Here is a 121896-nt window from a genome sequence, read left to right as displayed (position 1 = left end):
TTTTATGTTCAATGAATATAATTACGTAAATCATAACTTTGCAATATATAATAACGAAATATTTTATTGCCTGGTATTCTAAATGTGTGTATGATTGATTATATCTCGGTATAAGTCGATATTTATCTAATATGTTTTGATTTGTAAATAAATATTTAATATTTAATGAGGTTTAAAAAATTTCAATTTAATCGGAAAAATTAGTTGTAAATATTGTTTATAGCAGTAAATTCCTGTACTTATTTTTTATGTTTTGCGTAAAGTAAATATTTCATTTTTTAAAAGTGATTCACAAAAATTTTCTTTAGGCTATGAAAATATTTTTATTTAGTCTTCACTAATATTCTATTGGCTTTACAAAATTCCATTAGCTGGTGTTCATTCTCTGATTCCTTTGCTCTAAGAATTTTTGTTTAATAATTGATATTTTCAGTGTAAAAAAATAAATAGTACAATATCTCAGTAATATCGTATTTTAGTATTATCGAAAATATATTTCAATTAAATATAAATTTTAAAATTTTATTATTATTTAAAAAAAACGGCCAGCCATATGTAGAAATAATATTCAAATACATAACATTTTATTCATTAATTTGTGCTTTGTCATAATACTATTATAGTTTTGTTAAAATATTTAATTAAATACTAGTTTTTGTTGTTTACTATTTGATTAGTTTATAGTTTTAGGCTATTATGTATAATTGTTTGTCAAAAGACCAATTCTATATTATGTTTTATTAGTATATTATTACTTATATTGTGTTATTAGAGATAGTATACTCTCAGGCTAAGAGTACTATTTTAATCTATTTTAGCACATTTTATGAACAATAGAAATTATATATTACAATATTATATTTTTAACTTTAGTTTTACATAAATTTGTACATAATTTACAATGTATATATATCTATAATTTTAAAAAGGAAAATTTACATGATTTTGTTGTACTTATTATTAAAAATAATTATAAAATAGTGTATGTAGTAACATTTTTTTAGTTAAAGTAAAAAAAAAAAAAATAAAATAGAAAACAAGTATTTATAATTTAATCCTAAAAAAATAAATTTGATTTTTTATTTTACAAATAGTTATAAATTTTAATTTAATAATTACTTTTAAATTATTTAATATTTTACTATTTATATACTATTCTTATGAGTTCATTGTTTCTCAATTTTACAGTAATTATAAGTATATAGTTATTTTTACATTATATAGGTAAAATATTTTTTGCATTTTAATTTTCCATTAATTTTATTTTTTGTATAGTTTTTTTGTTTTTTTTTTTTAAAATTTCAGGTAACTTGAACACTTTCGGCAGATTCAATTTTAATTTTTTTAATTGTAGTTTCACAATTGTTATCATCCTCATAATTCGATAATGTAGGTGATTTAATATTTTTAATATCTTCAATTTTAATATCAACATTAGTATTATTATTTTTATTAACATTTAAAATGTTGTTGTTATTATTATTGTTTGTATCATCATTTGTTTCATAATCTTTATCATTTGTAAATTCTTGTTTAATAACTACGTTATTAATTTTACTACTATTTTTATTTTTTTTAATAATATTGTTTTCTATGATTGTATGATGATCGTTAGTATCATCGTTATCATTATCGTTATTATTACTATTGTTATCGTTAATAATATTATTGTTGTTTGTTTCGAGAGATTTTCTTTTTCGATTTTCATCACATTTTATGTACTTTGGAGATGGTAATTCTTCATCAGCTATTGAAGCAGCTGATGATGAAGATGATGCTGAAGATGAAGCTGATGATGATGATGAGGAACTAGTTTCATTATTGCGATGGTTTTCGATAGTTTTATTTAAATCTTCTTCATCAGGTAAATTATTTTTAATACTTTTATTATCATTATCATTGTCATTATCATTATTATTGTTATTAGTACTAGTATCATTATTGTTATTATTGTCATTATTATTATTATTATTATTATTATTATTATTATTATTATTATTGTTATTATTATTGTTATTATTATTGTTATTATTATTGTTATTATTATTGGTATTATTATTGTTGTTATTGTTTCGTTTTAAATGACTTCTTAAAGTAAGTGGTAATGTTACTTTTCCCATGAATGATCTAATTTCATCAAAAAAAGGTTCATCAACGGTTGATGTTGCCAGAGTATTTGATATATTTACATTGGAGGTAGTATTTGTTGTTGCAATTGTTTGTAAATTTTTATCATTGTTTTTATTGTTTATATTACTATTATTATTATTATTGTTATTTTTATTGTTTGTGTTGCCATCATTTTGCTGTGATTGATGTTGTTGTTTTTGATGATGATGATTATTATTATTATTACTGCTATTGTTATTATTATGATTGAAATTCAATGATGAATTATTATTTGAAATGCGACTGTGCCTACGTAAACCACGTATTCTTTCATCTAGACCTAAACCTAAAGATGCTGCATCAGCTTCATGTTTTTTCAGGTGCCGATCCAAATTTGTTTGTTGACCAAAGCATCGTTCACATAGCGCACATTTAAATGGTCTCTCTTTATTATGAATATTTCTAACATGACGTTGTAAATTACTTGATATACTAAAGGAACGTTCACAATATTTACATTTATAAGGTTGTTCACCAGTATGAGTTCGCAGGTGGCGTGTTAAGTTCGCAGAACGTGGAAAAACTTTTCCACAAAATTTACATACATATCGGTCTTTGTTCTTAATATGAGCAGGAGTTGAATTCTTATTATTGCTATTATTATGTTTGCCACTGTTGCTATTGTTATTATTATTATTATTATTAGTATTACTATTATTATTATTATTACTACTATTTTTATTATTGATATTATTATTATGATTATTTAAATTACCGTTGCTAGTATTGTTACAATTAATAGGTGTAGTAGCCTCTCGTTCTTTGATATCATTAAGTTGAATATTTGATTTATTTGACGAAGTTGCCGAATTTAAGTTTCTTGGGTGCGCATGAGTTCCAGAGTTATTTATTGAGGGATAATGAGAATGATTTTTTAAATTTATGGAAGGGCTACTTTGTTGCCTTTCTTGATGAGGTTGAAGCTGCTGTTGTTGTTGCTGTTGTTGATGAGATTGATGATTGACAAGAGATGAAACTAAATGTACAGGTAGTGATTGTAAAAGATCTCGATTCGTTGATGTTGGTGGTGGCAACAAATCAAATGTATTTGTTGTTAGCTGCCTTGTTGCTGCGTTGAATGGATTTCGATATGGTAATGGAATTCGTGCCGCCTTAGCCATTGCCTCCATTGCAGCTAACATTGATGGATGTAAGGCAACATGAGGCGGAAATAAATTTGACATTTGTTGCTGTAAATTTGCTGCTGCTGTGACTTGAATATCATCCTTATAAGATAAATTATCTATTAATGAATTATTGCTATTACTATTATTATTGTTATGTAAAGAAGATGTGTAACGCTCCGTTGGTGATAAACCTTCGAATTTACTTGAATAATTGGAGTTAATATTATTATTATTGTTAATATTGTTACTTAAATTAAAATTAGGTCTAAAGTTATCATTATTGTTATTTTGATTCCGTTGCGGTTGAAGATGATGTTGCTGATGACGAAAATTATGTGATTTATTTGCTATACGATATTTATTATTATTGTCATTATGATGTTGGTTATATGGGTGCACATAAAGATTCTTTTTGCTATTAGCATTTAAGTTTGCATTATTGAATGTAGAATTAATTGGGGACTGTGATAATTGTAATCTTAAATTAATATTTGAATATGTAGATTTTGATGATGTTAGTGGTAAAGGTTGCTGTTCTTCATTCTTAACGTTTGTGTGATTGGCATCAATCATAAGTACATTGCTATTTTCATCTTCTAAATTTTCACCTTTTATATTAGTTTTTTTATATTCTAATCTTAAATCGAGTGGTTGCTCAGGTGTTGTTACTAATGAGTTTTCAGTACCTTCTATTCCATTTAATATTTTAATATTTTTGCCATTTGTATTAGGACAATTTATATTTGAATTCAATGTGGGCGATGTTAATCTAGTTGGAGAAGATAAAGAACGAGTGGCGGCCGTAATTGATAAATCAAACGGAATATAAGAATTATAAGGTGATGTTGGTATTGATGTTGTATGCTGATTATGATTATGATGTTGATTGTGATTATTACCTAACATCGGGTACACTGAACCCTGTTTTGGACTAGGTAACATTTTCCTTGGCGAATGGTCTTTTTCTCGCATTATTAGTCCACCATTACTTTATTGAATATACCGGACCAGTGTTGAAATGTTCAATGTTGTCGAGTAAGTGGCGTGTTCAATTTTTAATATTTTTAAGATTATCTTAAATTTATCTTAAAGTTTTTAGATGTAGGAATGTTTTCGATCAATTGTAAGTTGTGGTGTTTTGAGATTTCATAGAAATTCATTAACTTCAGATTTTTTTCTTTATCTAAAAATAAATAAAAAATTTAAAGTAAATTATTAATTAACATTGAAAGATGTAGGGTCATAATACATATAATAAATTTTTTGATAATAATTAATAAGTTTTAAAAGTGTATGTATGTATATTTACGTTAATTTTCCAAAATTTATGCAAAATTTTTTTATAAACTATTTGCAGAAACTCAACAACAGTTATAAAATTATTTGAATTTATAACAAAATTCGTTGCATAATTTAATAAAATAAATTGATTTTATTAAATTTTGCATATATTTAGGAGAAAAGCAATATTTTTACAAAAAATTTGCAATTTTAATAGTAGCTATAACTATTAAAAAACTTAGTTTGTCTTATAAGAAAAAACTTTTTTTTGCTTGATTGAAAATATATAAGTATAACTTGCGTTTAGAATAAGCGCAAAAGATAAAATTTTAATACAAAACAAATAATATTTTCAAAAAAAAGTTTAAACAGCAACGTTTTTCTTCGAACTAAAGGGGAAAAATTATTTTTTATATGCGCCAGACTTGAGCTGCTACATCGTCAAGGGCAACTTTAATTATAGGTTTGCTTTAGAGAATTTAGAAATGATGGACGCGTTTTTTACCAGATCAATGCGTATAGCCTATATGCATTTATTTGTGCTGATCTTTGTTCTCTAGGTTTTTTAAGTGACTATGGGAGAATGGGACAATGTACACTGGAATAAGAGTAGAATATTATTGGAATTTGCAAATATTATTCTGAAACATAAACAGTGCGTTGGTTATTTGTTTATTTACTTTGCTTAAATACCTTTACTTTATTAAAATTATAATATTATAGCCACAACACTTTTTGTTGAGAAATCTATAAGAACTTTGGCGTGAATTTTTCAAATGCCTTATCAATTAATTATTTTTATTAATTTACTGTATCAAAATGAAATTGTTCTACAACTAAAGCCTATAGTCATAGGCTTTTTTTAACAAAAAAAAAATATTTCGTACAACTTTTTTTTTATTTATTTTTGTTCAGATTGTCAAGTATTTCTCTAAAAACTAAAAATTGTCAAAATAATGTCAAATTATGGTTTACTTACAAAGAAAATGAAAAACGTATATGTATGTATATTTGTATGTGCGTCATGTAAAATGGAAAAATTGTGAGATTTTAATTAAAACAATGATGAATTCAACAATAAAATTATATGTTCGGTATACCGTATGTCTTCTATATACTTTTCGACCCTATAATTATTTTTTCATTTTGGAAAAAAATTTCAATTAAGAAAGTTAATTATTGTGAATTTTTATCATAATATTGGGTTCATCTTTTATGTACTTAGAATAATTTATTGAAATCCTATAAAATTTACTTGTCATTAAATCATTTTTGAGTTTAAAAGTATGTACTACATCCAATTTTTTTTCATATGAGTAATTTATATTTTGTACTATAAAAACGTTAACAATCAGGCTTATTATATCTATATATATATATATATACATTAAATTAGACAGCAGTTACAAAAATATTATGTTACTTAAATTATGGAGATTGAATAGAAACAAGTAATTTTTATTCACATGAAATTAACTTCAAACCTATGTAGGATCTTAAGTAGATTAATTTTTGTATATATAGAGAAACATATGTATGTGTGTTTTTGGAATAGAAAATTGTGTTGAAATAATTTAAGATTTTCCTTTTAAACTATTTTCTACTAATTCTATAAAATTATTATACAAGACTTCTTTTTATTTTTTTTTTTATTTTCAACCATTGTTTAGTGAAAGACAAACGTATAAGTAAGGGTCATCATGATTTTCTCAAAAAATTGAAATAGAAATTTTTTTTGAATTCAATTCAAATTTGTAAATCATTTTGTCATTTTGTAAAATCACCTATACTTATAATGAAATTTGAACAAATCGCTCTAAAATAGTTTTTAAAATTTTGTATAGTAAAACTTTGAAATTATAAAATCGTGCATAAAATTCTTCATTTTTTTTTATTATTTTATTTGCAGTATATGCGATAATTTTTCACTAATACATGAGTTTATTATTTACTTTTTGTTTTGTATTCGGGATAGTTTCAGAAATATTTTGAAAATAAGGTGAATTAAGAAAATATTTTTTTTGTTAAATATCTTTTGAAGGTTTGACAACTTCGATGTATTTCAAATATAAAAATATAAATAATTTTTTAGCCAGTTAAAATGTAAGTTCCAAAAACCACCTATTCAAAAGCAAACAAATTTGTGTTCCACGATAAATTAAATTTATATATGAGATCAAAAATTTATTAAAAGAATGTTCTAATTTTCAATCTAGATCAACAAATTTTAAGATATTAATACAGTTAGTTTCGCTGCACAATTTTCATTTTAACAGATACAAGGTTTCAGGTACGCATAATTTCGATCGTATTGTGAGTATTCTCTTTAAATTCAAATGTTCTATATATTGAACTTCATTCATATATTGTCTGCATTAGGGTAGTTTAAGTAAGATAGCTAAAACTTTGCCTTTTACAATGAAGATAATATTTTCAATATTGGCAATTCAAATGTTGCTGTAAATTTTTAACGTATATTAAAAAATTTCATTGATTGAAGAAATGTAAAATTCACCTGTCTTCTTTTTTATATTCTCCTACATTGTTTACATCTTAAAAATCGTGGGATTTTTTTAATATTTTTATGAAAGAGAACAAAAACAAAACATTTTTTTTTTAGAAATACAATTATGAATAGTAAAAATTTCATACTGCTTAATTAAATAATTCGATAAATGCATTGAAATACTTAAGTATAATTTATTGCTTTAAGTAAAATATCACGAATTTAGAATTTAAATGAAAAGTTGTACAAACTATGTAAACATTATTGTAAAAAAAAATGACCTTGAATAAATTGATTTTTATTTTAACGCATTTTAATTTAGAATTTATGGCAGGTATGAGTTTTCAAAACTAAAGAAATAGGTTAAAATGCAAATTAATTTAAATTACATGTGTACATATGTACACTATGATATACATATTCGTATATATATAGCTTATCGAATATCAATTTATATCAGTCAATTTTATTTTTTAAATCCATCACTTGTTGCTCTGCGAAATATGCACAAATTCATAAAATATTTTAGAATTAATGGGAATTGGACAATGTTATATTTTTTCCACCAAAAAAAAAAATCCGTGGAAGTTTTCATATTTCAATAACTGAATCTAACCCCCTATTTAATAGAAAAGTATACCCTAACTTTTACTTTATAAAAATTATTTAATCAGGATGACAATTTGTATTAACTGCTTCGCTTGCAAGATTGATTTATGATAAAAATTTCGGTCATCGCAACAAAATAAAGTCAGTCATAAGAGTCTTTGTCAAGTGATTTAATTTTAATGCCCTCAATATATCATAGTTCCCTTAATATAACGTGTTCATTTAAACTTACCATAATATTACATATTAAAATTTTTATCCTACTTAATGCACATCATTTTTATTCAACACACCTCCCTTTTATTGAGTATATTGACTATAACAGTTATTTAGGTGACTAAATGGCAAAAATAAAAAAATTAGAATGAAAACAGAAAAAATTGTGAAAAAATTCGATTATAGCTCGTTACCGAAAAAAGAAAATCTAAAATGTGAACGAAACTATATATTTTTTCTTAAACAGATACAACATTTAGCACGCGTATATAATTTTTTATATCTTTATAAATTATAAGCACGAAAAAGAAGCGAAATTCCCTAAAAGTGGTTGAAATGCTCCTGTTTCTTAGGTGAAGAAATTTTTTTGTTTTTATACCCTGCACTTCGTGAAGGGTATATTAACTTTGGTATGGAGTTTGTAACTACTTGAAGGAGTCATCTGCGGTATGGACATATATATATATTCTTGCTCAGCGTAAAATTCTGCGTCGATTTAGACATGTCCGTCCGTCCGTCCGTCCGTCCGTCCGTCCGTCCGTCCGTCCGTCCGTCCGTCCGATCGCACGATAACTCAAAAACGAATAATGCAATCAACACCAAACTTTCACAAGTTTTTTCTTTTGTGCCAAGGACGAACCCTATTGTTATTGGACTAAGTCGGACAACGGGTTCGGGTAGCTGCCATACAACTCTAAGAGTTTATTTTAAATATTTCAAAAACTAATAAAGCTATAAATATAAAATTTTGTATACATGTGTCCAATTATATTCTACACATGCTCTAAAAATTATAATGGGATAGCTGCACCGGTTCGGGTGGCTGCCATACAACTCCAACAGCAAATTTTTTATATTCGGCAAAATAATAAAGTCGGATTCATGAAACTTGGCAGTCATGTGTCCAATTATAGGTCAAATATATTTCTGAAGTTTTGGAGGAATTGCTTGACAGGTTCGGGTACCTGCCATACAACTCCAGAAGCTAATTTTAAATATTTGGAAAAATAATAAAGTCAGATTCATGAAACTTGGCAGTCATGTGTCCAATTATAGGTCAAATATATTTCTGAAGTTTTGGAGGAATTGCTTGACAGGTTCGGGTACCTGCCATACAACTCCAGAAGCTAATTTTAAATATTTGGAAAAATAATAAAGTCAGATTCATGAAACTTGGCAGTCATGTGTCCAATTGTGGGCCAAATATATTTCTGAAATTTTGGTGGAATTGCTTGACAGGTTCGAGTAGCTCCCATACAAGTCTAAAAGCTTATTTTAAATATTTGGAAAAATAATAAAGTCAAATTCAGGAGACTTGGCAGTCGTGTGTCCAATTATAGGTCAGACATATTTCTAAAGTTTTGGTGTGATTGCTTGACAGGTTCGAGTAGTTCCCATACAAGTCTAAAAGCTTATTCTTAATATTTGGAAAAATAATAAAGTCAGATTCATGAAACTTGGCAGTTGTGTGTCCAATTATAGATCAAATATATTTGTGAAGTTTTAGTGGAATTGCTTGACAGGTTCGGCTACTAGCCATACAACCCTAAAACTTATTTTACATATTTGGAAAAATAATAAAGTCAGATTCAAGAGACTTGGCAGTCGTGTGTCCAATTATATGTCAGACATATTTCTGAAGTTTTGATGGAATTGCTTGACAGATTCGAGCAGCTCCCATACAAGTCCAAAAGCTTATTCTTAATATTTGGAAAAATAATAAAGTCAGATTCATGAATTTGGCAGTTGTGTGTCCAAGTATCAGATCAGATATATTTGTGAAGTTTTAGTGGAATTGCTTGACAGGTTCAGGTACCTGCCATACAACTCCAGAAGCTAATTTTAAATATTTGGAAAAATAATAAAGTCAGATTCATGAAACTTGGCAGTCATGTGTCCAATTATGGGCCAAATATATTTCTGAAATTTTGGTGGAATTGCTTGACAGGTTCGAGTAGCTCCCATACAAGTCCAAAAGCTTATTCTTAATATTTGGAAAAATAATAAAGTCAGATTCATGAATTTGGCAGTTGTGTGTCCAAGTATCAGATCAGATATATTTGTGAAGTTTTAGTGGAATTGCTTGACAGGTTCAGGTACTTGCCATGCAACTCAAAAAGCTAACTTTAAATATTTGGAAAAATAATAAAGTCAGATTCATGAAACTTGGCAGTCGGATGTCCAATTGTAGGTCAGACATATCCATGAAGTTTCTATACAATGATTTCACAGGTTCGAGTAATTGCTACACAATAATGAAAGGTGCAGGGTATAATTCAATCGGTTTATACCGACTGAAACGTTTTTACTTGTTTTTTTTTTCATTTGAATAGCTGTTTGAATAGAGAAGTGAAGTTAGTATCGCTGTATATGGCATCGAATAAAGAAAAAGCGAGAAGAAGAATAAAAGAAAAGTAGATGCAAATTGTTATTATTTTAACCGACATTACCGACAACAATTAGATGAAATTCGTAAAATTATATTAGATTAATTTTAAAAAAATATGCAAAAATAAGTTGAGAATTGGCTTTGTTATGGTGAAACACTACAGAAATTAATCTTCTCTAGAGAAAAAGGAGTTCATTTATAAAAGTTTGGAAGTTACTCAGAATATGGAAGAGGAAAATAATTATTCTATTACAAACAAATATTTGCTACAGTGAAAATTGTTTGAGTCGTTATTAGGAACTTAAAAATCTATTCCACATTTTCTATTGTTGCGAGTAAACGAGATGCTGCAAACATCTGACAATTATATTAGACGCCTGACATAAAGTAGTGCAAGACCAAATTACAATGCAATGATTGAAGAGAAAAACACAAGAATTTAAAAATGTCGTAGCGCGATTTCCATTTAAAAAAAACCATTGGAACGTGCACTCTAAGATGACTTTTTCAACTAAAGTAATTTTTTTTCTTCTGTGAAAATACAAAGTTGCTACTCCTTAAAATTTCATAGAGCGCGAAAAAGTTTGTTTTTTTTTTCCAATTTGCCCAATTTGCTTATAAGTTTTCTAGCCTTTTTCTATATTACATAAACTTTTTGCAAACAATATTTTTGGATTATAAAAGAAAGAAAAACGAAATTAAGGAGAACGTTAAATAAATTCATTTTGAATGTGAAAAATAAAGAAGGACAAGCAAAAATTGAATGGGGAAAAAAAAGTTGGAAAGAAAAATAGTTGCGAAAACGATAGAAAAGTTTTCTAGTATGTTTTATGGAGTTAAAATTTTGTTTTTGTATTTATTCGTATTTGTTTATCAGCAGTTACTTAAAGGTATTTCCAATAGAAAATAAAATGGAGTGTGAACGATTTTCATAATTAGGTGACAACTCTAGAATAATTAATAGTTTAATATAATTAATCACGATTTGTTTCTTCTTGTAGAGATTTAAGATATCATAGGGAACTCTTAAATTTTATAATATTTGCTAATGCAATTATAACAATTAGTTGTTAATTTAGTAAAGGAACGCGTTTTTATCACATATCCAATGAGTGTTATTTTAATTGCCATTTTATATAATAATTATTTTACTCTTCAAATAACCAGAATCCGCTTCATTTAAAATTTCAATTTTTTCTTATAGAAAAATAAGATATTATTATAATTCTCAATTTGGATCTCCTCTTGGGTAACTAGTATCGTACACGTATCATTTTGATCAATTGCTTACCATTGTTTAGTTATGGATTGGAACATTTGGTCATCTATAGACTAGATTTTTTTTTTATTGGACACAATTTTTTATATTTGACTTTACACCTTATTTATTATGCCTTACCTCAAAATATAATATAGATGTTTCTCTTCAGAGGCAAATTAAGAATCAAGATTTTTCGAGGCAGAAGGTTTCTAGAGCTTACAATTTTTTTTCTTAAGTTTATCTTGTGACATAACATACTGTTTATTAGGCCAAGGAAAAAAGGTAAATAAAAAATGGTATAAAAAAGGTAAAGCTGTAGTAAATTAATATTTTCACATTGCAAAATGTCTGTCCTTGAATTTGACTTAAAATTTAATCAAATTCCACTCCAATTCCAATTATAAAACAAGTGACAAATATTTGGGCTTTCTGTTAAGTAAGTTCCTTGTTGGTTTTGAAATTATATCATGTCAATTAGATTATTAAAACCCTAGGAATTTTGTTGCTTGATTGAAAATTTTTGTATCCGTACACGGCTTAAGGCTGAAACGGGGTAGACATTTTCATTTGACAAAATCTAAATCTTTATAAAAAATTTTATCAATTTCAAAAGAATAAAAATTGCAATTTATTTGAAATTTTCCCCTATATACGTAAAATTCATAGTAACTAAAGAATTTTGGGCAACAACTTTAGCACAAGAATTACCGAAATATTATACAATACATAAACGCAACTGGATTACATTAGCACTGATAACCACATTTGTAATAAAAAATTTTACATAGAAGGAAAGATGATATCACTGTTTTAATGTCTATATTTTTGTACCTTATATCCGCAAAGACCATCCAAGTTGAATTTTATTTTGTACCTACAGTATATAGTTTTAAAAATTTTCGCTCACGCGGATATCAAAGTTAAAAAAAATAAAAATCCCTATAAATAAAATTTCATTCATTTTCATTCATTTGCGAAGTGGATTTCATGTTAGTAAGTTTAAAATATAAAAAAAACAAAACAATAAGTAAGTAGACTGTAGATGTCCACAATCAGTTAGCCAGTTTTATATTTGATTTGGCAAAAAGAAAAACTTTAATAAAATCACAAAAAAAAATATTTTTTTTAGAGGAAAGTTAAAAGAAAAACATAAAAAACAACGCAAGCGAAAGAATGCAACAACAAGAAAACCTCAAAGTGGTATTGAAGGAATGACTATCAAGGAAGATTGACACTAAATAAGTTTTCGTTATGCGGTTTTAAGATGGGGTTATAATGAGCTCCAATGAACTGGAAAAGAAATGTTAAAAAAAAAAGTCATTTTTGTTATTTCTTTCTCTTTAAAGTTTTGCGACTTTTGAGAGTTTTTATATTGTTTTTTGTTATTTTTTTTTTTTTTGATATTCTGATTTCATTTCATGCTTTATATTATTTTTTTTTTCAGATTTTAATGAACTCCAGAGTGGCACCATCGTGAATGTGTAATGCTACAGATTTGTAATGATTTTTATGATTTTTTCTTTATAATACAAAATTTTTTTTTTTGTTTTTGAAAATAATTGGAAATGATTTTTATGAAAAACACTGCTTTTCAAAAAAAAAAATTTTAAGTTTGTCCTTAAAGTGTAATATTTGAGTTCAGCACATTTCAATCTAGATTGTAGCAAATTAATTAACTTTAAACAATCATAATTAAATTAAAGTAAAGAGAATTGAGTGTACTGTAAGAGAGTGGAGAGTGGAGTTAAACTAAAAAGAGAGTGAAGTGCACTAAATTTTAATGTGGAAAATTGTTGTCATACTTGAAAATATTCAAAACTTGTACTAAAAATTAAATTTCAAGTATTTATGTTCAAAAAACATGTTGATAATTTTCCGATCTAGAGTGAGTTCAGTAGAGTATGCTAGATATAGAGGCTTCTTTAATAATAAAATATTCATTTTAGAATAACATTGCGAGAGGAATTTGAGGAGCATAATAGGAATGAAACAATAGAGAAATTGAAAATATGTAGATACAAATTAAAGAAAATTTTTAATTTAGTTCCACCTTCAGAAATTCTTTGAAATTTCTATATTCTTATCTCTTTGCGAGCTTTTTAGACCAATTTCGTATGAATAACAGCTCCAGAGAAAAAAGGGCTTCAAATATTTTTGAGTGATTCTCCAATTCAGTGTTTTGAACTAAATTCATTTACAAATATCATCTTTTGGTTCAATTGAAATTGAGTTCAAGTTTTTTTTTGTATTGAAGACAAATGAGTAAACAGACAGAAAACGAAATTTTGTTTCCAATTCTATTCAAATTTTATTGAATGAAGAAGAATGAACACACTATACTCTTATTATTGTTATTATTACTATAATTTTTTATTATTATGAAGATGATCGCAAGAGTTTTGATTACAAAATTTCAAAATTATTAAAAGGAAAAAAATTTCTTTGTATTATTTTTTTTTTTTTTTGAATAAAAAGAAAAGAAAGGCAATAGTGACTTCTTTCTTTTCTTTTCTCATTTATCTACATAAATGACTTCTTTCTCTTCTGAATGACTTCAATTTTTCCAATTTTATCTTTTTTTTTTGTAACATTTTGTATCTTGTTCTCCTCTATATTTGTATGTATTTATAATTTGAATTTAGTTGAGTACAGAAGGCGATGATTAAGATATTTATGAAGCATATAATTATAATCAGTAGATATGTAAATGACTTACAGAAATAATTTTTATATTATTATTATAAAGTAGCATTATAGTGCTCCAGGAATTATTAAAAGGGGAGAAATTTTGTTACGTTTTTCTTTTCATAATAATGATTTTTTAAAAAAGGTTAAATGCTTTTCTTTTTATTATTTGTTAAAAAATAGATTTAAATGAAAAAAAAATTTATGAATGAAATAGTAAAAAAAAATAAAAAATAATAAAATAAATAATAAATAAATGAAAAAAATAAGAAAAAGGCAAATCATTTTGAAGTTAGAAAAATTTTATTAAAATGCCAGAGGAAATAAGGATGCAAAAATTTTAAGAAATGGAACTATTCGGTATAATATTGGTGCCTACGCATAAAAGATTAAAGAGTAAAACATGACAGATATTTATACATAGATACATATGTATAAATAATTAAGATGAACGTGCACATAACGTTGTTCACATAATTGTGATTTATACATCGTATTTGATAGCGCTATGTCATATTTGAGTCAGTATTAAAGTTAAATGTAATAAAGTTTATGAAAAAGTTTGAGTATTTGAAGATGTGGGTAAAATTATAATTGTGTAAAGAGTTACAACTTATATTGTAGGTAATCAGGTGCTTACATGAAGTTTTTTTGTGTAATTGGTTTGAGAGTGTGTTAAATTTAATTCATGAATTTCGTTTTAAATAATGCTTTTGATTTTCATAATTTGGTATATTATGTATATAATCTTACAATTATAGAATAATAATACTTAGGCAACACTAAACGAATACATCACTAACGACACAAAATGCAGCTTCCATTTTCTTTATTGTGAGTTATTCGTGGTCATTCTATTATCAAAAGGGCGTTTTCTTTATTTCAAGCTCAGATAGAGGTAAAGACTAACTACCAAACAAGCTATCTTATAGTCAAGACCGGTTCTGACTAGTTCGATGTTCTACGCAGTTTGGAAAAGGTGAGCATACTTCTCCTTCTTTCCGTTTTCAAAGCAATGACTAACATGCATTAAACATTGGACATTGGACATAGTAAATCACTTTCGTGTAACTTTATCATGCTGAACGCAAGATTAGTCACAGTATTAAATCGTGAAGATCATTTTTGTTATGCAATTTTTGTAATTGTTATCAAGTTAATTTTTTTTAATTTCAATGGTGCCCTAATTGCAAATACTTACTTTGTATATATGATAGATCCGAAGCTGCATACTATGCCCACATTTTGACATTTTTAATTTTCGGTGAATCATTATGCAAAGACTCAATTTAAACATTAATATCTGATTACCTAAGAAATCCATTGTCACTAATTATCGATAAAAAGACCTTTTTTATTCAATAATTGTTTGTGCATTATAAGCTAAATTCATCTTAATCTCACCTTGGAGTGAGACAAATCCACAGGAGATGCTATAGAGTTCATAATAAAAGTTAACCGATTAATATCTACATATACATCCGCATACACACTGGTGGTATCTTCAAAAATATGTTTGAGGAACATTTTAACAATCTAGGTCAATATTTGCTTGACGCTACAGTAAGAATAATTTAATAGAGATTTTTTCATATTATTTAGAACGTACACATTGCGGTCAGTTAATGTGTTTTTCATATCAGTATTTTACTATAGTGTGGTACCGTTAAAGTTGTTTACAAAAACTGATTTAAAATTTAAGACTTTTAGTTAAAACACACAAAAAACATTGCACTTAGCTTCAATATTTCCCAAGAATGAATCTGAAAGTGTTGTTTTTCTTTTTCTTATAATTTTAATCACAATTGATTGATATGCTATTTTTTCGTTAATTTTTTTTTTCAGTTATTACTAATGAAATTATTTCGAAAAATCACCCTACTTTTTTTCTTCGAAAACTTCTTTGGAAATTTTTTAACGTTTTCGATTTTTCGTTTTGTAATACAAAATGGTCAATGTAGTATGAGGAATTAAAGAAAATAAAAAACAAATAAGAAAAAAAAAATGTTACAGTTTTCCAATCAGTTCCATTACAACAGGAAAAAAGACAAGACGATTAAGTGCAACGTAAGTTACGTTTCTTCTTTATGGTTGTTATTGTTTTTTTTTTTAGTTGTTCAGTGAAATTTCATACAGCAAAATGAACAAATTAAAGAGTGGCGCGCAGTAACCGCAAAGAATGCGTACCTAAAACATAAAAATTTTCTTTTCTTCAATATTTTGCTCTTCTCCCCACTACAATCCCTTTGTCCTATGTTAATTATAATTTTTTTTTCTTTTATTTCACGTGATTTAGATCGATAGAAAGAAAAAGAAGAAGAAGAAGAAAAAAAAAACTGTTATTTAATAGTACGATAAAACGCTTTTTTATCTCAATTTTTTTTTTTTCATTTGGTTTATTTATTTTTGCTTTTTTTTTTTTACAAATGGAGTAAAATTACATCCGGTGGTCACACCAAATTTGATTGATTTTTTTTTCGTTTGTTTTTTTTTTGTTATTTTGCTTTTATTAGCTTTCAAAATTTTGCATTTAATGGATTTTAACCGAATTTCATTTAATTTAGATCGGAAAAAGAATTAAATAAGAAGGAGATAAGTAAAAACTAAAAGAAAAAACAAGGCTAAAACTAACAGTAAGTTATATTTTAAAACTTCTATGTGAAATCAATGTAGATATATGTGCGTTTATTTTAGTATTAGTGTATATACTAGGCACTTGTACATGACACTCATGTTAAATATCAAAATAAAAAATTCAAAAAATTGAAAATTTACGCAAGAAACGGTACGGTACAATAACAGTACTTTCCAATTTTATTTTCCACTCGGCCATAAAATTTAATTAATCAAGTTTTCTGGTGTATTCTTCGCGAGAAAGAGAAACCATCAATTTACGTATTTGTATACATGAATTTACATTTTTTATATGAGTGGGATGTGCACTCCTTGGAGAGGAAATAGGGCTCGTTTGGTTTGTTGATTGACGTGTCAGGTGAAGCAGGTCATCCCAATTAGCACAAAAAATGCCGTTTTGCTACCACTACACCGTGACCACCAGACCGATTACAGGCGGATCACTGAGCTTACGATTACAGGTGGAATATTTAAGCCACCTAGTTCTCTTAAGGAATCTATCAAAATCCTCGATACTAATTTTCGATATCCTATCATGCCCCACCACACAAGCTCTGCTCCACGTGACCGGTCTAGTCCCGCCCAGAGCCGGACATTTGCAGAGATAGTGAAAAAGGGTCTCATTCATGAGTTTAATTTTTGCTGAAAGTTATTATGAATTTGAACCCAGTTTTTTTTTAAAAATCTAATAAATTCTAAATTAAATCTAAAATAGTAAAATTATTGCCCAGTTGATAGAAGACAAATTTTGAAGCAGATTTTAAATATTTTTAATTAATATGATTTTCGCGGAAAAAATGGCTTTTTTTTTCTTTTGGTAGTGGAAATTTATTGTATCTGAAAGTTAATAGAGTATGATTGCTAATGCACTGAAAGTTTTATATTTAATATTCTTGTATAGTGCAGTGATTTTGCTTTAAGAAATGAAATGAATGAATTTAAATTAGAAACAATAATTTTGAAAATTCATAAATTTTGTTCTCAATAATGGTGTGATATCTCGGAAAATGGATTGGAATCTTGGGATAATCTCGACTTTCTTATAGTTGATTTACGTATACCAGTAAACGGAAGCTAGTTGGAAGCTATATCTCCCAGTTTTGATTTTTAATAATAATAATCCTATGCTCCATAAAACTTTTAGTTTGATTCGCTTTACTTACTCGTTTATAAAATGGAAGTAATTATATAATTACTTTGAAATTATATAAAATTTTAATGATTTCATATCACGAATTATTTAAAAGTTAATTTTTTTTATTGTGAATTTTCGTCTCTTAATGGCTTCATTAATGTACAAATTCGGATTTGTATTTTCTTTAATCTACTTTTTCGTTATTATTAGAGAAATATTGCAAATAAAAGCATGTAGTCCATTAATATGAACAAATACTGTAAAATAATTAAAAATAATATTAATTCTTATAAATCACCTAAACTCTGAAATCTGAACTAATTTAAGTGATTTCAATTGAAACAATCAATTTGTACAGAAATTATGTAAAAGAAAATTTATATAGCAAATTGAAGTAAAAATAAAGGTAAATTACCGATATTTGAAGGAAATTAAAAACAGAATAAAAAATTGGAAAAAAAAAGACCAAAAACTAAAAATAGAAAATAAAAATTAATTCCAATCGTGAGAAAATTTATTTCTAAATTATTTGAAATTCAAGAAATTTAAACCATGGTTGATTGATTATCACCTGAGATATTTTTAGATTTTCATTATTTTTTTGCTTTTTTTTTTCGATTTCAAAAAATTTACATACACATAAATCACTTTTTTAATAGATTTGTAATTAAAAGTTTTTCAATTTTTATAAGTTGTTTTTTAATGTAATGTTCAATGATATTATAAAAAAAAATCTCCATTTATTTTTAGGCTTATGAAAATTTTGTTTTTATTGCAATAAATTGGTGATTTAGTAATGACAATCGAAAATGGAAAAAAAAATGTCAATTTGAAAAAATTTCTCAGAAAGTTCATATATCAAAAATGTATAACATGTCGAATGGTTTTATTTATTTGAAAATATATAAATAACGCATAACTTTTAACATTTGTTACAAATGGCATATTAATATTAGCATATATGTGTACTGCAAACCAGCCCAATTTTGTTCTTATAGTTTAGTTAGTAGATTTGGAGAAAAGATAATAGATTTAAATCCTGTATGACTCATTGTTTTATTTTCGCGAGGTTTATTGAGCCGATTCTATCAAATTTCGTGACAGTTCCAATTGTATTATTCCATAATATTAAGCTTCATAAGTCCTGTAAAATAATAGCCACACTTTCTATCAGAAGGATATTTTTAAAAATAATTAAGCAGTTAAAAAGTGTTCAGTAATTTATATAATTTATATAAGACAAATTTGTTGGTATAAAGGAGGCTAAATTTTAACTTCATTTACTTCTAATGTTCTAAAACAAATATTTACTAAGAAAAAAAAAATTTAATTTGATTTCTTGTACTCCAGATGGTTTAGGAAATCCTGATATCGATGTTGAAACACAAATAAATCATATGAAAGCATTTATTGAACAAGAAGTTAATGAAAAGCTTATTGAAATTGAAATGAAAACCGAAGAAGAGTATAATATTGTAAAAGGGAACTATTTACAACAGGAACGTTTAAAAATAATGGAATTTTATATGAAAAAAGAAGAATCAATTGAATTGCAAAAGAAAATTCAATTATCAAATATTAAATGTCAATCACGTCTTTCAATACTCAAGTATCGTGAAAATTTAATAAAAATAATACAAGAAGAAGCAACTCAAAAAATGACTGACGATATCAAAAATGAATTGTGTTATAAAAATATTTTATCAAATTTAATATTACAAAGTTTATTAAAGATTTTAGAATCAATTGTTATTTTACGTTGTATTAAAAGAGATCAACCTTTAATAACAGAATGTTTACCAGAAGTTTTTCAAAAATATCAAAAAATTACTTCAAAGGAAATAAAAATAAATATCGACAGGGAGATTTTTTTATCAGAAAGTGTTTTGGGTGGCATCGAAATTATATCAGTGACGGGATGTGCGAGAGTTATAAACACTTTACAATCAAGACTACAAAAAACTTTGCAAGAATTTTCACCTGAAATTCGTTCACAATTATTTGGCTGTAATCCACAACGTAAATTTTTGGAATAAAAAATGTTTGTATGAATTTAAGAACTGTCAATTTTAAGCCAATAAACTACGTGAGTTAAAAGCCGGGTTAGGTGAAAGTAATCAATTTCGAATTCAGTAAAATTCCATAAAAAAATTATAGTACAGTGGTACAAAGAATAAAATTTAAAAACAAAACAGATAAGTAAAGATCACATTTAACAATAATTACACCACCAAATACAAAATTCGAAAATTTACTATACAACCATCTTGTCCAGGTGATCTTTATATTTATGGCTATAGTAGCGTAATAAAGACACTCAAATAAATGGTGATTTTACTTAAACTTAATACTTGAAAAGTTAAATTGATTTTTTTTTTTTTTTGGTGAAGTGCAGAAGTTCTACTGACGGTATTAATTTTAAACTGATTATGGGAACTAAATACACGTGGCATCCAGATGCAGTTCTCAAGAGAAAAAAAATAAAAATTCGTTCTTGTGTTTTAAATTAGCAACCCAGAAAAAATTGTTACACCGGGACCGCACTCTGAATTTTATTGTTTTTGATTCTTTTTATAAATGCTAGTCGTATTTTTATAACAAAAAATTTGTTTTAGAACTAAAAATGCAAAATTTTTATTACACAAACGATTATTAATTATTTTTTGAACTATTTTTCATGTTGTAGCGACGTTTGGTGTCCTAAAAGTAAAATATTAAATTGTGTTATGCACAATAAGATAATACACCCGGTATGATAGCATGTGAACTCAACACAATTTATCGAAAGAATAAATATGAGAATTCTCTTGCTATCTAACGGCGCAAGACCATATTCACCACATAGCAACATTTTGCTCAATATACTAACAATTAAGTCAGAAAGTTACCAAAAATAAAAACTTATAAAAATTATAGTATTCTAAAAATTTGGTGCTAGACAAGTATACCTTCATACATGTAGATTTTTCTTTCTAATACAAAATTTTGGAAAACTTACAGAAGTACACAAAATTATACTACACTAAATATTTCACATTAAAACAAAATTAAGAATGCCCAAGATGAAAAATGTTGAGAAATAATGATTTTCCATTTTTTTTTGCTCTTATTCACCTTATAAATCAACATCTAGAACAGAATTCAAATAATTATGTATGTACATAATATTTTCGAATGAAATTTAAACGATTGGATTACAAAATTATTTTCTACTCTTAAGATACAGGTGATAATAAAAATTCTCAAAACAAAAAGTCATTAACACAGTTCTATACCAATAAATTATTGGTAACAATAAAAACGCGAGATTGTTAATTTTTAATATTACAACAATTATAATGAAACATTGTTAAAAATCAATTGTCATCGAGAAGTCATAAAACTTCTAAATCTAACTGTGAAACCAAATTGTGTAATAACGAAGTGAACTATTTTAGCAGAGTATTTAATAATGATTATTCTTTTCTATAGAACCATAAAAAATCATTAAGAAAAAATGCATAGTTATAAGGGGGTTACAGTACAAAAAAACGATGCAATTTAGACAAACAAATTCTATGTTGCAATCTAATATTGTCCATTTGTAATTAAATACAAAAATTTTATTAAGAAAAATTAAAGACATGAATAAAACAAGATTCCTAAGATATAAAGAAGGAGGGAATTTTTTTTTTCTACATAATTTGAAGAGAAACATCGCATTTTGTTAAAATCGCGTGCCCTTGTTTTTGTTTTTTTGAAATTCAAGCAATAAGCACTTAAAAGATTCCTTTGTGTTTTTTTTTGTTTTCAAAAAGGTCTCTTTAAAAATAAAAAACAGAATTTCATTTTTTTTTGTCTTTTGATTTTTTTTTTTATTAATTGTTGAGGTTTTATTTCAAATTGCTATTATGAAAGAATAGAAAAACATCAAAAATATAAAAAAGACTTCCATAACATTTACAATGAAAACTAACCGGTATTGTTTATACCCGTACGAACGTATGTTCGAAGGGTATACTAAATTTGCCTTACCGTTTGTAACGCTAATAAATAACGGTGTTAGATATAGACTCAAGTGTATGTTTTTGATCAGCGTCAAATTCTGAGTTGATTTAGCTTTGTCTGTCCGTCCGTCCGTCCGTCCGTCCGTCCGAACGATAACTCAAAAACTAATTGAACTAAGTTCACCAAATTTTCACAAATGATTTATTGTAGTAAGTGCCAGAACCCTATTTAAATTGGACGTGATCGGGGTACCGGGTCGGGTAGCTGCCATACAACTTCAAAATTTATTTGGCTATATCTCAGAAACTATAAAAGTTGTGGTATTGAAATTTCACACAAACAAATATATTAGTAGGGCCAATGAGTCTCATAAAAGTCGTTGAAATTACTTGGCTCCTTCTGGTACCTGTCATACAACTTCAAAAGTTATTTGACTATATTTCAGAAACTATTGCAGCTATGGTATTGAAATTTCACACAAACGAATATATTAATAGGGCCAATGTGTGTCATAAAAGTCGTTGAAATTACTTGGCTCCTTCTGGTACCTGCCATACAACTTCAAAAGTTATTTGACTATATTTCAGAAACTATTAAAGCTATGGTATTGAAATTTCACAAAAACGAATATATTAGTAGGGCCAATGTGTCTCATAAAAGTCGTTGAAATTACTTGGCTCTTTCTGGTACCTGCCATACAACTTCAATAGTTATTTGACTATATTTCAGAAACTATTAAAGCTATGGTATTGAAATTTCACACGAACGAATATATTAGTAGGGCCAATGTGTCTCATAAAAGTTGTTGAAATTACTTGGCTCCTTCTGGTACCTGCCATACAACTTCAAAAGTTATTTGGCTATATCTCAGAAACTATAAAAGCTGTGATATTGAGATTTCACACAAGTGAATATATTAGTAGGGCCGATGTGCTTGATAAAATTCGCTAAAATTTCTTGGCTCTTTCTGGTAGCTGCCATACAACTTCAATAGTAGTTTGGCACAACCAGTATTTTGAAAAACACATAGTACTGAAATTTTGCATAAATTAATATGGTAATACGGCAATTTAAAGTCATAGTCTGCCCCATAGTTAGTTATGGCACATTAGTTATTCGCACATAGGACAACAAATTCGTACGGGTATCACAGAGTTGACAAAGTCAACTCTACTTTTTTTCTCGTTTTAAAATTAAAATTGCTATAAACGTTCGTCACTGTGAGAAATATTTAACTATAACAGTAGTTTAAAATATTCTGAGGGTACACAAAAAAAAAACAAAATCAAAATAAAATCTAAATTTTATCGAAATTTTTTATTTTTTCTTTTTGTTGTACCACAAAATCAGCAACAAAATTAGCCATGATAATGTTAAGTGATGAGAATTTTGCTTTTGTTTTCAAATTTTGTTTTTTATTATTTCTAATTATCGCGGCCTAATTTATTTCAATTGTAATGTTAACTTCTTAGATTTATATTTAAATGAATAACTTGTAAACTATAAATAAAAGATTTTTTAAAATAATTTTTAAATATTGTGATTTGACTCGATCGGCCGTCTTTAATCAAAATTACGAAATTAGAATTAATGATAATTAATTATATAATGTACTTGTTGGTTTTAAAAATTTTCTGTAGATACGTATTATTTGAATAAATGGAAATTGTCAGAATTTTATGGAAATTTGGTTGATCTATTATGCCTAATTTCGATTACCAAAAATATTATCTAAAAATAAATTTAAAATTATTGCATATATTAAGGATGAACGAATTTGAAATTAAATAAAGTGAGTTACATACATAATAATAAAGTGAGATAAAATACATACATAATAATACTTTTTGATGGCATGGCAATTACTGTTAGTTTTTGGTTTCTATATAAATTTTTAGGAAGTTGCAGTTTTGGAAATATTATATAGAAACCATATACTGAAAATTTTAATTTTGCAAATTTCGAGAGGTGCTACTTTGAAAAGGAAAAGGAGTTAGAACATTTCTAACGAAGTTAATTATTTATTCTTGTCTAAAAGTCAGTAAAATTTCAGATTTCTACGAGATCTAGAAAAATAAAAGATATGAAAAATTTGAAAAAAAAAACTGATTTTAAAAAACGATTAATTTCAACGGCCATTTTGTATTTTGAATATTTGACTGCATTGTTTCGTGGTACAAGAAGGACGTGTGGCAGACGGAAAGGCGAAAGGAAGACGGATCTACAAACGAACGGACAGAAGGATAGACAGATTAAGATTGGAAGTAATAAGCACTTTGTTATAAAAAATAGAGTGGCAATAGAAATAAATAATTTTCAAAAACAAATTAGCCAGAGAATTGAAATAATTATTGAAAACATAGGCGTATTTAGAGTATCCGTAGATATGACAAGATAATAAAAAGTTGTCTAAACTTCAGTAAACAATAAAACGAGAATAAATAATTAATTTATAAATGTATTTACGTAATTGTTAACTCAGAAATTATTGAGATCAGTAAAATTTTTAAAAATTCCATAAAAATAAATTCATTTAAGTGCTGAAAACTACTAAAATATAAAATAATATCAATAACTCACATAAATATAAAATGTGCTAAACATAATATTTAACACCTGCTATAACTGTAATTTGCTTAACGGTATCACATTGTTATTTTATTAAATAATCTGTACAACACATTGCCCGAAGATTTTCTTGAAACAAAATGTTATAAATTAATAATTGCCTATTTCTTATAAGAATATTACAAAAGAACAACCAGTATCTACACTACACTATAGGCTATTGGAAGCAATTTATTTATACTTATATATAAGATTTATTAAAAACTGTTATGCAATAATATAATAATTATTCTGTGTTGTGGTCTAAGAAAAAAAAAAACAACACTTTTGTTTTTATTTTTACAATTTCAGTTTTCAATTTGATATAAAATTAATTTTTTTTTTCCAATTTTTTGTTCTTTTGATTTTTTTAAATAATTATTTTATTTGGAGCAAAAGTTTTAATTTTTAACAAATGTATTGGAGTACAGCTGGTATAGGTACACTAGAAACTATTATACTAGAGCTATGTAAGTGACCTTAGAAGATAATTTTATTATGAAAAATTGATTTAAAAAATATTTTAATCGGTTTGAGGTTTTCAATTTCATTTTGTTTTTTTTTTTGTTGAATAAACTATTTTTGTTTTAGCTTTTTGTGTAAGAGTAAATTAATTAACCTTAAAACTTAAGTTTATTTGAATGTGAAATATTGAAAGTAATTAATTAACAATTAAAGATTTTTAATATTATTTTAAGAATAATAAAAGATTTTGATTGAAAAAAATTTTTTTAATTTTATTTTCATATGTAAGCAATAATAAGATTTTAGCGAGAGTATGGTTGCTAATATAAATTTTAAGAGAATTTTATAGAAAATTTATAATTAAATTTCCTTGAGATGCTCGTAAAATAAAATTGGAAGGATTTCTTTGTTGTACAATATTTCATTCTGCTTTTAAAACAGGTGAGAGTTTTTTTTATATGAATAAATCAGTAATAATTAACAATCGAATAGTATTGGGCAATACCCTTGAAACAATTATAAATTTTGCAATAAAAATTTATTATTTTAGTTCTATTTCTCTACAAATATTACAGTTAATTAAAATATTGGATTTTTTATAAGTCCCATAATTAATTTTTAACACCTGCATATAATAGGAGGAAAATAAAAATCTTATTCAATATTATAAGTTAAAAAGTAAAAGTTGCATAAATCAAAGTATAAATTTAAAAAGAAAAAAATAAATCCTTCAGGTGAAAGAAAACTTTTATAAAATTGATGACCTTTCAAAGAAAGTATATTTTTATAATAGAGAATTTTAGGTCAATTTAAAACTAGATCGTTTATTTTTATAAATATGGTTTATTCAGATATATGTAAAGAAAAAGTCTTAAATTCAAAAATGTCAAAGATTATTAAAACATTTGAATGAAAAACTCAAATACAAGTATATTTAAAATGAATTGAAAACTAAATTGAATTTTGATACTTCTATAGTTTGTCCAGATAAAAATAGCTATATCGTAAAGATTTTTGTAATCTTTATTTTTTTTTTTTATTAAAATATTATTATTTAGGATAATTTATGTGCTTTAGTTAAAATAGTAATTCCTTAGTGATCTTAAATTCAATTTTACAATTTTAAAGTTCATTTCCTTTCTCTTATTATATACTAAAAATGACCAATGATCATATAAACTGCCATAAGAAAAATAAGAAAACAAATTTTTTTTTAAAATCACAACTTTTATCAGTCAAAATCAATGGTATAGGAATAACAGGTTAATGTGGGGAAAATGATTTTATATTACGATCAATTTATTAAATAAAATAAAAGTGATAAATATGGAGAAAAAATATCTTATTTTGTTCACTCCATACCCAATTCCATTGTGAATTTTTTGTATTATAATTAGAATTACTCAGATGATTTAACTCATCAGATGGCATATGATTATGAAAATGTTAACTTACTTCAAGTGTCAAGAAATCCAGTAAGCGTTATTGGAGACTCAAACCCAGGAATCGGATATTCTTGGGGAAAGCCCAATCTTGGTACAAATTTTCATGAATATTAATTTAACTAAAATTGAAATGCAAGGCTACAGGGAACAAACTATAATAATATATTTCGTTGAAATTTTTCTAATAATATGTCGTGACGATTGACGTCCAGTTATATATCGAAAATGAAAATTAATAGAATATATAAAAATTTATCGAACGCTTTCTCATTGCGCAATATTCAGTACCGTTATACTGCTCTTATAATTCAGTTAATCACGAAATTCAATGTGCAAAATATGTTGAATTTTGAGTGATTGTATTCATAAATTCGATAACAAACTTAAGTATGCATTTATACATAATATACATATATATATATAGAGATTATAAGTATGTATAAAAGTGTACGGATTGTTATTAGGCATTTTCACCTATAAACTAATTTTTGAGATGAAAGTATTTATTTTTTATTAACGTATCGGATTTACTTAATTTAAATTTTGAACTTGGATATGAATTTAAGCATACAATATTATGAGTATTAAATTTATCATGTAAACACTACGAATTATGTTGTCAATAAAATAAATATGATAAAAATTTTCATTTATGATTAATGCTTTAAATTTTTACACATGTCAGTTTAGGAAAATAGCTGGAAAACTTTTCAAAAATAAAATTAATAATTTATTTGTTATACAAGTGATGATTATATCGTTTTAGAATTTACAAAATAATAGTTCTGAAGAAAAATGACCTGAAGGTTTTTTTTTAAGGATTTGGTACTAAAATATTTAAAATACATTTCTGGCTGCAATATTTAACAATATTTATGTCTCTATATTATAATTTTTAGTTATACTAATTTGAAATTATTTTAAATGTTAGAGTAATGTTTTCTTTAAAACTGTCAGAAATTTATATGTAAATAAATAAATGAATTTGAGTCTTGTGCCTCTATAAAGTCTCTATAACCATCATATAACATTATTATGCAAAATTTTACTTAAAGCATTTAAAGGAATTTGAAAAATCAAACCAATCAATTTTAGAAGCTGTAAATGCTTAATTTTTGTTTCTTTTTTTTTATATTGAATATTTAAAAATCATTTTCTATAGTATTTGAAAAGTCGTGCTCCTAATAATAATTTTATGCTACCGGGAATCATTTAAAAAATTTTCCAATATTTTTCTAATTTTGGTGAATATAATAGAAGAAATAGAAAAAAGAAAAATTATTATTTTCCATGTTTTCTTCATATATGAATATTCGAGCTTAATATTATTACATGTATATTTGAAATAATTTTATTTTGTAGTTCATTATATACAACATGCATCCTTCTGTGTATTTGAAAATATCTTTGAATGTTCACGCGTAGAATTTATTAAAAAAAAATTTATCTAGAAAAAAGCAATAGGGGAAAAGATCAAATTAATTTTTTCCTGTGTAATCTCACATTTTAACCTTTGATATAAGTATTGTTTTTTTTTTGTATAACAGTTATGAAATATTTTTACAAAATTATGATGACAGTCAACTCTAAAATATTATATTTTAAGATTTATCATTCAGGTATGCATTATGAACATTTACAAATGAGTATCGGGTGTATACATAGTTGTAATACTTATACAATATTATTTATTTATAATTTGCTACTGAATGTAATTTTAAATAGCATAAATGGCAGGGGTTTATTTTTTGTATTTACGAATTTTGTAATTACGAATTGATGTTGCTGTCGAAGAGCTGAATTCTAAAGAAGTAACTATAAATCAATTACCATTAATAAATTATAATTAAAAGCTACAATTAAATTTTAAACTGTTCGAAAAATCGCTATTAACATCTACTTTTTCAATTCATTCAACAAATTTTAAGGTGATATTTTAAGCTTCCCTTATAATTCAGTTGTGAGTACCAACTACTTTACAACAAAAGCAATTTGTTTATGAATTTTCACTATATTCGTCTTGAATCTGAATTATTATGAATTTTTTTTTTTTTAATCACATGATAAAGTTCCAGAATTACTCGTATTGATAACACCAATAATAATAACTATAACAAATTTCATTATATCAAAAATGATTTTTTTTCATATTCTAAACGTAAAATTCAAGTCACAATAAAAAACTTTAAAACATAAAAATAATTTAATTTTTTTTTTTGACATTCACGTGATTTTAAATTAAATTGAAGTGTTCAACTGGAAAAAAAAAATCAGAAATTTACAAATAAAACAAAAACTTAAATTAAAAAATGTTTGGCTTAAAGCCCATACCATCAAATAATAATCGTTCTTCTATTCCACAATAAGAAGAAATAAGGAAAAATATAAAAAAAAAACGATAAGACAGAATAACAAGCAAAACCGAGTTAAACAGACACGCTTCCACCATAAATATATTGACATCTTAATAGCGCCGTAAAGAGCCATCTATCATCTGACTTTATGGTTTTTTGTTGTATTCTGTTATATACACACCATACATACATACATGTGTATAAAATATATGTATATTTCAAAACTGAAAAAAAGAAAATGAAAATTTTTGTATATTTTTCAGGTGATACTAGCAGCAGTATACTCTTTGTGTATATATGGTTGTTATTGTAACATACTGATGCTGCTGTTATTACTTCAGCTGCCAATGATGATAATGGCATAGGTATAATAATGATGATGGTATTATGATTATGATGAAGATGTTGATGATGATGATGACGATGATGATATTGATAATGATTATATTATGATAAACGCTTAACAGAATAATGTTGACTATAATAATAACAATAACAATAATAATAATAAAAAAACTGTTTATAATTTTAATATGAAATTTTCCTTTGATTATTATTACACAGCGAAAAAATATTCTAATAAAAGAATAGAAAATCGTTGTAAGTTTTAATTATGATATTTCTTATTTGTTACCAAATCAAATAACTTTTTTTTAACACTTTTAAAAAAAAATTGTAGAAGTAGCTATTTAAGTATTTAAGTTTTTTATTCTGGTTAGAGTAAAATTTGTTATACTGATACCGGGATAATCACACTGGAAACTGGTAGACCCCAACAGAATTTAATTTATTGATTTCTTTTTCAAAGTAAGTGTAAACAATTCAAGAAGTACATGCAAATTTTTCTTTTTATTATAAGTTTATCATAAGACATTGAACGGTAAGTATCTTCTTGTAATTTAATGATGTTTTGTTTGGATCTTTCATGATTAAGCTCTGCAGGGCAACTTAAAAGAAGAAGATGCAAATTGCAGTCATTTTACACAGATCACATATTTTATCTAATTGTAAAGATAAATTATGGATTCCTCTTACGATGACGTAATCAATAGAACTAGTCAAGACAGAAAAATTAAAAATTTATTTTCCTCAAATTAAACTCGAACCAGTGAAATACCGCTATCTAGTCGGACACTCTACTAACTGAACTGCAGGAGGTATGTAAAAAAAAAGTACCGAGAAATTTTTATGTAACGCATGTATTATGAGTTTTGTAACGCTGTACGTAGTAGACAATATGAAGTGAAAAAATAAATTTCTTTCAGTGTAAATAAAAATTTACTTATAATTTTAATGTTAAACTTGACTTAGTCTTTATAGATATGGTAAAGATAATTTAATTTTTAGCGCCAATTCAATGGATTTTCGTTGTCTTCTTCTTAATGTCTTATTTTTTTGTTGTTTTTTTTTTCATACATATTATATGGGTAATATAATGTAAACATTAATATTTATTATGCCATGTTATTATTGTATTAAAGCATAGGTATGTGAAGATGAAACATTATTTTAATTTGTATCATTAACTGTCGACTTTGATGCGATTGTTTAAAAATTAGTTTAAAAATATTATTAAACTGAGAAAGAAAAAAATTTCAACAGGTATAAAAATATTATTTAACGTAAAACAATAAATACATATGAATAAAGTAATTATGTCAAATTAAAGGTGAGAAGTGGATAAAACTTAAGATTTTTTTTTTTGTTTATGGCACTTTTTTATATATATATTTTTTTTATTAAAATAAATCGTGGGTAATCTGTTGTAATTTTTTTATTATTTTATTTTTATTTTTCATTATATTTTTTCTACTTGTAAAGGTTAAAATTATATTTGGAAAAAAAATGAGCTGTGGCATAAGGTATATGATTAAAGTGGAAAAATATTATATTAATTAGGTAAATGTATACATATATATATTTTGCTTTTAATAATGAAGTGTGTGCTCGGTATAACGTACAAGTACACATGTGTGTATATAGAGCACAAATATGTGTCGATATCTTCTTCGAAAATGTAGGTGAGAATGATAAGTCGTGTAATTTTGTTTTTAATTTTAGATTTTCATATAGAAAATTAATTAATTTATGAGTAATGCCTTAATAAAGTCATTAATATAGTTTTATAGAGGAAAAAAAAATTTTTTCTTTATGAAAAAATTATGCAATAAAAATATATGAAATTACAAGATTTTTTTATGCTTTATCATTTTAAATATTACATGCATAATATGAGGCCAAAAAAAAATAAATTGAACTAAACATACGAGTACTATTATTATTTAATAGATTGCGTTTCTCGTAAATTAAATAAAAAGGAAAAAATTTAATATGAAAGTGAAAATTTTTTGTTTGGTTTGGAGGTTGGTAATATTTTTATTTAACAGTTAGCTGACCTATATTTTAGGTCTTACTTTAGTATTAAAAATACTAAAAATAAAGTAGATTTTTTTTTATTATAAAATATAACTATATTATTATTTAGTTGATGAATTATTAAAAATTATCACATATTTATGTATGTACATATATGGTTTAGGTACGAATTGAAAAAGGTAAGGTCAGCAATATAAAATTGAATTAAAAATAAATTTAATATAAAACAATTGAATGTCATTAATATATTTACATATGTACATACCTGCTAATAACATTAATAAAGTATAAACTCGAACAAATGTGGCTATTGTTGCTTTCATTTATTTTTGGTTCTTTATTTCTAAATCACTATAATAATTTTTCATCAAAATGATTATTATAAAAAGCAATTGACATTTTAAAGAACCGACATTTTGAGAGAAAAACCAAAATTTTAAAATTTTTATTGTATTGCAACAAATTTCAGAGAAAATTTCTAGTATATATTTTTTAGTATTTTTAAATATTTTGCTACATGGTCGGATTTAATAAGCAAATCTTGCTGACCAAGAGACTAGCGTACAAAAAGGATATATTTTGTACAATGATGCAATGGTTTTGTCATTTGAGTATTCTAGCGATTTTGGAACACACTTATATTGCTCACAGATTCCCTTGACGGCTTTATATGCAGTAAAAGGCTCGGAAGAGTAATTTGGCACGAATAACCAAATAATGTAGTATCTTATTTTAAAAAAGCTTCATTAGCTCTTTCAAAATTTTTCATCCGCATTTCGTAATTCTTAACACTATTAATGAAATTTTCGTTCTGAATTAATAGAAGAAGAATTTCGATTAATCACCGTCATTTAGTGCGTACTTTTGTATCGCTGTTTTAGTTAAAAAAATTAGCGTTCAAAAAAGAAAACTTAAATATTTCTCGAAATGAATATTAAGCAGCATCGAATAACTTTTGAAGTACTTATATTTTGCGTTAACAATGTTTTAATATTGTAAATTCTTTTTATAACAATGTAATCAAAAACATAGACTGCTATGTTTTTGAGATGTCAATCAAGAACAAATATGGCATATAGGCATAGTTAAACTAATAGAACTGCCATTTGCAATATCAATGTATAATTGTTTAAAATTTAAAAATTTGACATGCAATCGTCAGTTCTTTTATACGAGTATGTTAAGAAAATATCTCTCAATGTTTCCTATACCTTTTAGTTGTATTGTGTGAACAAAATAATTTGTAAGTAAATTTTTCTTTTTTCAAACATAATTGCCTTTTCATAACATTTTGTATTTCATGTTTTGATTGATTTTTAATACTTCAACGTTGCACTCTTGTTACACCCATTCATAATTATTTGCAAGTAGCCTTTGACATTTTATATACCATAAAACATTGCTTTTTTTATACAAAAAAATTACATTGTATTAAAGAAAAAAGTTTTTTTTTTAGTGAAGAGCCACTCCATATTTTATGAGTTGAAAGATTGCGAAATGTTTTTTATGTACTACAATTAATGTTTTAAACTTGTTATAATAAATTCTAATTTTTACTTTGTATATTATAATAATTATACCATAATTAACATGTAAGTTGTACATTGCCAACTATACGCTAACAATAATCCTCATCAAGTTCATTGTTTCACTTTCAATTCAAATGTGCGTGCAATATAAAAACAATGAATATTATGCCATAATTTTTTCATTTTTAAAATTTTTAATTTTCATAAAATTTAGGTAACTTGATCTTTATAATTAAATTTAATATAAGAGTTAATTAATGACACAATTTTATTATTACGTTTATAATGTGGATTTTGAGCTCTAGGAGATGAATATAATTCATTTCTGTGATGACAGAATTTATATGATAACATATGCTGAAGAACATTGAATTCCATTTAAAAATTTAAAACGAAATTAAAAAAAAAAAAATAAATTGCGAATTAATTAAAAATAATTTGAGTATTAAAAATTTTTGTTGCACAACCCTTTTTGGTGGTAGACTCTCACAAATGTGTTATTTTTCTATAATTTACTTGTTTTATAGTTGCTTTGCTTTTCGGTCATGGTGTTGATACTGTCCGAACCAAGCAACGAAATAGCGAAAAGTTTGTTGCCAAAGTTTTACAAATATAATGATTAAGGGAAGAGTTTTGTGACACTGTACAAATTGCCATGTTTTCTCTTACTCAGATCACCCTATAAGAGGATGCTCTACAAAAAAATTTCTTACAATCTAATGAATGTTTTTTCCAATCCACAATGAGCCAGAATTTTATTTATGAAATTCAATTACTTTGTTTAAGGTTGAGCCCTGAATAACTTAAGGTAGACGTTCAGTGAACATTTGCTTCTGTTATAGATGTTCTGTTTCTACATTAGCTCTGTTAAATTAGAGACAGGACGTGAGTTAGATTTTTCTAAATTTTGGTATATTGTGCAAAAGATAGAATTGATTTTAGTAATATTTGCCAAAATATCAAAGTGAAGCTTAAATAAATTCAACTCTATAGATTTTGTGAAGAATATATTTTTATAGTATAATTTGTATAGAATAAAAGGTAGAGAAGAAACTTGACGACTCTCTTCTTGATATTCATATTGGTGTAACACGGTACTAAAATCTAAAATTTTTCTCAAAAGTAAATTACTGAATTAGTAAATATTATTTATAAATTTTGCAACGGTGTACGTAATTTATCTTATTGTTGTATAGCACAACTTTTAAAAATATTTAAAAGCAAAAAAAAACATAATTTGTTTTTGTTTTTTCTAAAATGTTATTTTCTAGAGCAAACATCATTTATAAAGAAATCATTGCCAACAATGCTAAATTACTTAATCGTCAACACATTAAAACGTTTCAGAAATCTCAACAACATGAGATTACATAATTTTTGGAATTTGTGTTTTTGTATTATTTTCATTTTTATAAAATTAATTATTCGCGGGAATTTTTCTCATATTTTGTTAAATATTTTTTACATTAGTTTACATTTTTATTATATGGAATGGATGGGTTCTCTATTGTTGTTCTATGAATTTTCATCTATTTTTCTATTTTTTGTTTTTTTCACTATAAAAAATTTCAAGTGTGTCTTCCAATTGTCTAAACGAACTCAATTTAACATTAAGATCAAGTTTTAGACAAGCATCTTCAATTGGAAAGAAGTAACAAATTTTTTGTTTTTTTTTTTTAAATTTTTTTTTAAAGTGATTCATCTTTATTCATCACGGTTTCTGTTGTACTAATCATTTTCAAAAGGTATCCGAAATTTATTTTTCGCCATTAATAAATTTGATGAAGGGAGACAAAAATATGGGTTCATATATGGGTTTATTTTGGTATAATCTTCAATGAGATAAATTGTCATGAGAATTAGAGTAAAATGAATGAAACAAAGGTTTGTTTATTCATTTTTTTTTTGTGTTTGTTAATTTTTAAAGAAGTTTGAATAGACAAAAGATTTTTAAAAATGAATTTTAACTATCATTTAAATGTTACATGCAAATAAGTAGTTTATAATGAAGAAGAACAAAAGAAGCATGAAATAAGTTAAGTTTGAAGAACAAAAGTATGCAATTTTTTTTACGTACATCCGTTGCGTTTTTTTTTTCGTTTATCGTTTATTTTTTTATTAAATTTTTAGTAAAAAGACATTGGACATATGCATGAACGTCATCTTAAAAAAAAAAAACAATTATTTGAACATTATTGCAAAAACTCTTTAAAATTAAATAAACTAATGTTGTTCAACATTAAATTAATTGACATTATTCTGTTTTCAGTTAATAAGTGGTTAAAAGTTAAAGTCTTTTGTTCTATAAGTAAAGGAAGTTTTGAAATTCTATTCTTTTGTTGTACTTATACCTTATTATTGATGTTGTATTAAAACAAAATTTATAATAACCTGCAAAATTAAGTGCTGATCTAAAAATTTTAATAGATTGCTTTGATTAAACTGAAATGATTAATCAAAGTAGCGAGAATGTAGTAAAGATTTTTCGCAATGTAAAACAATATTAGAATGTTGTACAGTTATCGCATTCATTTAAAATTAGAATAAATTTAAAAGTCTTAATAAATTTATGGACTTTTAGGGTTAATTCGGTTATTGCGAAAATATTTAATTATATTTTCTGACAAGAAGATATTTGTTTTATAGAGAAAATTAATGAAATTTTGTTATTTACTCTACAAGAAAACTCGACAGGGAGAAGGTGGGAAAAAAATTTTATTTTAACGAAATGAATATTATTTCTTAAAATTGTAGACTTCAACAGGTTACCGACGGAGAGAATTAGAAAGCTTTTTATTAGAAGTTTTAAGGTAGTGGTTATTAGCTGATATTAGGTATTGCATTTTTGGGGTTTTTGAGTTTGCCTACTATTATGTTTTGTTGCAGTTTAGTTTTTTCTTCAAGATGCTAGAAAATGTAGTTTTTCTGCAATAAGACTCGTTACGATTGCGAATTACAATACGGCATTATAAGTTTATACTTTGGAGGATTAATTTTAGAAAAAACTTGTGAAGCTACAATGTTGTACAACCTGAAAAAAAAACTCTTATTTGTAAAAAAAGGACGAAAAATTTTTGAAGGCGACATTTTTGAAACGGTTCTGGTATCTGAACTAAAAACGCTATAAATTTCTTTGTACGCTATTTGTATAGCTTAAATTTACCACATTTCTAACGAAAGTCTAAAAGCACAGTTATGTCTAGCAAGTACGAATTTGTTTTATCGCAAAGTTGTTTTAGAAGCTGTAAACATGACTTGAACCCTTCTTCATTCATGTGTTCACTTCAAATATATTTTGTGATATAAGCATAAAGTTTACAAATAAATACTCGTTTATTATTCCATACATTTTAAAATTAAACTCTATAGCATACAATTCAGCATTAATACTCATTGCTGAAAATTGTATTGCCGTAGAGTGGACTTGGGTAGTGTTTTAGTTTATGAAGGTACTCTTATGAACAATAATACTATTATAATAACTTACTTTCTGTTTTGGACTCCAAATTAACTTAAAATCTTTAATTAGGTGACAAGAGTTTCCTCTTCCATTGTCCATCTGTAAAAAAATGAAATGAAATTTAATTTACAAGTACATTAATGTTACAAATTGTACAATAATTATACTATTATAAAAATGTAATAAAAATGAATTTGCTATAAATATTAAAATTTTATCAGATATAAATTTTACTACCACATTTTAAAACATATATGCACTTTGTTATTTTTCAAATAACTTCTTCATACAATGTTATACAAATTGCAGTCAAATATTATTTATTGATCTACGTCTTCATATATATATAATTTAATGATATAAAATATTATCATTATATAATATTAAAATTTAGTTTTCCATCATAAACTTTCCATCGTTAAATTTTATATAAAATTATTGAACATATTACTTACTATATACAAAGGAAGCAATATAATTTTTATTGAAAATTTTTCTAATATTAAAAATCTTAAATTTAGAAAAAAGAAATTATAGTGTTTTCTTTTTATGATGAGCCCATTAAAGAATGCAATTCTTTTTTATATATATACATACATAATTATATAAATAATATTGGTTATCAGTTCAGTAAAATAAACTAACTGTATATTTATTTATAATATGATTTGGGAAAGGTTTCCAATATTTTCCTTTTAAAATATAGCAAAAATATAATAACTTTATTTCGAATACAATTCCCGATCGGTATTTCATCGTTGTAAAGCTAAGAAATAACGGTCTTAGATATAGACTCAAGTGTATGTTTTTGATCAGCGTCAAATTCTGAGTTGATTTAGCTTTGTATGTCCGTCCATCCGTCCCAGCGATAATTCAAAAACTAATTGAGCTAAGTTCACCAAATTTTCACAAACGATTTATTGTAGTAAGTGCCAGAACCCTATTTAAATTGGATATGATCGGTGCATCGGTTTGGGTAGCTGCCATACAACTTCAAACGTTATTTGGCACACACACTATTTTGAAAAATACTGTACTGAAATTTTGCATAAATTAATATGGTAATACGGCAACTTAAACTCATAGTCAGTTGCGGCATCTTTATTCGCACATAGGATAACAAATTCGTACTGGTATCACAGAGTTGACAAGGTCAAGTCTATTTTTTTTTCGTTTTCAATTAAAATTGAGTACATATATTTACTTCAGTTAAATGGTAGTGAATTATAACTATCGAATATTTTGTAATCGATTTTAGCCCTCAAGAATATCAGAGCAATAAAATAGTATTAAAGTCTAGTATAATATTACATATAAGATTCTAGTGAAATGTTATGCCTAGCTCCAATATAATTTTAGATTGCTAATTATGAATTTTTTTTTTTCAAAATATTGCGTTAAACTTTTAAATCGTTCTCATTGTAAAATTCACACAAGTTCAAGAAATATTTACCAATAATTGTTGTTTATTTTTTATTGCAATTAACTCCTTTAACAATTTTGCTTTAATTTATAAGATGAAAGTAAAGCCTATAATATTTTATATTTGTAAGTTGAAAACATTTACTCAATTAATATTTATGCAATACTGCATAGTATGTGTAATATTCACCCATATATGAACTAATAATTGAATTGCATTCATCTGCATCATAATATAATATTGCACGTATAAATATTAAAACTGTAAAAAAAAAAACAAAATTCTTTATTTTAAAGGCATCCTCTTTATCACATATACATATATTTAATATCATATGCATCCCAACTAACTTTCATAATACATATATAAAATGATTTGGATTAATAATAATAATTATATTGATATTGATAAATCAGTTAATATTCTTGTTATTCATACCAATATTGAGCGTGATCATCACTAATTTCATTTTATTAATGATGGTGATGATGATGATGATTATGAAGCTGCTGACAATGATGATGAACTTAATAATTTTTTTCTTTTTGTTTTCTTTGTTGAAAGAAAAGATACTATGTAAGTATAATAGAAAGGAGAGAAATATTAATTTGGATTTTCATCTAACAAAACAAAAATTGTTATTAAGTATATCGATATTATCTGAAGAAGTAATATAAAACAAAAAAAAAAACAATAAATTTTTTACTAGATTCAGGATGCTTAATTTAAAATATACTCTTATTATCATCATTCATATATTAATAATAATAATGGTATTATTATGATTCGACGTTATAATATATGTACCTATATATATAGTAGAATATAATATAAGTGCAATACACTCGTATAATGCAAATACATAATATATAAATATTAACCTCATATTTTATTAAATTGGGATCAGGTTTTCTATAATATTTTGTACAAATATCGCACATAAAAAGTAAAGAAATAGCAGAAGCTACAATAATATTATATTGAAGCATTACTGGATGCTGTATAGCATGTACATATAGGCGCAATTTAGAAATAGTGAAATGTATTTAAATTAAGATTTTGGAAAAATGTTAAAAATAATATTATTGAAATCAAAAAAAAAAAAAAAATGATTAATTTCAAAATGCACTCACGATTTAATGCTACTACTGGTACACAGTTGGAGTTCTTATGTTATGATACTTCAAAATTATTTTCATAGTATAATTTTATACATTTTACTTAAAATGTATATTATGTTGAGTAGAAAAAAAAATTTTAATAGCACAATCTAGCAGCTAAAAACTTGTGGAACTGATATAGAAATATTATATAATTTATTAGGGGTAATCCTAAGTTTACGGGGTTTTGTACTCTACAAGGAAGACAACTTTTAGTGCATGATTTTTTTGATCCATAATATTTTTTCAATTAAATGAATTATTTTTATAAACGTTTAGTTAATTAAACTTATTGATAATTAGTTCATTTAATAATTTATAGAAAACTGCTTTTCTATTAGCTTACTGAAAATGTATCTATGATTTATGCATTAAAAATCCTGAAATTTTTTAATATTTTAGCATTGCGAAAAAAAATTGTACATAATTTCCTAAAAAATTGTACATAAATTTAGTGTGAATGTGAACATTATTGTATTGTATGCAAAAGCTTAAATCATTTTACCTAAATAGAATTGATAAAATAAAATTTTATAACGTTAATAAGGCTCTTGTGCAAGAGCAAAAACAAGTAAATTGAAATTGCATCCAATTTTGAAACAAAAAAAAAAATGAAATATTTTGGCCCATTTGAACCAAAATGATCATAACCAGTGCCTTTTTCAAGAACTTTACAGAATATTTAAATTACAATTTAGCCGACCTAACTATTTTTACAAACTCAATCTCAAATAGTGTGTTTACAAATTCCTAATACGATGCAATTCCTTCTATCTCATGTCATCTTCTTTGTTCGTAAAAATTAATCTAAAATGGATCGGATATTTTATAGAAAGTTGTAAACATCAAATAATTCATAACAAAAACATAGTTATAATAAAAATTAAAGTTTAAAGTAATAAAATTATTTTAGATGGGTGCGCGATTACACGAGTTGAACTGAGCTTCAATGAAATGAAAATAATAATTTCTTAAAAATTTTTTATATACAAAGCAAGTTTTCCGATTAACAATCAGCAATTTGTTGAATTTAATTATGAGTAAATTTTTATGACACTTTAGCTTGCAAATTTAGATTTCTTCTGCTTTAACTTTGCTATTTAGTAGGTTATAAAATTTAAAAATTTAACTTTAATTAGCTTTTCGTTTTAATTATTTTTTGTAAATCTATTATGGAAATCTTACTTATTAAAGTAGGTATTACTGTATTAGGAAAAGATAACGCAGCGATTCGGAAGTAAATTCTTGAGTTTTTATCAAATCATTAAATATTTATAGTTCATTTATTATCACCTAACGGCAACAAGAAAATAGATGACATTGTACTGAAGTGAGCCCCGAGTCCGTATGTTGGCACAAATATTGCACGACCTGAATTACTGGAAGGCACAGGGAGCCAGGGTCGATTGCTAGAAAGGCCGTCCAGGCTTCTGAACTTCAAAAAATATATGCCATTCTCAGGACTATGAGGGTTGGAAACTGGCCATGTTTGGTCTTCCACATTTGAGACTATTGGTACACCTGAAGGGGATATGCATAGCGTACGGTGAGGAGTATTGCGAGAAAGATATTTCGGGAGGATCCTTGGTTGCAGTGTTGCAAATATTCAAAAGCCAAGGTACATAGGGCTGATGTCCTAGAAGGGAATGAGAATCGCAAAAGATCTTATTGGCGGACCTTATAGTTGGTGGTTGGAACTTAAATTAAAGTGACTAAACTCGATTATACTACGCTTTACAGCTGTCATAACAGTAATTTTTCTAATTTCCAAAGATGTCTTGTTTTGTAATAGAATCAGTAATTTTCGTTTTCAATTACAGTGTTTATTTGATCATTTATAATTCAAATTATTCTTAATAATTTTCAATGAGATTAATTAATGTTTCATAAATAAAGTTAATAATTTTATGTGAAATAGGAAAGAGAAAGTAAATCAAAAAATACGTACATGTTACTTATGTTATTATGACGTAAAATTTCGATACTAAGGTAATTGCGATATTTAATTTTAAAAATGTGATTAACAAATTTTCATTTATTTTACTTGCTTTCAAGTCGTTTTTAATTTTCTTATGCCAATAATATAATTTCTATTTGAATCGTATTGCCAATTCCTCTTTGTAATGCTCATTACATAATAATGCTAAGCATATGCTGATCAAAATCGCCCAAGTTGAAAATTATCCAAACAATTAAAAACTTACATTTAAGAACCTATAAAGATATCTAGATGTTCTGATTTAGAAAAGTCTAAGATGGACACTTGAAGTCAAATTTATACATCAGTTTAAAATTATAAACTAAGTATAATTTCTGTAAGTATTTTAGAGTTAGTTTTAAAGCAATTTATTCGAGTGTTGTGTCTGCTTTTAAAAAGAAATCAAAAAAATTTTTCGTGTGACTGAATAAAATTTTCTTATTTTTTTTTAATAAAAATGCTTTTATTTTAATTTTATTTAAATGATAATTTTATTAGTTTTTAATAATTATTGTTATATTAAAAGGCGATATAATTTTCAAAGGAAAAAAAATAGCAACAAAAACAGCAAAATTGTGGTACACTTCATTAATTTCGCTCTCAATTAACCTCTTAATTTACCTACGTCAGTTTTTTTAATTGTCAAAAAATAACGAAGAGAATTAAATTAACAAATATGAATGAATATACTGAAATATAGAATAATTTTTTTTATATATTTTACACCTAGGGTCCGAAATTAAGGGCACGTCTTGATATCGGTTTTATAATTACGAGTACATACATTATTGGAAAATGTGAGTAACAGAGAAAATTTCGAAATTTTCAATAGAATATGTAGCTACTCGTTGACGTAGATAAATTGAAAATGTTAAGCCGAGCTAATTAGTAATTTTTAAATGTAAAGCATATAAATTAACATTTGGAAAGTACATAAAACTAACCATTTAATGTATGGATTTCAGGAATTTCAGGGGTTTTGATTTGAAAAAGAGATTTAAATTATGAAAAGGGACCAACAAGGAAACAATGACATTCGAAATTTACATTTAATATAAATTGCTATAAAATTACTATCAAATTAACTAAAAAACATGTAAGTAGGCGCTGCTCTTACAACCGAATTGCGTATCTCACTTTTAATCTCACTTTTTATTCACTTTCAAATCAGAATTCTCCATTTTGCTAGTGAATATTTCGTTTTTCCTATAACTTTACTCATTTGTTCAATTGGATCACCTACATAAACAAAGTGAATATACAAATATATACCAAATAGTCTTCAGCTTTCTTCTCAATTGGCCAGTGATATAGCGAGATATACGATCAGGCTCTAAATATTTACAAGGACAAGGATTTGCTTTTAAGATAAGTAAACCTAGTTTAATATTTTTCAGGTATTTATATAAAATACAATAATAATTACAATATTGATATTGTCCTGCAAACGGGCCAATTACTGAAATTCTATCTATTGAATTTCGAATATTGATTGTAACCATAATAAAGAAATTGTATTTTTTATACCTCTTTCACGACATTTATTTTTTTCTTCTTATTTCTAGTTATTATTATTATTATATTTTTTATTAAATGAACTAAAGAAGTTATAAAGAAAAGAGTACAAAATATTAACCGTGCAATTTTTTGTGAATTGTTTTTTTTTTTGATACAGAAATGAAAAAAAGGAGTCGATAGGGAATCACTTATTTTTGTTAACTTTTATTACTTTAAATTAAAAATTAAATTTTAAATGCGGTGAGCATCAAAGCACACTAAATTGAAAGAAAAACAAATCAAAGTAAAAACTAAAACACAAAAATTATTATAGAAAAATAAAAAAGCAAAAAACATAAAAAAGAAAACAAATAAAAAATTTTGATTTTTCAACAGGTGAAAGGCACAGGTGCATCACAGTCTACATATAGGTATAATGTACAGGTAAATATACAAATAACAATAATAAAAACAATGTAACAGAAATAAAAAATTTTTACCTAGTAGTCAAAAAGTGCAATTAAATGAAAAATTGAAAAGTTTACTTTTTCGTGATAGCAGTTTTTTTTTTATTTGTAGTTTAGTTTTAGTTTACTGCTTTTTCCATCTGGGATGATGATGATGATGATGAATATTTTGAAGAGAGAGAAATGTATGCTATATCAGAATCGTATATGTATGTACAATGGCAAGGTAAAGAGGAAAAGAACACTTAGATAGTAAGCGGCAAATTTTTTTCTATTATTTTTACTTTTCTGCAATTGAATTTGTTTAGTTATATATTTTGGACAGGTGTTTAAGGATGATGGCAAATAATATTTAGTTCATTTTCAAAATTTTTTATAATAATATTTGTACTTCTTTTCTTTTTTTTTAAATGCTATTAAAATTATGCTTTTTTACAATAATTTATTTGCACTGAAAGATTTTACGCCTTTATTTCTCTGAGCGGTTTAATTGGATTATACTTTCTTTGTTGTGATCAAAGATTTATTTTAATTAAGTGTTTGTTGATGAAGTTCTTGACCAATTTACTATACACACATATTCAATTATTACAGTATTAAAATTAAATTAAAGTGGTAAAAGTTTTCAATTACAAAGCGTAGGCTTAATTTTAACTCCTTGTTACATGACATTTACACATTGTAAAATCGTAGAAAAATAAAATGTTTGCATTAAGGAAAATTTTTGAATATAGTATAAGAGAAAAAGTGTTAGAAGAAATTCGGTTTGAAGTATTATAAGTCAGAAGGATAACAAAAGTGATCTTAATTTTTTTTGCTTTTATAATAATAATTACGGTAAACCGTATTATGGGGTTAAAGTTTGATGTTACTTAAAGAAATAAAATTTAATAAAATGTGCGTGTGTGTGGTCTTATTGTATTTCAAATAAATTTTAAGAAACTGTAATTTGTGTTTTAATTATCGCAAATATAGGTTACGGTAGTGTATAACTGTTATTTACCCCATATTTTTCTCATTCTAAAATATTTTCAATAAAATGTAGAATTATTTTCTATTTCAAAAATATAGCAACATTTTGAATATAATTCTTCCGGTGAGCATATTATATAGTCACATATTATATAGGGAGGCCGTGGGTTTACATATTTTATTATTATATAGTGCCAGTTTAATAGAACTTTAAGTGTGTTAACAGATTGAGAAGAATATTGGACGAAATTAACTGGAATTTCTTTTTATTTACTCAAAACTCAATATACATACTCGTAGAAAGTTAAATATTATTAATAATAAATTATTAATATTTAGACTCTATGGTAAAATGGTAGATTTTCGTGGCTTAAATAATTGGAAATAGAATTTTAAAATATGTATAATTTTTGTGTAAAATATACGAGATAGTCCGCTAGTCGATTTCGAAAGTTGACCCCGACAATTAAAATAAATAAACTTATGGACGATATTGTATAAATTTTGTGTAAAAGGTATAGGAACTATTTTCAACTACTGCCTCTTTTGAATATGTACGAGTATATAAAGAGGAAAATTTTCTGTTAATCATTGTTTAAGTTTTGCAAACAGGAATTGAATTTTTTGAAAATCCAAAGTATTTCAAGTTAGCCAGATCTATTTCATTGCCGATATTTACCGAAATAAATTTTATTATATAAAAACCAATGATTCAAGTTATTTGTATATTCAACAATATTATATTTTATTATAGATCATTATAATATAACAAGTGTTATAATGATTTTAAAAATTGTAATAAAAACTTCAATTTCTTTTAACTTTCCATTAATTTTCTCTTTAAAAGAAACCCTACAAAATATATATAATAAAAATGTGGAATATTACTTGAAATATTAAAATTTTATTGAAATATAATTGTATTCTCATATTATAATTTCAAAAAATTCGTATAAATAACTTGTTTTTCAATTTTTGAAATTTTGTCATCCAAAAAAGAGATGAGAAAGAAAAAAAAGCAAGTGTTCCATTATAAATTCTTCAAGTTATAATGATTCAAATTGCATGTATAACTTTATAAAAAAAAATTCAAGTCCAGAACTTAACAAGTTAATAAATTACGAGTTAATAAAAAATAAAATTTTGTTTGCGCCTCAGACAGCAGCGACATTATAATAAAAAAAAAAATAAAAATAAAATCGAAGTTAAAGGAAATTCAAAATAAGTTGCAACTCTGGTCAATTAATGCTTAAAAAATATGGGCAATAAAAAAAAATTTAAAAGGTGTTAAAACCAACAAGTCGCAGTTAGCAGTTTTTGTTTTTATTTTTATCTTTTCGTTTTTTTTATTTTGATATGAAACCCATTATTTTATAGGACGAACTTATAAATTCATAAATAATCACGAGTTGTATATTCATATAACATTTTGTACATATATATGTATATGAATATAATTGTACTTATGTAGATGACATTATATGAGTTGTAAATGAGTAATAATAATAATAAAAATAAGAAAAATTGTAATGAAAATAATTATTGTAAGAAATTAAAAATACTTATATGTGAAAGTACAACGGGTTTAATAACAAATCAAAAAGAATTTTTTTTTTTTAATTTTTTTAATATTTTTTTGGTTGTACATATTTAGCTTAATTTTATTTTTATTTGTATGATTATTTTAAATGTATGTATGTATTACAGTAATTGCTCAAGATTTGAAACAAGAATAGAATTTCAAATTTATTTGGAGGAATGAAACGAGATCGTAAGAGTAAGTATGCGATTATAGCAATACCATTGCAGTCTAGATCACTTCAAAAATTTCTATACGTAGTTTGATTAAATTTGAAAAAAACTTTTGCTATAATACATTTTCTACATATTATAGTTAATTTCCATAACAAAACAGATGTAATTAGAAAACTCTTTTTCTTATTTTTAGCTTAAGCAAAAATTTTTCCCTCCTCTTAACAATTGTTCGGTTATTCCGTTGTTACCTTCAGCGATATTTCGAACACTGCTGAAATTAGGAATACGCTTAAATGCCAACCTTGATCGTTTATAGATTCAAGATTCAAAATTCATATAGAAATATACCCGTCGCATATTTTATTCCGAGCTCCTTTCGAAGAGGTCAAATCAACCTCTGCAGAAAACATAAAATAAATATTCAAGCTTACTATTCCAACAATATAGAGATTCACAAAAATTTATTTTTCTATCACAATTTCCATATTTTAAACAAAATAAGGTCAAATTTGTAGAAATTCTACTGTGTTATAATGCAATTATTGTTACCAATGTTATTTTAAAACACAAGATGTATACATGAAAGTATGTTGTTGGCACTGACATTTTAACGATTATTGTGAAAAATTTTGACATTTCGTTTTTTTTTATTATTTTTTAATTTTTTTAATTTTACAACACTGCAAAATACAAATCCAGATTAATTTATCTTATTGTTTTTTTTGTTTTCATTTTTATATTAAGTTTTCTTTAATCTGACAATACTGCACGTTAGTATTTAAGCATTGTATATGAATAGGTGAGAAGTAATAACGTAAAAAGAATTACCTAAAATGTATATACCTTACATATATGAAATGTAGAAGTCAAAAAATTGTATATGATAGATCCTTCCCAATAATATATATAAATCCATTTTTATGTTATATTATGTATGTATTTGTGTGTATATTAAGTCAGATAATATTTATTGTACTTACTTTATATACTGTTTAAGATTATGCATAATATTTCAATATAGAAACTATTTACTTTTCATAAAAATTAATACAAAGTTATTAACAGAAAACTTAGATGCAATGTCAAAATCTATTATAGATGCAATAGGTAAAAATGTCATTTAAATTAGAAAAAAAAAACAAACAAAAATTATTAAATGGCAAGTCTGCGTATATGAATCTAAAAATGAATTAATTTTAATTTGTACATATATTATTGATTTTAGTATTATAGTTATTATGTGTTAATTAGAAGTTATAGCATTAATACATTAATTATACAATATTATAATTTATAAAATTTTTAAATAACTTCATTTGAAAATAAATTTAAAATGACAATAATAATTATTTTAATCAACGGAATAGAATGAGAACATATTATTTTTAATCGGACTACTTTGTATTGAAAATATATTTTTTGTAATGAAAAATTAACTTGTTTACGCGACAGAATATTCGGAAAAAAAAAATCTAGATTATCTTAAATAATTTGAATTCAGGAAAAAAATTGTTATTTAATTATTAAGTTGAAGTGGGTAATTTTATTTATAACATTATTAAAGCAACAAATTAGACTATACTGAATTGTACTCGTATGTGTCATATCGTAATCTAATGATTACAATTTCCGAATAGTTTTTTCTTTTGAATGTTGTATTGAAAAAATTACAAAATCAAAGGCATCTTTTCTAAAATAATTTTGGTTTGAGTCTTTTATAGATTTCTTTAATGGTGATAATTTTAAAATTTGCTTTGGAATCACTAGGTTTCAGAATTGAGGCAATTATAAGCCTTTAATATAATATTAATTTTTTTTTTTCAGAATTGAGGCAAATATAATTGTAAAGAGGGTGTAGTCAGAACAATATATTTGACAGTTCATTAATTATTATAATATATGTTTTATAATAGAATATTAATTACAACACACAAGGAGACACAAAATTCTTCAACTTGTAAAAGAATTTGTTCATATTTTCCAAAGATGTATTGTTGTATGCGGTCCAAATCGTTGGCAATTTAGCAAATTGACATAATTTCTATTTTTCATCAAAATTAAATTCTTATATTAAGTTATCCAGATTTTTCTAATTCGTGAGTAATTTTAAATAGAATCTGAATTTTTAAAATGTTAAGCTTGAAAAAATTCAACTTATTTTGTCTCAGGAAATAAAAAAAAATTAGAATAATGTGTGTTTACAAAATAATGTAAGTAATGTATTTTGCCTTCTATAAAAATTTTGAACAAAGATTTGCCCTCTTCAAATTAAAAATTTAGGATTCGTTAATTTAGATACTAATTTAAAATTAGCAGAAATTCTTGTTATCTTATCACAAAATATGTATGAAAACTTAAAGTATTTTAACATTCATTCATTCATTTTATTAGGAATAGATCGACCTACAAGCAAAATTTAAATAATTTTATAAAATCAAGTTTGAAAAAAATTGCATAAAATGAGGCGCATTAACCATAATTTTTCGTTAATTATTTTGAGAATATTAACTAACTGGACCAACAACAAAACAGTTTTTAAAATTTTTCTTTTGAAATTAAAAAATTAACAGCAATGTAGTATGCATTTAGAAAAGAAAAAAATAATATAAAAAAAAAGAAACATAACAAACATAGTTTTTGTTTTTTAATTTTTTTTTTGGGTTGGTTTTAATGTGACAATTTTTCATTTAATTTGTCCAAAAATACAGTAGTTAAATTTTTAGTAATATAAAATTAAAAACATTAAAAAATAAAAATAAACATAAAGATGTAATATTAAAAATAAAATCATTTTTTTATGTATGTAAAAAAATGACAGTAGAATGAATGCAATTAAAAAGACCCCAGACAAGAAATGAAGCAATTCAATTTGCACGACTTTTCTCTTTCGTTGGTATATACAAGAAAACAACCAGTGTTTTATAATTATTATTAAAATTAATGATTGAGGTGATGATGATCATCAATGTATATAATAAGTTTATATGATAAATATGATAGATTTATGTTTATGAGTGCTAACTTACAAGTACAAAATTTGTTTATGAATGGACGCGTTCAGAATGCCCCCCTTTTTTTGCGACTGTAAGTTTATAGATTAATAAATAGTATGTTGTATCAAAAATTTAAGTCTACATAATGATATGTAAAAATGCAAAATTTATTGGAACATACATATACACAAATATTTTATTATATGAAATTTTCTGTGTAGACTTTAACTTCCGGGCGATATTATTCAAAATCTCTTCTGTGTTTTATAAAATAAATGTCTTTTTTTTTGTGCTTATATTAAAATTCTTAAATATTAATTAAAAATTTTTATAATTTAAAGTCAGTTTTAGTTTTATTATTAAAATAAATTTTATGTTTTAATTTGTGGTGTACTTGTTTTCGAAATTTTATGATGATAGATCCGTGTTGATTGTAATTAACGAATAATTTAATTGATTAAATTTTTTTCGTTTTTTTCCTCAATTCTTTTAGCGCCTTAATTATTTTGTACACGCGTATCTTATATTTTATTAACAACAAAATTTTTAATAAGATTTTTATGAACATTTTAATTATTTAAATTATTTTATTGCATCAAAATGCTTAAAAAATATTTCAGAACAAATTTTATACCCTGCATCTTCGTGGGTGTATTAACTTTAGTATGGAGTTTATAACCACTTGAAGGATTCGTCTGTGGTATAGACATGTATATATATTCTTGCTCAGTATAAATTTTGGAGTTGATTTAGCTATGTTCGTGCATCCGTCTTTCTCATCGTACAATAGCTTAATAGTTGTATGAAAATTGACAGTTTCTGTAGAATGGTTTTACAGGTTCGAGTAATTGCTATGCAACAATGAAAAATACAGGGTATAATTTAATCGGTTTATGCTGTTTGAAACATTATTACTTATTTATTAATTCAAAAATGTACTATATGACTTAAAATTAACGATAAATGTTTAAATGTAAAATTAAAAATGTTTTCATATTTTAAAATAACTTTATAATTAAAATCGAAATCATCACAATTATTTATTGAAAATAGAATAAAATTTCAAATCTTTATTATTAAAATATCCAAAATACCTATTCCATTTTTATTGAAGAAATTCAACTATATTTTACAAAAGAATATCCACTAAGCTGACGACAATACGTAGTAAAAGTGTTGTGTTTGTAAAAATTAAGAAAATAAAATAAACTTTCGGATTCAGATATAATTTCGGGTCTGTGGTGTTTCTGTAATGAAATTAAATTAATAAGAGATCGAATATCTTCATGTGACTGTGTTTTTACCTGAAATCTTATAATAATTAAATATTGAAAAATTTTCAATGTATTTAGTGGTGTTTCAATGTGTTCAATGTATTTAAGTGGTGATTTTTTGGTTAATAAGTTATTCTTACTTTACTATTATTCCTATAATGTCAGTATAAACTGTATAAGTATTTATGAATATAACATTATTGGTAAGCTTAAAAGTGTGTCGGTATTTTTTATTGTAATTTGAATTCAAGTAGTTAGTTATTAAATCATAAAACAATAATAAAATTCATAAAGAGTTTTTAAACATAAATTATTTTTTCAGAATTGTAAACAATTTTTTAAAATTGTACAACAATTTATTATTTTACTTTACAATATACACTGATATACAAACATATGAATGTGCAAATCACATATTTTACTAAGGTTAAAGCGCTCTGTTATTTTTCAAAAGCTTAAAAGATATTTCATTTTATTATCTGCCATGCAATACTATTTTTCGATAGTAGATAGTATAGCATCGAAATGAAAAACTTGGAATTTAAATTAAATGCGACACTAAAATTTGTAAAACAATTAGGACTCCTTAAATGAAATCCTCAAAAAATAACTTTCATACTGCAATAATAATTTTAAAAGTTTCGACGAACTGCTTCTAGTTAATTAAATGCACTTTACATTAAGGGGAGGTACGTTACTGTATAAGAATATAAGCTTCTTAAAAGCGGCAAATACGTGATTAGCTATAAAGTCATCATTTTTTTTTAATCGCATTTTTCGTTTTAGGTTTTTCTTTGTTATTTTAATATCTCCTATCATAGATTGAAGAAAATTTATACGAAAAAAAAAACGCAAGATTGTATATCTAAGCAATCTAAAAGCCTTACACACACTGTATACAAAATAATATTATATATTTTGTTAGCCAGTTTAACCATTCAGCTGCCTATACATTGTTATACTTGCTATCATGATCGCATTTATTAGATATTTTAGTATGCATACGTCATACTTTTTCAAAACATCTTTTATATTATATACATATAGAGAGCATTTGAGTTCGTTCAAATGCAGTTTTTGATGCGCTTTTCAATTTTTTCTATTTTTATTTGATATTTTATCGTTTACCTGCTTTATTAATATTTATTTCTCCTTTAAAGATCTAGTTTTCTTTTTGAAAAAAAAAAAAAACTGGAAATTTCTTAAGAGATTTGCTCATATTTATACGAATATGTGGAATCTATTATAGTAAAAAAAATAAAATGAATTAAAAATATATAAAAAAAAATCGTGCAATAAGAAATACTTGTACAACTGATCAGAGCGAAAAAAAATAAAAGCGAAAAAAAAAACAGAAACAGAAACAGTTTTACTTTTAAAAAAGTAAATTACAACTAGAGCACTTTCACTTTATCTTGTGGTATTTTCAATATTTATTTTTTTTTTTTATTATTATTTTATTTTTTATTAAAACATACTTTTTTTCCGTAAACCGATTAAATTTATTTTCATATTATTATTTCATTTGCTACAGTTTTTTTTTTTTCAAAACTATCATTTCAGATTTTTTCTCTGTTGAAGATTTTTTTACTCATTTTCTGTAAAATAAAGAATAGCCAGATTATTTGAACAACAAAAATAGAGGATAATTGATATTTTTTTTCGAAATCATTAAATTTGGCTTCAATCTTAAGTTAATTTAAAATATCGGCTGCGACTAAGTTCGTAAATTGTAAATCTTTTTCTACATTTTACCATTTTTAAAGTCAAGGACGATTGGAATTCGTATTAAGAGGAAAATATATTATACTATCTTCTTGTTGCGCAAATAATAGTTCTATATTTTTCTATATTTTTAAAAACAGCACCACAATAAAACACCACGGTAGGACAATTGTTTTAAATTTTGGGTAAAATATCGATGAATTTTAAATTTGCTATTGTGGAATCGTTATTGTCCGTTTGACTAAATTATTCAATGCATAATAGTCTACAATTTTAATTGTCCTTGGGTTACTTACTGCTAACTCTACATTACTATTAAGCCGTTTTCTGTGCTTTGAATGTTTAACATCAATTTTTTCTTTAGAAAATTTTGTATCAAAGAACAGCACCACTATTAAAAGAAAATATGGCAATTCCTTTATTTTTTTTAAATAATTTTTTATAATAATTTTTTTTATTCTGTAATAATATTTATATATATTACATTTGGGTTGTACATATATTTATGAATATACCGGGTGATTCTGAAAGTTATACAATAACATGTACCATTGGTTATAAGATCGAAAATGGGTAAAACTTTTGCAGCGGACTGGGCATTTAATCTCAAGGGTTGACGAGTTCCAGGGATTTTAACGAATTTTCACGAAATTTTTACTTATTCAAGGCTATTGGATTATAACTTCCATTCTGAAAAAGATAGGAACTTCAAACAAACAGTTTCTGAAAGGCCTAGTAAAGGGCTTAAAACAGATTTAGGCTGCTTGATTCTGTATTTTTGTACCTTTAGAATACTAAGCATTCGAACTTTAGGGAAAATAAAATTTTTCCCTTGTTTTATTTTTTCAGTTTATTCTATCTATCAGTTTATTAAAGACCCTTAAAGACAAGTATTTGAGCGTTGTAATTATCAACTATTATTAAGAGCCGTTATTTTAATAAAAGATCTGAATTTTTATGTTTTTATTGAAATGTGACAAATAATAACAAAATTGAAACGAAATTTTATACAAATTTTTAATTTGAAAAACAAAAATTGATTATAAAAAATTTGAAATTTTTGAAAAGAAAAAGTAGAATTTTCATTTTTCAAAAACAAAAAAAAATCTAGTAATCAAAAAATTTTTTTCGAAACTTTTCTTGGTAAAGAAAATTTATAGATTTTTTATTTTTGCCAATTTTTATAAGAAATGGTACCTATATGGTTTGAAATTTTTAAATGCATTTTTCTCAGATTGGGTGCAATTTAAAAATTTGAAAAAAATATTTTCGAAATCTAGACACCATTTGGCATCTGAAGTTGTTAAAATTATCCAGCTGAAGCGAATTTTTAAAGGTATGCCATATAAATTTTGACATTTATTTAATTTGGAAACAAATTTTTTTCGAAAGGAAAAAAATTTAATTTCAAATTAAATTTAATTTTTTTTTGTACAAAATGGAGTACATATGTAAAATGGTATTAACATTATGAAGTTAATAAATAATGAAAAAATAATTTAACGGAATTAATAAATTTCAAACAAATTTCTGCAAAAACTAAATTGGTGTACGGTTGAAGCAACAAAAGAGGTGGTCCAGTAAATCATTTAATTTAAAATATGCGATTGAATAAAAATAGATTTGAAAGAAGAAAAACATAAATTTTTTCCCGAATTTGGTGAATTTCATCGGAAAATTTGGTGCTTATTTTGAGAAATTTGTAAAATTTTTGGAAAAGGAATTCGTATTTTTCCAAATTTTTTGATAAAGGAATAATAAATTGAATTTAATTTTAGTTTAATCAACATCTGGTTTGATTTTAATTGAATTTGTGGCTCACAATATTTGCGGTTCTTGTGCTATTTCTTCTGTATGATAAAAAACTTTTTAATCTTTGAGGACTTAAATTAAAGTTTGAGCAGCTGGGGAAAATTCTATTCTATTTAAAAACAAAATTTCAGGGTTTTTAAAAATTTCTTACGAAATTATCTAGTTGGAAAAAACTGAAAAAATAAAACAAGGGAAAAATTTGATTTTCCTTAAAGTTCGAATGCTTAGTATTCCGAAGGTAAAATACAGAATCAAGCAGCATTTCTATTTTAAGCTTTTCACTAGGGCTTTCAGAAACTGTTTGTTTGAAATTCCTATCTTTTTCAAAATGGAAGTTATAATCAAAAACCTTGAATAAGTAAAAATTTCATGAAAATTCGTTAAAATCCCTGAAACTCGGAAACCTTTGGGATTTGGCACCCATACTGGAACAAAAGTTTTACCCATTTTCAATCTTCTAACCCCATCGGTATATATTGTTGTATAATTTTCTGAATCATCCTGTATAAGCACTTTATTATACACAGATTTAATTGTGCACTTGTATGTATACATAAGATGGTGTGCAATCATCCGGGCGTTGTAAATATTTTGCTCGATATTACGCGCACTATAATATTAAAACTGTATCTTAGATTTATTTTTTTTCTGTATATGAATATATGTATATGCTTTCGGAATGTAATTGAAGACTAGATAATATTTAAGTATAGAAAAACAACGAAAAAAAAAACGCTTAGGTTATTTTAGATAGCCATTTTTCTTGGTTGATTTCAAAAAGAATTGAAAAGGAAAGACAAAAAAAAATAAACTATAAAACCTGCGGAATGATGATATGGATAGTTTATATATTTACCTATCTAGTTTATAAAATCATCATCTCCGCTTTTTTTTTTCTATCTTCTAAATTTTATATTTAACATCTTGCAATAGAAATTTATATTGCAATTTAAATAAAAAAAAAATACAATAGTATTGCAATAAGATGCTATGCGCTTTATTATAATTTTTTTTTTTCATTTATTTAATATTATTTTGTTGTTGTAAATTAAGAAAAAAAAGAAATAGAAGAAAAACAATAATATTTTGCAGTTTGACATAAAATTTCTGCGATGTCCATTTAGGTGGCGCTGATGGTTAGTAATTTTCTTTTCATATAAATTTCATGTACAAAAAATAAAATTAATGTTTGTGTAAATTACGATATGTATGTACATATGTATGTTTGTATAAAAATATTTTGTACAAAATATGTACATATAATTTAAAGCATCCTGTGTCTTATAAAATGAAAATTATATTTAAGTCCATTTACAGTTAAGTGTTGCAATATAGTAACAAAATATGTAGTATAAAAATACAAATAAAAATAAGAACGAAAAAAAAATAATCACTTTCGTTGTCGTTGCCGTTGTTGTTATTGTCGTCGTCATCGTCGTCGTTTTTAGTTTGAGCGGATGAAATTTCAATTAATTGTGTGATCTAATTCAGTTAAAAACTGGTAATTCGCAACTTGTAAGATGAGTTTTTTTGTTTACTATGTGTATTTCTTCTTCATGTTATTTTCAAAACTCTCAAGTTATTTTATTGAATATGTTTTTTTTTTTTAAGGCGGGTTAGTTGCGATATGTTGATCACAATATAAATACCTAATGATTAGACTTATAATAACTTTTTTTTTCCTTTACTAAAATTATAAAAAAAATATTTTAGAAAAGGAGAAAAAATAGTTGTAACTATTCACTAAATTGAATATGAGCGGCGTATAATAACAGAAAAAATATAGAAAATATAAAAAATAACAAATTTGATATTTAACAAATGCGCATAAAGTATGTGCATAATGCATATATAATTGCAATATGGAAAATCATTCACTTTTATTATATTGTTCGACTACAATTTATTGTAAAAAAATTATTTTCACTTTTATTATATAGGAGAAATGTTTAGGTATTCAACTCCTAAACTTTTATTTGCTTGACCCTATAATGTTTAAATTATTAATAATCGATTTCTTTTACTATGCTTGCGTTACAACAACTCGAATTAAAAATTATAAATGGTTGCAATTAATAGTTTGGATTTTAGAAAGGTGTAATATTATTATTTTATTAATTTAAGGATATGTTCGGTGAATTACGTTGAAAGCTATAAGCATTAAAGGATCTGTTAATGAACTATGTATACTATATTTAGGAAATAATTTTTTTAAAAAATTTATTTATTTTGTTATTAAAAATATTAATATCATATATTTGATTTTATGGTTTTTTGTTATTTGAGTATTTCTAAAAACATAATTTTATTGACACTTGTAAGTGAATCAGTACAGAATATTGAACTTTTAGTATATGGCGCTTTAATATAAGCCCTCGATATTGAGATTAAACTAAAATTTTGTTTTCATTAATTAAAACCATACTATTATCGGTTACTTAAGATGTAAGTGTAATTCTATACTATCTTATTCTGTATTATTAAATTATATACAATCTCCTGTTATTGATATATATAAATGCAATATCCTGTTAATTGATTTAGTTTGGATTCGCTGTAACAGTTCGGAGTTCAAAACAATTTTGCACTAATCTAGAATTTATACCAAATAATTTTCCTTTAAAAAGTTTCTTTATTTTCGCTTTTATAGAAATATATTTTTGGTATTCCGAAACTGCGAATTCGATTCGGAGTTTTGCGGGTTACGTGAATTCATTAGAAGATAGATCTCGGGTAGGTATTGCAGACGAATGTACTTTGAGGGATTCATTATACTGCATTTAGAAGGTGTATACTGTTATCTCGCTTGAAAAATCAGCAATCTTTATATGCGGTAGTATAATATTGCAATTGACCTTCACGGAAGTAGATGCCAAATTTCAATTTCTGTACCGGGGCGTAAATCATATAGCATATTTATATATTTTCTTATACTTTAATTGTTGAATTATTGTAATATGTTTTACCAAAGAGAATTTTTTAGGTATACATTTCACTTAGAATTTTCTTCATATGGTATTTTTAAAAATTGTATACTACTTCCAGTGATTGACAAAATCCATTCACCTAAATTGACATACATTGAGATGCTAAAAAATTGATTTAAATTAATTCAAGAAATTTATCATAGAATTTTGCTATTCACTATAGCTTAATTTATTAAAAAATATTTTGTTGAAAAGAATATTTTAATGCATAAGTACTACCCCACATAATATACTCATAATAATAACATTGTACGGTATTAATACTCCTACGCATATGCAAAATTTTGTCTTAGTACAATTTTATACCTAATTATTAGCCTTATTATTTAGATTTAATCTTCTTTTATGAGAAAAAGCAAGCATAATATATTTAAATAATTTTTATATTACAATGTTAATTATTAGGACCTCTAAAATTTTCTGCTCAAGTTAATTATTATATCATTAACCTTTACATTTTTATTAAAAATTCTATGGATACAAAATTATAAATATAGAGTTAAAAAATTTTTTTTTTATTTATAAAATTAAAAAAAAAGATCTTAATTTCAAAAAAACGCCCTCCTGCAGTATAGTAATAAACGACTCCCTAAAAATTTCATACACAATACACAATACAAAAATCTCATTTAAAATACATGAAAATATTTTTTTTTTGTTTTTTCAGAAATGACCTTGGAAATAATCCATAATTATATAAAAATAATAAATTTTTTATTTCTTTTCTAATTTTAAATTTAGGTCATTTTTTTATTTAATAAAATAATAAGAAAAAAAAAAATATTTTGATCGTAGACTAAACAAAAAAATCTTTAAATCTAAATCCACCGTAAAAACCAAAAAAAAAAACCTCAATTGTTTGTCTTACTAATTATATTTTGTTTTTAAAACAAATTGGAACACAACAATAACAATAATAACAAAAAAAAAAAACACTTAAATTAGGAGCAAAAACTTTTCCTGAACATTAAACTCAAATTTGCAGGTCAAGATGAAATGAAATTTACTATTCGAATTGTATAAGTAATTTTTTGACTTGTTGAAGACATTTGAACTTTTCAAATAAATATTGCGTAATATGAGGATGATATTAGAATAATATAAGCAGTTGGTTTTAGTAAAAGACTTGCTACCTTATGGTAAAAGAAGTTGTTAAACCCTTTTGGGTTCCCTTATGATAAAAAGAGTAGAAAATTGAATTTAAGTTTTTAAAATACTAAAAATTGGTGCAGAAATTGAAAGTCAAGCGCAGCTTGATAATTACGACGGGCTCAGAAGCAAACTTTCACTCTCAAAACTTTTGCTTTTTTGTTAGAAATGTATGTAAAATTAGGTTCTAAATTTAATATTATTGACAAAAAACTCAAATATTGCCTATATTCCCAAAACCCAAAAATATTCCTAAAAATTTTATTTTTGCCATTGCAAAGGTGGCCTAAACTCCATATTGCGGCAAAAATTTTAGGAGTGAGGGTTAGGCCACTTTGCTTCTGAGCCCCTCTTGTAGTTGCATTGAAAAATTGAAAATCTACTGACCAATATGAATTTTCGTTTTAAAGGTAAAAAATTTTAATTTTTGGAACGTCATTTCATTAGGGCATTATGATAAGATTGAAAATATGCCACACTGACAAGATATTTTGTAATATTTTAAAATATGACCATGTCAATTGAAACAAATGAAAATTTTTGAAAATCGGATATATGAAAATTATTTAGACTTAACTTCTCTAAAAAGCTTACATTTATGTTAAATACCTACTGCATAAATTTCTTGATATTCGATAATATTCTCGAATTGGGACGAAGCCATATCAGATGAACAAAAATTATTAACTGAGATCATTATTTTAAAAATAATAACAAATAATAACAACAAAATTTTTATTTATTAAAATTCAATGACCTACCGTATACAAAACGTTACCAACGACAATAGTGGTCATCATATGCAGTGTATATTTTATTTTTCTTTTTTAATTTTTATTGTATTTTTTGTTTTTATTAATTTTTTTTTGTTTTGCTTTTTGGTATGATCTAATTATTGTGGTTCGCAGTTCTCAATGGTTGCATCATATAACTAGTAAAATTTTAATAACTACTGATGCTGTCAATTTCTATGGTTAGACCTTGGAATTTAAAAATCATAACAGAAATTAAAAGAAGAAAACAAAACGAAACGAAGAAGAAAAAACAAAAGAAGAAAAACATGGAAGCTAACTTGAATTGGACTGATGTTTCTAAATAGACATCATGCGGTCGCTTTAGGGGTATACAATAAAATAAAAAACAAATGAATTTTTTTGGAAGCAAAATTCATAACATTGCCCGACGAAATTGTTCCACTTTTACACATCATCAATTATAGTTTTTGAGTTTTTTTTTTTATTTGTTGCTCTAATATTTTTTTTCTGGTTCCTAATGTTACCGGTATTGAAGTCTATGTATATTATTTTTTTGCTTTAAATTTTTCAAATTTAGTGGTATTTTCATCAAATTTGTTGAAATTTTATGGTGTTAATATTTTCATTCCATATCAAAAAAAAAATAAATTTATTTCAAACTGATTTATTTAAGGTATCAAGAATTCAATAATTAATTTTGAATAATGAAATGGGAACTTATACAAATGAAATTTGCTTACGACAGAATGATAGAGCGCACTTTGTAAGATTCTGTTGCAACCCTATGATTCTTATATTCAGCTATACGTATACTAAAAAATATATATTTCTGGATAAGGTACTTGAAAAAGGAGAATTCTTCTTCTAGACTTCAGTGAAAATTTTAGAATCTAAATTTCTTCTAGAATATAGTAAATTTAAATTCTCAGTTCCAAGTATTTCCAAACAGTTGTACCATTTCTAAGTGGAATGCGAAAATAATTTTCCTATATTATAGTCTGGCTAATGTAGCTAATTTTTAAGCGGAAAATTTTTACAACTGTTTCTATAAGTATAGATTTTGGTTCCTAACAAAAAATGTTTTTACATTTCTTACACCAAAAGAAGTGTTTTCACATTTCCTTTATCATTAATGAACGGTGTGTATTTAACATTCAACGCCAAACTGAACAGCGAAATCACTGAAGCTTCCAAACAAAAATTCTCAATTCAAGTAGGAATTCTTCCACTCCACTTTTAAGCGCATGTGTGATGATATAAGTACCTGTATAACAAGATTGTGAAAAATTTGCAGGATGATTTTAGCACGAATTTTTAAAATCGATTATTCTTAAATAATGTCTAATATCTTTGGTTCTTAAATAATATAATAAATATGTTATATAAATATTTTTAAGACAGGACAGCCATATTATAGCATCTGTAATTCTACATGCATTTAGAAATAATTTTCTCAATTTAATTTGGACACAACTTGTTGTAATATCCTATAGTTATTCTGAGATAAAATTTTTTAAAATCAATCTGTAGTGTAGTAAAATTTTTTTTTAAAATTATTTATTGTATTATTATAACCCACATGGTTGCACCATATATACATGAATTATGATTTATGTATATAAAATGTGAAGATATTTATATAGACATAATAATATCGCGCTAAATTCAGGCACACGAGCGATTTTATATTTAAGGGCATTGAATGTCGTGCGTACGTCTTCATTTGGTACATAATTGTACAAAATTTCAATAATCATTTTTTATAATTTGAAATATTAATAATTTTTTTCTTGCTTTTATTATTATTATTGAGATACTGTTAGCTGTTGTATGTTATGTTACTATATTGATTTTATAAATAAATTTGAAGTACATCAATTGGGATTGGCAAAATACATGAATTGCTAATTATAGGCTGAAAATTTACAAAAGCAAAAATGCTGATATAATTGTCTACATTTTTTTTTTTGTCTAAAAAATTTTTATTTGTACTTTATATAGATCATTTAGTGAAGTTATGTAATAGGAGTTATAGGAAATTGACAGGTACAAGTTTTTTTTTTTTGTAATGCAACTGCGAAAATGAAGATAAAATAATAAGATCATAAAGGTAAAATTATCAAAATATTTATATGTAGAAAGTAAACGTGAAAAATTACTTTAGAAGAACAACAAAAAATGTTTTTGCTTTAGAAACCAAAAAAAAAAAATAGCTATAACTCAATTTCAATCAAAATTATAGGTTTAGACGGTTTTAGGGTATTCTAGAAGGTCATCACCAGCACATGAATACGATAATTAATAATTGTTTTTCTTATTTCGATTTACAATTTTTCGAATTGTAGTCGAACTAATTATAAGAAATTTAGAGGCTGAAATATCTATTAAGCTTGAGGTGATTTTAATTTTTTTTTTTATAATTTTCATGGTTGTATTGATTAAATTAAGCCTTTATTGAAGTTATTGATTTTTTTTTTTTTAATAACTAAAATGAAAAAAATATGATTGCAATCAATTTTAATTAATATAGATTTTAAAAAGCGCATATTTGGAAGATTAATTAGACATTTTTTTGATAATTCAGTATTTTAATTATAAAAATAAATTTTTGTTTGGAATTTTTATGCGTAACATTGGAATCAAAATGGATTTGTGTGGATTATTTTACATTTGTTCATAACTTTTTTAATTTGATCCACTTCTATATCAAATTGAGATTAAAGATTAATTTACGAAAATTCTAATATTCTTAAATAAAAATTCGAAAAGCTAGTTCAATTTTGCGTTGTTATAGGTGGATGTGATTTAGAGAACGCCAGATAGTTATGTTTAATTTATTATTAATTAGAAAAATGGAAAATATCTTTTATTAAGTTTCAATATGAACTAGAAACGTGGTTATAATTACAATAGTGTGAAGAAACGGGAATATATTGAAAATTTCTGAAAATTATTAAAGGCTGGAATTAATTAAGTGCTGTCATTAATTTCTAAAGAAAACCATTACTCATTTTTAATTTTTTACTGTGTTTTATTGTAAAACAAAATTAAAATAGATCGAGATTTAATAAAATTAACAATATCATTATCACATAGCCTAGTGTTCACACATTTAATTTACACTATTTATCAAATATGAAGATCTACTTTTTGGTTTCTATCTTGAAGACGCCCTGCCTGTTAAAGTACCACTGTACATTTAGTTATGAGGTATAGGTTTTATTTGTTCAACTTATACAATTCTATATGATTATAGTTTAAGTTAAAGCGCAACATTCTACTCATTTGCCCCATTTTATCTTAAACTTTTGTTTCATACTAGATGAGGTATGTTCGTTTTGTTTAGCCAATCATTATACAACACAAGTTTTGTTTTTCTAATAGAAGCGTATTTTTGTGATTTATGTACATATTTTGTGTAGTTATAAGAATGGCTTTCTAATATTAATCTAAGCAATATTTTGTAATAGATTTTATGTTCATGTATTAATTGACAAGAGCTTCAATATTGCTAACATGTACTGTGAGTCCTTGATACAGTTATACAACTTAAATTAAATTATTATGAATTTCCATTGGGATTTTCGTTACAAACACAAATATTTTCCCTTTCATTCTAAAATTTATTGTAATTTGTTATTTTTTTGTTTAAATACTATTGCCAATTGAAAATATTTTATTTTTTTTTTTTTCAATTTTTCAAATTTTTCATCATCTTTTTTTTATTTGTAATCTTAATTCTTCGGTTCGGTTTTATTATTTTTATAAAATAATTTTATTTTTTGTTTTTATTGTAGATTTTAATTCTCTTCATTTGCCATTTCTTTTATAGTTTAAGGTATGTGACATTTTGCGATACGGTATATTTTATGGTTGTGAATGTAACGCCATCTAGTTTATATCTTTCAGTTTTTCCTTTTTTTTTTTACTCTCATTTTTAAATAAATTGCAATGTGAATTACCTTTGACACTTTTCATGATATTAAATCTGGTTTAGTTTTTTGTTGTTGTTATAATCTTCTTTTTTTTCTTCTAATTTTCCATATAGTTATTTACAATTTCTTGAATATTACATGTTGTTACAATTGCTGCACAGAATATATGGAGAGAGAAAGAAAAAAAAATGAAAAAATAAAAAGGAAAAAAATGAGAAATATTTGTGAAAAACTTGTATGGCTTTATGGTTTATAATATTATTGCGGCGATTGCCTATAATACGGCTCATCAAAAAAACAAATACTGTTGTTGTTATTGCAGTCATATACATATATGTATATATACTACTGGTTTAAAGATTTATTTATATTTTTGATTTTTTTCTGTTTGTTTTTCTATAACTTCTTTCTTAAATGTTATATGAATTTTTTTAAATGTTAAAATATAGTTTATGTTATAGTTTATTACGTGTATGTTCATAAAATACTGGTATTTGTTACATACGTAATTAGAAATTGTTATGTTATTATTTATTTCATTATATTTTGTTTTTTTTTTCTCTAATTTTAAATTCCAATTTTGGTCATATCTTTGCAATGAGAGCGCAATTTACAGAACATGAATTGAAAATATTTAATGTTTTTAAAGAAATAACTGCATAATATACATTATGTATGTATGTATATATGTACATATATACCCAAATAGGTGTGTAAGTACAAAAATATTGTGAATTAAATTTTAAATTAAACATACGTTATATATACATACATACACAATGTAAAGAAATTATAAAAATAATATGAAAAAAGAAAAAAATCAGTGCACCCCATCGTCCCAATAATCCATAATAGATTTGATATGTAATTATTTGTAATTTATGTATATGAACGCATACATATATGTATATTGTGTATACATATTACATAGTATAGGAATTTTCTATTAAACATGAAATTATATTAGCTTGGGTACCTGAAGATGAAATGAAGAGAAATAAAAATTAAATGTAAAAAATAAATAAATGAATTAAATATTAAAAAAAAAAAGAAAAAAAAAATCATAAGCGTAAAGAGTATGGAATTGCGGCATTTTTAAGCCTATATTAATTTAATATAAATAAAAGATGTAATTATAAATGAGACTAACATATATGTATGTATGTAAGTGTGTTTATATTCAAATATAAAAAATAATCTAGAGTAGAAAAACCAGCTTAATCATGTTAATCTGCTCTAGTATAAACATATATACACATATTTGATATTTCTTGCAGTATTTTTTTTGATTTTTAGCACTTTTCCAAAAAATTTTTTGAAAAAAGTGCTTATAAGTTTCACTCTGTCCGTCCGTCCGTCCGTCCGTCCGTCCGTCCGTCTGTCCGTGTGTCTGTTTACAAAACTTCTACACCTTGAAGATAGAAAGCTGAAATTTAATACGTACATAGATCTTCACTAGAAACTTATTTCCGTAGAACAAAATTTTTACCTATCTCCCCCCCTCTAGAAGTTATACCCCCCCAAAACCCTAAAAATGGCCTTTTTTAAATATTTGTTGCAATGAAACCATAAGCATTTTTCAAATTTTGCAAACGCAGAAAGGCGGTTGCTTGCTTCCCCTTGCGCGGTATACTATAGTTCAACTTAAGAAAAACAAAATGGCCGCTCAAATTTACCGTTATTTAAAGTCCTTTTTTTCCAAATTTTTGATGTCGTTTTTCTTCTAGACCCTAGACTGTAGAAGCTTGAAATTTTAGGAGCTTTTAGATATTAATAAATAGTTCATTTTGTTAGAAGAAAATTTTTTTCCATCTCCACCCCCTCTCAAGTTATCACCTCTTGAAATTCGTAAAATTTGAATTTTTGACACCTTATATTTCCGAAACCGCAAGCTTTTCCAAATTTTTATAAACGCAAAAAGCTAACGGTAAATTCCGTGAAATTAAAAAATATAATTATTTTTCTTAACTCACACAATTAACCCTTAAAATCGAGCATTATGTTAACCCCTTTTTATATTAATTTTTGCTTTATTTCAAAGACTGCATATATGCGTCATCCTAAATATATGCAATCCTAGAAATAGTTTTGTATATGAATGAAAATAATTTTAATAGTGTGATAGCTATACATAGACTGTATTTAAAAGCAGAATTTTCACTTGCTGAAGGGAAAAGTGCTACAATACAAACCATTGGTTTGACCCAACTTTATTTATTATTAAATTTGTAATTCGTTTCTATGTAAGTATGTCTCCATTTAATAATTCACTGTTAAATAAGTTGAATTGTAGATTCTATTTTGTGATGATATTAACACTATAAGCTCATATAGTCTACATGTCTTTCATTTACGTAAATATGTCTAAATTAATATATTATGTACATGTATATGTATTTATATGGACAAGTTTTTTTTTTTTAAATAATTATTTTAAGTTGTAATATTATGTTTGTAAGTTAGCAGCTGTTTAATTAAATAAAAAAACCCAAAGTAGCTACAATATTTTTTTTGCTCATAATAATAATTATTACCAAGAGATTATTGTAATAATGATGACATAGCCTGAAATATTCCAATTTAAATATATGAAAAGCATAAACCATTTGCGTATGAATTTATTCCTGGCAACCTAGCAGGGTTAGAGTTATCATTCGCTAAACTAAAATAAAATTAAATAAAAAAAATTAATGCAATTTTTGAAAAAATTCAATTGTAATTGTAATTGAATGTATAGAAACTGGGTCAATATTGTTATCTGAAAATTTCTTTCGATTTTCTTGGGGTAGGCTTTCCTAATTTTAATTTAATCACCTTAGAATTCCAATTGGGAATTAGCTCTTCATAACAGTGTAAATTTTTTATTGTATATGTAAAATAAAAACTGTTATAATTTTGTCTTGCATATTTATTTTGCATTTAGAGAATGTTAAAAATTTTTCCTGAATTATTTCTTTATATGTGCGATATTCTGCATTAATGAATGCATTACGTATATTTATTTGCAATTATACACAGTATATAAATGTATATGTATTAACGTTAGTATTAGACTTTTCTATTGAAAGCTTCTTCGTTTTGATTTTCCTTTTTTATATTTTAACTCCTATAGATGATCTTTTTATTTTTTTTTTCTTTTTCAATTCAAAAAATATACAAAACTAGTAAAAGGTTATATTGAAATATTTATATGTATATATATTGTATTTGCGCTATTGATTTAAATATATAAAATGTGTCGGTAGCCTGGTAGCATATACAAGTATTGTAGTAAGTTAGTTAACTTGTTAATACCTAAATTTAGTTAAAACAAAAATGTTTGTATATGAAAAATGAAAGTGTGTTCGATTATGTCATTCCAATATGGGAAAGTATGTACTCATATGTTAATTTTGTAGTTTTTTTTTTGTTATTTTTTATTTTAAATATGTTTTACTTTTCATTCTTCTTAGGGGACAAAACCGGAAAAAAAATGAATATTTTGCTCTACATATTTTACAATTTGGTGTTATAAATATACATAAATCTATGTATTCGTTTGGAGAATCTAGGATTAAATTTTATCAAATTCAAAGAAATAAAAAAAAAAATAAAAGGCTTTTTTTTTTATTTAAATTGAAATTTACAGCCTTAAGATTTTTATTAATGATGCATCAAGTTTAGTGCATTGGATTATTCAAGTTATCATGTGTCTGTATCAATAGAGAAGTACTAAAGAAACTGTTTATTACAATAGTGTTTTAAATGTTAAGCTTTTTAAATATTTTACGTTTATTGTAAGAGAAAGAAAGTGTTAAAAAATTAGTTAGCTGTTTTGAAATAGACCGAATTTATTATGGAAAATTAATTGATTTATTTCACATGGAATCAATATTTTAATTGTAAAAACTATCATCATGTTTCCTCTTTGGTATAGGTGACTACATTCTAGGAATAGTTTATATGCCTTCTACTCAAGCAGATGATTAAACCTATTGGCCATGTAAAAGTTTTATTGTAAAATAAGCACATGATAAGAAATTTTAACAATGGGATTAAGGTTTACACAACAGGAAAAGAATTATTAATATAATAGTAGATAAAGCTCGAAAAATAAATACCAATAAAAGACATGGAGTTCAAAACGATTAACTTACTTAATTGGAGTTAAGAAAAAATGCAATAACAAAATATAAATAACAATTCTCGGATGTTAACATACACTTTTTGTTTTACATGCAGTAAAATACAATAAGGGAGAAAAAATTAATTGTGATTTATATTGCTCACATGCTATTGTTTAAAAAGAACACAAAATATTTAAAGTTTACATACGTAAATTTAACAATATTTTAAAAACTTGTAAAAATTTGTAATATCCAAATAAGGATTAGAATTGAAAATGAAATATAATTGTTTATTTTCGTTAAATGAAAGTGAATATGAAAAATATTTATTATAAAAATTTGAAAAGAAAGGAAAATTTAAATTCAATTGTAGTGTGTAAAATTGAATAGAGTCGAAAAAGAAAAATATTGTTAACAAGAAATTTTTATGTATTAAAAGATTTTGATTTTGTAATTTTATTAAATTTAATATTTTTGTTATAAAAAACAAATGCGCACATACATTTCCAATGTAGAAGTTGTGACAATATTAGAATTAAATTAAAAATATTGGCCGCTGCCATAAGGGTAATATTGAAAATTTATGTTGATATACACAATTTCAAAAAAAAAATTAAAAATTATTTTATTATCGTAAAATATCGGATGCCTTATGTGTCAACGATACTTTGATATAAATGCATTCCTTTAGATTGAATTATAGATCTATACTAATGGCTGATATCTATTGCATATAATTTTAAATATTTGGTTCCAATATAATTATATTATTATAGATCGACCCTGTTAATGTTTCCCTGTATTTCTATTTGAAAAACTTGCAGTGGAAGAGTAAAGGCTATATGCATTTTCAAGGCTCTTTTACAAATATTCAATAAAATTAAGTTTACGGACGAAATATTTATACCAAAGGAGAAAACAGTAATTTTCAGACGTAAATAATTATTTTCTCCCCAGACTATTATTATGGATTTTCTGAAGTTCGTTTAAAAATAATTTTTTTCTCAATAATATCTGGCATTAATTTTTCAATATCTTGAAATTAGAATATTAAAGATCGAGCAAATTTACAGGTGTGTAAATAGAGACTTTTTAGAACAAATCAACAAAATTAAATCTTGAAATTCGATTAAATTACTTTAAAAATAACAAAATAAATATTCTAGTATTATGCCTTATAATTTTCGTTTTTAACTAATCAAAATATTTTTACTAAAAAAACGGCAACATGACCGTAATATAAATTTAATTTTATTTGAAACTTTATGATTTCATACTGCGAAGGAAAACAGAAAAATTAAAAGTAAAGAAATAATAACTTCAAAACAAGAAAATAATAAAATAATAAAATATAATTTTATATAATCCAGTTTATAATTTCTTTTTTTTTCTTTGGTTGTGACTTTTCTAAAAGTTACTCTGATTTTTTATTGTAACATATTTATTATTGTATTAAAATAGCAAAAAAAAAGAAAAAGGAAAATTCGTCTGAATCAACTTTCAATTTCATCTGATACCACAGCATTCATGGTATAAAACACTGAAACTTATTTCAGTTAATTATAGTAATTGCTTAAATTCAACTAAACTAAATATTATAACAAATAAAGAAAACAAAAATAAATAATAAAAGAAATAAATTAAACAAACATATAAATATCCTACAATAATAATAATAATATGGCAACACCACAGACAATGTTTTTTGCATTTTATTATAGAGTTTTTTTTTTCATTTATTTAAATAAAAATTACGAAAAATATTTAATGACCATTGTACAAGTAAAGAAAATAATTTTCAGCTTCAAATATTCTTCTCCTTTAATAAATCGCTTTATATATATTTTGTATATAATCTTTTTAAAGATTTAATTTTTGGTACAACATGAGTTTTGTGAGACACTCCAAGTAAAACCAAATCGAAATTTGTTAGAAAAATTGTGTTTAAAAAAAAGAAGACTTACGAATTTTTAAATTTTAATCGCGCAGTAAATTATTAATAAAACTATTAAATATTATTTTATTAACATCTCTTGAGCGAATAAGATTTTATGTTAATTTTGTTAAACAAAATTACTTTCAATTTATATTATCCTTCCTTCAGAGAAATTAGATTTTGTTAATTTTACGTTATAATTGAAAATATCAAAAGACTTAAGTGAGAAACTTTACAAATCAAAACGAGTAGAGAAAAAAATTGCATATCAAACGGCGTTTTGTATTTAAATGCTATAATTTATGAATTGCTAAGTAATTATTAGACAAAATTTTTTGTATAAAATTTATTAGTATGAAATTATTTCAGAACTAATGAATAAACTTGTTTAATTTGCAGTTCTACATACTCGCAAAGAAAGCATTTATGTACTTTTCTTCATGTTACGATACCTAATTCAATATTATAATAATATTGCAGGTCTCTATATAAACTATTCAAACACTTAAAATTTTTTAAAGTAAATTTTGGCTCAATAATAAAATTTCTTCAGTGTTTCTCTCAACGCCTTACATACAACCTAATCAAATACAGTACTCTGTAACTTCGTGATCCGATCTTCTATTAGTTTTTTTAATTTTTTATATAGAAAACATTTACTTTTATTACTGTATCAGTTTATAAAAAGAAGGGAAATTAGAGGAAAATAACTACAAAACACTAAAAAAACCAAACAAACGCAACGGAAATTTTCTTTTTCTACTTTTTTTTTACTCTATATATTTTATAGATACAAAACATATTCATTTTATTATGTGACAATTAAATATAATTTCTTTAATATTTGAAAATTATTATTTTCATTAATTTTTATGTCAAATAATAAAAAAAAACTTTCATTTTCTGTTGATGGAATTTTTCTATTTTTTTTTGTTGTAAATGAGAAAAAAAAACTTAAGTAACAAAATCATTTCCTGCATATTGTTAGAAAAAATAAAATAATACAATATTGATTTGATGATTGAAAATAAAATCAATCTAATTTAGATTGACTCTTTATACGTTTATCCAATTAGAAGGTATGAGCATATTAAAATGGAAAATTATTAATAATATCATTAAAATTTATTGCATCATATAGTTTAATTATATATAAATTATGTTTTATTTGTTTTAATTGTTGTAGGTATCTAAAAAAATTGTTTGAAATAAAATATTTAATATCGAAATTGAATTAAAATTTAAGAGTGAGCTTTGTTTAATATTATTAGATCGTAAATATAGAATAGATTATCTAATTGTCTATCAAGACGTAATAAATTTATTAAGGCCAAGTAATTTATTAAGTACTATATCAATCAATGCTTAACAGAAATTTTGTTTGCGTCTTACATCAATATTTTTGCTCAAAATCAAAGTAAACTTTAGTTTTGGGATTTAAGGTACCTTTGTTGTCGTAGTCCGATATAGTTTTCATTCATCATTCGTAGTGTTTAATATGGTTGCCTCAGTTTTATTAGATCAAATTTCTTACAGGCAAAATATAGTACGGACTCGTTATAGTACGGACTATGGAATGCATGAGCAGATGACGCGTATTTTGCGCAAACCTAACTTGTATTCGTCTATTTTTTTTGCCAACATACGGTAGCATTAATTTTGTTTAATTTGTTCTTAGCTTCTATGTGACGCATTCTATTAACTCGCCCTACAGTAGTTTTGTACGTTGGGTTTTGGCTGTTTAATTTTTAATTTACTTAATAATATTAAATTAATATTATCAATATTATTTTTTCCTCCCCTTTTCCTTTTTCTTTCTCCTTCCATCTGTGACGATTTTTTTTCTGATAGCTACGTTCGTTAGCTAAGTGATGTTTATTTTGCTATATTAAATGCTTATAATAAGCAATCATCTGATACATAAATTTGTTCATAATTTATTTGCATAAAGGAGAGCATATATAAAAATTTCCAAAAATTGATTCTGTTTCTCTTTTTTATAAATTCTAAGCAATCCTTACATATATTACTTTACATTAAGTCCCTGTATTCATCCCTTGTTCATGCTCATATGGAATTTGTGTCACAGGTTTGGTTTCTAATTACGGCATTCAAATTTGTAGGGTTGAGTCGATTCAAAAAGATTTCTTAAGATTTGCGATTCACCACCTTCTTTGGGGTGAACTTGCTTTTATTCCATCATATGAGAACAGAAGTGATGTCACGTATGTGATGTCCATCTTTCATCGGGAACACTAATATTACATTTTGTTCACCTGATCTTTTTGTTGTCCATGTTCATAGAAATAATTATGCGAAATTTGAGCCACTCAGTAGAGAATGCTGAATATGTGGAACAAATTTAAGAACACATACGATGTAAGACTAATAAAAGATACGGTGAACAATTGTTAAAATTTTTCAGTAAGTTGTTAAAATTTTTCAGTAATTTTTTTAAATTGTAATATGTTTGAACTTAACATTGTGACAAAATTGTGATAAAATAAAATAATTAAAAATACTATTAAAAAAATTTTTGTTATTAATTTTTAAATTCTTTATAAACTTTAGTTAGTGGATTTGGTTTAAAATCAAAAACATTTGATTTGCATCTTTAGTAACATTTGATCTAAAACCTTACAGCAGCAGCATTTTTCACTTGATCAAAATCTTCTAGCAGTTTTTATAAATTTTCTTCTGTATCTACACATACGTAAAATATATTAATTAAAATTTTTTTTTCTATACAATAAGATAATTTTAATCCTTTCTAATTTATACTAAAAATTTTGTTCATTCCTTTATACTAACAAATAAATTTCTTAAAAATAATCAAATCACGATCATATTCTATACATAAATATACCACATCACCAGTATTGTACACATAATGAAAGCTTTATATAATTAATTATATGTATAGTATCCACATGTATACATAGGAGTTCATGTAAATATGTGTATGTAAGAAACCTTTGACATTCACATATCTATAATGCTATCCGTATAAATAAAGATTAAAAATTGTAATAAAAATTGCAATATTAAGAACTTTTTTCTATATAATGTAGAGTTTAAGGTGCATTGCATGCCTGCCTGCCTCATCATAAAATTTAATCTTTTAAATCTTTCACTTTATACGAATTGTTTCTTTATTAAAGTAAGTCTATATAATGTGTATTGTATTTGATGTATATGTATAATATATACAAGTCTTTTAAATTTTATACTACCAATTTTTTGACTTCTTTTCACCTACATATGTAAAAAGTTTAACAAGGTCAATATTTTCATCCAATATAGCTAAGCTGTGATATATAGAATACTATGTATATATCGTAAAAGATAAGTATAGAATGAAATGAATGTATAAAGATTATTAAGGAAATTGAATTAATTTATTATTATTTTTTTTTATCTTCTTCAATATAGCACTGATGAAATTCTTTAATATTTTGTATACTCTACTTTATAATATTATGTGATATAAGTAAGTATACAAAACAACAGTAGTAACTTTACTTTATATATGCATTATGAAGAAGAATAAAGTAAAGGTTATAGATGGTAGCTGATCATATTCTACATAATAATAACTAAAAAAACAAAAATCTAATACAATAATAAAGATCAACTCCTGAGGCCTGATGATGAAAATTTTTTATTATTCTCTTTTTTTTTTGTTTTGTTTAAAAATAATTTCAAATTGTATTCAACCATAATAATGAGAGTGCATATACCATAAAATGTAGTAGTTGTATACACAAGGTGATTCAATAAAATAAGTGACCAGAGATTGCCGGTCTAACCAAAGAACCAACGATTGTCATCTTACACACTCTTTCTGGGACCTTAGTCTCTTAGTCAGCAAAGTCTGTGTATTTGATTTTATCCAGCTTATTTTGCTTCTGATATCAGTAATCAACTTGGGCAATTGAAAATTTGTATTCGACTTCAACCAAATTCTTAAAATTAAGTTTTTTGTTAGTAGATTAATGGTTCTAAAAAATGTCAACTGCCTTTAAGAATGATATAACTAACCAAAAATTTTTTGAGGTTTAGAATCTTGAACTACAAATGGTTTTTTCCGTTATCTCCTATATCATACTAAATGTTTTAACATTTAGTGACTTAAATTAAAGCTTGAGAAAGTAGCCAAAATTCTGTAAAAAAAATTTCAAAGTTTCAAAAAATTTTGTACGAAATTATCGAGTTTCAGAAAAATAAAAATATAAAATAAAATAAAAATTTGATTTTTTTAAAATTCGAACGCTCGGTATTCCGAAAGTATATAAAATACAAAATCAAATAATATATTGCTTTCGAACCCTATACTAACCTTTTCAAAAACTGTTTATTTCGGAAGGGAATTTGTAGTTTTCGAAAGTAAAAAAAACTTGGACTTGAAGTAAAAATTTCGTGAAAATTCTTTAAAACCCTTGCATACCTCAAACACCGTTAAGATTTAACACCTAATTCTGAAGAAAAATTTTACTCATTTTCGATGCCCTAAATAATGATATGTGTTATGTTACTGATTACTGAATCACCCCGTATATATACATATAAATGTAATGCAATTGAAAACTCATTTAAAATCATCTATACTTGATTAAGTAAAAAAGAAAAATTTATAATGAATAACTTTTATTCCTTTTACTGTTTTCTATTATTCCAGTTAAACAATATTTTCATATAGCATCTTTCTTTTCAAAAATTAGATTTTTGTTATACTAAATTAATCTTATAAAAAGAAATATGTATACTTAGGTATTAGCCGTATATTGTACTTAAATTTTCAACACTTTGTATTTCTTTATACATTTTAAGTCGTTCAGGAGCAAATAATATGGGATTGTATTAGAAAATTGTGATTACTTGCAGTACTCGTATATAGCTTTTCGATTTGTATTATTAATTTATAAAAGTAAATTGATCGGTTGAATATGGGCTCAATTACATATGAGACAAGCACACAAATTTCTTTTAAAGTTAATTGAGTTAGAGTTGTTAATATTTTAGTAGTCTTCCGGCTGAAGTTAGTATGTATAATGTTTTCTAATATGGAAAAGTTTTCAAGAAAATGGAATTTTAAAATGAATGAATTTGGCTAACCAAGTCCGTGTTCGAATGCAGGCATATTTTATGATAGTTGAGAATTTTTCAAAGTTTTTGAATAATTTTCCAAAATATAATACTGAATAACATCTAATAATATGTTAATTAATTAGAATCTAATATTAGAATGGGAAATTTCAAATGTAATTTTATATTCACAAATTTTCTATTCACCTATAACTTACCTAAATACTTAAATTAACACTTATTAAACATCGAAAAATTAGGTAATTTTGATAAATAAAAATACTACAATAATTGTATGTTATATAATTAGACAAAATTATAAGATTTCTAAATTTCATAATGTTCCCTTATATCTTAGAGTTGAAAAAAAATTTACGAATTTATACTCATATTGTAAATAAAGAATCTCAGTTCAATCTTTGTATATGTACTTGTAATTATCATGGATTTTTGAAAGTATATTCTAAATCATATTAGAAACGATTTTTCTTGAAATTCTTTTAATATGAATTTTGATATAAAATGATAAAATTGCAAATATATAAATTGGAGATCTTGTTAACTGGCTATATTAAAGGAATTTTAATTTTCGATCTTATGACATAATATGTGTAATTTACAAAATTATTAAATATGGACTCTTTAACTACCAATAGAAATAAATTGTTGAAATAATATCGAAATAAACAAGAGCTTATAAAAGGTGCACATGCAAAAATATTTGGTTTGCATTCTAGATTTTAAAAATGTAGTATAGTAAAAAGCACATACCATGCTTAAATTGTATTATTGCTAAATTAGAAACTTGTGCTCTAATTATAGAAAATTTCGAAAAAGAGAAATAACATCTTTTTGATTAGCCGTACTTGTTAATATTTTTTCAGAGATTTCAGTCGAATTTAATTGAGCTACTCCTATTCTATTATACAGTTAAAAATTTATTTGTAGATAAATTCCGTTTCAAACTTGCCAAATAATATTAACTTGTGGGCAATTTTTATTGTCAAATTTCATAAAAATATATAGCAACAATACTATCTAAAAAAAAAACAATTTAACATTGACACGCTAATGGTATTCATGTATTTTGGTTCACTCAAAAATTCCAAGGATATTTCTAACTCTTATTAAATTTTATAAAATTGTTTCTCTCTATATTTAGATTCAGTTTTCAATAATAAAATTGCTTATATATGTATATGTGCATGTGTAATTGAGTGAAAAGAGATCTATTTCATATCGTTATTATTTTCTTGACTTTCATTGTTCTGTTTTTGCATTTTTTTTTTCCAATTTATTCGCGTTTCTTCATATTAAAATATATTATGTATACATATATGTACATATGTATGCAGTATTAATGTAGTTTGCAAAAATATCTAATCTGATGTGCCCATATAACCTCATTTTAAGCTATAAACATTAATTTCAAGCAAAAGTATACTTATTTATGCACATACATTTATACATTATAGTCAATAGTAATATTTAGTATATATATATATGCATTTATCTGCCTGTTTATTTATATGTGTATGTATCCACTTTGTATTCGGTTATATATTAGTCCTTAACTTTTATTTTTATGGTGTGATCTATTGCATTTTATAAGAAGGTACCTAATTTATGCTTCTTTCTTTATAACAATGTTCTACATTAATTTTTTTTTTAGTGAAATATACAGAAAAAAGTTTGTGTCTATTTATATATTATAATATTATATATCATATATATACATACATATATATTTTCTTAGTTTATATTACAAGTATATAATACATGTGTGTCAGTATATGTATGTTGTTTTGAATTCTGATACATTATTTTTGATGGTATTTTTAGTTGTGCTCGCCTTCAATTTGTCTGCTTGTCAGAATTGTGCAAAAATTTCCACATTTTAAGTGATTTTCCTCGCCTTTTTTAAATTGTTATTGTTTCTGGTTAGTAAAAAAAATTATTTTTTTTTTTAAGTGTTTTTGGTTTTGTACTTTTAAAGCATGAAATTTAGAAAATAAAAATTTCATTCAAACTTTGTTTTTTTTTAAACATAATATTGTTATAATATAATAAGATATTGATTCCAGTCAATAATAAGATATTGAATACATAGTTTTAGGAGTAATTATTTTTACAAGAATATTTGGCCAATTGTGTAGTGGTAATGGTATTGATGCTTTTGTTAAAAAATTTCATGTTTAAATCTTACTTCATTAGGTCATTATAAAAAATTATGCCTAGTCTTTAAAAATGACTCTATGATTTAATTTTATGGAATTGAGGTATAAGGCCCTATAACTCTCCAAGGTGTGCCTTCTCCAAAAGAAAAAATATTTACAGGAATGGGAATAAAAATAAATTTTTCATTGTACTTAATTGTAGGCATAGAGTAATATAACTCATATAGAGCTGTTTTGACTTATGTTTGATATAAATTTATGACCAGGTCTAAAAACTTTACGGCCCCTAGAATCCAACTCTCACAGTTTGGTTTCAAGACTATTACGCCTCAATTGTGACACTCCGACTTCCAAATAAAATTAAAATAATTTTTTTTTATTTCGAATAATATTTAAAATAAGTGTTATACTTCTGCTCTTTCTACCCTAATATTGTGATAATCTTAATTAACAATGTGTATTAAATAGTGTTTTAATCAAAAAGTGTATTGTGCATCACATGTTTAAAGTGAAGTCTTATTAAAAATTGGATATAAAGTGAAAATTATTATTAAATGAGTTTTTAATATTAATTTACTACTTTTATTAAGCAATTTACTGTGGAATTTATTATTGACTTTAACATGTTATATATACATGGTTTAAAGTCCTAGCCTATTATGATAGAGATTTTGTTGTTTGCTATTCTAAACTAAAATTTATTAATATTATATACAATTCAATTGAAATATCAATAATTTAATTATATTTATTCATTTCGGTAAGGTGTTATATTTAGTGCTTGCATGTAATGTATGCGCATATAGTACAAGCAAGTATATACAATGGTAAGATTCTATGACTATTATAGACATGGCAATCACCATATTATTGACGCGATTATTTTACTAAAGTGAGATGATGTTTTAAAATTTGTTTAAATATGTACCTATTCCAATATGTATCATATATACATACACATGTTCATATAACAAATTTTACCTGTGTTGCATATATAAGAGTATATCGTATAAATTTGCTAAAATATAATTTGGATTCTTTATGCTTATTTGTAATCTAAATTTTTCTTTTGATTTTATAATTTTTCTGGAAAAATAGAGCGCAATATTAATTCGTGTATAGCAAATAAGAAATGAATTTCAATTTTTTGAAATTTAATTTTATTTTATAAGATTTTCTTTATACATACGAGTATATGTAGTTAACTCAAACTTTTTATTTTATTGCAAGTCCAAATAGATTAATGACTGAAATGCATATCGTCTTTTTTATTTCATTGTATTTTTTTTTTTTGAAAATTTTCTTAACTGATGAAACGAGTAATGTAGCAGTTAATAGGCATTTATCATTTGGGATAGGTCATTAATTGAATTAAAAAAAAACAATTTCTAATTAGAATTAACCATGGTACATAAACTTATTGCATATATGTATGTCTGTAAAATTTATTCTTTTTGAAAATATATTTGAATTTATGTATATGAGTAGATGATATAGATACATTAAAAATATAAGTATATATAGTGTTTGTATGTGTGCATATATTGTTTTGTATAAATGAGCGCGCGATTAAAATTTGTGAATAATAAATTAAAAATTTCTTAGAATGAAGGTATATTTAATAATAAAACAAGTATGTATATGTGTTTATGTTACTATAGCAAAATATTTAGATGAAAAGAATATTGAAGTAAAAAAAAAAATGAAAAAGAAAAATAAAATATATTAAAAAGTTACGCTAATTATACTGTAAGTCACTTAAAAACGATAAAATGATAGATCGTGATTTTTTGAATTTTTGGTTTTTATTACTTATACACTATTTTTTTGTTTTGTTTTTGTTAAATAGGTAAAATGGATCGTACAGTTGTTGCTTTTATTTTAAAATTTTGCTACTTTTTTTTTTTTGCAATAAAAATGGAGTAATTCTTGATTATATTTTATAAAGATTGTTAAGTAGCTAAGCTATGAGTTCATCTACTTGCATAGGTTTATATATTTTTAAATAGGTTTCTTCTCCTCGGTAAATTAGGATTTATTACATAACAAAAGTGCCTTTTAAATTAGTTAAGATTAGTTTTCATTTTATATTATTTTTTGTAAGTGAAAAATAAAGATAATGAAAAAGTGAAAAAATAAAAGTACTTAAGCACTTATTTTTGTTTTAATGATTGATTTTTGGTTTTTATTTTTTTTTTTATTTATTTATTAGTTTTGGGCATAAAAGAAAATATCACCTTGCTTATGGAAAATTAGAAGATCAAAATTATAAACAGAAAACAAATTTTGTAACCAGCTGTTTTTGAAATTTTGTGTTTTTTTTTTGTTTTTGTTTACAAAAGGAGCAGAATCGTTTTTCGGTTATTTTTGTAAATTTTTAGAATAAATTATTGGAAAATTATACTTAATTCGTTAAAAATAAAAATTTTAATTGATGAAGATTTATTTTTCTTTGTTAAGCTCAATTTGCGTGCAACAAGGGTCAAGATAAATAGTGATTATACCAAATTTGAAATGTTGATTTCTAAATGTAAGAAAAATCTGACTGATACTTAGGTCTGTTTGTGTATCCCAGTATCTCAATTTCGGATAAGTTAATTTTTCGAGGTGCTTGAATAGAGCTTATATACGAAATCAATAGATTTACTTGAAATATTGGAAATTGAATATCGGATATCGGATAAGTTCCTTGAACTGTCTCGATGAACATAACGTGTCGCAGCTGCCAAGAAATGGACAAGAAGGAGATAATTTTTCGATGTCTCTGCAAGTATCTGGTTCTGGGCGAGTCAGACTGGTCACGTAAAACAGAGCATGTCTGACGGGGCCGGATGATATATCGAAAATTTTTATCGCGGATTTAGATTTTAGGATTCCTCAAGAGAACGCTTAATCATAGCCTCGTGATAAGGAGATAGTGACAGCAAAATTAGCACATTTGGGAACCATTATTGGTCATTCTTATTATTTTTGAATTTAGATTTGAAATATTAATGTAACATCGAATGAAATATGATCATATTTTACTTACATATATTCACAAACACATATAATATGTACTGTTCACATATAGTCCTACATATTTCATTTAAAATTTTATGTGTACACTCAAATTAATTAAGATATTCAACCCACTTCATTTCTCCAACTGCTTTATTTAATTTTTTTATTTCTTAAATTTTATTTCATTTCTAATATATTAAACAGAGCTCAAAAAACTACAGATTTCGCCAATATATGCGATGTTAAAGTAATACTCGTATTCGCGTTTATAGTGAAATCCGTTTTTATATATTGAATGTAGCTGTGATTGTTTTAATGTCAATATTAATTTGGTGCATATTGCAATTTAATTGTCACTAATTTGTAATAATATAATTTTTCATTCTAATTGAATTTTTTTTTTTATAATTAGTGCAATCGTACTGTGTAAGTACATTTGCGTATTTTGATTACAATTTGTTTTTGTTTTTATTTCTGTTTCTGTTTTTTTTTTTTTAGGTATGGCACAATTTTTATGTTACATTGATTGTTGTTTTTATAAAGTTTCCTTGTGATTTTTGTATTTTTTTGTATTGTTGTTGTTGCAAAAATTAATTACTCAACTTAACTCGAGGGAATTGTAAAATTTTTTAGCAATTAATTTAACCTTTTATTATTATTTAACTTTATAGCATTGTCGGTAATAAAAATAAAAATTTATCAAAATTGAAAACATTTACCATTAATTGCTCACAATATTGTACAAGTGCAATGAATGGTTGTATATTTGTTGCATGGTGATTGTCAAATGTTGTTTTTCTTTTTTTTTTGCAACTTACTGTGTATGAATTTGTTTTATATTGAAAATTGTTTTTGTTTTATATTATTATAATTGCATTTTTACCTTTGTGCACTGCACTGCACTGTACAGCAAATCTGGAATTTTCAGATCTTTTGATTTTATTTTTTTTTTCTTTTGTTTTGTTCAATTAAGTACTTATAAGCTAGACACTGTATGTAGAAGATAATTTAACCTAATTAAAGTACATTTGATTTTTATTTTTCAATTTTTACTATATTATGGCACTTAATTAATAATGATAGCCAATTAAAGATATGTAACGGCATATAATAATTGTAATTTAATTAAGTGTGTATAAAATGTCATAAAAATATTTTTCAAATAAATTGTTAAATTTTATTTAATTTTTATTAAATTTATTTATGACAACTGTCAACTGTCGTAATAAATTTTAAAAAAATTTCATTTTATATTCATCTTTTTTATTCTTTGCATTTTGTGGAGTTAAGATAAATTAAAATATTTCGAAACTTAAGAAAAATTATTAAAATTATGAATTTTTATTATTATTGAGAAAAATGATGATTTTCATAATAAATTAATTTGACTTTAATATTTTGAAATCTAGAAAAACAAATCAAAATGTATAGGTGCCATTTATAATGTTCATAAATGACTGAGATTGATATTTAATATGCTTTGGCGCATAATTGTATGACATGACTCTAAAATTATTGGAATATTACAAAACTGTGATTAAGATAAATAATTCCTTTTTTTGAACAGAATTGAATCGCAGAAATACCCATCTGCATAATAATTAAATTTCCAAAGTGCTTCTATAGATAGCAGCTGCTTCAGTTCTTTGACATCTATTATAACGAGCTCTGATATTGTATACAAACAAGAAAAATCTTTCACATGTTCGACATTTTCACAACGAGCTCTGCATATTATACAAACAGGAACAATGTTTTTTTCAAATATCCTTGTATAATTATTAAAAACGATTATTCATCTACTTTAAATGTACAAAACAATCAATGTACTTACATTGAAAGCATTCAATTTGTTGGTTTTCAAACTTAACTATTTGCATTTATACTATTTTTCTGATATATTCTGATTTAACATGTTTTTGGGCTCATTTTGCTGAAACTATGACGAAAGCTAAACTAGCTTAAGAAGATCTATTTTAATTTCCTTTAGATTTACTTTTGATTTAGTTAATTTGACCTCAGGCCATGCTCCAGTTTTGTAAGTTCATTAACTGGACGGATGTATTATATATTTAAAAATAACGACACTTTTACAATCTATTTTTGTTTAAATATTGAATTTTATGGATATAGGTGATTACTTAAGACATAACCCTAGACCGTCAGTTAAAAAACCGGAGAAAAAGGTATAATAACTACTCTGCAACATTGTTCCGACTAAACTACCGAATTAACAGAGTTTAAATATGCATACATATGAATCTAGTAATAATTAAATATTTTACAATGTTGCAAACTTGTTGAAAAGTATTTCATGTCTCATTCAATTTTTATAATATGGACTTTTAAATTTCTTGAAAATCGATAACAAAAACAGTTACCAAATACTTAACCTTTGATAATGACAATTTTTTTTTTTTTTTCAGACTCACCCGATTAAATCAAATTTTATATATTTATGTATATTTGTAACTGTTCAATTATAAATAATGTTGATAAAATTGTTTTAATTTTTAACATTTTTAAGCTTTGGGTAGGTTATGAGCACGTAATATACAGAACTGGCATTCATATACATACATAAAATGTTAAAGGAATATTGCTAACAAATTATGCCATTTAGAATGTAATCAATTTGAATCTAAATATAAATAATAATTACATATATTAGATTATATTTTACAGTTAACGAGATTATTATAAAAATTACTAGCCTAGAATTTTACGCAAATATAATAAATATATGTAGGTAAGTAAGTATGTTTTATATGCACTTATTTCAGTGTCATATTAAATAACTGTTTTTAGAGTGCAAAAAAAAAAAAAAATTATATTCAAGGCGTATAGGCCTTAAATCAACAATTTTATTGGATATTTTTAAATGTACAAACATGCATACATACATACATATAATTATATTTTAATTATCCCTTCTCTGTTATACTTTTTTTTGTACACTATTTTATTTTTTCTTTCTTATTGTTATTTTTTAATTGCTCTGCAAAGCTTTTATACTAACTTTTCTTTTATAACATTACTTTTTTTTAATAAACAGTTAATTGATTTCTCTTATAGTTTTCTTAATATATGCATATACCTACATATAGGTATGTGCATATAAATAAAAAATATTTTTATGATATAAGCGTTATTATTAATTGCGAGTGCGTTTAAAAGAAAAAGGAAAAAAAAAAGTTTTTTTTCCATAATTAACAGACAACTAGATTGACTTATTAAATTACAATTTTGATTTACTTGGCAATCTAATAACTTATTTATTAAATTGTAATAACTATGAAATTGCTAAGCGTTAAGACAAAATATACACAAAAGGCTCAAAAATATTGATTTCAATATACTAGAAATTATTCAACATTTCAATTACAAGCTAGAAGTTATTCAACATTTTAACATTATTTTATTTTAGAAAAATATTTTAAATTTTTCTTTGATTTTTTCCTATAGGACACTAAATTAAGTTTTCTGATACATATTACCATAATATCATCGAATCATATTAATAATAATTATCTGATTAATGACCTGATGGATGTTAAAGCCGTCCTTTAAGTGAAGGGTGTGGAGTTGAAACCCTGGTCACATCACTGCCAAAACTATTTTGTGCAAGTTGACAATATAGAACATTTACAATTTTTCTATATTTAGCTGATCCGACATTAAGAAATTTATATTTGACATGCGGCAAAAAATAAAAAAATTTTCATTAAATTTTCATGAAATTTCATATTTGAGAGATTTCTCGGGTAAATAAGCGTTAAATGTTAGTTTTATTATAATTTCGAAACATACTACAAATAAGTGTTGCGATTTTAAAAGTTTGCATGGAAAAATAAACTCTACTCTCTCTTACTTTCCTAAAATTTATCAAAAAATTTCGATTTCATAATATTTATTCCCATAAAATATAGCCTAAATGAATATAAAAAATCTCTTTTACGTTTGCAATTTACATCAAGCTCATTTCCATTACATATTAAAAAAAAATAATTAACACATACATTTTTCCAGAAAATGGCAGTCATAGCGCCGATACTATCATATATGCAAAATACGTATTTGCAGTGCACTTTTTGGAGATGTATCGCATCAAACAAGTCTGAATCGCACCTGATGACAGTATTTAATATTTTTCTTTGGTCAATATATTATAATTAAATTTGAAGTCACCTTGACTTTCTTTTGTGAAAAATGCGATCGTTTTTGCAAATCATTTACTTGTTGGTATTATGTGTAAGATATGCTCTTGAAATTTAGTAATAACACAATATTTTTGCTAATTTTTATTGAAAAAATACTGACAATAGTAGTAAAATTTATAAGAAATTAATTTTTTAAATTTTGTTCAAAAATCTTATTATAAAATTATATAGATTTCTTGCTATTTACTGAAAAAACTAGAAGCTATAAACCTATAACTTTCCATATACCTAAATACACTACTTATGTATAATTACTAATTTTCATAAAATATGAGAAAACTGCAGGCAAAATTACTGTCAAATTTTCATTTATTATTTTTCAACACTTTTTAATTAAATTTGTCATTGTTGCCCTATTTAGATCTTCTCAGACAGCCTAGTGTAATGCGTATAATATTTTGAGAAATAATTTGTTTATACAATAATGTTAAATAATATTTGCTTAAGTACATAGAAATTGAAAAATTTTGCTATCAAATTGGATGTGAGTGGTGTTGAATAATAATAATTAAAAATTTTAAAATAAATAATTCAATTAACTTGCAAATAATATTAAATTTATTAATTAATTATAACAAAATTTGGGAATAGAAAATGAATTAACTAAGCTGTTTTAATCAACAAAATAATATTTAATTCAAAGATTTTGATCTGGGAATAACAAAAAAATATTTGTACAAATAATAATTATGAATCCATACATGGGCATGTAAGAACCTATGCTTATTCATACATATAAAAGTATTCTACAAAATCTCCATTAAATAAAAAATTTCAATATGACGTGTTTGAAATGAAATCATCATAAATTTGAGCTTGTCATCATTGCTTCGATATTGGTTCAATAATAATTTCAGTAATTTTTTTTATGAACAAAAGTTCAAATATATTTGAATTTTTTTTGTTTTCGTGAGTATGTGTATGGGAAACTGCTCCTTTATTATTTTATATTAAAAGACTCATGTATATGTTGTTAGAGATTGTAATATATAGAGCATGTTGTGCAATTAATATATAATTTCCTCTTTTTAATATTCAGCTTTTAATAAAAATGATTGGTTTCTGTAACGGAATATACTATACAATATTGTTAGTTCTTTATAGAGCTACTCGTACATACATGTGATATTATCTTTGGAAAAAAAAAAATCCATTAAATTATGGAAAATTGCACATACTTAAAAATATACAACATAATTTTTTTTTTCTGTTAGTGCTCTACAACATACTTTTATATTTTGTTATGGGTACATTAAGTGTATATTGTATGTGCTTATATGAATGTAATCTTGACTATATGTGCACTCATGTTAACTGTACGTTATCAACGCAGATTACCAAAAAAACTTAACTCAAATATGATTGAATTGAAAATGTGTGGATGATTAGTTTTGGTTTCTACTTTTTTTTTATTTTGATTTTATATATGCACGGAGTTTTTTTCCTGCATTGCTCATATGTGTGTGTGTTTTTTCGTAAAACTAAGAAGTAAGTAATACAGCGGCGATTTGGGTATAGAAAAAATTATGTGTATGTTTTTCTTATGCATTTTAATTTTTTATTAATGGTTTGTTTAGGCTTATGCTCAAAAATATTATTCGTGTTCAAGTTTTGATGATTGAAATTGAAAATTTTAATAAAGCACCGCATTTCAAGTAAGTTTTTTTTTTTGAATTTTAAATGAAAATATTTTTTTATATTTTCACTTAAAGACAGAAGAGAATAAAACTTTACAGAGGTAATAAATACCAGCAGCAACAGCGGCAGCTACAGCAGCAGTAGTGGCAGTAAAAAATGATAATATAAAGTGCTCATTTTCATGTACTTTGACTGATGAAAATTGTTTTTTTTTTTTTTTTCTTAAAATTTTTTATGACTTTTTATTAGTGTTTTATAACCGATACACGATATTATAATGCTCGTTATTTATTATACTTACTATTTATGTTAGTTAGCTGATATATATACAGAACCAAAATGCCAAAAACGTATATTACACTTAAGTAAAATATATTTGAAAAAGGAGCATATAAAATTTAGTATATAAATTAAGCAGTCAAAATAAAATAATAAGCGAATTGAGTATAACTGGGGATTGAATATTTTAAAGGTGGCACATTAATTTTAAAATAAATTTTTATTACGCGCTTATTAACTTTAAATAATTTCTGCTTTTTTTCTTATTCTTTTTATAGTAGTGCTACTGTTAAAAGGCGAATGAATGAGATGAAAAAATTTAATTTTGTTTTTTTTTTTGTTTTTAACTTGTGTACTTATTGCTGAGTGTGTGTAATGGAGTAGCGGCACTTGTTTTTGTTGATATATGGGTTTTTTTTTTGTGTTTCGTGCTCTCCTTTAAATACAGAAAATGGTTTAATTTTTTTTTTTTTGTAAATTTTCTGCCTCGAATTATTTTCATGAATAATTGAATATTGAAGTGCTCCAGATTTTTTTTTTGTGTATTTTTAAAGAGGGCTGTTTTTATTGAATATTTCGATTAATTTATTGAAGAGAAAGGGCATAAATGATTTGAGAATAAAAAGAAAATATTTTACTTTAATTAGGTGTATTCTTGGTAAGGTGATTACCGTGAGAAAATATCGATTAAATTTAAAATGTATATTTTAGGAATGTGGAACAATTAAAATTGACTTAAGGTATTCGTTGGATTGGAAAATGAATTGTGAAGAAATTTTATAGCATACGTTATTAAGATGATATATTTAAAGCTTTAGAGAGGCTGATGAATAAAAATAAAATTTATAGTAAAAATTGGGTTAAATAATAAAATTACTTATGGGATTAAATATTTAATAAAAGTATTTTGAAATTATTGAGTTCATGTTACAGATTAGAGCGATAATTTATCCTCAAAATATCCTTTGACTGATTGAATAAGACCGTAATTTTTTGTTATCAATTTGTCTTTTTAAAAAAAATTTATTTTCGTTTATTTTCGCCCTTGTTATCTAGATTCTATTTGTTATTATAAAATATGTCATCAAATCGACAAAAAAACGAAATTTCAAATAACAAAATCAAGAAAATTACTCTGAAAAATTTCATATTTATATTTTCAAGAGATTAAAACCTTATATAACACTTGTGTATTATGTCACATTTTATTGTCAATTAAATCTATTAAAAAGAGACATATTGTAATTGCATAAGTTCAGAACTTTGCATACTAATTAAAGGCGTGTTAGACTATTTTCTAACAATTCTGATTGAATCAATTAATTTTATTCTAAAAGTATTCGGCAAATGGTTTTGGATAACGTACTCGTGCCTGTTTTGAAAATTGAATATTACTTTGGAATTTCACATACAATATTTTAGTATATTGGAATAAAAAAAGTATATTGGTTCAAGGATTTTCAAATGTAAACTCAAGGATTTGTCATTTTATGGCAATTGCAATGGAACAATGATGCAATACAGTTTTAACACAAAGTTTTTTTTACAATAAGTGTGAGTTTCCGCCCAGAGTAAGTTTTGTTTGAACGAGACTCAAGTCGAATTTACTGTACAATAAATATCTTGATCGAATCTCAATGTGCCTTTTTCATTGGAGTTTGCTTTATAAAAGATTTCTGTTAATATTAGGTAAAAAATGTTTCTCTATATTCTCTATCGGTATTCTGTTAACATTACGCTTTGTTAAATTAGGTATTAACATTATTTAACACTATTTTATTAACTAATATTTTCATTTCATAATATAAATTTTTACTTAACTAAGTTAAGAATCTATTAAAATTGAGGTCCGGTCTCATAATTGCATGTGAATCAATATAACGCAATGGAGATCTAAGCCACTTATAAGATATTAAATCTAGGTTTAAATAAAAAAAAATAAAGATTTTTTAATTAAAAACAAAAAAAAAGTTCAATTACTTTAATTTTTTTTTTCACAAAACTCGCATTTAAAAATTTTTTACCGCTCAATTTCTTCAAACTTTCTTTTGGCTCACATTCAGTAGTATGAAAGCAAAAAGCATTTTTTATAGATATCAATTATAATAAATAAGATAAATTGTATTTTTTTTTTATTTATTAAAAAAATTCAGCAGTATCTATATTAAAAAACGCTTTAGTTGGTAAGTAAAAAAAAAATTTCATTAACTTTTTTGTCCTTTTTTTTTGTTGTTGTAAAGAAAATTTATTGTACGAGTACATGTGAAAATTCAATGTAGATTTTAATAAAATTTTTATAGGTTTTTCTACGGAAATAGGAAAAATAAAGTTGTAAATAAAAACATTAATTAGCCTATTGGTCTTATATTAAAACTTATGAGATATCGAATGTTTTGACAATGTTGTAATCAATCTCTGGGTAGCAGGGGGGAGGGCAAATAATATTAAGAGTTCAATAATATTTAATAGGAATTAGATATTGTTATTTTAATATTATTAATGTTGAAAGTTGTATCATATATCATTAAAATTATTATATCTATTTAAAAATGCTCATAAGTTAATTAAAGGATATCACACAGGATATAAATTATAATCTTATGTTGTATGAAAATTGTAAGAAATAAAATTATTAACCATATTTATTTGCTATTAATTATTTTAGTAGTTAATGAATATTGTTGATAATTTTCTAAAGTTTAAATATGTGCTATGTTTAAGGTTCAAGAAGTGCCACATTATATTTAGTTTTATTGTTTCACATTTCTTACGTTCATCTTACAATTTTTAACAGTTTTGTTACGTATTAGCGTTAATGTCTAAAAGATTCGTATTTTTAGTGAAAAAAATCTGATCATTTTATTGCTGCATATTGCCAAAACAATGAATTTTATTTTTAGGCTACTGTTGGGTTTTTTTGTTAAGCTAATAGTTAGAAATTTGTGACATATATGAAATAAACAGACACTTACGATTATAAACATAATAGCTACATTCGTGTTAGTTATAACTACAAAAGGCATTTCCGTACAGAAACTGAGTGGAACACTGTGCAATTAATTCTGGAGAACGAAAACGGTAAATCTTGATATTTTGAAATTAATTTTTTATTGAAATTCGGTTAAAATTTCTATCATTTTTATACTACTTTTTTGTTTTCAAATTTTAATAACTACTAGCAAATAGTCATTTTATAGCTATCAATTATAATATGATTCCTTTGTATGGCAGTATATTATACTACCATTATAGCAACAGTGATCATTATAAATCCCAAAAATTATTAAAATTTTTTCAAAATTAAATTATAAAGGGAAAATTCAATTAATTTTAAACCATATAGTTATGATTGAAAAAAAGGTTCCTTCCTTAAGTCTTTTGTTTCAGACTGAATTTAGAATTCATTTAAAATACTGTTAATGAAAGACTTTAAGAGAAAAGGAATTTTAATTTCTATAATATTGTCATTAAATTATTTTTGCATTGCAGATTTTCCCTTAAAAGTAGTTAATGTCATTAGGAACTTCTACATTCTCTGAAATAATTAAAAGAAAAAAAAAAACAATAAATTTTAATTTAAATTACTTTCGTTTTTTACAACAACAAACTAATTCAAACTAATTAACCCATTTTGTAATAAGTATAAAAGAGGATGTGTAGTACAAAAAAAATTGAATAACAGAAAGGAATTTAATAATTAAACTACTTCTTATTTAATAAATGCAAACTATTACAAAAGTTATTCATATAAATTCTAAATTTGATAATTTTATTGAAGTAAGCAATTCCGGAAACAACTAAGTACAATTTTTGTATTTGAATTTTTAAAAATCATTGAAATTTAATTTTGATAATTTAATCTATAAAACGGAACAGAAATTAAACTAATTTCCTATTAATTCTTAATTTGACCACTTAGTTCCTATTATGCATTTAACAAACTCTGAATGTTAACAACTCATAACTGGTGAAAACTCATGTGATAATGGGGATCTTGTTAAAAATCTGAAAAATTTCTATATAAAATAAACTTGCAATAAGATAACAGTAGCGATTATTATGTATGGTATTTGTTCTTTTACAATTGCATATTTCTATTTACTTTATTACAGAAATTTGAAGTTTTTTTATTTTATTTTCTTTATATTGACAAGAGTCTAACAAAAGGTTTAGTTAACGTAGCTAATTATTATTAAATTTTTAAGATTAACAAGAGAAAACATTTTTAATATTCTAATAAGAAATTTAGCATTTTCTATATACATTATTGAAAATTTTTTTAATTACAATTTATTCCTGGATCGAGCCATAAAATTACATAAGATTTACTTGGAAACAAGAAAATTATGTAAGCTTTTTTTACTTTGTTCTACGTTGTAATAGTATTACAAATATTATTGCATAATTAAATTTAATTGATTGAAAATTTTATAAAAATTAATTGATACTAATTTCAACCAAAATATTTTAAGTTCTCAAATCATAACTTTGGGAATATTACTAAAATTAGCCAAGAATTTTTAACAGTAATTTAAAATATTGCTTAAACTGTAAATTAATGCACAATGCTGATACTTATACATTTGCTAGCATCAAATTACTAGTTAAGATTAAAAATTATTTCAAAATTATAATTTAATATTTGAAATTTGAAGAGATAAGAATCTCTTATTATTGTAATACTTTGCATACATTAACATAAATTGCTTTACTTAAAGTAATTCATATTTATAAATAAAATGTAATTTTTTCTTTTTTGGTATATTATTTTTGAAATATAATCATAATATGGTAACCCTGGTTTTGACAAGTTGCAATAGCAACAGAAGTAAATAAATTAAATTTAATGTGATGTCAAATATGTAGATACACAAAACATAAATCATTTTTTTTTTTTGAAAAAGCTCTTGAAGATTTACTTATGTTCAATTAGCCATAAATCAAAGAAACAAAAAAATATTTGATATAGAAATTTGTTTTTGGAATTATAACTCCAAAAATATTATTGAAAAAAAAAAATTCAATTATTGAATTTTTTACAAGTTTACAAAACATGAAATTGAAAAAAAAAAATTTACATTGACATTTTTTATAATGAGATTCTTGAGCTACTTGCAAAATAACAAAAAAAAAAAATCAGATTTTGTAAACGCCCCCTGCATTAATGTAAATTTTTATTTTAACTTTAAGAGGAAATTTAATAGCTTTATAATAGGGCTTATACAATGCAGAAGCTACAATTTTTAAGATGACGCATATAATAGAAATGATTATAAAAGTTTAAGTGATAAATGTATAACGTTAAGTTTTAAATTCCAACTTTCTCAATCGTCATCTAAATACTTGCATTTATTTTCAAAGTTTGTTAATAATTGCACTTAATTATAGAGCATATCAAACTTTATTTATTCAAATATTCAATTATTCAATTGTATAATATTGCCGTAACATCGTTAGTATTTTTCGAACATTTAAACGAATAGTTTAAAAATATTAATTAAAATTAATTTTCTGAAAATGAAAAATTGTAAAGGTATTTAGAAGATTACAAATTTAAGTATATTTAAGGGTTCCTGACAAGATTTTTCTGATCTGACAAGATATTATAGCTTTTAACAATTGATTGAATAACTGAAGATTTATTAATTGAATAACTGAATAGATTTAAGCACTATTAGCTGCAATTTTTCACTAAAATTAGTTACTATTTATCAATTGGAATTGTCGATATAATTGAATTAATTATCGATCGGAAAATTGGTCGATATAATTGAAAAAATAGCGTTAAAATATGCTAAAGTCCATACGAATGAAATTTAAAAACATGCATTTTTCATATAAACAACATTCATATATATTTTTTTAGTTTAGTTATGTATAATTTGGAATTTGTATGAAATGTGCATTTTTCGAATGTTTTTTGAACACATCATGTTTTACTAGCAAAACTATGAGAGATAGAGTAAAATGTTATACGGGTTACCTTTTAGATCTTATCATAACGCATCGAAAAAAAAGAAAAAATTATAATAACAAAAATTTTCGAAAAATTTCGAGTTTTTAAAAAAAAATTAAAAAAAAAACATAAAAACAAAAATTCTGAACTGTATTGACGATCTGTATGTCAAAAACTATGGTTGAAATCAAATTAATAGTAAGGCCAAAAATAAAGAACAGTCAATCGCCTGTAAAACACGCTTCTAATAATAACTCTATATTGTATGATTCCGAATTTATAAGCTTTTGTTCATATACAGGAAAAGTCCGGTACATTTTTTTTCAACAGGCTGTAGCTCTAAAATGAGTACATCTGGACCACGCCCCCATACAATTTTTTACTGGAAATTGATGAAAGTATTATTCCTGAAATTATGTTCCACCTTATGCGAAACACTCTGTATAATAGAACTGGTAAATGTAAGTGTTATAATAACATTGTAAGTGTCAACACAATTCATTTAAAATTGATTAAAAGTTTTTCGCTTGAGTCTTTCGTTTTTAAATAAAGAGTGATTTTTTTTAATTGCGGAATGCCTGATTTTAAGACTATCTGCTGTAATTTTTGAAATGCCAGTCAAAAGTTGTTTGAATTTAAAATTTCAATTTATTTATTAAATTTTTAAAATTTAAATTGTGATCGCATTACATTGTAATAGAATAAGAATTTAAGATATTTCTAATATTTTGCAAATGAGATTAATTATAATTTTCTTCAAATAATTTAAAACTTACTTACCGTTATGAATAATTTTTTACATAATCCACAATAGAAAGAAGTTTTCTTTATAATATTCCAAGAATTTGAGAAAATTTTCTTTCAATAAAATGGTTTTTGTTAATTTTTTTTTCTCTAAAATAACACTTATGATCGATTATACACTTATTTCATTAAATTTAAAAAAAAAAAACTATTACACTAGAATAAATTCAATTATATGACTTAAAAATATTTTTTTAATGTTATAGTTATGGAAGATGTTTTCTTATTTTAGTTTAAGTTTTGATTTTTAATTTAATAATAAACACTTGATAATTAATTATTACTTAAATCGTATTTATAATTCAGAATCGCTTTACATATCTTGTGGTTAATTTTAAATTACTATTTCTTCTTTCTAAATTATATTTTAGATTATAAAATTAGATGGTTAAAACTAATCAAAACTTCATCACTTTAAATTAATTCAAAATCACATTTTTCCATTTTTGATTAATTTTGAATATTTTTTTTTAATTTTCTTACTTTTTTATTTTAATTGAACAGAAAATATTTTAACATGTTGTTTGCATACATTTAAACATTAAATACTTTGCTATAATCCTTTAAATTTTTTTTTGTTCCTGAAATTTGTGTTATTAAAATATCAAATATAATCAAAGTAATCCAAATTTAATTAAATATTCTGTTTTTCCTTTTGATTGCTTAAATTGAATGTTTGAATAATCATTCTTTTTCTATTTCAATTTTTTTAATTCTTACTTATTTTTAATTTAGTTCTTAACTTCACTATTTATAATATTTTGATATGTATATCCTTTTTAAGTTGTAATATCCATTTAATATCCCAATAGATTACCATATAAAAATCACGATAACGAATAACATAAAAATAAAGAGTACATATAACAAGAATTAAAATAAAAACAAAAGTAAGAAAGTACTAAAATATATCAGATATAACAGTTTTCCTCTAAAAATTTTCCTCAATATATTGTATAACACACTAATATATACATGTATATATTTTTCTTTTTCTAATTTTCCAAAAATAAAACGCAATCATTAAGATTTTTCTTTATTATTTGTATTTTTTTTTTATTTTAACAAAGTTTTACTATACACAGAAAATTTAAATTAAAAACAAAAAAATAATAAAATAAAAAAAAAATAAAAAAAAATTTTTTAAAAAGGAAGAGGTTTTTCCGTTCGAAGTTCTTCTAAAACTTCAACCACGAGCACTAAATTCGAACTGAAAATTTGTATTAAATTTTCAAAGAAAACTTGAAGAATATCAAGAAGAAAACAATAAAAACTAGTAAAAATACAAAAAGAAAAAAATAAAAAACAAAAAAGAAAACTAAACAGAAAAAATAAAATCAAAATAATCAAAACTGTAATATCGGTTAAATTTTAACAATTGCAGTGAACCGAGAAAATGGTAACAGAAGCGGTGGTAAAAAAAAACTAAACTGAAATCTACAAAAATTTTAAAATACTAGAAATCATCTCAATAATAATCTTCATAAGAAAAAAATTCACAAGTCCCGTCGTTTTTATCATCGTTGTTCCCGTCGTCTTCGTACTTCTGTTATATATTATTGCTACTTTTTCTGTTTAACTTCAAGATGATTCTACTGTTATAATTTTGTTGTTGTCTCTGTTCTGTAAAAATTATATTAATAAAAATAATGTTCATTAATATAACATATAACATAACATTTAACATAATAGTAGAGCAAAATAAATACAGACATAAATATAACAAACTCAAAAAAAAAAAAAATTAAAATTTATGAGACGGAAAATTTATAAATTAATAAAAAATTAAACCAAAAACAAGGAAAACAACAAAAAAAAAAAATAATTGTATCAAACGTGCTTTTTGCACACTACTAAATTATTTTGTCGTTCGCTGTCCACGAACTGGTTTTGTTCTTTTTTGTTTTCGCTTTTTCTCTCTCATTTTCATTTAGATCTCTCTCTCTCTCTCTCTTCTTTTTCTAAAAATGATATAATTGATTAAAAAAGGAACAAAAAAACAAAACAGATGTAATCTGAAAAAATAAAAAAAGAAAAGAAAAACTGATATGAAAAAAAAATGCTCCAATTCTCCAACTGTTACCTGTTATGTTATTTAGAAAAACATATGTATTCGGTTTTCTTAATTGCAAATCGTATATGAAATTGGAATTATCTGTTATTTCAATATTTCTTTTAACTTTAACAGTATCTAATGGAAACTTAAATGTTAATTGAAATTTAACATGATAACATGAATATCTGTAATTCCATTTTACATACTCCTCTCTTAAGTGAATTTTCGGTTCGTTTTTCAGTAAATTTACATTTTACTTTGGTTTCGATTCAATAAATGTTAATTTAAATCTGACGTTCTCTTGCATAAAATCTTCAATTTTGGTTGGGTGGTATGTAAAAAAAAAATTAAGAAAAAAAATAATAAGAAAAATTGCGCAGTTTTCTGCTTTGGAATTTTGTTGTTACACTGATTTTTTACTTTATTCATTTGGTTTTTGTTTTTTTTTGTTTATTTGGAAAATCGGTCAGAAAAGCTTAATTGGTTGATGTTTTTTTTCTTGTTCAGTACTATATGGTTATGGGTAAAAGTTGATTTATCGATGAATTTATCATCATTATTTGTTTTTAAATTTTTATTTCATTAAAATGAATTTGTCACATTTGGTTTTTTTAGTATTGCTTTGCTTTTTCAGTATTTTGAGTTGTTCTTTTTGTTTCTCTTTTTATACGATTTAGATGTTTTCAGCAATATTTAATTGAAATTTTTGTAGATGTCTTTGATGAAAGATTTATTTAACACTTTGAATTTTAAATAAAAAAAAAAAGATTTTTGGTTTATGTAAATGAGACTTCAAATTTGAAATTAAAATATTTCAGTTCAAAATAAAATGCAAATTGGATGAAGAATAAAGTATAACAAAATAATTAATTTTTTTTGGGAGCTTTGTGTGATTAAAAGGAAAGGGAATCTTTTTTTGTAAAATTGGGTCCCCAGAATTACCAATTTTCAGGTTATTAGCCATATTAAAAATTTCGACTGCAGATTCGGGCAAAAATGTCAGATATGTCTAATAAAAGAAGTTTTACTATTAAAAAATGAGTAAATTTTTAAAAGTAAAGATTGTTTCAAATCAGTCGAAACTATACTGTTTTCAGCACTAATTTTGGTATAAGTTATCTTTTTGCTTATCTACCAAATTTTCAAAAATATTAAAGTATCTAGATTATATCATATTATAAAAGATGCGGATATTTTATTTAAAAAATTGCAATTTACTTTCAGTATTCAGATAAAATGAGTCTTAATCTTATGAATCTACAGACAAATTGAGAAGCTTTAATTTTCTTATTTTATGTATTTCATTATTGTTGGAATTTTCACTAGTGGTAACTCGACTAGTATTGAATTTTAAAATCAATAAAATAAATTTTACTGAATTCTACAGAAGTTATAAATAATTATTTCGGAGCAAATCAATGTGATTAGAACAAGGACTATAATTTTAGCCACTTCAGAAATGTTGGTTGTTAAGTGACAATTTTATTACAAAAAATTGACCATTAATTTTTTCTCAATCAATGGCCTTCCAAATTTAATTTTTATCACCTTTTGTATGTACATAAATTTATAAAATTTATTTAATTTTTTCTCGTTGTTACTTTAATTTTCTGCAATATTTCTATTCAAATTTTTTCATTTTCGTTTTTTTTTGCTATACCATTGATTATTAAGTTGAGTTACAACAATAATTGTGAAATTTAAATCGGAGCCTCTAAACAAATAAATTCCTTTTTTTTTGTAGTTTAAATTTATAGAAATGAAAAATTCAAATAAAAAAAAAAAATTGTGAAACGGCGAAAATTTAATAAAAAAAAAAAATCAAACATAAATAACAAACGTATATGAGCCGTAATTGTCAATTCAAATTAAGTTATTCGTCACGGAAAAGGAGTGACTCTTAAAGCTCTGCTTAAGGTTGTTAGTTTTTTTGTATATTTTCTGCCTATGTAAATTTATAAATATACTTGTATATTAAATGTTTTCAAGATTCAAATATATTGCAAAACCTATACGAAATTTTATTTTCTCTGTTTTTATAATTTTTGGTTACAGTTTAAATGAGAACAAGCCAACTGCTATGAAATTGCGGTTATGTAAAATGTTACTGATAACAGTTTGTTACTGACATATTAAGGATAAATTATTTTTAACATGTTTATATCTGTATAATTTATTTATATTGTAAACATGTTCACAATAATTTTAAAATTGGACGTCTTTAATAAAATTGGAATGAATTGATTTTAGTAGAAAGTGTGGAAAAGTGTTTTTTGAGTTCCGTCTGTTGTTTAACTATAATTTTCCTTTTATTTCATGTTTTTTTCTTACTTTCTAGAATATATTGAAAATATTAGAAACAGTTGATAAATTCATGCTTGTGTTTTGATTTTGATTTAATAAAATTTTTAATAGAGAATAGTTTTACGGAAATTTATATTGTTATCAGTCGTAGAATGAATTTAAGAATGCTTTGGCGATCAATAATTGAATTTACGTAATTTATCTAAATCGGTAAAAGTAGAATTCATGCAATAGTATTCTATCTAGAATATTAAAAAATATGAAGCTCAATTTAAATTTTTTTAACGAACTACACTAAAAAAAAATCTTTTAAAAATATTTTTTCAAATAACTATTTTCTATTCATGCACATATTACAAATAAATTCCATATCAAAACTTAAATAACAGATTAATGTTATGTTATTAAAATAATTACTCTTTTTTAGTGTTGCTTAAAAATTTTCCTTTATATTAAGAGTATAAAAACAAAATAAATATTTGAGAATTTGAGATAACAAAAAAACAGAGAAAAATATTATTATTAAAAGAGAAAGAGAGTATGACAAAAATATTGAAATAACAGAAAAAAACGGGTGGAGCTCTTTTTAGCAGGCACTTTAAAATAATTCGAAACTTATATGCAATGACATTAGTGTTAAGAAGACGAGTAAATTTTCTTATTTATTATATTTGTTTTGTTTTTTTTCATTATTATTGAATAATTTTAACTGATCGCCGTCGTCTAAACGATCATCATAATAACATTAAAGGTAATATTATAGTCTGTCTAGTTTTATGTTATATAAATATTTATATTATTTTGTTTTTTTCTAACAGTTATTATGCCGATAAAAATATAATAACAATAAGACAATAGAAGTATAAGTGATAGAAAGAGAGAAAGGTAAATTATGTATTAATTCCTTTTTAATATTATTTTTTTTTATACATCGGTTTTTCTTGTATTGTAATTTCCTTTTATGACCATATTCGTCTCCACCCCAAAAAAAATGTTATAAATTCGGGAGTCGACTCGTTAGTTCTGTTATGAATGATGCTTAACTTATACATACATAGTTAGTATGTATAAAGTTATGTTCATATTTATAGGAAAAGAAATAATAATAATAATGTGTGTGAGTGTACAAGTTTTTAATAGTTTGATTTTATTTTCGCAATTTTATTATAACTGTTATTGGGTTACTGAAATGCACATCGTTTTAAAGTGTCGCAAGTTTAACATCATTGATATGGATGCTATTTCTTGTCTCGTTTTTTTTTTTCAGTACTTTGTGTTTTTTTTTTGTTGTTGTTTTTATTTTATTGTGAAAAACTTAATGGTATTTACTGTTACGGCTTTGGTGGTGCGATTTAAAAAGGAAAATGAAAAAAAAAATGTTTATACTGTTATAAAATAGTGTGCATTGTGTGGATATTTTGTTAGTAGATATATGTATTTATATACAGATGTAAATCATGTATAGATTTAAAAGCAAGGTGATCTGAATTCTCTCCCACTCGTGGCGCGTCGGTTACCTTGTGGATTTTTTTTTTTTATTTTGTTTTTTTTTTTAGTTGTTATTACTTTTGAGTTTATTTTAATATTTCGTTGTTGATATTATTATTTCTTTGAAAGCACATACATATATTTCATTATGAATGTGTGTAAGTATGTAAGGATGTATGTTTGCAAGAAATTGCATATAGGGTTGTTTATATATTTTATAATAAAAATATTTTATGTATGTATGTAGAAATAAGTTTATTATGAATCTTGTAGATGTTTTGATTATAAAATTTTAATGTTTGTTATGTTACTCTCTTTTCAAATTGAAAATATTATATTAACTGGTCAAGCCTGTTGTTTTGTATTTTCATTTTATTTTTTCTTTATTTGTTACGTTGTATAAAACTATTTTTTGTTTTTTACTTTGCTACAGAGTTATCTACCGTATATGTTTGTATAAATGTATACGTATATACTGCAAAATAATATAGCAAATTTTTAAAATAAGAAAATTTGAAATATAGATTGTAATATTTTATACGTAATAATTATACATATAACAATTATACGTGTATGTACATATTTATAAACATATGAGTAAGACATTTTTATATTAAATAAATATAAAAATAAAAAATTGAGAAAAATACGAAAAAAAAAAATAACTAGAGAGAAAAAAAAAGTGAATCCGAACTTATATTGAAGTAACGAAGCATTTAAACTGTCGTTTTCACCTACCTTAATCACGGTGGGGTGCAATAATATATATATATACATATGCATATGTAAATATTTACTAGGTATATATGTAAATAATTCATTTATATGAAAATCCATTATAAGTAAAATATATATAAATGAAATAAAGAACAAGGAAAATGAATATTATATATTAGTTACACACTACATTTATGTTGCTAAATATTATGGAAATGAGGGTATAAAATAGAGTGACCAGAAGAATTTGGTTAAATTTTAATGAAATTACAGAAATCGTAAGACCTTAACTTTTAATTATTTTATTACTCATATCTGGTGTATAGTTATATGGTATATCGTATCGAAAAAAAAACAGCCCCTGTTTTTTTTTCTACTTCACTTACCTTTTTACCCAGTAATTGGGAAATGACAGCCGTTTATTGCAAATGACGGTTTATTACCATTGATGATTTTGTTTTTGAATATCTTTCACGTTTCCTTTATATATTCTTTGGAAGTTTTCCAAATTTAAAAAAATTTTGCCTTTTAAAGCCAATAATATCAAGTATCGTATTCATTTCTTTTTAAGAAAGAAGTTTTAACAAGTTTTAATTAAGCATTAATATTATTTTCATTACTGTAATAAAATATACAACACTACTTTCAGGATAATAACGAAAATTAAAAGAAGTTTTAAAATTAGCGAATTTGACGACTAATTACCCTTGATCAAATTAATAATTATATTTTTAATGGCGAAGTTGTAAATTTTTATCTTAGGTTTTTGCTTTTTTATTAGAAGTTTAAATTTTCTAATACTAAGGGAAAGGAGATAGTATAAAATTTCCACTAACGAAGCGAATATAGTTTGTTAATTTCTAGGAAGTGGTAAAGTGTTAGAGTTCCGTAGTTCATGTTGCGTGCAAAAGGTAAAAATCAATTGTAAATATTATTTAATTCCATCGGTCATTTCAACAATGTGACATTTTCCAATGTAAAAGTAGAAGAAGCTATTCTCTTTTTTTTTTGCGTTCGGGTAATTTAACAAATTTTTATAGTTTAGGTAACTGTGTTTGGTGGTCATTATATTCTCTCATATTCATTCAACCGAACAAAAATTTTCTGTTTGCCTACTTGCCTATGGGTATTCTTCATTATTTCAAATTAATTTTTTTTTAAAAATTAACTGCAAAATTTTATATAATTGGCAATTCCTTGTATAAACTTAGATAAAAAAATAGTATATATATACATATATATGTATGTATGTATATATGTTTATAATATTTCATTTGAATGAAAAATGTACTATAAAATTATGATGACAATTTTTTTTTTGCTTTATTTTCTTAAATCTTTGGGTCGCATATTACAAAATCATATTCTTATATAATTCATATTATAAATCATATATTCATGAATGTATGTATGTATATATGCAATTTTAAAATATATGGGGAAAAATTTTTATAAAATATATAGCAAGAATCATGTTTATGTTTTATTTTTTTTTTTTGCTTTTTGTTGTTTTTAGCTCGTGATTAAATGTATGCCTGTGAATGTCAAAAAAAAAAAATACTTTTTTATAATTTATTTAGTATATTTTAAAAACGCTCACACATGTTAACATACATATAACTTCACATATAAAAATTTGTGTATAGATCAGAGTGGCCATATTTTCAAAAGAACAAAAGAGAACAAAGGGAAAATTAAAGTTTTCTTTCTTAGCCGTTATTAAGAGTAATTTAATAAGTTTATTTGTTTAGAAAAAAGGAAAATGGTAGAATAAAAATTAAAGAAGATTAATAGAGTTCAAATGAGATATCGGGCGAATATTCAAACTCTTGAAAAAGAAGGCCTGATGGTTTATAAAAAATGAGATTGCATGGTAGCCCTAATGAAGGCAAATTTATTTTTATAGTATGCTAGTGTATATACCAAGTACATAATACATACATATCTGATGTTAATATGTGTGTGATTTCAAATTTTTTAATTCAATTTCAAAAATAATTACAAAAAATATAAATGATTTTTATTTCAATAATAAAATCAATAAAATGAATAGCTTATTTCATATTATTATAAGCAACCAGATTCTTTCTATATTTCTCATACTTTATTCAATACTTACTTATAGTTTTTAAACAAAATTTTGTGTTCATTTTCGTACTATTAAGTCAAAATTTTGTAACGAATTTTAAATTTTTATTATGAAAAATATTTGATAAAATCCAATATTTTTGGGGTAATGGCAAAAAATTTGGTAGCAAAAATTACTCTTACAAATTTCTTATAATATATATTTATATTAGATAGAACATGAATATCATATTGTATGTACACTATATGATAGTTAGCAGCCATGTTGTACTAAGAACCCTATAGAATGAGTTATAAAATTATATATGAATTGTGAATATAAAAATATAAAATAATATTAATTAATTATTTTAATGATTAATTTTTTATGATAAAAATTAGAACGGTATATCTATATGCGTGCATACATAATTATAATATATTATATATGAATACGTATAAAAAATCATCAAATAAAATAGCAAAAAAATAAAAAAAAAGAAACAAAATAAAAATGGCAGTCAAGAATAATTATTTTATTTAATTTGAAATAATTACATAGTTGTAGTAATGTTGAAAGTATGTACTTATTGAAAGGTAATTAATAAATTTTTTTCTCTACATTTTATTTATGAGTTAATTAAATCTGTTAAAATTAATTGTTATATATAAATTAATTTCATTATTATATGTTTTTTATTATTGAAAATATTTTGTAAGTTTGAACATTGTTAAATAGTAAGGAATCATTTTTATATATATGAGTAGGAATTAGGCAAAGTGACATTTAATATAATGTCATCTTATTCTCTTCACAATCACATATTGTAATATTATGTGGTATCTTTTTAATTTGAACAAAAATTTATTATAAATACCTTTTATAAACAAAACTACCACAATAATCTTAATTTTTCAATAATTCAATTTATATAATTTTTTTATATGATTACATACGGACACGTACTTTTGCATTTACAACGCTATAATATAATATGTATAATTATTATGAAGCTTCTATCTTTTTGGCTATTTCGTAAAAACTCGTGGTTTGGTACCCATTTCAGAAAAAAAGTTTTACCCATTTTTGATCCTCTATTTGACGAGATTTCTCGGGATCAAATCCTTGTCTTAATATTATTAAGACCGCGACCAATTATTATACCTTAATCTATACTTATAAAATAAAAAAAAAAATTATAGTATACAATTTTCATGTATCCATAATACTCGATATTAAACTAAGGAAAATAAACAATAAATATCAATTACCTTAAATATTTAATATAAAAGCCAAAATTACTGTATGTTAGTCACCTACTTATGGTTCTAAAAATTCTATGACGTAATGAAACTGGAGCATGACTATCTATGATATCATGCACCACCTCTATGCTCCTCCTAGGAGTGAAGAAGAGACAAAAAAACCAGTGGTATACTTTGTTGTATATCTTTTTGAATCACCCTGTGTAATATTTTCAAATTTTTAATATTCTATAAAATATTCTATATTCTAATAATAATGTTAATTGTTAAAATTTTTAAATTGAGTTTATTTGCTACAAATTATATAGCCGCATATTGTGTCATAACATATATACGTATAAGTATAAATTGTGTAGAAAAGCTTCAGCGTATTTGTAATAATTTTGTAAAATATAAGATATGTTGTAAGCAGTTTTATATTAAAAAAATTCGATAGAAATAATATTTTTAAAAAATATTTTACTATTACAATATTATATTTGAACAGGAGTATGTGATCATTTTACTATTCAATTAGAAATTAAATTTTAATACAATATACTAATGTCCTGATTTTTAAATTCAGTCGCATAAAAATGTAAGATATGTGAAATAATTGACACATGAATTTACTCGCATACATTCCAAAATTTTAATATACCATTTTAATTATTTAAAAGTGTACTCATAAATCTTTACTCTTATACTTTATATGGTAACTATTAATTGGAAACCTGTTCTTAATAAAATAATTTTTCAAAAAAATTTCGATGCTCACAACATTAAGCAAGACCGTACAATATCTAAAAATTAATAAAAATTATGAACGCATAAAATATTTTATTCAACTAATCTCATAATATAATTCTAATTATTAAACAAATTATAAATCATCAAAATTTGTTTTTTTTGTTATACAACTTTTAATTATAAATTTTTTTTAAGCCAGCAAAAATAATAAGGAAAAGATTAGAATAAAAAAAAAACATTTAAATTAACTCTTTCGGTTTTTATTTTATTTTATTGTGTATAGAATGAATTGACATTATAGTTATCAAAATTATGACATTACTCCATAATATTAAGCGCTAATTCTTCAGGAAGTCATTATTAAATTAAAGAATGATTTTAATTTTCCTCAAAGATTATAACGCAATCGCGCACTAAATTAAATTGAATTAACACTACGTGAAGGTATCAACAAATAGAGAATATAAAAACATTTGACAATAAAAACAGAAAAAAAAACAATAACAATAAAAAATAACCAAAATTACATTTGTTAACTGAATTCACCGTTATTTACTGTCATAATAAAAGCAAAAAAACGAATCATGTTCACATATTTTTAGTGTCACAATGACAAAATATGTTTGTGGCTTTTTTAGTATAAGACAAAAAAAAAAAACTTAAAAAAGTGCTTAGTAAACACACTTTTATTATTATTTTCTTTCTCTTTCTCATTTCTGAATTAATTTTCTGAACTAATTTCTATTACGGTGCTTTTTTTTTCTATTAAAGTTTTGCAATTATTTTAATTTTAGTCGCTCGATTATTACTTGAAATTCTTTTCTTTTATTTTGTGTAAGCCTTTTTGAAAAAATTTTAATTCAAGGTCCATCAGGTGATATTTTTAATTTTTTTTTTTTGAATCACATTCATATACACATGCGTACACATACAATCGTATTTTTTTATTGAAACAATTACCGTTCATGTTACAGATTATGAATTTGTCAAAACTTTAAAAAAAAGAAAAAATTCAAGGCTACAAGAAGTCGCATTGAAATTGAATTCAAACTAACAATAAAAATATCAAGAAGGTAAGAAGGTAAAAAAAAAAAAATATTTGGAAGTTTAAAAATAAATTTTTTTTATTTTTGTATTCTGAAATTTAACAACAGGAAATGATAAAATTTTAGTGTATAAATTCGTTCATTTTTTTTTTGTTAATTTTTTTTTTGGAATTCTAATCTTTGCAAGGTGGCTTCTAACACAATCTTTTGCTTTCATTTTAATACATTTTTTTTTCTATTATTTTCTCTTTTTTCTGTAGTTGAATTCAAAAAGGCGCAATTGGATGGTATATTGAATATGATTTGTTTGTGTTATGCATTCTGCATATGAGTTTACTATATATTTGAGTTGGTTATGACCGAAATTTTGTTATATTGTTTTCGTTTGTAATATATCATATATATTTTGTAACGTATTCAAGTTTTTTTCCAAGTCAAAATAAAAATTTTATAAAATAATCAATAATTTCATACATGTATGAAATTTGCATATTTCGTGTGTTTTTTGAACACATTAAACACGTTTTACTCCCAAAACTATGAGAAATAGAGTAAAATGTTATATACAATGGGCTACTTTTTAGATCTTATTGTAGCCCATCGCAAAAAACGAAAAAAAAGAAAAAAAAAATAATAACAAAAATTTTCGAGAAATTTCCAGTTTTTAAAAAAAAAATTCAAAAATAAAACAAAAATTCTGACTTTTACGAGCTTTATCTCGAAAACTATGGCTCAAATCAAAATGATTGTAAGACCAGGTATAAAGAGCAGTTAATAGTCTGTAAAGCAAGCCCTTAATTGGTACTATACCATAAATGGCTCCTAAGTTATAACCATTTACTATGTGCAAGAAAGTTCTGGCACCTTGTTTTTTAACCGACTGTAGATTGAAAACGAGTTCATCTGCACTTCTTCCCACCAATACAATTTTTTCTTGGATATTGCTCAAAAAATCATCCCTGAAATTATTTGCCTTTCTATGCAAACATCCTGTTTATTTGAAATTAAATTTTGTATGTTGAAGGTAAATCAAAAATATAAACAACTGTGTTGCAGTGAGTTTAAAAGATGAGTTCAAGCTGTGAGTTAGAAATATTAGAAATTGTATTTTGTTCTACTGGTTCTTTATTACGTACAGTATCTTTTGAACTATTCGTTCCCAACTTATCAAAAAATAATGTTTCATAATTTTAGAACCAACGGAATTTTCCAACGATATTTCATTAAAAAGATAAGCAAAGACTGTAATGTACGTTAAAATTGATCAGCTATACCAAAAAAAAAAATGGTCATTTCATGTTACTATTAAAACTTTTTTACCGTGCACCGTGTTATAATGGTATTGCTCAATTAAAATTTTTCATTTTTCAAATACTTGTAGAAGAGGAGAAAATTTATTTTTTATTATTCCGAATTAAATACAAGAATGTTTGACTGTGATGTAATAAAAATGTCAAATACGATGGATCATCTAGTTGTTATCCCAACAGCTAATCAAACATTTTTGAGTTATATCTTATTATGATGCAGGAACATAATTGTAAAATTGAATTTTTTTATCAATCTGAAGTAAGAGAAAAAATTTATGAAGGCGCTTATTGTATTTTCATATTGTTTAACTGACCAAAAACTAAATTAAATACATAAACATATTTCTACCTAAAAAATATTTACTTGAATTAGACGCAAGAATTAACAACATCAGTAACAAACCAAGTATAATAATAACTGACTACATCCACAACATTGACAATAATGATAACAAGAAAGAAGAAAAAAAAGCAGAAAACCAGCAAGAACAACAATAGCATATAATATTAACAATGAAATTATTAAAAACATTATTATTTTTTAACTGCAACATCTTAATTTTTCTGTTAGTCATGGTTGTTAACAAATTTTCGATTATTTACGTTGCTTTTGCAACATGTTTACCCGTATACTACTCTATACACTTTACGAACATAATTTAGTTCTCTTTGTTTTTTTTTTGGAAAAAAAAAACATAACCTTCCATATGGACAAATAAACATAATTACATATTAAAATGTTACATGTTATGTTATGTTACAATTAATAAGAGTCTTATGTATTGTTATTGAAAATATGATTATTGAGAAAAAGAATTTTATTTATTTATTTTTTTTTTTGTTGACAATATAGTGTGTGTTGTTTGTGTTGGCATACCAATAAAATTAATTTTATCATTGTAATGTGTAGCATTGTGAACATTGTTATCATCATCATCACTATAATCAAGATCTTCAATATTATTACAATTATTTTTTTAGATTACCTTTTAGTTTTTATAAGAAGAATTTTGAAATTTTTAATGAAAAAATTTTTAATCTTCCTATTCATAATAAAAAATTAACAAAAATTGAAAGAAGATTTAAGAAGTTATCGCTATGAAACAAACAAAGAATGACAACAAACTTTTTCAATTATTTTTAAAACTATTGAAGAAGGGTGAAAGATGAAAGTCAAACTAATATTCACTTACTGCGTATTACGATGTGAGATGTAATTTTTCTTCATGCTTGTAGTTTGAAAGTAAATTTCAATCAAAAACTTCAGATCACTACAAAATACAATATTAAAAAAAAAAATTATAAAACAATATGTACCTGAAACAACACATAAGTGTGTATAAAAATAAATCGAGATCGACAACGAAGATGTCCCACCCACAATGATGAAAAAATATAAATTGAGATCTTAAATAATTTTACCTTTTATGTACATACGTTTTGATCCTACTTTATAATTCATACCAAAAGAAGGTATGAAGTATGAAATTTATTATTAAAATCATATTGCTCTTCTACCCATCACCATCTTTACACATTCATGTATATAATATAATGATAATAAGTGTTATTTGAAATGAAATTAATATCAGTTTTTATATTAGCAAAATATTTCAAATTTAATATTTTATTGTGAGTTTATTTAATCAAATAAAGCACATTTCAAATTGAATAATTTACACAAGTTTAGTTGAAAAATTAATAGACTGCTGCTATAAAATTGAGAAGGATTTTTTAAGGCCGGAAATGCGTATTTACAAATGTAGGATTTCTTTTTTCCTTATTTTGACACAATTTTTCATAAATTTTCATTATAATAAAGTAGTAGTTTTGATTTTCCAAAATTTTGTAAAATTGCATACCATCAGGCGTTAATTTTATATCACAAAAACCTATTGTAATTTTTTCATAGTTTAACTGTAAGACTAATAATATAAAATTGAATTGTGGATAAATTTTTCCCTGAAATGACCTTTAAGGCAATTTTTCATGACGTAGAGCTGTTACAAAATTATATTGAACTGTTCAACAAAATCCAGTCATTTCTTTTAAATAAAATTTTACCCTATCCTATATTGAAAACCAATATGTTAAACAGACAATTTAAATATAAAAATTTCATTTTATACAAGTCTATAACTATAAGGAAGCGTCTTAAATTTCAGTTAATAAAATGTACCTAGATAAAATAAAAGAGTTGTATATGATGGCATAATCGACCGCATAATCTTATAACAAGGCTTTAGATTAGCTAATAAACATGCAGGCATATAAATATAATTGTACCCATATATGTATATTAAAAAAGTATATATATACATATCTTATTCATGAATAACTTGAAATTTTATATTAGAATAAAATATGAACTGAGTAAAAAAAAATCAAAATTTAAAAGAGAAAAAAAAAATTAAAAGGAAAACAAAACAATTTCATTTTTTTTTATTTCGTTGTTATTTTGCTCTTTAATCTTCGTAGGCTGACTGGTTCATCATCTTAGAGACGACCTGAAAAATTTATTAATCCATTAGTAATTCATGATGTTGCGATTTTTATCTCAACCAGAATATGGAATCAAAGGCATTTGAGTTATAGAGTCGAGCGCAGTTTGAAAGCGCGATTTATTTTTTTTTGTTGGTTGATTTCATTGTTGTTTTTGTTTTTATATTTTGATTTTGGGCTTTGTTTTGTAAATTTCATTTTCAGAGAAGAGTAAAAACAAAATTAAAAAAAAAAGTGTTTTATTTTTCTTTTCAGATTTTTTTTTGCTCTTTGCGTTCCTCATATGTAAATTTTTAATTTTATTTATCTTTTGTTTTTTTCCTTAATTTTTTGTATAAGCATAAGTAAAGTTAGGCTATCTTAATACCATCAGATGGCATGTATTTTAATTTAACAAAAAAAAAAAAAAAAAGAGTTTATACGGAAACTTGTTATAATGGGCGCTATTTTTGGATGAAAATTTATTAAAAAAGTTAAATGCAAATTATCTAATAAATATAAATTTGATTAACTGTGCGAATTGATTTAGAATTAAGATTTTCATCCAAATAAAAAAAAAATATAATGGTATACAAAATGACTTCCCGATTTATTATACTCAAAATTTGAATATTATTTTAATTTTTGCCTATAAATATTTTAATTAATTGTTTTGGTAAAATTATTTTTTAAAAAATTTATAAAAATGTTTGCAATTCTTTCGTTTATTAACACGTTCCCTGTCCGCTGAGCCACATATGATTCAGGAAACGTGCGCTTGATAAGCACTGATACGTTCCTGAGCCATATGTGCCTCAGGGGTTATATGAAAATTCTAAAGCTAATTATTCGACTAGACGTAACGGAACTGTACAATTTCTGCACTGAACGTGCTGGTACGATAATAAAGTAAAGAAAAACTCCGGGGCATAAGAAAAAATCTTTTTTTTTTCGCAGAAATCACAAATTATTATATATGGACCATATGTGATTCAGTTAGAAATACCTTACATCCGTTTTTACTAAAGCTATCCTATGACAAAAAAAAAAGAAAATTGTTCCAAAAACCCTGTTGGACTTGTCGGTCAATTTTGCATTTTCTTATTGGGACAGGAAACGTGTTAAATGAAAGTTTCAAGAGTAGATGGATTGGCGGAATTCAAGAGTAGATGTTAATCTGTCTTCATCTGAATTATAAGAAAACCGATTTATAATACATTTCGAATATCAGCCTCAAAATATTAATTATAATGTATGATAGGCCAATTTATTCTATAAAAATATAATCAGAACACAAAAATATATACATTTGCATTTCGTTGAAACCTACAAATTTGGTTCAAATCAGACATTTTTTCATATTTCAAACATATTTCTTAGATAAACTCTGATTTACCCAAATCAGATGAGGAATACAATAAAAACGAATTTCTTAAACGCATTTATTATTGCTAAACTAAAAAGTTAATTGATAGTTAATAGATAAACTTAATTCAAAAATTATATTTAACGGAACGCAGCGACGCGGCATAGTCGCTTCTTTTGTTTTCTAAAAATCAACATGTTTTATTCAGAAATTGTCAAAGTTATTTCACATGTATTAAAATTAATTTTAAATTTGCTATAAAATTTTAAGGTTTGACAAGAAGCAAAATAGTAGCACAATAGCTTACTTTGCTTGCAAAATCTCTAATATCGTTGAAGCGTAAGCCTTATTTAAATATGTTTTCAAAATAAAAATATCTTATTTAAATTTTGGTCGTATCAGCAAAAAAATCGCGAATATAATATTCAACATTGCGTTTAGTGTCAGTAGTTGAAAATTTTTGTATGACACTACTACAATATAAACTAAAATTACAAAAAAAATTGCTGGCATTTTGAAGAAAAACTAGTGACAATAATTCTTAATATAATTTAAATTCTTAAGTTCTACATTAATTTATTCCTTGTTTTAAATATCACACTAGCACGATGTTTTTTTATTACCAATATTGAACCTCAAATTAAATGAAAGTGAAATTTTACTCATATAAGTGGAGTGTTTGTATGTGTTTTTGTCTTAAATTAAAAATCAATGAATAAAATTTATATTTCAACTTCTGTCATAAAATACACCACCCTGATTAATATTAATAAATTATTTAAGTGTATATTTGCTAACCGAGAGCTTGAACAAACAAAATGAGCGAAAAAAATTTATTCTCTGCCACTTATAATTTTATATACCGTTATAACTGTATGTAATTATTATCAAAAGTTTTGATAACTTTATAAAAGTACGTTTACAAATCCACATATGTATATGTAGCTTGTATGCTTGTATGTATATTAAAGTATGTCTTATATTACACAAAAATAAATTTCTTATGCAATCTTGTGCACTCCATGTTTTAATTTAAAGAAAAGTGCTCTAGTTTTTTTTTAATTTCATATGAAAAAAAAAATACATAAAGAGCTGATGATGGTGTATACTAGCAATTACCTTTAGATAAAAATCGCAATCAAATGTATTGTACCTATAAGTATAGATAAATTTATTATAAAAAACAAAACAAGAAAGAAAAAAAGAATTAAATGAAAAATCATATTTTAAGCATAAAACATAGAAAAAAGAACGCAAAAACTTCTTTTTAGATGGCAGCTCTAATAAAATGGCCATGTTAGAATTGCCAACTTAAATTAAATTGTGTGACAAATTGTTGTAAAAGAAAAAGGACAAAGCTACACAACTGCTATAAATTAAAACAGCTTAAATTTGCTATAAGTTAAAACAGCCATAGATTTTAGAAAACATTATTTTCGATTCTAAAATTAAAATAAATAATATTTAGGCTCGTCCAGCTCACTCACTTCTCGCCTCGCCTAATTTTATTTACTCGCTTTTGGAAGTATTTATTACATCTCGCAAAATATAAATTGGGAGCTGGTTAAAATGTGAGTGAAATTAAATGTCAGTTTCAGTATGTTGTCAAATATAGTGGAATTGTAAAATAGCGGGGATAAATTGATGTTATTGACAATTATTTTTGTGTTTTCCATTTTTTGATGTGCGAGTTGGTTAAGCAATGCTGTTTAAAGCCACAATTAAATTTTTCCAAAAGTTTCATATTCGATTTTACTTAATCCTAATTTACAAATATTTTTTTTTTGCAATATCTGAATTGCTTTCTTTTTGTTAAAACGAGATAGATCTTGCTATCTTTACAGTTAGACAATCTGACTGTAAATTTGATTTTGATATTCAGATTTTAAATATATGATTAATGAAAACACGAATTTATAAAAGAGTCACCTAAAACTTTTGAAGCTTCGCGTAAATCTGCTTTAAAGCTTTGAAAATAATTGTGAATATGAAATCTCTGTTACTTCTCAGATATTGTAAATAGATTGTAGATTGACGGAAAGGCTTAATATACGTATAGCATTTTTGAAAGCAAATTAATTTTTTTTAAATGGTGTGAATGACAAAAAAAATGGTTACAACCTGTATTCGCGCTGCATTCTTAAAATTTTGAAAATTTTTTACATAATTTTGATGATATTAGGAAATGTTGTTCTACGACAATTTTGATTATTTGATTTTTTCTTAATTTTTAACAGGTTGGCAACTCCAATTTTTTTTAAAGTTTGCAATTATGTTTTAATTTTTTGTTTTTTTTTTGGCTTGGTTTTACAGAAAGTTGTTCCTCTAACTTTATATAGCTCTAGTATCTTCTAGTTTTTAGAAAAGATATCACAAGATAATAAACGAAATATAAGTATCTATTTTGATTTTGCTTTTTTTTATGTTTTTCTGTGTAAAATGCATTCGTGTGTTTTTGGATGCTGAATTGCGGTTAAAATCTTATTTTATCTTGCTATCTTTACATCTACAGTATCGCTCTACATATAAGCATGGTTTGTACTTTAGATTTGATATAAAAATCTATAGAAAAACAAAAAAGAATACAAAACCAGAATAGAAGACCAGGGCTATTTTTTAAGTTTATATTTTCCGTCTTAATAAATTTTTAGTTAAGAAATAAGAAAAAATAAAAACAGAAACACTCAAACAATTCTCCTTTCCAAAGTATTGAAAAGAAATGCACAAGCCGCAATTGTTTTTTTTTTGTTTTTGATTTTGCCTTCTGCTGCTGTTTTTGTTTTATTTCTCTTAAGAAACGGATGGATGAACATTTTAAAGTAATTACTTTAAAGTCGTTCTTATTTTTAGTGTTGATTTTTTAAGTCGTGATTTAATAAAATCAAGACCAACATTTATAAAACAAAAAAAACAAGAAAGACCCAATGCTGCAATAGTCACTCTACTGTTTCAGTAGTCAATACAGATAATATTTTATTGCTTCTATGCTCATTGTAACTAAAAATGAAGAAAGGAAATTAAAAAAGAACATTTTTTTTTTTGTTGTAAACCTATTTGGAAATATTCAATTAACCTAGATACCATTGACAAAATATTGCTTAAATTTAGAACGGAAATTCAAAGAAAAAAAAAAATCCGTTCGAGTATCCATTCGATAAAAAATAAAAATTAGTTTAAAAATCAGAGTCATTATTATAGTTTGGTATTAAATTTTAACAAAAGATGCAATTTTTTAATTGGGAAACTGAAAAGAAAAGAAAAATTGCAATATATTGAAAACTTATTTGAGGAAAATAAAACACCTAATTTCAAAATAATTACGAAATTATTAATTTAGTATTTCTGACATACAATTTAATCTGCTGCAATTGCAGTAGTTATTGTCACGTATGTATGCTTTTAATTATTAATGCTTGAGCTTAGAATTTAAACTTTGTTATGATTTAATTAATAATTAAGTTCTTTCACGAGTATAATAAAATAATAACTGACAATTGGTATCATGACACTTAAATGTTATCATTAAATTAAATGTCATAATAAATATTATTGAGTCCTTTATATAATTTTCATCCGGTTTACTTTTGATGTTTTAGAACTGACTATGAAAAATGGCTTAATTTCCTAAAAGTTTACTAAATAAAGGTTCGTTGAGCTTTTAAATAGCTCTTTTGATCGTGTTTAGTTTCTAATAAATTAGCATTTTAGTATCTAATTGCAATATGATTGACTGTTGAAAATTTTTCATACAAGGAATATTACAACTATTACAACCATGGCTATTTTAAATTGCAAGAAAAATTTTGTTTCTGCTCATAGATCGCCGTTATATTGAATTACAAAAAAATTGCATAGTTTTGGGAGATTGTATATTGGTTAATGATTATAATATTATAAATTCAACACCTCCGGTAGAAATTAAACTTATAATCATTATTCTGATTCTTAGAAGAATAATTAAAGTTTATACAATAAAATTGAAATCGGGCCAAAATAGATAAATAAATGAGGTAGTAATCTGCGTTTAAGATCAAGGAAATTATAAAAAACTTTTATTATACATAAAAATAATAAAAATTTTATAAATTATAATTTTATCCCGTAAAAGGAACAAAAATTTATGCACTTAAAACTGTGTTGAAAGCCGAAGTCTCGTTCACAAACTAATATTATGTCATTGCAAAATTTATGATTCAAAAGCAGGAATAGAGTCCAGTCACGTTAAATTTCTAGTCACGTTCTAATTTTAATCATTTCTATAGTTAATTATTATTAAATGATGCTTTATGATTCTATGTATCATAATTTTTTTAAATTTATAATTTAACAATGTTAATCATAACAATGGTGCTTCATTAAATGAGTATATGAAAAATACATAAAAATTAAAATATTCGAAATTATTGAATAATTGTTTTTTTAAAGCTTTTTTAATTGGGTAGCATACATACTGGTTTATGAACACTGTGACTTGTGAGAGTGGTGATATTTTGTGTATCTTTATGAAATGATCTATTCATCTATTCTTAAAATAATAATTCTGAAATGCGCAAGTGTGATTGTCAGTCATATTAATTGGCTAACAAAAACAGCCAATTGATATGGCCAAAGAGATATCTATTAACTGCTTTTATTCATCATTACTTGTTAACTTAAATAAAACTTTCAGATTTTTAACATTCATATAATATAATATTGTAATAATTTTCACAAAACTTCTGCATCTTATATTGTAATTGATTCATTTAGAAAAAAATATTTCCACTAAAAGGTTTTTTCCACTATCTTTGGGAGTGCATGGCTCCAGGTTCGGCTAAGGTGATCACGTGGACACAACAATTGTGACGGGTTTGGACGAGATATCGAAATTTGAGAAATGACGAGATTGCCAGCGAGGATTCAGACAGATTGCTCAAGAAAAGTGGGGTAGCTCGTATAGAAAATCTGTAATTAAACGCTTGATGACGACCTCATGGTCAGTTGGTGGTAGTGCTAAAATTATACATTTGTACTAATTTTGATGCGGCTGACCTAATATATCGGCGACCAACCGTAGGTAATAATTAGGGAAGTCATTTTATTATAATATTTATAGCTGGCTAGAAAGGTTGTTTTTTTAATAGTACCCTTTTCTATAGATTTAACATTAAAATTGATTTAATACTGAAAGTCTATTTAGACAAAATTTTAGATCATTTAATAAAATTTACGATTTTTATACGAAAAGATTCTTTCTAACATTTGAAGTTTCGTAATCAGAGCATGTAGTTATCAATAATATTGTAATTTGAAATATTGATTGAAAGTCACAATAAATCTTAATAAAGATTTGGGAATGGAGGGGAATCAGATCCAAGCCTGATGAAATTTGATGTTAGTTACCATACCCTAGAATAATTTATTCAAATTGTTCTAATATTAAACAAAAAAATTATAATTACATACTTGTGATTACATGGTAACTTACTTGCTTCAATTATTGTGACGTACATAATAATATTAAAATCATGTTACTGGAAACAAGATACAAAAATTTCATAAGCAAAAAAAACATCTATTAAAAAAGTTTTGTAATACAGTTATTTATTATAACCATATAATAATATTTTGCGAGACAAAATTCAAACTATAGAATAAAAATGTCGGATGGATGAAACTGAAATTAAAAAAAAAAATTGCATAAATGGGCGTTCATAATAATTTATGCAATAAAAATAGAACATAAAATAAAAAAATAGAAAAAAAAAAATAAAAAAAAAATTCTCAGTTTTCATTTTCAAACATGGTCAACTTTTCTAGAACTACCACAATATAATTATTATTGATATTTTCTCTAATGTACAAGCTATGTATATACAATCAATTTACCATACTCTATAATTAGAGCTAGAAATCAATTTTCTATTGCTAAACTATTCTATATTTAAAGTATTATTACTATATTTGTGAATGTGTGTGCTATTATTCTTATATATATCATTTAAATATTAAATACCTACATGATAATAATGAGAAGGTGCTGCTCTCTTAGAATTTTTTAATTTTTTAAAATTAATTTTTTTATTTTTGTTGTTTTTGTTTTCAGTGATTTTTATATCGTATTTTATATTTTATAAATTGTATATAGTGCTAATAACAGAAACTATAAATTGATGAAGGATACTTTGGTGCTATTGCGATGCGATGAACAATAACTTTACTTATTAAAAATCATTCATAGTCTCGTCGTATAGTCTATAATTATTATGTGTGTTATGCTAATGTAGGCGACTTTAACTGTAACAAAACTACGGCGAAAATAATATAAGAAAAAAACGACATATTTGTATATTATGTACAGACCTAGAGTGATAAAATTTAAATAATAATATTGAAATGTATGTTTGTGGCTTTTTTTTTTCTTTAGTATTTTTTTTTCGCACCGTATATGTTAATATCCGATTCAAATTAAAAATGACATTCAACGACACGACGATGCAATTTACTTAATTATTCTACATATTCATTTTTTATATACTGTTCATACATTTATATTATTTCTTAGAATTGTATTGGTGTTAGCATTGCGTTGTTTTATATATGTGATGAATTTGTTTTTGTTTTGTAAGAAAAAATTAATTGTTGCAGTGCCATGTTAGTAATAGTTTTATTTATGAACGTAAGAATAAAAAAAAACCAAATTAAAACGAATGAAACATTTTATATAATTATAGGGGAAAGTAATTATTTAGATGATTTTAATTTTTGTGAACATGCCACTAATAATGTTTGAAATGCACAATTTGCATATGTGTAGTAATAGAGAAGTGTTGTAGAGGAGTATAAACCAGTGTTGTTATAATTAAATTGTTATTTGTAAACAAAAAAGGTCTGCCGTTTATACCTGGAGGAGGACGAAACCATGGAGCACTTACTGTGTGAGTGCGAGGCGGTTGCTCGCCTGCGACTGAGATGCTCCGGGCGGGGGCTTTGTGACCCCTTGGAGGATCCCGCAGCTTCATGTGGCTGCCATACTGCGGTTTGTCAGGGACCTAGGAATAGAGCTAATGTAGGGGGATAGGAATCACAAAAGATCATATGGGTCGACGTGAGGGGGGCCTAAGGGCCTCGGTCCCAGTGGAAAAAAAAAATAATGGTCAAAATATTCGAAAGTTATAAGGATACTCAAAGAAATTTATTTGAAACAAACATATTTGACCAATTTTTTTAGGTCATTTACTGTATAACATATTTTGTACACAATACCTACAACAATTTTAACAATTTTAAAAAATTTTTCGAATAAGGAGCCCCGAACGAAAATATTTAAATACCCAATAAGTGTCGCTAGTTATTGCAAGGAACAATTAAACAAATTTTATTGCAAACTTTTTGAGTACAACAAATTTCTTAACTAAAAACGCGAGATCACTATAATGTAATTTGTAGAATGAATTGTAAATGAATGAATCCTACAAAACCAATTAAATTACACAACACAAAATATTTCAAAATGGTTTGTTTTAGTTCAGATTTTCAATTAAAATTAAAGTACAGCACTGGAATTTAAAAATTTTATTTTTTGCTTTTAGTAGGAAATTTTTTTTAATATAGTGATAAATTTCTAAGATCGTAGAATAATTATTAAGATCGTATTTAAGACTCAAATATTCTAATTTAGTATTTAAGCCTATAATATTAAATTTCAATAATTAATAAAAAAAAAACTATGAATTTGGAATAAAGTATGGGGTTACACTAACACAAACATGTTATTTTTTTTTTAAATGAATATTTTTTATGCATCAAAAATATTCCAGTACCACACTTTAAAATAATATACAAATTAAGAGCTATAATTAAACGTTCAGTATTTTCTAATTTGTATTTTAAATAATGTATTTAAAATTGTAATATTTTTCTAATTTAAATGATAAATAATCTTATAATTTGTTTATTTGAATTGAAATTAAATAAATTAAAAGTATAAATGGTGATAGAATTATTTAATAGGTTAATTTTTTATTAAATATTTATTTCCTATTAGAATATTTTACTAAAAAAAAATAAAAATAATTTATTTGATTAAAAGTTTAATGTTTGTCTGTTAATTTATTTTGTAGTGCTTATTCAAAATTTTAAGGAACAAAGAAAAAAAACAGAAAATTTGTTGAATTTGTCATTTTTCACTTAAATACTTAGACTCCAAAATCTAGGTGTCTAAATGCCGAATTGAGATTGAATATAATGCTTATTCAGCCGTAAAACTATAGCGTGCTTAACACTAAGATATTTGAACAGATTTTCTTACGAATTTTTTCAACGAGAATTGATAGAAATTTTTTAAACAATGAAAATCCGGAAATCTGAACATACTCAACACCTTCAATATTGTTTATAAAGAATATTATCATGACAACTTTATGACTGTAATCCGGCTAATAAGCGTTTTATTTTAAGTTGATACTTTCAATTAATTTTTACTTTGTTTATAAAACTGCAATAATTAGAGCGTTTAAATTTCAAGTAAGTTTTCAACTAACAACCTTATTTATAGTTTTAGAATAATCATAATATTTTTTTTTACTATTTGAAAAATTAGATTTGGCAAAGCTACATTTTAGCTTTCATCATTATTTTATTCAAGTGAAGCAGGATATTAATTTTATTTTATATTTTTCTCTTCTAATATTTCATATGCAAAAGTTATTTATTAATAAAATATTATACTTTAAACGCACTTAAGTGCTAAAATAAATAATAAATTAATATAAAATATTTGACATTGTCAATATTATACAAAAGTTTCTATTATTTATATATATATATATATATATATTTTTAAATATCAAGTTTATTATATTTATTTTTCTATTCATAATATTTGTATTTAGAAATGTAGGCATTCTATATTTATTAATGTACATAATAAAAATTATATTATAGTTTAAAGCAAATAAAAATCAACAATATTAAAATTTAATAAATTATTTTTTAATAGCTTAAGTAAATAATTTGTTTTTTTTTTTCTCTGAAAAGCAAAATTTATGTGATAGACGAAAGAGTAATTTTTCTTTTTTAAGTTACTAGTTAGCTATAAGCAATTAAAAATATATTAATAATTTTAATGCTGACTAGGTTATTTTTGCGCCTTATGGTATGCAATTTTTGCATTAAAGTATTTTATGTGCATAATAGCTAATTTTCTATTTGATTTTCTTTTTGTTTTTCAAGCAAATGTTTGAATTAGTTTTAATCCCTGTTTTGAAATTTTAGTGTATAAATTATAAGACCAATCAAAATATGTGGGAAAATTCAAATGAAAGTCTTATGACGAGCAGTATAATGTGATTTCTATTGCTCTAACTTCTGTTTATTTTCTCTTGATCAAATAATCAGAAAAACTGAAAAGATTCTTTTGCATCAATAGCCAAAACGCTATTAATTGAACTATTTAAAAAGTTTAAACGTAAAAATAAAAGTGATTGTTGTAATAGAGTCCTAATAAGATATTGAAACAATTTTAAGCTCCACTTGTACACAATTTTAAAATTAACTCAAAAATTTATATTGGAATTAATTTTCGTATTTCAAATCTAGGGTAAATCGGATTTATTGAAGAGTTCTGCTAATTGCCTTTAATAATAATTTGCTAAAAAGAATTACTAGAATTAAGAACATTTGATTTGAATGAGTGTTATAACAAACGAGTGTTATAACACTATATTTTTTAATACCGCTATTCTCAAATTTCTATAGATTTCAGAAAATTCTGAATAAATTTAAGTTTCTTCAAACAATACCTTCTCAATTAGTCATCAATACAAATTATATTTTTAACATATCCAAAAAAATTTTTCGACATTCAGTTCCAGTTGAAAAGTTTCACTTCCTCTTCCTCAAATTTTCGGAATTATATATTTTATGAAAATATTTGATTGTTATGATTAATAAAAAAATGAAGATAAATTTAAAGATAAAGATTATTTAAGAATTTATATATAAAATTATGGTAAACTGTATGAGATAAAATGTATAAGAAAAACAAAAAAAAATTTTAACTTTTTAAGTACTTATCATGGGAAAATTTTCTGCTTTCTCGCACGCATCATCTAATTCACACTCTATACAAGTGCTCAGAAAGAAGAACTTCAAACAATATAAAAGAAAATTAACACTTCCATCTATGTAAAAGCATTTCGTTGAAATGAATTGAACCAAAGCGTATAAGACACTTGAGAAAAAAAAAGAAGGAAAATTAAAAAAAAAAATAGAGATCAAAGATGTTTAAACCTTATTAATCCAAATGACTTAAGTATTCCACTAAGTAAGTATCTCTGAAAAATATAATTTTGAAATCAATGATAGAATTTTTAAAACTCATTTTAAAAGTATATTAATTTGTAATAAATGGTTATGGTTTCTTGTTTCGATTTTATATATTGGAAGGTATAACAATAAAAATAGAAGTCAAAATGTTAAAGATTACTTAGTTACGGTCTAAAGAGAAATATTAGTCAAATCAATAATGGAAGCTGTGAAAATTTTCTTTTTTTTTTTCTTTTAATATTTTTTTTTTTTTTTTTGGTGAATAATGTATAAAAGAGAGTTTTGTGTTAATATTTTTCTGTTATTTGATGTTCGTTTTGTTTTTTTTTTTTGGAAAATGTGGAGCGTGTGAATTTGCTAGAGAAATGCATGCATTAAAATTGATTAAAATGTTTCTCTTTTATTTCCAATAAGTGATCGGTAAGTAGAGCAAAACGAAGATTGTTTTCTGTAAATACAAAGAAAAAATATAAGTAATGAAATAAAAATTATGACGCATTTCTTGCGGTTTTATAATAATTGTTCTGACAATATTTTTTAAAGTCAAACTAATTCTTATAAAGGTGTACGAAAGAAAGATTTTCCAAAAGATTTTTTTGTAAAAACTTTTTAGCGGCATTATACCATGTGATTTCATTACATCTCAAGTATGAGCTAAACAGACCTCGACTGACTGCAGTGATAAATGTTAAAATCTTCATTTCAGAAGGTATCCCTGCAATAAACTTAACATGATGTTAAAATTGGAGCTTAATTGGTTTAAGAATTAAATTTCGGCTATAATCAGATATTTTAAGATAAAAGAACATTGTTGTTCTATTATATTAAATAAACGGAAATATGAAAATAGTTTAAATTTCAGGATTCTTTATTAAGAATTAATTTACATTCAAAATTTTTATAAAATGTAATAATCATAATATTTTCGATTGATTCAGTCAATATTCTCGATGAATGTTTTAGTTCCTATATACCATAATAAATTATATCAAACTTAAAAAGATGGAAAATATTTGCTCAAGGATTGCTTTTTTTTATTTTAATAAAATTTTCATTTTTACTCTATTTTCATTTATCGTATTATTATTATCTCCATATACATATACATACTTGAAATTTTTGGGTTGGGTTACATTAGTGACATAGCAATATTTAAATATTCACAACATTGGAAATGCTTATATTATCATTGAATATTATTACAATATCTCACAGTAGTTTAGCGTAAAAATAAGAAAATATAAAATTTTCACAATAAATTAAAACTCAAGTTTTTAACGCACCATCGTATAAAAAAATATAATCAATTTTTACCGACCGCATTGTATACAATAAGAGAGGTTATGTGATGGCATCAAGTTTCGGATATCACGTTTTTGGTGTGAGTCCACTTCTCCATAGCAGAGAGGCGTAAATAAACTACTTTTAGAGAGATGTCGGTCTGTATGTGCACACGTGTATCTCGAATTCGGATGAATTGATTTTGATGAAATTTTAAATATATGTGAATTTTTTTTTTTTTTGGCTAACTTTAACAGAACTGAATTTTTTTGCGAGCCGATTTTACATTTTTATGTATATAAGGAGAAATTATCAATTAATTTCTATGAAATTTAATATTTAAATTTGGGGGTATTAAAACAATGGATCTAGAAATTCAGATATAAGATCAGATCCCAAATCTGCGGGACGAATTGATGGTATTTCATGAAATTCAACATTTGACTTCTGGTTATTTCCAGGGAGTTCCGGTGACGAAAAGTGAAATTCTACTAAGAGCCAAATTTACATTTCTCTCGGATTGTTAACCAAATACTTGCTAACTTCCTTAAATTTAAAAGGAAGTTTTCAAAAGGCATTTTCATAATTTTCTTTAACACTTACACTAAAGTAGGTAATACACATTGTGGTCGAATATGTGTTGACCACACCAGATTTTTTTCCTACTTATTTTTATTTCTCTTTTTGTTTTATTTTTTAATATAAATTAAAAATATATTGCAAGAAAAATAATTTCCATAAAAAGTTGCTAATAATCTAATTAAAAATTTAAATAATCTTATATCGAAGTGAACAATTTATTCTTAATTTATTTTCTTTTCTTTTTTTTTAATAAAATCAATTAATTTTAAAAAAAAATGTGTTCATAATATGAAAAAATCTAGCGTATCTAGCATTTTTTAGTGAACCTCATAATACGTTTCAACTGTCGTAAAATTGACCTTATAGTGTCATAATAAATTTAAATTGAAATATTCTTCCTGTTGAAATTTATAACTCACTCTGAGATTTTTTAATTTGTTTTTGTATTTTTTTGTTTTTCACTCTCATTGCAATTCATTTTAATATTTTTACTTTTAATTGACCTCGAAACCTTTTAACTATTTTTTAATTTATACTTGCAATACTTTTATTTTTTTTTTTTTTTAATAAAATAAAATATGAAATGTGTGACGTGAGCACACAATATAATTTTAGATGCGTTTGCTTGAAATTTTGTTTATTTTTTTTCAAGATCAAAAATTTAAATTGATTTTCATTATAAATGGGGATTACGTTTACTAATTAAAATTTTAAAAATAATTTTATTTAATGGAAACAATAAAAAAAAATAATAATAATTTGTTCAAATTTTTTGATTTTAAATAATTTCATTGTAGATTTGAAGAAATGTTATTATAGTGTGGTGATAAATCGCAAAAATTTAATTGGATTGTAGTCAAGTTAGACGATAGTCGTTTGGTAATTTGATTGTAAATTTTTATTTAAAATCAATTTTTATAGGCATCAATTTTTAGTGAATTTTGTACACAGGAAAAGCTGGTTTGTGAATTTTATTTAGTCTACATTAGATTAGTCTTCATTACTTAAGTCTTTACGTTACGTAATTCTTAAACTCTTAATATAAAGTTTTTTGTGTGACAACTTGTCGCTATTACATCTAACACGTTATCCCTTATATCGTGAGATCTACATATATCACTATAATATGGCAATATTTTAAGTCTATTACTTAATTTTTCGCTATAAATTTTTCAAAATAGATAAAAACTTGTTAACATTTTTATGAATTTCAAATATTTTAGCAATTTTAGGCATAAAGATGTTTTTAATGAATTTCAGCTCTGGTTCTAATAATGCTTAAATTTGAAATAGAATTTTTAACACTTTTTTAAAGAAACTCTTACAAATTAAACCTTATTTCCCTCTACAGAGGTAAAACATAGTCCTAGCCTATTTTAGCTTGGATGCAAATTTCGAGCTTTAACTCAAACTACCACAATATATTTCACATAACGTCGAAAAGTAAATAAAGACGGATATATGTACATACGTTACAGGCTATTGAAACAGAGTGGACAGAAAGAAGCTTAAAATTTTCTCATATTCAAATAGAGGTCGAGTGGAGAATTTATATTTACGTATTTTATTGTCAA

The 121896-nt window shown here is 24.4% G+C and overlaps 1 protein-coding gene across 1 annotated transcript; it reads right to left on the bottom strand.

Annotated features, from left to right (window-relative positions):
* Positions 1-1118: 1118 nt before the first annotated feature.
* Positions 1119-91566, bottom strand: LOC129615147 (GATA zinc finger domain-containing protein 14-like). The gene is made up of 3 exons (XM_055530226.1): positions 91298-91566; positions 36263-36334; positions 1119-4479 (listed from the first exon to the last, which is right to left on the bottom strand). Exon 3 carries the CDS (start codon positions 4266-4268, stop codon positions 1302-1304), a length of 2967 nt encoding a protein of 988 aa, XP_055386201.1. The 5' UTR covers positions 4269-4479; positions 36263-36334; positions 91298-91566; the 3' UTR covers positions 1119-1301.
* Positions 91567-121896: the final 30330 nt, after the last annotated feature.

Source organism: Condylostylus longicornis, unplaced genomic scaffold, assembly GCF_029603195.1.
Source record: "Condylostylus longicornis isolate FDR11 unplaced genomic scaffold, ASM2960319v2 ptg000135l, whole genome shotgun sequence".
NCBI lineage: Eukaryota > Metazoa > Arthropoda > Insecta > Diptera > Dolichopodidae > Condylostylus > Condylostylus longicornis.
This window is presented reverse-complemented; position numbering and strand designations above follow the sequence as displayed.

Coding starts and splice junctions, on each gene's coding strand:
- LOC129615147 (XM_055530226.1), bottom strand. CDS start 4,268: ATGCGAGAAAAAGACCATTCGCCAAGGAAAATGTTACCTAGTCCAAAA.